The 144,179-nt window shown below is 39.5% G+C and overlaps 3 protein-coding genes across 5 annotated transcripts; 1 reads left to right on the top strand and 2 right to left on the bottom strand.

Moving 5' to 3' along the window:
* The first annotated feature begins 10,529 nt into the window (after positions 1 to 10,529).
* Positions 10,530 to 79,288, top strand: ZMYM2 (zinc finger MYM-type containing 2). 3 transcript variants are annotated; one of them, XM_066313033.1, is made up of 23 exons: positions 10,542 to 10,614; positions 11,799 to 12,658; positions 17,038 to 17,323; positions 20,196 to 20,361; positions 21,219 to 21,431; positions 35,613 to 35,763; positions 36,513 to 36,628; positions 42,264 to 42,380; positions 42,956 to 43,106; positions 52,361 to 52,533; positions 58,610 to 58,775; positions 59,608 to 59,642; positions 62,819 to 62,948; positions 63,118 to 63,233; positions 63,913 to 64,084; positions 65,566 to 65,667; positions 67,622 to 67,716; positions 68,663 to 68,831; positions 69,779 to 69,930; positions 73,904 to 74,018; positions 75,112 to 75,363; positions 75,714 to 75,834; positions 78,444 to 79,288. In XM_066313033.1, the coding sequence occupies exons 2-23, from the start codon at positions 11,806 to 11,808 to the stop codon at positions 78,634 to 78,636; spliced, it is 4,044 nt and encodes a 1,347-aa protein (XP_066169130.1). In that variant the 5' UTR covers positions 10,542 to 10,614; positions 11,799 to 11,805; the 3' UTR covers positions 78,637 to 79,288. The 3 variants fall into 3 exon arrangements, with proteins under 3 accessions (XP_066169131.1, XP_066169130.1, XP_066169133.1); XM_066313036.1 differs by lacking the exon at positions 10,542 to 10,614 and having other exon boundaries at positions 12,036 to 12,292; positions 12,565 to 12,658; XM_066313034.1 differs by lacking the exons at positions 35,613 to 35,763; positions 36,513 to 36,628 and having other exon boundaries at positions 10,530 to 10,644.
* Positions 79,289 to 113,908: 34,620 nt separating this feature from the next.
* GJA3 (gap junction protein alpha 3) lies at positions 113,909 to 115,458 on the bottom strand. The gene has a single exon (XM_066339387.1). The coding sequence runs from the start codon at positions 115,445 to 115,447 to the stop codon at positions 113,909 to 113,911; it is 1,539 nt and encodes a 512-aa protein (XP_066195484.1). The 5' UTR covers positions 115,448 to 115,458.
* A 15,912-nt stretch (positions 115,459 to 131,370) lies between these two features.
* GJB2 (gap junction protein beta 2) lies at positions 131,371 to 136,382 on the bottom strand. Its single transcript, XM_066313045.1, has 2 exons — positions 136,257 to 136,382; positions 131,371 to 134,028 (listed from the first exon to the last, which is right to left on the bottom strand). The coding sequence occupies exon 2, from the start codon at positions 134,004 to 134,006 to the stop codon at positions 133,329 to 133,331; it is 678 nt and encodes a 225-aa protein (XP_066169142.1). The 5' UTR covers positions 134,007 to 134,028; positions 136,257 to 136,382; the 3' UTR covers positions 131,371 to 133,328.
* Positions 136,383 to 144,179: the final 7,797 nt, after the last annotated feature.

Below are 144,179 nucleotides of genomic sequence, written 5' to 3' on the forward strand. Positions count from 1 at the left end.
ATTTTAAAATAAGACTACCTTTTACATTTTAAAAACAGTTGGATAACCTGGAGTCTTGATTGCATAATGTAACTTGCAGCCAGCCAGTGCAGCTGTGAAAACCTGTCATACTTGCCTTGCTGACCAGATCTATTCTTGCCTTGGATCCCGTTTCCTGTCAACCTTACCTCATTTAGAACTTGAACTATTTTGTGGCTGGTTTTTTCTTTTTATTTTCTCCCACTTCCTTTTCTATCTCATTTTGTGGTGATAAGTTTTTCTTTCCTTTGTTATATTGTAGCTTCACTGTCTGTTTACTTGGTCTTAGTCTACATGGGTTTCCCTCCTACACACAGCATAATATTGACTTCTTTAAATTCAGTTTTCTTTGTTTCAAATTACTTGATGCATTGAATACTAATCACTACAAGTAAATTGTAAAAAGCTTGTCCATGCGAGATCCAAAATAATAGGTAGTTAGCCAATACTTGATTATTTCTAAGGGGTGAAAAATCTACTTGAGGCTCTTAGCTGATGTTAGTTATGCTAAAGGCAGAGAAAATGATCCGTTGTAAACTTGTTCATTTACCGACTTTGACATGACAGTTTTCCTCTATGCATATGCAGAAATGAAGTATTTTAGATGCATTAGTCAAGAAGATTTGTGCAATCAGTCACTGAGAAGTGGTGTGCCTTTTGGCCTGGTGAGTACCACTTACCCATGCAGAGCTGCTTGTTCATAGGTTATACATATATGAGTGTAGACTGAATGTTAGTTTAAAATAAAAACTAAAAAATCCCAACCATTTAAGAAGAAGCACTAATGAAGAATAATGTTAAAAGTCTGTATTGTTAGTTAAGAAGTGTCATCATTTCTAGAATGTTTGCAAATCTGGGCACTAAAATGATAGAAGACAGCTTTGGCTAGTCCTGGTGAACAGCAAATAGAATATCAATTGTGCACCCTAGCAGGATGAATGTAGACAGCATACTGGATTGAAATATGCAAGGTGGTAGCCAGCAGTTTAAGGAAGGTGATAGTTCTGCACTGTCTGATGTGGGAGAATATATCTGCCATGTTTAGTCTGGTTTTGGTTAGACTCCATCCTCATGAAGGTACAGATATTCTGGAGTAAGCCCATTGTAAGACTACAGTGTTTGAACACATAACAAAGAAGGAAAAGCTGAGAAAGAGGGATGTCTTCAGTCTAAAGGGACAGGTTACTGCTGGCTTCAACTACTTAATGAATACAAAGAAGATAAAGCCAGTCTCTTCTCCAAGATACCTATTAGGTAGAACGGCAGGTGATAGGCATAAGTAGCAACAGGGGAAACAATTGTGAATAGCTCAGATAATCAAAAACTGGAAAGTTCTTGCTCTAGCGATTTCTGGTCTTTCCTATCTCTAGTTGCTTGTTCATATTTGCTTGGTTTATGTATGATTGGCTTGTAACTTGACAATTTTGAAAGATTGTGTGCTATTTGTGATAACCAACTTTTTATTAAATGCCAGCAAAAGCTAGAGATTTCATAGATGTGAATTCTCTGCTCCCTGTGGAGCAAGTAAGGCATATTTTTGAAGGGTGTGCTGTGACCCACTGACACCAGTGGCCAGTGTTCTATTGCCCAGGCCTGACATCTGAATAAATCTACTGTTCCCAGGTCTGTTTCTGATGTAGCCACTCAGTATTTGCTTTTCCTATTAAGTGTTGCATTTTTTTTTAAGTTAAGATTCATAAAATGACAACTTGGCCTCTTTTCATGTTGTATTTATGCTACTTCCTGTTTATTTTTCAGGATTTTACATGTCCTTTTCCTGTTTTCATATCTTTAGCATAGTATTTTTCTACTGTTTCTCTATTCACTTTCCACTTAGCCATCTTCTGAGTCTGTTGCTGTGGTCTAGTGTTGCCTATTTTCTGGAAATAGATACACATTTGGATGTAAGTAATAGATAAGCATTTATTGCAGGTCCTTTGTTTCTCTGTCTTGTTTCACCTTTCTATTCCATTTGTAATAAAGGACATCCTTAAGCATCATCTTGCTGTTTGAGTAGTAGATAAAATGTACTGTCTACTGCATTACGCATAATGGCTTTTAAAGCCAGAAATGGTGCTGTGTTCTTGCTGCTCAGTGCCTTTTCATGATTAAACAGCCATGAAATACATAGAAAGTGTGTGGATAAGGAGAGACATGTCAGTATGGCTGCCCTAAAGTAGTGTTGGTCAACATTATGGTTTTCATTTGCTGTGAATTCCTATGCCAAGTGCTGCTCATTCTTTGATGAGCAGTCTTGAGAATTACTGATACCCCTTCATATAATTAAGTATGAGGTTGAGTCGGTATTTTGATTCTGTTTGTGCATGCAAGGAGGCATTTCTTTGCATTCATTGAGTAGGAAGATTGAAAGAAGAGACAGTGTTAAATAAAATTATTCAAATATTCCTGGAAACATCAGTTGAAAAACAGATGTCGGTATTCACATGTAAAAATGGTGGCTACAGTTCAGTTAAGATGCTCAGAAGATACCAAAGTTTGCATGTTTTTGGTAAGCTTTAGCTGTGTGTAAATTGTGTAAATCGTTACTCTTGTGAATAAAATAAAAATTTACTGACTTGGTTCAAAATATTTCATTAAGTAGGTCTTGCTCTTTTACTGTTCTTAGTTTGCTGTCTCTGCTGGATTACAGGTCTTTTCATATGCTTTTTTTTTTTTTTTTTAGTTCTCTGAAATCTGTGTGTCAAACACATTTTGAGTCTTACATAATGACTTATAGTAAGCTAATTTCTTCAGTCCATACAACTTCTTTCTGAATCAGAGAAAATAATTAAATCTGAAGCAGCTCCAAACCTACTGGAAAATAAATTCTGAAGTAGTGTCTGAAAACTGAAGTAATGAGATATACCAGGCTTTTGTTGTGATGGTATTCAGATGAACAGATAAATTAGATTTGTGAACCTAAACTTAGTATCCTGTTTCTGAAAGCTTTTACCCATGTTCTGAAACACCAGCCATATTAATACGTTGATGGGTTTGTGTTTAATATTATTCATGACTCTTAAATTAGTGTGTATAGTAATTTAAGACCCTTGTTTTACTTTCATGTTGTGAATACTTGAACTTGAGGTTAGCCCAAAATATGTAAGTATTCCTGTTGAACTCATTAACATGATTTGTGTGTGAAACTGGCAGATGAAATAGTTGAGTCATTGTGGCATTAATATAATATCTGAGGCTTGCTTCAAGCCTTGCTTGCTTCAGATACACTCCCCAGTGTGGCCAGTGGGATATATATGTTGTAAAATCCAGTCTGACCCATTTTAATATTAATATTTTAATATAAGCCTGTCATTGCTTGCTGTGCTCAGTGGGCCTGTGCCTGTTGGAGTGTTTTATGTGGTAGTTGTTTGCAGGGTAGAGCATTTCCGTCTATGGCCATCAGCTTGTCATGGCTGTCCTGTCTGCTGAAATGGTCTCTGTGCTGAAGTCCAGAGCTGTGGCACCAATCTTGGTATCTTCAGGCACAGCTATAGTGTTCCTGCACAGACACTTTTCATTTGAGGAGCTGATGTGGCTGGAAAGGATTCCAGCAGGAAAGTCTCTTTTGTCTGGTTTATGTGTGTGGTTGCAGAAACAGCTGTGCCACGTGATAGCGTAACAATGAGACTGTGGACCTGGTAACTAGGCAGACCTTCAGAAGTGTTAAAACTTTTGTTAGAGATTAAAAGTTGACAGTAAATCAGAGCTACCATGTATCCAAGGCATATCTGAATGTAAAAAGCTGAGACTGCTGACTGGATACCCCTCAGGAAGGATATAAGGAGGAAAAAACCACAAACCAAAAGAGCATATGTGGTTGCCAGTGGTAAGAGTTTTATGTGTGGTGACTCAGAAAGGCCTTGCAACTGCTTTGTCTCTAACTTGGAGTTCTGTTCATATAGGTAGGAGTCTCTCCATACACACTGTATATTGTTCAGTATGCCCAAATTAAGACTGCAGTAGTCATGCAGATTTAGCTTAAAGCTGGCTTAAATTACAGCCCTTTAAAAATGTTAGGCTACGTGTGTTTTTCTAGCACTTTTCACTTCTTATATGTGGGTATAGTTGGGTTATAGTTTGCTTCACTTGCAGTAAAAAAGTGCTACTTTTAGGTGATTTTAATTGGAGTGGTTTACTTTGTTTTTGGGGTGAACTGTGGCATACATTCAGCCAGCCACTGAGTTGATGGTTCATACCCCAAGAAAGCTGTGCTGTGTGGGTTGCAGCTGGTTGTGTAGGGAATGAGTGTTCTGAGCTGTAGCAAGACATTAAGCTAGAGAGCTTCTCGATAGCTGCTTTGCAGATAGTCTTTGCTGAGCTTGTGATCATCAGACAAAAGGAAAGTCAAGTGATAACAAGTGATTTTCTGTAAAAAGAGGAGGAACTTTAGAAAGTAGCTGAATTAAGGAATTAAGTGGTGTTATGGTCAAATGAATGTCAGGGTCAGGAAGTGACCATTAGAACTGTATAGCCTCACAGAACATTGGGACATGTTCAGATAGTCTCCAGCCTTTTACCAAAATGTTAGCACCCATTCCTCAGCTGAAGCCAGCTTGAGAGCCACAGGCTGAAATTTTTGGGTAAATGGGTAGAGCCTCCATGAGGCTGGCAATATTTCTTCTGTATGTAAGAAGATTATTACTCCTAGGTTAGTGTCCTAGGGTGATTTTATGAAGCTTGTATCCCCAGTCATCTGTTTGTGCTGTATATTGAGCTCTGTGCCTTTAATACTGGTTCTGAGAGTGAAGCAGAGGAAGAAGGAGCATGCAGTTTGTTTTGAAAAACAGTGTTCACTCCTGCATTTTTCTCTCTGGACTTAGTGTTGTTCGGCTGAGGCTTAGACAGCAGTGGGACAGAAATGTTTTTTGCTTTTAGTTAGTTCAGCTAGCTGAGGCAGAGAAGCTTCTTGGTCTGGTTGGGTTTTGTTGTTGTTGTTGTTTTCGTTGTTTTTTGGGTTTTGGGTTGGTTTTTTTCCATTTTCTTGAGTCTGTTTAAACCTGCTCCGGACTGAAAAACCCAGAGGAGCACTGGGGAGCTGGAGCCTGCAGCTCACCGGGGCCTGGACCTCTGGAGGGACTGAGAAGAGCCTGACCAAGTCGAACAAGACCCACAGCAAAGACTTTCTCAATTTACCATCTCACTCCAGAACAAGAGGTTTTATTGTTTCATATTATTCATTCTTTAAGATTGTGGGCACTTTGTTAAATAAATAGTTTTTTCCACTTTTCTCCAAAGAAGTTCTTTTCCCAGACCGTCTGCAGGGAGGGGCTGTTTGAGTCTGCTTCCTGGAGGGACACTATTCAGCATTTTCTCCCAAATTTGCCCTGAACCAAGACAGTTAGGGCAATTGCTGTACTATGCAAATAGATAATTGGGTAGTTGTTTGCAACAGGGATGTCCAGGAATAGAAGCTTTTCTGTTGTAGCCTGATTTTTCTGCAGGTGTATTCTAGTTTTCAGCTGGCTGGCAAAGAATTTTGTAGAGTTTCTTTTGAGCCACTGTACTTAAATCATGAGTGCATTTGTGTTTGTCCAATCCCTGTTTGAACTGATTGCGTTTCTAGCCTCTGTAGCCTTCTACAGCAGTGACTCTCCCAATTAAGAAGAAAATGTTTTCATGCACAATAGATTATTAAAGCTTCTTAATTGTTCAATTTGTCACCTTTTTGGTCTTGTAAGACACTGGGCATCTCTTACCATCTATGCATTTTTTTTTCCTTTCAGATTTAGGATCTTCCTTGAGTCGTTTTCCTTTCAATGAGGAGTGTTTTCCATGAGTATAAATTGTTCATGTAACTTACCTGTTTTTCCCTTTCTCTGAAAAGTGAGTGGTCTGAACATCTTATGATAAGTGAGGTGGTGGTGAAGTGTGGAGGTTTTTTTTTTTTGTGGTAACAAATGTGCTCTGTTTTATTTGATTATTTTTTTCTCTTTGGTTGTTGATGATTGAGTAGCTTTGATTTAGAAGAGTGAGAGAGTTACAACTTGGATGTTAAATGATGTATATTCTTTGCCCCGTTCATTACCTTGCATTTGTCACTAGTGATTTTGCCTACCACATTGCTTTACAATCAGGTTTTGTTTTCAGCTGCTGTGAATAAGTTTGTATGATTGGGAAACACTCATTTTGGGAGTCACTACCTCTTTGGCTGACTTACATTTGTCGATCTGTGTTATTTTATTTTGGAACCCCTGTAGTAACTTGTCTTTATTGTGATAACAACAAACGACACATGATATTTTTCTCTTCAAATAATTACGAATCCCCCAGAGAACCTCTTCTCAAAATCTTTGTTGTAGGTGATTTCCGCAGCAGTTTTCACTGAGTACAGTGTTTGAATGCCTTTTGGAAGATTTTTGTGGGATATACCAGTTTAATCAGGGTTGATCAAATGTTTGAACTATGAAGTATGTGAACCCTTTAAAAGATTTCTCACAGGCAGTAGTCCTGTGAGACATTATCTTTTCATTAAGTAATCTGTGTTACTCTGCTCTCCCACTTTTTTTTTTTTTGTATATTTATTCATCTGTAGTTTCCATCAATTTATTTAGTGATAGAGATAAGACTGTAGTCAGAGTAATTGTTCTTGCCTTCTGCTTCAGTAACTGGTTGCTGAAATAAATACTGATACTGAAATAGATACTGAAATAAAGAGTTGCTGGCTGCCTTTAGAAATCTTAAGTGACTGCCACATGGCCCTAGTGATTTGTTCTAAAATCCTCTTGTATTAGCACTTTGATGCAACCTTTTTCCTCTGACCTGACTCATAGAAAGAGAGCTTAGATGTGATCTTCCTGATCTTTTTCTTTCTAAACATCAGTGCAAAGTATTTTCTGGTTCTGGCTTCTTGGATACTCTTTTACTTCAGAAAAATTTTACTGATTGTAAAATTGACAAGAACTGGGATTTTAGACAAACTGTTGCTGTGACATAGGTCAGTAGCCTGTTTCTAACCAAAAGGTATATGAAATGTCCATAAAACATCCCCCCCGTACAATTCTAGTACCTTTGTAGAGGCTTCCTGATCATATTCTTTATGGGGGTTTTTGGAGTCTTTTTGGGCTGGTTGTATGTACAATACAGTGAGTTTTTAAATGGCCTTTGTACTTTCAAGCTTTTTGTTCTAGCTGCTCCATTCCTTTTCCTTACACCAAGGTTGTTCTTTCTGAAGCCAGATGTTGAAGTAATGAGGTTTTTTGTATTTTATTTTTTTATTCCCCTCGAAATTTAAATATGCTTTTCTGGAGTGCTATCTGGGTAATTACATCTCGAACTGTGTTGTGTGGTTTAGAGTTAGACTAGGATTTGCTTTTTCTTCAGAGAGTTCTAGGTGGTTGAAGTGGGTTGTGTTGTAAAAAATTTTCCTTTCGTTCATTGGTGGGCTGATTTTGCCTCCCCCTCTTAGTTTGCACAACAGGAGTTAAAATCTTCAGTTATTACATTGCAGTCTCATTCCTATTATCTCACCTATGGTGTCACTGTTGAGTGGAAATGTTTGCTAGTATACCATCAATGGGCTGTTTCTTCTGCTTGGGATGTGGAAATTAAATGTAGCCCAGTACCTCTAGAGGTAAATAATATAGTTATGTTAATGTGCTTTTCTAGCAGAAAACAATATTCTTTTGCTGAAGCAAATAAACCCCTTTTTGTTCCTATATTTGTGTCTTAGGATACCATCTCCTAAATTTTGTTTATCTGCTCACATTTGAGGATGTCTCAATTATGCATTGTCTCCAAAGTAGTCTTTCAAGATTTTTCTTTATGTTGTTGAGCTTACAGCCTTTATATGGAAGCATCTGTACATGCTGGTCCTACTTTGGATGTCTGTTTCCAATGCCCTCTTTTGGTGGAACTGTAGTTTTAGACAGATTTCTGTGACTCTTTGATTTTTGTGGTTTTGCTCCTAGTGTATGTAACTGTGACTTAGATCTTTTGTCACATTCATTCCACATGTTATTAATGGCACTTGGTAAAGGCATTTAAATTCCTGTTTCTGCTTTTGTTAAAGCAAAGTTGATTTTTCATTTTTGAGGTAGTCCTACCCCTTGCCTGGGTTTCTGCAATTCTTGATAAATTTAATTCTCTTATCATTCATCAGTGAAGTTGATGCTGCCAGTATTACATACCTGTCTTAAGAGCTGTAGTAGTTGTCATTCTAAAGAAGTGCCTGTATTTTCTCTCTTGCTTCTTCCAGGAATTAAGCCTTGAACAAAGCAATGGGATCGTAATTTATTTGAGCGTGAAGACTTTCAATAGGTGAGTAATGTAGCCTAAGTTAAGAGGGACACTCAAGGCCTGGTTCAGGAAGGGCTGTTGAATATTGGTAGTGTTTTTCTTTCCATCCAGCTGGGATTTTGGTGTCTGTGTACTGCCACAAAGCTTTGAACTTGTTCTTCGGCAGTATTGAACACTGCTTTTTCTGCAGACTAGGTCTCACTAGTTTGTGGGTTGTTTTTGTGTTGGTTGGAATTTTTTGTTTGAGGTGGGTTTTTTTTATTATTATTATTTGGTTTTGTTGTTGTTGAATTGGGGTTCATACTGTTAGTTGGTTGGGATTTTCCTGTTTCAGTTTAGTTTTTTCCCCTCAAATCTCAGCAGTTCATCCAGTGATCAGTCTAATCAATCTCGTCAGTTTCCACCAATTGTGTTTGTATTGTAAAGCATCTTTTTCCATTGCCAGTTTTGAGGAGTGAGATTTTTCCTGGTTTTCCATTCTAAACCTGTTTTTTCCTAGGTTGCTTTTTTTTGGTCGTTTTTCCTATAGAAATACTGACTGTGACATTGCCTACGTGGCTTTTGTTTCTCCTTGCTGCTCCTACTTCTAGAAAACAAGCTACCTCATTTTGTACTTTTTATGGGTAATTTTGTTGTCAAGAGGTAGGAGCTATTTGCAGGGAAATATATGCAAGTTATGCTTATGACTTTGCTTTAGCAGTTAAACACAATTTTTTCTTGTTTTTGTAATACTTAACGGTACAGCTCATTAAAACCTACGAGCTTTGTGGCAAAAGTAAATAGACTTAGGCAAAAAGATATGTGTTTTGGGTCTTAACTTTGCTACATGTTATCTGCCTGTACAGTAATACAGCCCGAGTCTGTCTTTCTACTAAAGATCTGTGAAAATAGGAATAATAAAGTTTTTAAGTCAGGCCTGGGGTGTAGTCTTGGCTTAGTCTCATTTTTTCTCTGCTCACACCTGTTCAAGTATATTTAAAACTTCATTAAAAGCTTTATGTGCTTGTGCTGCTTTTGTTCTTGTAGAGAAAGAAAATACATAGAGTAAACCTGTGAAACTTTAAAAATTGAATTAATTCTTTTCAGCAAAATCTGAGATGCAGAAAAATCTAACTTTTTCAGCCCTAGAGGAAAAAGTAAAAGAGAATATTGGATTAAATTAATCTTCAGTGTAACTGACTGATTTCCAGGGAGGTACAAGCCAGCTACATTGATAATACAATTTTTTTTTGGTAAGAAACCTTCCTTCATTCCGATTCAATGTTACCTTTGTTGTGGTTCTAATGCTATTACATAATGGCATTTGACTCTAAGGCTAACATAGGAAGGAATTAAAAAAGGTGGTCACCTCTCTTTTAGGATTTATGTGGTTCACAGCTTTGCTGTTTGGTCCTTGTCCTGCCCTTCCTGCTCAGTTAATGGACAGCAAAGGTTGAACAGTATAAATGTGTAGAAGAATATTTAAGCTTTATTCCTCTGGGCTTCTTTACTGTCTGGGGATTTTAAGGGCTGTCCTCAAACAGTAGATAACTATGCAAGTTGATGGTCTCTCTTAAAAATGCTGCCAAGTCTGGAAAACCTAATGACTGTTATAAAACCTGAAGAATAAACAGATGCTTGAACTTTAAACATTTTCAGTCTCTTGTGAGGGATCACATGTGTTAATACAGGCTATGGATGCCTGAATCTATGCTAAGTATCGCTGCAGTGCATATATACAAGTGGAAAAAGATTAGCAGTGTAAGGTTTATATTGCATTGTAGGCCTGATTTTTGTCCCGTAGTTTTCCTTTTATATTTTAATTTTAGCATAGTGTATTCTGCAACAGGCAGCAAGGAGGTTGACTTGATAAAAAAGAAGGAAATGTAGCTGCTAAGATTTTTTTCTCAATTGCTCAATTTACTTGAATTATTTATTTCCTTAATATTCTGTTACAGATATACTTCTTAATTCTGCTGTTTGATTACTCAATTGCAGTTATGTATGTCTGTTTCTTACCAAACATGGCATATTTTCCCCCTCTAATAAAGCCTTCTGGAAATGTGATGTGACAGAGCAGAAGATCTCAAACAATACTGTTGCTGCTTTATTCACAGCAGGGATTGAGTAGACTCACATTCTCTCTTGCTGTATGATCACAGTGTTGAAAGTCAGATTTGAACTTAAACTGTAAATTTAGAATAAAGTTGGTTTAAGGAACATAGCTGTCAGATGATGCTTGAGATGAGGAAATAGTTTTCAGTAGCTAATGTTTGTTTTAACCATGTTTCAGACCACAGTATTTTATCAAAGGCAGCAAGTTGGTACAAGAGCAGTTTCCCCACAGGAAGAAAATAAAAGTGCTTGGAGCAACTTATTAAGGTAAACAGATTGCAGTGGATTTCTGGATGGGTAAGTATAGATGAGCAGGATATTTCTACTTCTTGTATTTACCTTCCTGTATGAAGATTTTAAAAAAAAGCACAGATAGCTACTTTTAGCCTTCCACACAAACTCAGTAATGTCTCTCATGAGCCTGTCCTCTAAGACACACCCAGATAATAATTATGTCTGTATTTTTCTTACGGTATTAGATCAACATTAGCGTAACTTACAGTCTTGCTCTTAAGTACTTACTTACTTAACTTATGATCTTGAGTACGGATGTTTTTTAGAGCCATCTTGGGTCTTTTAGCTTTGATTATATCCAGGTTGACTTTTATAATTTTTAATTCATGGTTGAATTGACAGTTACGAAGAACAGATTTCCCCAAAGTGAACAATTACTAAAGGCAAACAGATCTCTCCAGACAAAGTAGCTGTAGTAGACTGAAGTAGACTGAATAAGCACTGCTTGCTCTTAAAAGAAGTAAGACTAAGTCACTGAAAGTTGCAGGAGCATGAGGTAATAAGTCAGGACATCAGATGAGCTGCCAGTCTGTAGTGGTTACAAGTCAGAGGTTGCTATCTACTTTTTGATGCTCAATAATGTATCTGTTTCTGTCATGTCCAAGGGTTTCCTTTATATCTTTTCCTTACTTCTTTGTTCCAGTCATCTTGTGGCTATCTAAGGAGCTCTGGCAGTGTGGGGTTGAGGGAAAATCAGTTGAATTTCAAAGTCATTAACCTTCCTAATAGGACCAAAATTCAATAAGAATTCAGTTTTTCTTTCTGTGTGTCTAACTTGATCTTTCTTTGCAGTCTAACAAAAGCAGTGTTAGAAGATCGTTGCTAGCATAGGTGGGGTGGGAAAGGGACTGAAAGATCAGGATCATGTAATTAATAACACTGAAAATTCAGTTTCCTGCATTGATAAAACATTGTGATGTGTAGTGATGATATATTTTTTGCCAGTATAGGATTAGAAAGTAAGCGGATGTTAAGACACTCAAAGAAGAGCATAGGAAAACTTAATTTTCTTTCATGTTACCTCAGGAAGAAAGTAAAGTAAAAGCTGGAACTCTTGATTCTGTAGTTATTTTAAAGAACTGTTACTGAAAAGTTGTGTCTTACTCTGAAGTTGGATGTGGTTTTTTTCTTGATTTATGTTTTTCTTCAAATGGCAGATCTGGAATGGACACGACTCCTCTGGGAGGATTAGACTTGTCTGAACATACTCCTAGTCTGCTAGGGAATACCAACATGGCAGCAGGTCTTGCAAATGTAGGAAATACATTTGGAGGGCCACCAAGTTCTTTAGTTTCTAGACCTAATAAATTCCAAAACTTGCCTATAGAAGATGATGATGATGTAGTTTTTATCGAACCTATACAACCTCCACAAAACTCTACATCGCTGGTAGCAGACCAAAGGAACACTGCATTTACATCATCTAAAAATGAAGAACTTAAAGGAAATGATTGCAAAATGCTTCCTTCTCCAAAAGACTTAAATTCTCGAAAGGGGAGTATAAGTGAAACTATTATTATTGATGATGAAGAAGACATTGAAACTAATCAAGGGCAAGAGAAGAATGCTTCCAGTTTTAATGAACGAAGACTTCCAGAGTGTAAAAACAGAACCAACGAGATGGAATTCTCACCTTCCAGTTTTTCAAGAAGTAAGGTAAATTCAGGAATAGGTAGTAGTGGTATAACCACAGAACCAGACTCTGAAATTCAGATTGCTAATGTTACTACATTAGAAAGAGGTGCTATGACCTCTGTCAGTGGTGGTCATTTAGAAAATGATGCTGACGGGCGTGACATGAACCTAATGATTACACATGTAACGTCACTGCAGAATGCCAGCTTGGGAGATGTATCTAACGGACTGCAGTCAGATAGTTTTGGTGTTAATTTGCAAACATACACCCCATCTTTGACTTCACAGACCAAGACTGGTGTAGGACCTTTCAATCCTGGTAGAATGAATGCGGCTGGAGATGTATTTCAAAATGGAGAATCTGTGACCCATCATAATCCGGGTAAGTTTCAATTTTCAATGTTTCCTTCAAGGCTGAAAATAAATTGTGAATTAAATTGTTGAGAGAATTTTTGATTAAAGTATTTTTGCCAGTGGCACTGCTTAGTCTTTTAGCTTAGTATGTCTGAAAGATCTTGATTCTCTTCATGCTCATCACTACTTTATCTGTGACTAGAATAAAATACGCTCAGTGGCATAATACATTAGGAAACATGTCTTCACCAGAAGGATTATTAAGTATTGAAGCAAGCTACCCAAGAAAGTGGTCTCCAGCCCTGGAGATATTTAAAAGGGACATAGATGTGGCCCTCAGGGACATGGTTTAGTGGCAGTACTGAGTTAGTGGTTGCATTTGATGATCTTGAGCATCTTTTTCAGCCTAAATGATTCTGTTCTGTGGTTATGTATGTGGTTTGGAAGATTTCTTCTGGATTAGTGTTAGTCTGTTCTCTTTGAGTAGGTATCTCTTCTCTATATGAAGCAGTAGGTGTGTAACAGAAACTTCTGTCCAGCACATTTGTTTGGAGTCTGATGTCCCCAGTAAGCATTGGAGTGCCTATGATAGAATAATTTGGATTGGAAAGAGCATTTAAAGATCACCTCATCCAACCACCTTGCCATGGCAGGGACAGTCTTCCACTGGATGAGGTTACAATTTGACCTGGAACACTCACAGATGGGGCATCCACAGCTTTCTCTGGGGAACCTGTTCCTGTGTCTTGCAATGTTTCATTGTAAAAGAATAATGCCTCATGTCTGGTGTAAACTTACCCTCTTTCAATTTAAAGGTACTGACTTTTGTACTGTTACTACAGGTCTTGCTAACAAATCTCACTACATTTTTTCTGTAACCCCCCCTTTATATGTTGAAGGACTGCAATATGGTCTCCCCAGCCTTCTCTTCAGGCAGTGCAACTCCCAACTCTTTTTGCTTTTCTTCACAGGAGATGTGTTCAAGCCTACTGTCACTTTTTGTAACCCTCTTCTGTGCCTGCTTTAACAGGCCCACGTGTGTTTTGTGAGGGGACCTCAGAGCTAGATGCAATATATTCCAGGTGGGGCCTCAGCAGAGAAGAGGGACAGAATCACCAGAGACCAGCATACCAGTGATTTTTTGGTCTTGAAGCACAGGTTGCTGTCTCATGTCCAATTTTCCATCTACCACTCCACCACAGTCTTCTCCACAGGGCTGCCCTCAATCCATTCAGCCCCCAGTTTGTATTGATATTAAGGATTGCCCTGAGTGGCCTTGCACTTGGCCTTTTTGAGCTCTAAGTTTTCTGTGGGCTCATTCATTCAGGCTGTCAAGGTCTCTCTGGATGGCATACTGTCCCCTCTGGCTTATCAATTGCACCACTCAGCTTGCTGTTACCAGTAAACTTTGCTGAGGGTCTGCTTAATCTCACTGTCAGTGGTGTTGAAAAGAAAATACTAAATAATATCAGTCGCAGTACAGACCCTTGAGGGACACAGCTTGTTACTGGTTTACACTTGGACATTGAGCCATGAACTCTAATTCTTGGAATGCAGTCATCCAGCCAATTCATTGTCCATCAAATACAGGTTTCCAGTTCAGCAGCAAGAACATTGTGGGGGAGCATATCAATGGTCTCAGGAGAGGTCCAGGTAGATGAAGTCCATGTAGGTGTGCTTTAGAATAGAACTTAGGTTTTGTTTCTCTCAATGGAATCTAGTTTTTGTGCTTCAGAAATGCTCCAGAGAAAGAGCCAACACCTAAATTGAGGATGCAGTTTACAATTTCACTGATCTGAACCAGGTTATTACTGCAAACATAGGCAGCTCAGTGTGTTTCAGGAGCTGCATACCTCTGTAAAACTTCACTACTGTCTTCTTCCCCACCTCTGCCCCAAGTTGTGCTGACACATTTTTTTCAGCTTTTTAAGAAAGATTTAATTTTTGCAAGATGACTCTGCAAATAAATGGTATAAATTACAGGAAAGGATAATTTTATAGCACTTTGGAGCAAGAATGAGCAAGAAAGAAGGGGAGCAACCTGAAAAACCATAACAATAAGAAGTAGCTGAACATAAAACTGTATAGTCTCATAAACTTGGCCAGTACAGAATTGCAGGTAGGAACCTGAAGGATGAAGACGTAAGGTAGTGAGGTATGAAAACTCAGCAGGAATTAACTAAGGAGGTGTGATGCACCTCAGTTCAAGGACATGAAAACTGGATTTTACAGATCCTTTGTGCAGAACTTAAAGCAAAGGAGGAAACATGGCTGAGAAGTGAGATGTGAAGAAAAGGCATAATCTAAAAATGGGTATCTATGAAGCTGGGGTGTGGAAAAAGTAAAATAATAAAAAAGTCAAGATCTTCAGATGTTCTTCTGGTATGTTTGTAGCAGGAGAAATGTAACAAAATATCGAGGGAGGCTGTCTGAGGCCTTATGAAAATAGAGAATAATTGAAATGACCTTAATGGCATATTACTACCTACCTTAATTACATATTAATCCTGCTGAAAGTTTCCCACCCAAATGAGCAGCAAGCAAACTCAAGTTTTCATGAGTGGCAGTTAAATGCTACTGGAATGCCAAGCAGATGTAGCTCTGTTGCTCATGCTGTACATTCCTGATAAGAGAGGCAGTGTGCTTTCACTTGAAAGAGAAAAGAGTATCTCAAATGTTTTGAGGTGTTAAGGTGTTACCAGGATATTACATATTTGAAGTAATAGAAGTATAGAAAAGTTTGAAGAAGACACTTTAAGTTAATTTTAATTCTAGGCGCTCTGATAGCTTCTTAGTTTGTCAGTAAGGATATTCATACCTTCAAAGGTAAACATCTTCAGTGCTTTTAAGAAAAATGTGGTTTGTTTTGTGTCCTTTTCCCTTCACCTCTTTGTTCTACGTCTTCTGTTTAGGTCTTTCAAGCACTGCAACAGGTAAATTTCTAGCTTCAGTAGTAGGATATCCTTGACAGCTAAAAAGTCACACCACAAAGTTACCTTTTACCTGCTAAGGAATGTATGTTGTTTCTTGCACTAACAAGTATTCTTGGAACTTTGTCCCTAAATGGATTTTAAAGCTATGCTTCAGAATATGTTGTTAATAAAATCCTTTGGGGAAAGAAAGGAATGCAGAAAATAGGAGGAAAGGGTTCCTTCTATTTAATGAATGATTATGGACCAAAATAACGTCCTTTAAGAATAAGGTATGGGCGGTTGCTCATGTCTGTAGTGTAATGTTTTTGTTATCTGAAGTCATAGAATTTAAACTAATCTTTCTTACATTTGGGTATTAGTTGTAATAACACTCCAGAAATACTCTGAATCACTGCAGTAAGATACTAAAGGCTAGGTAAGTCCCAGGTGCTGTCACAGTATTTGGTATAACTGGCACATTATTGAAAATTTGTGCAAATGTTTTTTATAATGCAAAATTGGTTCTCTTAAGTTTTAATTCATGCTTAAGTAATGTATTACTAGTAGCCTTCAGAAGGTCAACATTTTTTAAATTTTTATGATAATCACTTGGAGTAAAAGTTTAAATTCCAGACAATAGCCTAGAAATGACATTTTGTTGGGGGTTTTCTTTTCCCCCTCAGACCTGTACCTTCTGCTCCAGACCACGATATGGAGCATGTAATCTAACATGTAATCTTTATTTCTTTCAGAAAAAATATTTTGCTTACATTCTTGTTATGTAAGTTACTCATATAGCAGGTTATGCTACAAAGGGGCAAAGATTACTTTGTTCCATAGTAGTTAATTTTCCAAAAATACAGATAGAAAACTAGTGGAGTCTGAAACATGGATTTGTGTACTGACAAAACTTAACAAAATATTATTTTCTAGGTTCATTGATTTCTACTGAGGAAGACATATCTCTCATGACTTTGCAAATTCACTGGTATACACTTAGAGTTCTCTGGCTGCAGGCTGGACTAGGAGCCAGTTCTAGTGTTTATCACCAAGACTGGACACATGGTGCTTGTTAAAGCTTTAGAACAAAATACCTAATGAATATTTCAGATCTAAATTTGCAAATTTGTCTCAAACATTGGTTTAGAAATTCCATGTTGTCTGTTGGTCTCTTTTTTTTAATTGCAGTTTTGTTTGTCTGAAGATAAGATTGCCAGCTTGCAAACTCAGTGCAAGTGAATTGAAGTCTGCAAAACCTGTCACTAGATGTAGGATGGGACCATCAAGAAATTTGTTCATGTTCTGAACCTTTGTAGCAGTGGAGAGTGGTACCATCAAACAGGATTTTTTACATTACACCTGAACTTAAAATATTTTTGCTCTGTGATCATTCCCACAGGAAAATAATTTAATGATCATACATTTGTGAATACTATGCTGTACATACGTATCTGTCTCTTGATTTACTTTTATGTTTGGATTTTTTGTCTTGAAGATTCTTGGATATCCCAGTCAGCTTCCTTTCCTAGGAATCAGAAGCAGCCAGGTGTGGATTCCTTGTCACCTGTAGCATCACTTCCTAAGCAAATATTCCAGCCTTCTGCCCAGCAACAGCCTTCTAAGCAGGTTAAAGTCACGTGTGCAAACTGCAAAAAGCCTTTACAAAAAGGACAGACTGCGTATCAGCGGAAAGGATCTGCTCACCTTTTCTGTTCCACTACCTGCCTCTCATCATTTTCACACAAACCCACTCCAAAGAAACTTTGTGTCATGTGCAGAAAGTGAGTTTTGTATTTTGTTTTACTCTAGCATCTTAATTCTTATTCTTACAATAAGAATTAAGATTCTTATGCATGCATGAGAGTTGGTCTATTAGTGATAGAAAATCTGATTATAGAAGTGCTTTTTATAGTCTTGCTTTAGTTTTTGGAGATGTTGAATTCACTGTGTCTAACAAAATCATACTAGCTTTTGAATTCAGAGTAGGGGATATTGTTTTATTGAAAGCCAGTACACTTAGAAAATTAGTATTTTTTTTAAAGATAAGATGTCCAAGTTGTGGCATACCTTGTGACAACATATACTTCATAGATGAAGTCCTTTGTGAAAAAAGTGGACCTTGTGAGAAAGCACACATTTTGATAGATAAAGATGTTGTAAAATCAAGAGGCTTTAAAAGGATGAGAAACTCTTACTTGCAACAGTCTGGAAGAAACTTTGGAGTTCTTCCACTGTTGGTCATAGAGGATAGAATAGCCTTAGGTTTTCTCCACAGGTGGGGCAACTGGCAGTTTTATAGCTGAAGATACCTTAAATGGGCAGTACAGAGGGAGTAAAAAGCATAGCTAGAAGTGGCTTGTTCTAAATTACTGGTTAGGTTTGACTTGTAGTTTTTCATGATTTTCCAGACTTGAAATTGTGAAAGAGAAGTCTTCTGTAATTATGTTCTTGTAGTGTCAAGTGTACAGACTGGCTTTACTATCTTTTTCTTTCAGTTTACTATTTACTGAGCTTTTTGCACTTTTTCATATTCTCAGTCTGGTACATGCTGCAGTGGTACTGGGTGAAGGATGAATTTTTGCTGAACTACAGAAAGCTTGCAATAAAGACTGCCTTTGTTAGTGTGTGCTCCAGAGAGCATGGTCTTTTCTCAATCACAGATTTAAACTAGTGAAAAAAACCTTATACATCACTGTCCACTGTGCTGGATTAGTGGCTAGTATTCAGATGCAAGCCACTGGTCTTTTTGTTTCCTTGGCACTCAGTAAAAATAAGCTATGGAAAACATCCATATCCTGCAAATACATACCTTGGTACTCTGAAAACCTAGAAAATGTGAGATATTCTAGCTTTTCTAAAACAGGTTTAAAAGCTCAAATTCTTCCCTCTATAGGGCTAGTTAAAAGTAATCCTTGCTCTTTCTTTTGGCTTGTTGTGTGTTTGTACACTATATTTTTTTAGACGTAATCTAGTGACTACTGTATTCACCTAGCTGCATGATCTATAAAGATGAAGATTAGACAAATCTTTTCTGACTGAAATCATGGCTAAATGCATGTTGCCCAGACACTTTGGAGATACTTAAGCTGTGTGTTGCAAGGGACTACATACAAAACTGCCCTAAATGAAGATACTTTATTTTTGAATGATGAGAAAAACCCTTATTTCTAGCTTTTAAGGATAAAGAGAATCTTTGTGAAGTCACCTTTGACAGTTTCTGAGGTGTTGTTAGTCTTTGCTTATCCACCACTATGGTGTTTTTACTCAATCACAGTTAAATAGGAGATAGTATATGCACTAAATTGTTCCTCTCTGACGCTGTATCTCTGTATAACCTAACAGGAAAACTTGAAATTCTTAGCTTAGGTATTCTATTATAATTCCCTTTTCTTGCATTCCTCTGAACTCTTCTGTAACTACATAAATAGCAAGCTCCTCAGGGCAGGAGCTCTGCTGTTGTTATGCAGAACAAGAATGATAGCAGTCCCTGAAACAAATCTTAGTAGTTCTCCAAAGGGTAAGCCAAACTCTGCTGACTTCCCCTTGGTGGAAGAAGGCAAGCTTGCAAGTGTTCGTATCAGGGCTGTACAAGTTTATTTCCAAAGAAGTATGTCTAGGGAAACATGCATTTTCCCTGTTCTCCCAGTGTTTTTTACCCATCTTAGTTTTAAAGCTTATAGATAGGAGTGTGTGAGGCCTGTGTTTTGCAACTGGTGATCCAGATGTGCCCAGTCATTTTTTTTAATATATTCTGCCCAGTAGCATTTCCTGGATGTCGGTAATAGATTTTAGATTTTTGTGGGGTTTTTTGCTTAGAAGGCAAAGGAGGAGGCTTTTATTTCTTCTTGTTACTTCTTCTAATATCTGGGGTGTATTAGGTTGGGACAGTGTAGGTCTGTTTGGTTAGAACAAGATTTATTTGATTTCAGATTACTTTTATTGATGGTTGGGTTTAAGGTGTTAAGTTGCCACAATTCCATGGGTAACTGCATAAACTGCTCAGATGGTTTGGGACTTTTTAAAGAAATGACGGAATTATCTTGTCAATTTTGAATGATAGAACTTGTAGCCACATTTGTGGTAGAGTTCTAAACTTTTTGGTTGTTTATAAGTTTGAGAAATGAGAAACAGCTTTTTCTTCCTCTTATCCTGTCCTGAGATTAATACTGGAAATGGCAGAAGTACCTACAAACAAGCCCATTCAGTGCTTTTTTATTACAAATCTGAATTTTTTTATATATATATATGAAATTTTTATTTATATATATGAAACCTACATATAACTTTTGTGTAAAAGGAAGAGCCATTATAAAATGACTAACTCATATTTGCTGTGTTAGTTTTTTGTATAAAACTGAGTTTTCCATAACTACATCTAATGATGCATTAGTACTGCTTAGTTCTAGAATAATTTAATGGGAAGAAATAACTCAAAGCTAAAGGAAAGAAAAAGGGGCTTACACAGTAAAGGCTTACTTACAGTAGTTGTAAAAATATTATCAAACTTAGTATTCATCCTGTGATTAACAACTTTAAACTCAAAAAACTGTTTTGAAATGTAAGCCTGGAGAGGAAGAATGAATCTTTAAACATGTGAAGTATTCTTGTTTATATATGTATTTATACATAAAGTTGTTTGTTTTTTAATTTCAGAGATATAACAACAATGAAAGGTACCATTGTTGCTCAAGTAGATTCAAGTGAGTCTTTCCAGGAGTTTTGCAGTACATCATGTTTATCCTTCTATGAAGATAAACAGAATCCCTCAAAAGGAGCCTTGAATAAATCAAGATGCACAATCTGTGGTAAACTGACTGAGGTCTGATTGATTGTTTTTTGTCTTTCTCAGTAATGACATACTAATAGCTTATTTACTGAAATAAGAGAACTGAAAAGAAGAAAATGTAAGATCTTTAGTATTTTTGAGATACTAAAATATGCAGGTTTAATATTCATATGGAGTAGCTGAAGGAAGAAAGTATTCCAAGAGGTTGATATTTGTTTCAGAAACTTGAAGTGCCTTTTGCTGATAATATGTTCTATGAGGCATAGAATCCTATAATTGTAATCTAGATCTCTTTCTAGAGAAAAGAGAAACGAAACGGCAAGATCCACAGTATTACACAGTATTACTTCTTTCTTTTTTTTTTTTTTTTTTTTTTTTTTTTTTTTTTTTTTTTTTTTTTTTTACTCTTTGGGTTTTAAAGGTTATGCATATGGTTTTAGAGATCTGTAGAATATGTGTAATTTTAAATTCTCATGAATTTATTTATTCTCATGTATTTATTCTTGATGCCTTCATGGTTACTCAGCTCAGGCTACTTGCTGGTTCAGGCTACTGCTTTACACAGCATATTGTCTGGCCAATCTTCATATGCCAGGTTCTTCACCTGTAAATTGATCATTTTATAAATTGGCACTCTACTGTCATATGCAATACCACATCCTTCCCTCTGATCTTTCCTTCCAGGCTAAAGGGTAGATGAGTTTAAGAGTGTTTTCCTAGAACTCTGGAGGCAACAAAAACATTCCTTTCTGATTGTATATTTCATGGTCATTTCAAAATTTTAAATAGTGGGATAGATTTTTGAATGTAAGACTTCTGGTTTGTCTACTAATTTCAGGCAACTTTGTGCTTGTCTAATGATAGATTACTTTTTTATTTTTATTTTTTAGATTCGTCACGAAGTTAGCTTTAAAAATATGACTCATAAGCTGTGCAGTGACCATTGCTTCAATAGATACAGGATGGCAAATGGTTTAATAATGAATTGCTGTGAGCATTGTGGGGAGTATTTGCCCAGTAAAGGAGCTGGAAACAATGTCCTTACTATTGATGGTCAGCAGAAAAGATTCTGCTGTCAGAACTGCCTTGGTGAATACAAGCAGGTAACGACTTCTTTATCTATAAATTAAAATCAAATAAACATTAATAGTTCCTAAGTTTATGCTGTTACTAATAGCATGGGTTTACTTCTCCTAAGAGTTCTAGAAATTAAATTAATGCTAGTGAGAATAAACTATTTGGAATGGACTTTTTCCTACTGTCTCTTTTTGATGTTGCTGTAATAGTGATACCTATTTATTACTAATGAAAAGATAATTGAAATTAAATTTTGTGACTAATTTCTATTTTTCTGTTGGTTGTATGTGAAGTATAACAATAGGAAGCACACCACACAGCCTTTACTGGTCCTTAGGTTATGAGGTTTTTTTATATAAAAGCTCACTTTATGCAGTTGAAACATTAAAAGAATATGCAGAACGTACAGATTGGACACTGCTGTGAGAAGGCTCTAACTGGTGACAGTTTGGCTGTGTACTTGCACTATGTCTCATCTCCATTTTACATCACAGGATTCAAAAAATGGTTACTTTTATCCTTCCATGTGTTAAGTTTTATGCTTTCATTTTATTTACTTGGTTTGTTTTACATTTATTTTTAAGACTGTTAAGATAGTAGTAATTGTATTTAAAATAATTCCAAATCAAGATGCTTGATGCTAAAATCTTTTACATTTTGCAGAGCCAGCTTAGTTCTGAACTGTTGCTAATGCTGGCGAGAAGGTTTAAATGTTAATCACAGTATTAATAGTATAATAGGATAGCTCTGAAATACTAAATATTTCAGGGGAGGATATATAATATGGGGATTTTGGGGGGTTTTATTATTTGGGTTCTTCTGCTTGGTATGTTCTGCTCTGAGTTTATAGGTGTAGTGTTCTGACAGTGCTGTTTTACTAGCAAGAAATTTATGTTTCTGGTTTTGAGGTGCACACTTGAATATGTGAGTGGCCCCAGTGCTGCACATTGTTCAGGGCTCATTCTTCATCCCTTCCCATTTTTAAGAAACCAGTGGTCCACGAGAAGAGGCATTACAGTGCTGTGTTGTTAAGTTCTTTATTGTACATCATGTGTGCTTGTATTTTCTTACTGGGTGCTGAGCTCTGATGCTTTTGGGGATGCTTTTGTTCTGTGTGTGAAGAGCAAAGCTGGAAACCTGTGTACGTAAACAGCCCGACTGGAAATGTAACATGAGCATTATTTTTTTGCCACAGCTGTGCCAAAAGGGACAGGATAGGTTTTCAAGCTACTAAAAATATAGGCATGCCCAGAAGCCATGGAAAGACTTGAAGAAACGTTGAATACTGTCTCTTGAAGAAGCAAAAGTGCAGGAGATTAACTTTGAAATGAGAGATTCCCATACAACCAGTATAACTTACACTGCGCATGGAATTACGAAATGAGCATGGAATTTTGAGGTTCAATGATAAATTTGTACTTTAATGACAGAACATACTGTATTTATTTACATATTGTTGTATTTTATGTTTAGATATGTGTTTGAGAATGAGAATATGAGTAGGAAGTTGTATGTTCTGGTTTAATTTGGGGAGGAGGAGCAGTTTGCAGTATGAAGAATCTTCACAAGTAGTGTCAGGTTGGTGCATTATTGTGAGAACCTTTGAAATTAAGGCATATTGTTTTGGTTCATTCACTTCTAACAGCAGATTTTATGCAGGCAAGTTCTTAATTCCTTTATCAAAAGATGTGGTACTGTGTAACTATAATAGGCTGTGGGAAGCCTAATTTGAGTATTTTTGTGCATCTGTTTTGGAATCGTATAATTCTTAACTGGTAGGTTTCAGATAATCATGGAGTGTGAAGAGTTTGGGTTATTATTAAAAGAAGCTCTTAAGGGAAAATCCTGTGTAACCAACAAAGTGCCTTTCTGTTAGGGAGTAACTTCACCAGTGGGTAAGGGAAGGACTATAGATGTTGTTTATCTGGACTTTTGTAAAGCCTTTGACATGATCCCCCACAATATTCTTCTCTCCAAATTGGGAAGTGATAGATTCAACAGGTGGACTCTTAGGTGGATTAGGAATTGGTTGGATGGTTGCATCCGGAGGGGTAGTGGTCAATGATTCAGAGTCCTGATAAACATTAGTGACAAATGGTGTCCTTCAGGGGTCCCTATTTGGACAGGTGTTATTTCATGTCTTTGTTAATTAATAGACAAAGGCACCAAGTGCATCCAGAGCAAGTTTGCAAATTACACCAAGCTGAGGGTGCAGTGACTAACCTGAGTGACGGGATGTCGTCCAGAGGGACTAAGCCTGACATGAGTGCATGGCTGAGATCAGCCATGTTAAAGGCTTCACAGAAGTCCAGATAAAGGACAAAGACTAAGTGCAAGGTGCTCAGCTGTCTAGGGAGGCATCCCTCAGTGTCTGTACACGCTGGGAAATTAACAGATGGAGAGCAGCCCTGCAGGAAGGGCTTGGTGGTGCTGGTGGAGGCTGGACATGAGCTGTCAGTGTGCACTCACAGCCCAGAAAGCCAAACGTGTCCTGGGCTCCATCCAAAGCAGTGTGGGCAGCAGGGCCAGGGAGGGGATTCTGCCCCTCTGCTCTGCCCTGCTGGGACCCCACCTGCAGTGCTGCATCAGCTCTGGGCTCCCAGCACAGGGAGGACTTGTTGAAGCATCCCAGAGGAGGGACGCTGAGATGATCAGAGGGAGGGAGAACCTCTCCGATGAGTAAGAACTGAGGATGTTGGGGTTGTTCAGGCAAAGAGAACGCTTCAGGTTGACCTGTGAGCTCCAGTAACTGAAGGGAGCTTAGAGGAATGATAGGACAAGACTACTTACAAGAGTAAATAGTACAGTAGTACTATTACTATTTAGTAATGGGTTAAAGGGAAATGGGTTTAGATTTAAAGAGAGTAGGTTTAGATTAGATCTTAGGGAAAAAAAATCTAGCATACAGGGTAGTGAGTCACTGGAACAGTTTGCTCAGGGAACTTGTGGATGAAAATGCTCAAGGCCAGGTTGAACAGGGCCCTGAGCAGAGTGGTCTCATGTAAGGTATCTCTGACTATGGCAGAGGTGATTTGAACTATCCAGACCATTCTGTGATTTTGTGAGTATATGGAAGTCAAACTATAAAAGTTGAAGTTCTAGTGTATGCCGTAGGTGTCCAGAGTTGCTTAGGGCACAAATTGTTGAGATTATTCAGTTGATATAATATTTAGTTTATTTGGGGTTTTTGAGCTGAGTATGTTCAAGGAGTTCTAGTTTTTTAGAAAAGAAGTTTAGAAAGAAAATGTCAATGACAACCCACTGGGCCACAATTGGTGGATTATGGGTTGTTTTGTTCAGTTGTAACAGTGTTTCCTTGAAAATTACTAGATCTTGCTTTAAAAGAGCTGCTGCAGGAGAGATTTTTGGGGAGAGTCGTTATTGCATACTGAAATAAACTTAATGAAAGAAATAATACAGAAAAAGTTCATGTCATTTGATTTCAGTATTGTATTGTACAACTAATTATTGTGTGTCACCTAAGAGTTTTAGCAAATGTTTTCTTACAAACAGCTGTAAAATAAATAGGTCTCATTGGTATGAGCTTTGTATCAAGCAGTTTATATTGTAAATGTCATACAACTATCAATATTGCTATACATTTGTAGTAGTAATAAATGAAAACTCCTTTTTACTTGTACCTATCTATATACTTAATCACAATTTAAAAAAAATAAATATTACACTGATTTGAACACAATTTTTCAATAAGTCATTATGAACTTCTTTTTCTTACTTTCTTGGAATGAAAAAAATAAATTTGTGGGTAATAAAAATTACAGTGGCTCTCAGAATGACGAGTAATTTGATTACTCCAAGTAATCCATCTGCTGCAAAGTGTGTCTTTCCTCTGCTTTACACTGTTCCTGGAGTAACCAACAGTGTTGCTCTTGAGGTAGAGGATAGGTTTTTTTCTCAAATGTCGGAAGTCACCTTTCAAGGTGATAGATGCACTTAGCTTCCTATGTACCAGTTTTAGAACCTACTTTAAAAATGAACATACATAATATTTAATATTGCATTATATGTCTTGATTTTCTGAGAGGTCATGGTTGTATTTTCTTTCCTAAAACTTTAAGTGATTGCCAAGCTTAGATGTCCTTTAGTATTAAAAAGTTACGAAATATAAATAATTATTTCTGAAATAATTAAAATAATAAATAGGCATAACATAACTCATGCTCACTGTATTTATATGCAAGAGCAAGTTAATTTTTCTGTTACACAGCAGTCATTTGTCAAGACAGCTGTGCAAGTCAAACTTTTTGAAAAGGATAAAACTCATAAAATAGTTTCTCAAAAAATAAGTGTGACAATTTAGATAAATTGTGAGAACAAAACTCTAATTGCAAGTGCTTAAATTTTTTAAAACCTCAAGATGAAGATTACTGCTAGATTAAGTGCTCGAACTGCTGCACTGACGTTCAAACTCTTCACATGTAGAGAGGGACAAGAGGAACTTAAACAATGACCCTAAACAGAATGGAAAAAAACCCAAACAAACCACACTAGAAGAGAATGAAATTTTATCTGAACTGGAGCTGACTAAAATTGTTAATGTACAAACACTGAACAAATAAGGTAAAAATACCTTCTTTCTTAGAGCAGATATTTTGTATAGTTAAACTGGAAATGTAAGCATTAAATTACTTTAGTGACTCATTTGAAAATTATTTGTGCAGTAAATTGGAAGTAACCTCAAATGTGCCTGCCGTAAAGATGCTAACCTCACCAGCACATACCTAGGTTGTTACAGTGTTTTTGTTTCTGCTACTATTGCATGTTTTCTGTCTCCGCAAAATTAGTTAACTTCCTTTTCAAAGTAATTTCCATGTTTATGTCTTGGTTTGCTGGATTTTGGTACAGGCTTGACAACCTTATTTCAAGAAGCAAGTGGAATATCCTGTGACTTCATGACTTGTGTAACCAACCATACCTTTTAATTTTGAGCCTTTCCAACTAACCTAAAGCAGCATCTGTGTCTGCTTTTAAAAATATTTTCCTTCCTTGCTTGATCAGTCCGTGGTGCTCTTGATTCCACCAAGACAGTATTTAATGCCTTGATCATTAAAAATGTTCCTTTATTTACTTTGCTTCTGTAACTAAAATTCTTCTTGGAATGTGACCGGGTATTTGCTTGCTTTAGGGGCTTCTTGAAGGGATGGTCTTCATCTACTGCCATAAAGGAGGTGGATGGGGTGGGAAAGGAGCTCTAGCTATTTCTTCATAGCTTTTTTGATAGCTCTGGACAGAAGTGATATTGAATGAATGCAAGCCAAATGAGAGCTTTTCTGGCTGGAGAGGATGCTTGCGCAGTGTCTTTTCATCTAATGGAAAAATTTTCAAATTGAATAAAAGTACATTTGGTTACTTTTTGATTAGATGAAGACTTACTGCTGAACATGCTTCAAGGCTAACAAGGCTATGCCATGTCCCTGAGCTATTCACTTAAAAGCAATACAAAAAAGCACCGTAGTCAGTTGTGCTTCCTTGTTCACTTTCTGCTCTTTGCCAAGGAACTGCTTTTGTGAAACTGTTAAAACTCATTTGTCTATTTTGTCCTGTGCAGGGATTTAGGAGCCTTCATTGTACACAATAATATGCATATCAGTTCTGCAGCTAGCAATTACATGTTTACATAGACTTTGTACTTAGTCTCATACAGCGTATTGTTCTCTACTGGTTTAAATATCACTAAATGCTGTGATAAAATGTCCTGTCGCTTGGCACTTCAGTGGAAGCATGTAGGGTGTTTCAGCTTTGTCTTGTGTCTTGTCCCATGCAGTGTCTGGGGCTTTTTCTGTGCTTCTTTGTTATGAGAGAGGATGTCCTTCTGGTCTTCCTTTTTATCCTTGATATCACAGTGAACTACAAAATCTACCACTTCCTGCTGTTGTTACTGTTTTATAAACTCTCATTTCCAAGTTTCAAGAGTAAGTAATCTTGATAAAGTCAGTAATAGCTAGAGTTGAACAGCCCACTTACATTGAAATGTGAAAAGTACTGAATTTTTTTTTTTTCCTTTTAATTCTGGTCTCTTTTAAAGAGTAGTTCTGTGGTTTCAGCCAGATCGAACTGTGGTTTAATAGTGGTGTTTCTTACTCATATAGTAAACTACTTCTGTTTAGTTCAGGTAATACTCAGTTTGGTATTAAGTAATCTCTGGTAATACTGCTGTCCCATACTATGCACACTTCTGCAAATGGAGATAGCTAGATGCTTTTCATCCCATCTAACATGGTTAGAAGATGGAAATCTTTATTAATCAATGAACAATAATTTCCTCTTTCTTCCTGCTTTGTGATATGGGGAGGTTTTTTGAGACCTTTTGGTATTTATGACCCTGAATTTTTTGCATCTGTGATGCAAATTGAGTCCTAGAAACTATCCTGTTCTACCTTTTCTATTACTGTTTATTTACTTCTGCTTTCTGGAACCATTTATTTTGCCATTTCTTCTTCAAATGTATGTCTTCCAACATAGAATTCCCTGCTCTTCAATAATAACTGTGCTACCAGATTCTTTAGGCAGCTGAATATAGTTCATCATAACTGTTCAGAATACTATTATGTAGATATTTTAGAAGATTAAATCAAATGGGTCCATAAGAAATGTTAAAATGGCTTTGTAGTTCTGAAGAAAACTAGTCATAGGGCAGTCAAGTGTGAGGTGTCATTTGTGTGGGAGCCCAGGAGGTTCTTGGAAAGAGGAAGCAAGGAGGTGGCATGACTAGGTGTCATAGTTATGATGGATATAACTACATCCGTGCACTGGTGTACCTGGAGTAATTACCTGGGTGGGATTGAGGGGGAGAGAGAAAAGGCAGAACAGAAACAGCTGAAACATTCAGTTAATGTAGAAGTAACTTACTTTTTGAGGCAGATGTTTTCAGCTGTTTTTCTCAGAGACAGGAAGACAACTGTCTTGAGAGAGGGAACAAAACCAGCAAAAAGACAGAACACTGGCAGTTGGAGATGCCAAGGAAAAGTACTGGACAAGTTATCAATCTAGATTTTTGCAGACTTCAGCTGATGGAATGTAGATGTACATCACTTGGTGTTCAAGGCCTACAAAAGCAATTGCTTTATCTTTTGCTCTTAGGACTTGGGCAAATGCTTTTGAGGAAGAGTTTACAGTTAGTATTCTTGGGGGAGAGATTATTTTGAGGCAGTATTTTAAGAGAAAATAAATTATCCAGGTTCTTTTTTTGCTGTTACAGATTCTGCTGATACTGGGTTCTTTTCTTGGACATGCATGTTGCCTCTGGATCCATCAGACCATCCATTTAAATGAATCTGAAGTAGTTTAGCTGCTATTTTGTTGGTCACTTTTCTGGGGGATCTCATAGAATTCCATGTAGCAAATGTATCTGCTTTTCTACTTACAGAAAATATTTTCTTCTTCTTCTCTGTTTGAACACAGGCATCCTGTGTTTCTGTCCTGGAATTTCCTGGTGTTATTCTTAATTCTAATCCAAACCTCTTATTTCATAAAGCTACCAGGGAGGTTTGCCTGGATTGAGAGGTATTTAACAATCTATTTTACCTTGGAGTTTTAACTACAAAGCATTTCCTTTAACTGGAAGCAAATCTTTGGGCTGCTATATAGCATTGTAGCAATCAGCTGCTGTTCTGATATTTTCTGTTGACTGGCCCTTGCATGGGAGAAGCTGTAGCAAGAATGCTCTCTTACACTGCTGGCATGTCCTTCATTATGCTCTCTTAGCCTTGTCAAGGCCTGTGAAGCAGATGATAATCCTTTCTTTGCAGTTAAGAATAAAAGTGTCTAACACAGATGTCTAGATTCAAGGCAGTAATAGCTTTATTGAAGTACTCATGCAGTCACAAGGTTGAAGAACAGAGGCTTTCATTAGTTTCAGTTGTGAACAGAAATGAGGCTTCTAATATGCCGTGAAGTTATGGTATGGCTCTGACAATTATTTTGGAGTTTGATCTTTATTCTTTGCAGGGTACATGCAACAAGAGCTCTAGACTTCAGCTTACATGATCCTTTCAGTAAGATGTAAAGGAAGGTCAAGATTCCTTCTAAAGTCATAGTTGCTTATAGTGGCAAGAATAAGAATTCCTCAGAAACCCTCTAAGTGTATTAGTATTTTTGTTGAAACAATTTCCTCAGTCTGGAATATGTCACATTCATCTGCATTGTCTTGCGTTTTGGTAGCTGCTTTTGTAGTTTCCATTTGAGTTGAACACTGTCCTAGTGAACAGAAGGAATATATGAAATCTATCTAGAACTAGTGACGTACAAGAGTTTTCATATCTCACTGTTTATGTCTCTAACCTGTCATGAGATAGCTATCATGAAATAGACCTTCTAGAATTAAGTCTCTAAGGATATACGAAGAGTCATGAAAGAATGAGTGAGTTTAGAATTAAATACAATGAGAAGAATATTCAGGCTTTTTCATCTACCATAGACTTTGTGCTTTAGAAGATATGCCAAAATTAGGTCATCTCAGTGCAGAATCTAGATGGAATAGTGAAGAGGGGCTTTAGTCAGACTACTGTGCATCAGGCTTCCCTCAGAGGGCAGTGGGCCTTTATTCTCTTGGAATTTTTCTTCTGGATTAGCTTAGTTTATTTGTGCCTGGTTATTGTTATGATTCAGGAGGGCTCACGTGACAACACACAGAACTCTTAGTTCTTCAGAGGGCTTACAGCAAAGTTTATTGAAAGACAGATTCTTCTTATACAATGTTTCGGTAAAATGAATAGGACTGGTCCTTTACGGCATCACCTTTTTGTAAACATTTCTACCAGTAAACAAGTTGGAAAAACACCAGGTGTCAGGAGTAAGATACCTACAAGTTTTGGGTTCCTCCTTTTGATTTCCTAGGCCAGACTGAGAGAGTTCTATATTTGGCTTTCCCACAGGCTTCAGGCTTCTTGTCTGTAGCCAAAGAGTCCGTGTTCTGACCACTGTCAGTTCCCACACTTCGTAATTGATACAGCTTTCTTTACTAATTTGATTGTGTTCTAACTTCAATTTTATTTGAAATTACAGTCCTCAAATGTGCATGTTTTTATAGGATACTGTAGATGTGAATTGGCCTATGGGAGGAAAATGCTTGATACTTTCTTTTGCAGATTGGTTTTGTGTTAATTTCATCTTTGAAGGAAACTTGAAGCTGAACCTAGTTTGACTGCAGGATTTTGTCAAGAGGCATTTTTTTCTATTGTTGAAATAACCATGGGGAGCGCAAGATGAAGCTAATACTTGATCTGAAATGGAAGACTATTGCCAAGAAAGCAGCTTTGGAGAAAAAGGCTTGGGTATCCCAGTGGAGAAGTTGAACTGGGGGTAGGAGTGTGCCATTGCAGCAAGGATGGCCAGCTGGGTCCTGGGTTTGTCTCATAAAATGTCTGACCTCTGGAGGTCATCTCGTGCACCCCCAGCTCAAACAGGGTCACCTGGAGCAGATCCTCCAGGACTACATCTGTTTGAGGTTTTGAGTATTTCCAAGGATGCGGACTCTCCACCTTGTGTGGGCAACCAGTTGCTATATAAGCAAGAGTTACAGCCAGCAGGACAGGGGAGGTGATTTTTGTGCCCCACACTGCCCCTAGTCCTTCTGCTCTTGAGACGGCATCTGGAGTACAATGGCCAGTTTTGGATTTGACAGAGTGGAAGGCATTGTCATACCGATGGAAGTTCAGTAAAGAGCTACCAGTTTGCTTAGATGGCTGGAGTACATGATGTAGTAGAAGAGGCTCAGGAGAGGTTACTTTGTTCAACCCTGAGGAGCGTAAAGGGGGATGAGTTAGCTAATGGGAGGAGACCGAAGAAGACAAACTCTTCTAAGAGTTGAGCAGTGGAAGGAAAAAAGGCAAGAGACACACCTTCAAAACAAGGCGAAACCAAACCACCTTTTTCCTTATCTGTTTTTTGTTGCTGTGTTGTGGTCGATTGGTTGATTTTTTTTTTTCTTTGGTATGTTTTGTTTTGGTTTTTTTCTCTCCTATAAGTTTGGTGAAATCCTCCTGAAGGGTTTTGGAGTCCTTGGGGATGCTCAGATTTGACTGGACAAGATCCTTAGCAAACACCTCTGGAGCTGCTTTGAGCCAGAGGCTGCACTTGACCTCAGGAGGTCTCCTCCAGTCCATAAGATTCTGTGATTTTGTTCTTCTGAAACAAAGAAGGAAGCAGTGATTTTTAAAATAAAGACTGATGAAGTTTTGCATTTTGTGTTCCTTCTTTACTTAGTCACTAGTAAAGATTTTGGTATTTTGTTCTGGTTTTTCTCTGCCAGTAAAGATCTTTTGGTGTCCTGCTGAGAAATATCAACAACATTGACACAGCTTTAACGTTTTCCTTAAGTTTTTTTCTAAACACATGCTGTTCCTTGAGGGGGGTTAAAAAATTAAATATGTACTGTAGTAAGAACCTGAGAAAGCTGTCATCACAGTTCTCATCTGGGATTGAAACTCTTGCAGTGATGTAAGTGGGCATACATGGAGGAGTAAGACCAGGGCAGGAACTTAGGGTATTTTCCTCTTAGCATTGTCTTAGCTTCTGACTCTCTAGAGGTCAGGGCATCCCTTGAACCTGATGCAATGTTCCTATATGCTATTACTGGCAAATCTCTTCCATTAGTGCTTGTTCAGTCTCCTTGTGAATGCATACCAACAGTGTTTCCATTTGTGATTTTCTCTGGTAAGAGGTTCTGCTGACCTGGTGTTTGTTACATGAGGAGCTGTCTCCTGATTATTTTCCAATTTCCGTTGATATTCATGTGATTTGGTGTAGTTGTTTATATTAGAAAATACACTGAGCAGTTGATCCATAGTGCCCTGCATAATACCATTTTTGGTTCTGTCGTTATTCTCCTAAGCTGTCTTGTTTCCAGGCCAAAAATTCTTACCTCAGAAGAATGCTCTTTGACCCTCTCTGTTACAGTAGCTCTCCTTTATTTTAGTGAATCTTCTGTTTGTTTATGGCAGCTAGAAGGGTACTTTAAAATAAAGGATTCTCGAATGTTACTTTTTCTGCAGAATGAAGTTAATACTACAGATCCTTAGCTATAAAAGAGATTATGTTGGGAAGAATTTGAGAGTAGAAATATAAGTAGGCTGAGAAACTTGATAGTCTTGTCTGGAAATTTCACACTTAGGAACAGAAAAACATTCTTGGTTTGTATTACGGGTATCCAAAAGTATTGGAGCTACAGTTGGAGGCTCTCTGTTACTGGAGGCTCTCTGTTGGTGTTGTCAATAGAGGAAGCTGTTGAGTTAGACTCTTAAAAAAAAAAATGTTTGAGACACATGTATAATACTTATCGAGGTATACTTTGAGGTATGCATTAGTCTTTTTTTAACAATACTGCAGTACTCCTTGGTTTGTTTCTGTGGGGTTTTTTGTTTTGGTTTGGTTTTTTTCTTGAATGATTTTATTATTTGTACTTGGAAGTTCAGGGAGTGCTGGAAAGAGTAATAAAAATTCAAGAAAGAGGTTTAGTGTGAGGGAGATGACGATTACAACATTTTAGGAACAATACATTTAAGGAAGGTTTGGGCCTTCTAATTTTCTTTTGTCACCATGCCCTGTCTTCTTCACTTGTGTAACAATGTGTTTAAATTTCTAATAATGCAGAAATGCTCAAATATTCTTTTTATTTGTTACTACAAGAATAACACGAGAGCTTTTGTTGCAGTTTTGCTCCTACCCACAGAATCTTCTGCATAGTTGGCATGTTTTTTAGATATTCTTATTCTTTGTAGTCTTGATAAATTAGATCTAGGTTTACTAGATTATTACTAGATAGGAATAAAAAAATTTCTTATTTTTAAATCTGAAGGAGATGGGGTGAAGTCAGTAAACAACTCCAGTATTTTGAAGATGTATGAAATTCAGAAGTGATTGACATGCTGTTGCACTGTTCTTTGTGTGCATGATCCTTTCTTGATATCACCTAAATGATGAGGTATTTGTGATGCTGATTAGCAAAAGCTATTTCAGCTTTCAAGGAATTTTTGTCAAAACGTGTAGTTTGCTGACACAATGATTTTTTTTTCCCCATTATGCCCTGATCCGTTTACTATAAACTTATTTATTAAAACTTACGCTTTTCTCTTGCTGTTCCTTGAAGTCACTGTAGCCTCTGTTGAATTTCTCTTTTGGATATGGAGTTGGATATGGAACTTGTGAAAGTTTCATTTGCCTGTGCATTTGTTTGCTGATTATATTGCTGAATGCTCTTCATAAAGTTGTTTGCCAGCAAATTTGCATCAGTGTTTCTAGATTTACATTTTGATTTATTCTGGAGCTGCCAAGGCTATTTGTGGAAGCCGATTTTTTTTTTTTTATGGTGGTTGTCCATTAAGCACTTTCCAAGAAATCAAATAGTTTTTAAATTGTAGCCTCCTGTATTATTAGTAACATAACTCAGTTTTCTGGATGTCCTGCTTTTGTTTCTTAGCTTGCCAGAGATGAATGCATAGCAGCAGAGTAGCTCCAACTCACAGAACAATATAGCTAATACATTTTGGTCTTGGTACTAAGTGTGAATTTTGTCAATAATGTGGCTGATTAGGAAGATAACTATGTTGATAAGATAACGAGTAACATGTTTAAAGGTAAATGGAAAAAAGTTAAAACAGGAAGGAAATAAGAGTCCTATTCTATCCCCTCTAGTTAGGAGCTTGATACCTTGACAGGTACTTGGTACTCCTTTTTAGAGGAAATCCCCAGCAAAGGTTTCATCAAAACAGCTTGTGGAAATTGTGAACTTGTGTGGAAATTTTGCTGGTCTCTGCAGGGTGCTACATCCGATTTGTGTCACAGGCATGTGGATTTGTATGTTTTTATGCAGATGCTCTTAGTATAGGAAGGATGACATTATAAACCCATAAGTTTCATCTCTGTCTATAAGACTAGATTTAACTAGTTTTCAAATTTGAGTACTGAAAAATAGGAAGAGCAAAGATATCCTCTGAAGCTTCTGTCAGTCTGAACAAAATGAAGCACTTATTAAATGAGCTTTGCCTTTCCTTCCCCTTTTCATCCTTGGGAATAGGGAAAGAGAGAGAGAATGCCAAAAAATTTCATTAGAAGGGAAGAGATCTTAAGTGCCTTAGTGATGATTTTCTAATACTTAATAAGGTGAGAGTCTGTCTACTAGGAGGCCGATCATTTTTGGAGAGGAATTTTCTCTGTCACTGTCAAGACCACGATACTATTTCTATGGGAAGAGAAGGTGTCTAGATATTTTTTTCTGAAACTTGTTTTATCATGGCTTGAGATAGTTGCCTGACACTGACATATGTAATATATGTAGCACATCAGAATTACTGATTTTGGATGTTGACTATGTCATTGGTAGTTCTGCTCTGTGCAGCTTTTTATAGAACATTTGTTCCATTCTGTGGAAGACTGTTGATGGACTGACTGCTCTGTTGAGAGATGTCAAAATCGAGTCTCTTACCAGGTTCATGGAGTCACAGTTCAGCATAGAAACTCTGCAGTGTGTTCCTCCTGCCTGGAGGATTGGAGATACAATTTTTTTTTTTTCTCCCCAAAGTTTATTCATTCTTCATATTCATAACTTCTTTGCTGTGCAGGTCACTGCACAATGGAACAGATTGCCCAGAGAAGTTACGGAATCTCCCTCACTGGAGATACTCATGAACCATCTGGGATGCAATCCTGTGCAATGTGCTCTAGGAAGACCCTGCTTGAACAGGGAGGTTGAGCCAAAGGTCTTTTCTAAGCTTACCCATTCTGTGAGTCATACTAGCCATGCCAGATTCCTGTTCCTATCCTTACAACTATTGTCCCATCAAGAAGGAGAAAGGAATAGAGTTCTTTCAAATTCTTCAACTCAGCACAACTTGTTGCATACTCTTACCACAGTTCAGTTTGCAGACAGTGGGGTTTGGGATGGAATTGAGATGTTTTGAATGGTTTGAGTTTTTTGGGGGGGGTGGGGTGGGGGTGTGTGTCTTTACACAGAAGGTTAGTTTTAGCTGGCTTTTCCTCAGGAGTAAAAGACTGTAGTTCAGCAACCATAGTGCTAAAGGCTCTAGAGAGGTTGATCAGGAGAGTTAATACAGGAAGAATTTGATGAGGGAGCAGATGACAGAAGTAAAACTTTTCCTTTGTTTTTTGGGTTTTTTTTAAGACCATAATTTAAGTCAAAAGCCAAGCGTAGTTTTAACTAACTCAATGTTTTGCTTTGTTTTATGTTTTAGAAATGTGGCCAATTAACATCTTGTACTGGCTGCAGAGCTCAGTGCAGGTTTTTTGACATGACTCAGTGCATAGGACCTAATGGATATATGGAGCCATATTGCTCAACTGTATGCATGAACACACACAAATCAAAATATGCAAAATCACAAAGTAAGTGAAAAGGATGATGGGTTTTCATCACTATTAAGAGTAGACTTTTTAAAAAGTTTGAACACTGGGGGTGGGTGCACTTGCTTTACAGTTAGTCTATGCAGATGTGACTTTATAGTTTTCAACTGAATTTAAAAAAAAATAAAACTTAAAAAACATTTGTTGAACACCAGAAAATGGACCCATGAGGATTTTCCTCACTGGCCTTTTTTTGTGATGTTGCAAAGACTTTTCAACTGTATTAAGGCATCCTGTGAAAAAAATGCTGAAGCATAATGTGCTCCAATGTGTCACAGGATGATAGTGAATTTTTTTTGCATGTGAATTAATATTCTCTGAATTCTCATATGAATCCCACCCTGGATTTTTTTTTTTCAGTCAAGCAGGAGATGGATAAGAATAGAGGTAGTTACAATGCATATAGATATGCTCTAGGTAAAGTTTTTGATTTGGTAAATAACTCGAAACGTGTGTTCTTCAGTATGCAAAGCAGATCTCAACTTGAAGTTGAAAATGCTCCAGTGAATTTTCTGGAAGAAGGTGTTTTCATATTTAGTACTGATGTTTAGTGAAAGCATTTATCCAAACTTCTGTAGTTTATTTTGTTTTGTGTGACTTGTAGAAGCTGACTGGAAAACAGACTAATCTTAGTTTTCTACACTGAAAAACTAAAAAGGGCTTACCTATAATGCTCCTTTTTTCCTATTATTTTCTATTTATTTTGTTTGTAAACTACGTTTTTCTTTTAGGTATGGAAATTATTTGCCACTTTTGTAAGCGAAACTCTTTACCTCAATATCAAGCCACAATGCCTGATGGAAAACTGTACAACTTTTGCAGTTCCAGTTGTGTAGCTAAATTTCAGGTTAGCTGTTGTGTTAAATCTTTTCCTCCCTAAATATTTGTGTGCCTGTGTTTGTGTTAAGTATTTGAATATTTAACTAACTTGCTTGTGTGTATATATATATGTGCTTGAGAGTTACAACTAATGTAGCAGGTGCTCCTGGCTTATAACAATTTCTTTGATCAAAGTGCTGTTTCATAATGATAACACTAGCTGCTGTCTTAAACTTATAACCAATTTCTGCTTTATATTGTTAGAAAGCACAAAGCTGTATCACTGCTCATCTTACTTTTACCACCTTAGTCTCTTCATGGATGTGAGCCTTGCTGTTTTGCCTTGAAGATCAACAAATTTAGCCTCTTCTTATTGTACTAAACACAATAACATAATTCTCATGTTGAATGTAGAACTAACAAAGGTCTGCCATGGAGAAAAGTGGTTCCTTCTGAAATGAAAGTTAGAGCTTCAACTGGTTCATTTATGGACAAAACTAGCTGCTTAAATTGTGGCCAGAAACTGGGGGATTGCAAGGCTAATGACATGCACTCTGGATGAAGCTGCTCTGCTTGTTGAAAGTGTCATATTTTCACTATGAATTAAGGTTAAAGCTTAAGTGAAATGTGTTCTAGCCATTAATCTCTTGGTGATCAAAGGATATTTTAAAATAATATTTTCAATTTTTGTATGTGAAAACATTTTTCCCCACATTCACACTGGATAATTGATAATTGCTTCCTCGTGTTGTTGACGAGTTACACGCACACAGGGTTTTCCCATTTGTCATTGAACTTTGCTGTTTTCTATCAACTGGACAGCAAATTGGTCTTTTAATTGCGTCTTTAATATACACTGGGTAGGACCTCTGTCATGCAGCCAAGTTTCCATCATAACCAGTTTGGTAGGTGTCTGTCAGTGGAACTGATTAACAGAATACCTGTGTATTGTTAGTGTGCAATGACAGACCTGTAATACTTCTTGCAGACTCATTCAACATCTATTTTATTGTACATGATTTTACAATTAATTGCATCCCCAAGAGCTCTTGGAACAAATGCAGCCAGGGAATGAAGAGTTCAGCCTCGACCTTCTTGGATTTGCACGAGTCAACGTTAAGCAACATTATTGAATAGAAGTGCCAGATCATTTAATGCTGCTTGTGGGTTTGTGGTCTTACTGAGTCCTTGTGCACATGCATCTATTGCAGTCTCAGTGCTGCACGTAGATCTCTTCTCAGTGTTGTAGTGGAGTTTAATTGAAGCAGCCTTGCAGTCTGGGAGTTCTCAGTGAAGGCCAAAAATTGGTAGGATGTCACTTGCTTACAAGTAGTTTGCTCAGCCAGCACTGTTGGATTTTAACTTTAGGTAGCTTTTGTATTGTCACTGTGTAGAAGAATAAAATGTTTTCACCATAAGGCTAGAGTTGAATGTATGAGAACAGTTTCTTTTTTTCTGTTCATTTAGTATTTAAGTGGAAAGGATGGTGTACCACAATGTGAGCATTGGGCTGTAAGTGTTCTCTTGAGGCTTCTCTTGTACCTAAGTGACACGTAAGGTATTGAACCTAAAGTGAAAAAATGGTCGATTTACTACAGTGCTCCATATTTTTTCAGTGTTTACTAATGGAGATAACACTTATTTTGATTTTCTTATTCATCCCTTTTTCCTGCTGTGCCTGTTCTTCCTAGACTTTTTTCTTTAAGGGTTATCCTCAGAACAGAATAATTGCTATTTCAGGCCTGTGTTTCCTCCTTTCTGCAAGTATTTTAGTCCTTTTGGTTTAAAAATGAGTACATTTGTTTTACAGAATTTCAGGATTGTGTCTTCCAAATAACCTTTTGTTTCTAGCTAGTTGCTCTTTTAATGTACTGAAATACTGAAAAGATTCAGCTGAGCTACATGTTGTACAGTTTATGTCCATATCTACATTCTCCTTTGAGCTGCCAGCCTGTAAGAGCATTTGATCTTGTAAGAAAGAGAGTGAGAGAACAGCCTGCTTTATGTGGTTTTTGTTTGGTAGTTGGTGGTAAAATGGAGGGACTGAATCTTATCTTCCACACTCTTGTCTTGGAGGATGTTATTGCAGAGTTGAAGATGGAACTGTTCCCAAGGTATACTGTTTTAGATCAGTATTGATACTGGTGCTTTTAATGGGTCAGTTGAAAATCTTGCTGTTAAGGGGAAAATAAGCTACTGATTATTTATTGTGAGCATGGAGGCTGTAATACAAGTGTCTTCCTAAATTTAGCAGCTGTGTAAATGTCTGACAGTACAAGCTATCTTAGAAAACACAAATCTGTGCAAGAATTTGTGCTAAAGCTTTAATTGGTTTGAGTTTTGCTTCCAATTTATGGATGTATCTGGAGAATTGTAGGACCAATTAAGAATTAAAAGGAGAATGGTTTTTAGCATGAAAAACCTGGTTATTCACTAATGCTGTTCTGTTTCACCACTGTGATGGTGCATGGAGGTGTTCTTGGCTATATACATTACATCTCTTTCTTGTACGCACGTGTGCGCACACAGACAAATACTCTTCTAAATTTGATAATAAAATATTTAAGGCTTCCATGCCCAGGCTGTAAGATCTGTGTGTGCATGAGTGCAGGGGAAATGTTTGTTTCCTTCCCTGTTTAATTTAATGCCCTTGACTTTGCTTGTGGAATGGTCCTAGTGAACGAGAGCGTGTAGAAGGTTCCTTGTAAGTGCGTCTCTCATGTGCATTAAGAGCAGCTTGATTCTTTCAAACATGGAGGGGTTTTTTTCTCAGCTGGAAAAAACAACTAACTTTAGTCTGGCTGCCTACTAGCTCTTCCACATGTACACTTAGGTACAGAAATGTTTCCACAATTGATTTCATGTTGCTATGAGCAAGGGTAACCCTCTATCACATATGCTGCCATGGCAGGAGCAGGCCAGAAGCTGTGCTGCTGTGGTGGTCTTCTCAGGATCCTAGGCTGTGCCTGCCTAGTGTTCATTATTAAACTGTAACTTAGAGCAGTTGGAGCTGGTTGCATTGAAGGCTGAAAAGGGCTTTACAGTGGTTTTTTTTTTTGCTTTGCTTATGCTTCCCATGCTCTTGTTATTCAAAGCAGGAACAAACATAGGTACATGACTTCAAAGATGTCTTTGATACAACATAGCATTGCTAAGACTTTGTGTTCAGGGTGACTGGTGAAAGATTTTAATGAATATATGATTTTTTTCTTTTATCATTTTTTGGGTGTAATTATGCTCCCAAATAATTTCTAAAGGTACTTTAAGTACCTTTTAAGTTAGAAGCAAAGCAAGATGGGGAAAATATTCCATGCATGTCATCTTGGCTCAAAATATTGTGCAGAAGCAGTTCTTAATTGTAAGCAGAATAATTGAAACTTTAAAGAGGCGTACAGAATAATGTTGTGATTAACTTGATTTAAACCTGCTTGGTTTAGAACTTTCAGTAATATGAATTCAGTTCTTTACAGATTTTTCCAGAAACATGTTTAATTCACCAGAGGAGCTCACGATAAAAAACATTACTGTTGGTGTTTTTTGGAAGCAGTAATGCTTAATAGCTTAGATTTGTTTAATCTATAGTTACGCGTAAATCTCCTTTAAAACAAGTTCTCATTTTAAATAGTCTCAAACTTTGCTCTTCTCACTTCTCTAGCTTTTCATCCTTTTTTGATTACCAGCCCTCTAGACTTAGGGAGTTTGAATTTCTACCCCAGTAAACAGTAATGAAAAGAAATAAAAGAAGGTAACTGGCATACTTCAGAAAACAACGAAAATTTAAGTTTTCTTTCAACTTATAGCCCTCACAATAGGGTATTTGGGTTCCATATTTAAAGGTAACTACAGAGTTGGAAGGTAAGGGTTGCTTTTCATTTGATGACTACTTAGTATATTTCATCTTCATTCCTTCCTCTGTCTTCAGTGTTCCTGTACAAGTTGCCACATCAGCTAGTTCTTTACATCTCTGTTATTCCTGAGCTGGAGGTCAGGAGGTGCTGAATGTTCTTGATTACTTTTCATTTTCAATGAGTTCTTCTAGGACTTCCATAAGCCACACAGCAGCATGTGTCGAGCATGATGTTTGCTCTGTGAAGACACCTGCAAATGCAGAAGTGCACAGGTTGGACCTTGCAGTTAAAAATGCCTTTGTGGCTCTCGTGTTTGTGCAAGTCTTCAGCTATTTACAGCAGCTAAAGTGAAGCAAACCTTGCTCAGCCACAGGGACATTTGCTGGATATCATGGGAGAAATATGATAATATTATGTGTAGACATCAGAAAAAAGTTGTTGTAGAAGTTTTATATAAAAGTTGTTTTAGCCCAGTGAGTCACTGAGGTACAGGTGTCACTTTGCTGCCTGGAATTTAGTCCTCAGTTCCTGCCTGTGATTGGGAAATATGCATGACTACTGAATGTCTGCAAGCTCTTGATACAGAGTTAATGCAGCTGCATAAAATGATATTTTGCACTGCCAGCTAGCACTCAACAATACCAGCCCACATAGATCAGGGTTTATATCAGCAATAGGTCTCAACAAAGTTTTTAAATTTTAATTTATTTTTTAGTGTAGGTGAACCCTTACTAGCATGAGAGTCTGAAGAAAAGTGTCCTGTAACAGAAATGTTCGGGATTTTCACTGTTAGACAGCGGAGAGGTAGTAACAAATCTGGCTGAAGAGTATTTGTCTTTAAATGTATTCTGTTGCAAATAGTGTGAGAAAGTTTGTTGAGAAGACAGATGTAAGAAGTTTGTCCTGGATTCTTCAAGTGTCTGCAATTACTGCTTCAGATTTTTGTCTGGAACATCACATCTGTAATACACCAATAGTTCTTGCTTAATTAGGGAATATGGAAAACCACTTTATTCTGTTGGTACATGTAAGACATACTGAAAGATACAGGTATTATATAAGTGAGTTCTCTTACCTACCGATTGCCACAGAAATGCATTAAGGAAATTACTCAGTTACAGAATTAAATTCTCATACCTACATGTACAATCTGTATTTTTCTCAGTTTTACACTCCTGAATTGTTTAGGGGCTGCCTATGTGAATAATTGCATCTTCCTGCCATGGGATTGAGGATACTTTGGACTAGCTAATTTAGCTAATTTTTTTTCTTAATCTGAGTAGATTTGAGGTTTCTCAGTAAAAGCCTTTTACTTTGGTAGTTGTATGTTCAAGTGGTATGCTTACATAAGGTGTTGATAATCTGCCTTGGTGAGGTTTGGCTTTGAAAGTATTTGTTTGTTGATCTTTATCTCTCTGTCACCAAAATAATGCAAGCTGTGAAGTATATCTGTCTGAAAATATATGTTTTGTGATTAACAAAAGCATTCTGTTTGGGGATACTTCTTGTTCATTTTTACAAAAAATGTGTTTACCCTTAAATAAAAGGCATAAGAAAGGTAAGGTAAAAAAAAAATGATTTAAAGTAATTATGGTGGAAGTAAGGGTAAAGAGTCAAAATTGAGAAACTGGGATGGCAAGAGAAAAGGAATTAAGGTAAAGAACTAACCTGCTGTGCTTTTGCCAGAAATGCTCTTGAGTCTAAATAAACTCCTTAATTGTCAAACACTATAAACTTAATTAAAAAAACCCATGTTTTAAAAGTAACTTATGTTTTTTATTGATGTATGTGTATATATTTATGGTTTTTTTTCAGACTCTCAGTGTTCAGTCTTCAACAAATGGTCAGTTCATCTCTCCCAGTGATATTCAGTTGAAATGTAATTATTGCAAAAGTTCTTTCTGTTCAAAACCAGAAGTACTGGAATGGGAGGTAAGGGGGGATGTTGGTGTTACTCTTGAATGATGATGTGTTTCAAAGTTTAAACTTAGAAGTTTAATACAGTTTTTCTAGCTGTAAGATACTGAATTTTCTTGTAAAAAGTTCAGTAAAATCTACCTGATTCTGTAGAATATAATTTAATTTCAGTATGGATAAAACCAGAAGTCTTTATTCATAAATAGTTTCTGTGGAATTTAAAAAAATGTATTTTCTCAGATCAGCTGTGAATCCAAAATCTGCTTTCATGTTCAGTTATTGTAGATATGATAGACCATTATTACACTTCCTTATGAACTGAGGGAAGTATCTAAGGAAGATAAGCTGAGATTGAGTGGCATATTATCTGTTCAGTGTTATCATGTGAAGGTATGAGTATTTGTAGCACTGGCATCTTAATTGGGATCTGTAAATTTTTAGCATTAGAAGCCATATTCTAATTATGTTTTTGCACTTCAGTTTACTTTCTAAGTTGTCTTAATGGCAACTGTTACTTGAAGTTGCACTAGTTAGACCTTAAGATTTTATTCATTAACCTTATTCACGATGCTTTGCAACTTTGCATTTAGAACAAAGTGTATCAGTTCTGCAGCAGAGCATGTTCTGATGATTATAAGAAACTGCACTGCATAGTGACATACTGTGAATACTGTCAGGAAGAGAAAACTCTCCATGAAACAGTGAATTTCTCTGGTATCAAAAGACCTTTTTGCAGTGAAGGTATGTATGTATTTGTTTTCTTCCTGTGGTTCTGGTCATTGTTCTACTGCAGTTGACTAATTTGTTTATATATAATGTTAGTATTTAAGGTAACAACTCATTCTGTTGTAACTTGAGGCAAAACAAGAAGTCTCTTCATTACTATTATTGAAGTGGTTGTACCTGTTGTTATTAGTGCATGTACATTTAAATTTATCTGAGCTGTCTCTAGAGCTTTTCACCACTTAGTCCAGGTTAAGGTTAACACTGTGTGCATATATAAATCAAATGCATATGTATGAACATTGCGTATGTACATATGCACAAAAAATTATACATTTTTTTTAAATGTATGCAGTAGTGCATATACAACATTAACTGCACTGATGAACACCAAGCTTCTCTTTGATTAGCATTTTCCAAATTAAGCACAACAGTAGAAGTTCTATGTTGGTTTAGATTGGTTACTTAAGCAATAACTTGAATGATGCCTGTTGCTGTGTGTTGATTACTGGCACTACAATTTGCTTGAGTAATTACTTGAATTTTCAAAGAGAAAGCAAACTAAAAGGGAGCTCTATGGGCCTAGGATTCTTTTAAGTTGCATTAAAGCATGGTGTTGATAGAAACAGCAAAATTGATTTTGACAAAGACCTATCTTTTCCACTTCTGGTGAGCTCTCCTTTGATACTGGTATTTAATCATGATCTTAGAAGTTTACCTACAAGTTTGGATGACCTGTCATTCACAAATATGGTGAATATTATTTTCTTTAGTTCTAACAACACTTCCAATGTTATTTGATAAGACCTGTGGAAGATCTCTGCTTTCAGGCAAATTAAATTGTAGATATGGGAGTTTACTTGAGGAGGATCCTGTTAAGCTGGAGAGGGTTGGAATGCAGAGCTGAAGGTAGTCTTCCTTCCATGCCATTCCCTTACAGCTAAGGACTCTGGAGTCTTTCATTTCTGAAGAATGGAGTGCAGTGTTCTGGACTGCAGATTGATAGCTGGAAAGTGAAAAACAGACAAATTAAGGCCCAGCCTTACAGTTTATCATTGTATTGCTCAGCAGCCTCTAGCTAGAAATTGTTTCTGTGAATGAAACAATTCCACAGAATGCATTCAAACAAGAACAAGATACTTTTCTGGAGATTAAAGTATTTGCTTCTATTACTGTGTAATTTATGACTCCCTAAAAGCCGGGTGGCTGTTGCAATTAAATGAGTTGGATTCATAATGCCAGCTATGCCATTGCTGTTTCTGTGTGACAAGGCTTAAAGTGAGGACTTCTGTTTCCTATTGGATAATCTGAGGAAGAAAAGAAATCAAACCAGTCTCTCCTGTGTAAATATAGATACTAAGTGGGGGGAATCTGTTGCCAGATGTCTTAGTGTGGGTCTTGAGTTTGCAAGTGCTGGACTGCCAGCTTAGGAGCAAATATTATGAGGGTGAATATGCAAAATGTTACCGTAAAGACCAAGTTGATCAGCTTACTGTGATGATCTGAGTAGTAGAGAGAGGATAGTCAAAAGCACCATTAAGTAATTGTAACTTGAATAAGAACAGTGTATACCTGCCAGCTGTAGCTAACGTCTATTTTGTGATTCCTATGAAAAAGAGCTGTATTTGTTCCTGCTGCAAATAAACCAATGACCTGGACAGAAATTCTGAAGGAACCCATGACCGTTTATTTTGTTGGAACACCATCAATTTTCATCAAAGGCTGCAGAAACAGTGTAGTCCAAGAATTAGTAGTGCTTAGATCTGATGTGGGAAGGACAGGGCCAGGACTTTTGGAGGCTAGTAAATAGAAGCTCCATCATCAGACATGGTAGAATTTTTTCCCCCTTTTCCAGGCACCTAAACATCATTGGTTTGTCGTTAATTTCAAAGCCTTATTCCAGATATATGTCCAACTGTGTGTGAAATAACAAAACCAGTACAAGTACCAAATACCTGTTGGATGTGGAGGCTGTCCAGATTTTGATATTGCAGATTGTTCAAGGAACCTCCCCTACACAGATTATTTTTTTGAGCATGCAATTATTCTTCAGCAGAAGACAATGTATCATAGTTTGAGAAGGAATAGCCAGAGATACTCAGTCACAAAAGCTACTGGCATTTTTGGAAGAAATTGAACTCCCAAGGGGAAATGTGGGGAGTTTATAAAAGGCTCCTAGATAACATCAGAAGTTATACATGTGTTAAAATTTCTGCAAGTATACTTACTCATTCATCTTCATGCAGACTGATGGGAAAGCACATACAAGACCAGCCACAAATAGTGGTCGACTGCTTACAGCTGCCCAGCTGAAGTACTGAATGTGTCATTGCTCCCATTCTTCATACCTGAGGGGTTTTTTCACACATGTGTATGCATATCTATTTACTCACAAACCCCAGCACCCACATTAAAGTCTCTTGCGTTAGTATTTTTGTGTGGTTTTATTCCAGGTCTATTTTTTATATGTTTCTTTTGAGACACTTAAAAACATGTGCAGGAAGTAGCTGAAACCCCCATTACAGTAAGGTTACATTAGAACTGACCTAGATTTTGTGCTAAAAATGCTTATTAATTCTTTCATGGAGTATAGGATGCTTTTTCTGTTCTTGTCCAAAAATCAAATGCTATGTGGAGGATGAACAACCTGAATGGAGTAGCTGAAAGAGTTTATTCTGTTCTCCTGGTGCTGAGGCTGTCCTCGTGTTTTGCCACTAGAATGCTGCATTCCAAATGATCTGTATCTAAATTAAATAAGATCTATTTATTATGTATGCTAAAGCAAGAAGTAGCTTGTGGATTTTTATGTATGTGTAGTTGCATGAGTGACAATTGAGGATAGGCTATGTAAGTTTTTAATCCTGAGGAAATCTTCAGGTTAATGGATTTAGGGTACTTTGGGAGTGGGTGCTTTTTTGGTTTTGTTTATATATATTCCTTCTGAGAGTCTGGAGAACAAATCAGTCTTTGGCAATCCAGCAATGAAACTATTCTATGATGAATATCACCATAATTTTATTTTATTTGTAGATTTACTTTATTCATCTTTTCAGTAGAACTAAATGCTATGACTTAAACAACATAGCGTTAATAATTTTATAATGCAAATTGTAATAACATTAATTCATATCTGGTAGTCTTCTTCTAGGAAGGAGAAGGTCATTAAGCTACTGGAGTAACTCAGTTATCTAATGGTTGGGAATTCTTTTCAAATGGATAACGCAGATAAAAGACAGTTGTCATCCTGATAGCCTGCTAATAAATTTCTGGGAATTATGGTTTCTGCAAATGAAACTCAATGCAGACATTGAGTTTTCTCTGAAAAAGTCTCTGATGTTTCATCTTAAGTAGAGATAACCTCTTAAAATACTGTGGAACTGACAAGTGGAAAAATAAATTAAGGAAACTAAGTAATTGTACCTTCCTCTAGAAAAGGTGTATATTCAGTTAAAGCATTGTAGATTTTAGAGTGGGATTTTCCCAACCAGTTCTGCACAGTGGATTGTTTGGTAAAGTATACTATTAAATGAGTAGTTGATTAATTTTTAGATTTATATGAAAATACTACAGGTAATGAGATAGCCTAAACACAGATGTTAAGTTTTATACAGGTTTCACAATCACTTAGGATACTACCTGATACTTATAGCAATTCCTGATGTTATTAGAAACAGCAAAAAATTATTTAAAAACTGATGTGTGATATGAAGTGTTGCAAAAACTTTAGAGTTGCTGCGGTTCCATGGTGGATGGGCTGAGGAGGAGTTGGTGAACTGGCTCTGCCGTGCTGAGCTGCTGTGTCCCCCTGGGTTGAGTTGCCACCAACCCTGCATGAATCTCTTAGCTCCTGATGTTTGGTCTCATGATTTTTAAAGTGAGAGCTACAGAAACTGTTCAAACACAGCTTTTTTAATAGTTTACATTAGCAACTATCTTTTTTAGAGGTACTGATACTGCTTATAAAAATAAAACGTACAGAATTTGGGCTAGCATACAGAAATTTTTGAAGACAGTAAGAAATCACCCTTTTACACGCTTCTGGATTTGTGCTTCATAGAGCTGCTAGGTCCTTTTCTACAGCTCTTGACAGAGGCCTGCCATGTTGAAATAATGAGATCTTGCTATGGTGCCTACTTTGGTTTTGCTGATGACCACTTCTTTTGGCAGTGTCCCTCTTGAGATCAATTCTAACCTGAAATGTCAGTTTACTTGTCACTTTCATTTGAAACTTTATTTGGTACAAAGGTGGGATATCCTAGCAAAAGGGAACAAGTGAAAAGCAGAACATGTCTTAAATACTGCAAAATGCATGATCCCTAAAAATACTTGTTCACAATTGCAGCAGTCATGTTGTTACTGCAGAAAGATATTCCTTTCCTACAAACCGGGTTAGTAGGAAAGTAGAAGTGAATGTTGAAGGTATTTAGGGGTGCCTGGACACTATGAACTCCTTTGACTGCTACGGACAGAAGTTAGAATGGGACATTCCTGGCACCTCTTTGAGCCTTGGCAATTTTCTTTGGGGAACTCTGATGGCACAGAGGGTGTGGTCATGGCCATGGCTGTTCAGGCCATGTAATCTGATTAAATAATCTAATTTTAGATCTTTGAGCCACAGATGCCTATTCCAAACAAATTTTGTTACTGTAAAAGCTAAAATAATACATTTTGCTTATAAAAATGAGTTAAAGGGATAGCATATTTAATTCTGACTGGTCACTTAGGAGGTATTTAACAGGTTCCCTTGCTATAGATGCACCAAGAGAAGGATCTTGGTTATGCTGAAGGAAAGCATTCTTCTGTACCTCCTAGACAAACATGCATGGAAGAGCTGGGCAGTTGCTTCTTGTGGTATTCCACTTGTGAAAGAGTCTCAATGTAGATGTAGTTTCCAGTTGGTGCTTCTTGGATGCATCTCTTCTGAAATTACTTGACAGTTTTAACTTGTTAACCTGGATTTTGAAATTCTCACAGTGTTCTTGTAGTTGAGAAATGGAAAGATAGTACTATGCTCTGAAAGAGATTGTTTATCTTCCTTTCCCTTTTTAGATGGAGAACACTGATGGTGTTCAAGTAATATAATTTAAATTTTCTGTACATGTATTGAGTCTTGAAATTCTTGCTTTTCTTTGTAGAGAGATAATTTGTAACATGGCAAAAATATCAGTTGAAAACCTGTGCATTGTTCAGCACCAGTGGTGAACAATGATTTTCATTTTTCAATGTTAATTCCACTGTTGTGTCTTTTGAAGAGGTTTGAGATAGTTCTTTGAGCAAAGACAGCACTGACAGTTGCAGATAAGGGGTGGTGCCATTTAATGTGCTGAGATTATGAGCACAAGAAGAAGAAAGCTTATAAAGATCTTTCTTATTAACGTGGAAGAATTATCAACCTGAAAAGATTTAAGAATAAGCAAAACATGAGTAACTGGATTGGAGTAGGAGGGAGGAGAATGGAAGCAAATAGTACCTAATATCAGGAAACAGTAGGATAAACTGAGGGCGTATGAAAGTTGGATTGAATAATAATAATAAAAGATTCTTAAGGTGAAGACAAGGAGGGGAGTGGTATACACAACTTCTCTTTACACAGAAGAGGGTAAGGTCTGCTTTAACAGTAATCCAAGCAGGACCCATAATTTGGATACATTGCATCTGTTTTCCTAAAAATAATAATGTTTATTATGAATCCAGAGACAGCAGGTGATAGCAGTGTGGTATGGAAGAGGTTTTGCATGCACATCAGGACAGAGGGAGAACAGAGCAGAAAGGTCTGGATGGAGCATAGCTCCAGAAAGCTTCCAAGACGTAGCTTGGGATCCTGCAGGCCTGTTGTTACTCTTCTCTAGAACAGGTAATAGTTGAAGTTATTACAACATGAGAGAGCAGCACGTCTTGCATGTTACTTGAAGGACAAATATAGCTAAGTAAGGACAGCCTTTCAGAGGTTAAAAACCAATTCTTTTAGGATTGAACAACTACTTTCTATATAAGATATGAGGCCCTGTGGTAAAAAAGGACTGGTGTTGAGGACTCAGGATTATTTCTGCTTCATCATGCCTTTTTACACAGCTACTTGGTGTAGAAATGTACTGAACTTCTGTAATTGAGGTGGGTGCTGCTGGTAGAATAAGACCATGTTCTTAGTAGCTTACTTGCACTGAGTCTGCAGTCAGTCAAGTGAAGCAGGTTTTCTGCTGTGGGCAACTCTGCAGGGCTGAACCTGGCAATTCTTGGATCTGTAAAGAAAAAGGAATCCCTCTTGGAACTTTCCTGAGGTAAAGTTTTGAGGAACTGCCTGGATGTTGTCTTTTCAGTCATCTTCTCTTGTATGCATTCAGATAGTTTTCTTTACTGTTTAGGTGGGGAGCCAAAATTCAGAGCTCTTAAGAGATAGGTTTTGTGTTGGGCTTTGCTTGGAAGCCAGAATACTAATAGTGTAGTGAAGGATATGTTTTCAGATACTCACCTACTTGGTTTTTGTTTGCTTCAGATTTTGAGTTGAAGATATTTCTGCAAATGGTCCTTAGTGGTCTTTCTGAGACAGCCAGCTGGTGGGATGGTGTTAGAACTTTATTAAAGACCATAATTAATGACTGGTGTAGCTTGAGCCAAGTAACCTGTGCTTATAATTTCTTTCCAAGTAAGAGCTGTTTTCTCTCAGAGGCACTTTAAAGCAGTAGAGGTTTCCGTCTAATCACATTGTAATTTGTGGGTCTGATGTTGTATTGGAAATCTTGAGGAACTTAGATTTTTCTGAGATTTTTTTTTGTTCAAAATGTTGAAACTGTCAGCTGTCTGTTTTAGGCACTGTTTATACTAATGAACCCCAAATCCCCAGGGGAGTTAAGCTTTGTAAAGATTCTGCTTTAGCAGTCTTCAGGGTTGTAAAAATCTGCTGTCACTATCTAAAGTTCTATAAAAAATGGTTTTTTATCTTCTGTAGAGACCTCCTTCAGCAAGAAGGGATCTATAAAAACCCCAATGTGTTCCAGGCACTTAGGTCTTAAGGGCTGGAATTTTTGACTTTTTGTTTCCCCTTACTTAATATTCACTGGTCGTTATTTTTATGAGTCACAGAGATGTGGGAGATGTTTGACTGCAGAGTTTTTACATGATAGTTTTTTTTTTAAGAAAACAGCAACATCATCTTCTACTTTATTTTCTGTAGTTCAGCAGCCAAGAAGAATTTCAATTTTGTCCATTCCTTTTTGTAAACTTTTTAGCCAGGTGGACATAGGTTGCCTGGATGGTAGTAGAGGAGTACTACTACTCTCTAGTTTTGAAAGGGTTATGCAGCATTGGGTGGCTTTTCTAAGAGATAGCTGAAGAGGGGGTTACATTGTGGTGCTAAAACATGTCAAGAATTTTTAAAAAGTGGAAAGAATATGATGCTCCATGCAATAATGAGAGAGGCAGCCAGAAGGAAAAAACACTGTTGAGAAATTTTGCTTTTAATTGGTATTTTTGACCAATAGCTTGCACACACTGTTACCTTTAGGATTGTTATTTCCTTCAAAGCAATATATTTAAAGTCCAAATCAGTTGCACTGTAAGGATGGTTGCTGGATATGGCACTTTCCACCTGTGCAAGTAATTTTCTTTATTCTGTTGTTAAAGAACTTAAAAAGGCCCAAAACAAAAAAACAAAAACAAAACAAAAAAAAAGCCACCCCAAAAGAACACTTTAAACCTACAGTGTCTTATTTGTACAACATTCTATAAATGTCTTGTTTTGACATTACTAGCATATTTAATTTGTTAGCGAAGCTTATTGCATTGCAAGATCAAGTTCCTCAATAACCTTTTGTTTTTGGAAGATTCAGTCTGCTGCATCTTCCATTTACATTCTTGTGCTTTTAGTGATTTAAAAATAGTATCTCAGTTCCATACATATGAATTCTGTCCTAATAAACAAGAGCAGTAGTCACATAATTGAAATTACTGAATACATTATAGTATTTTTATATTCTGTATGGCAGAGGAAGCACAGCATGTATGTTACATACTGAGTTTCATAACTTAGCAGAAGTATAGAAGTTTGCATCTGTTAGATAATATCTATGCCCTAGCAGAGTGGACGCTTGGAAGACTTGATTTCTGGTCTTTGGTGGTACTATGGTATTTGGTAGATCATAAAAACAGGTGCAGTACCTTAGATTAAAGGTCTTTGTAAATATTATCTTGTCCCTCCAATGTTTGATATAGACAGTTACTTCATCTCATTCTGTTCTCTCCCATGAAATTAGGACAATTACAGAGGTATAGAGTATATGATTTAGGCTTCAGCTGAATAGGCACGGGACTTGAGGTAATTTAAATACAATGCATTCTGAATATAGCCTATATAATAGCTACAATATTCATCTTTTAATGCATTTAATATATTAGAATGTCTTTTCTTGTTTGCTTGAGGGAAGATCAGATTACAGAAGAATATAGCTGTCATTATGGCAGCCTTGAAATTATGACTGCATAGTAAATGAAAACAAAACCAAAAAACCCTCACCCCGAAACAAAAAACAAAACAAACAAACAAAAAAACCAAACCCACAAACACAACCCACCAAGAACCAAACCAACACAAAATAACCAACCGAAACAACCAACATCTCCACCCCACCTCAATGTGAAAAAAAAAATTAAAATATTAATTGCATACTAACTGTTCATAAATTTCATGTGTAATTTTCTGTCATTGCATAATTCTCGCTACTGACCATTGCTTGCTTTACAGTTACATTTTTTAAGAAATTCCCTCAGTTCTTAGGTCATCTTGTACATATTAGTGTTCTTAAATATGAATAAATAATCTTAAGTGGTTTTTTTAATAATATAAATAAAGGTAGTAATAAAATTAAGTTTATCCATGAAGATGGGGATTTCTGTAGTAGATAGTGTTGTTTGGATCTCTAGCATTTTTGATGTGTAACTGAGCAATGTAACTTTAAGTCAATGCTTTTGTATGGGTCTATATTAAAATAAAATTATGTATTTTTTTTTCCTGACTGTTTATTCAGGAATTTGATAAACAAAGATTCAGCATAGGGTTTTGAAAAAGATGCAGGCATCACAGGACACGATAGAGCTGTGTAGGGAAGATGCTTGGGTAAAAATGTCTTGAAATTATAGCTTTACTGTGCAACCTGAATTTGTCTGAAGCCCCAGTTTTTAGCTGGTTTTGTATCATTTAATTTTCAATATTTAACTCTTAACTGTGATATCTCTTTGTAAAAATTACTTTGTTCCTAATGTTTAAAATCTGTTTCCAGGCTGCAAGCTGCTATATAAACAAGACTTTGCAAGACGGTTAGGACTGAGATGTGTTACTTGTAATTACTGCTCACAGCTGTGCAAAAAGGGAGCAACTAAGGAACTTGATGGTGTAGTGAGAGATTTCTGCAGTGAAGAGTGCTGTAAAAAATTTCAGGACTGGTACTACAAGGCAAGTAACTCAGAATTTTTGACGAGAGCTCCACAGTTAAAAAAACCAAAAACGCACATGTGAGGATATCTCAAGGACTGTGCAGCAAATATGGCTTACTTCAGCAAAGCATTTGCTATAGAATATGCAAATGTATTAATTTCATAATTTGAGTTTTTGTAGAACTTAGAGCAGCATTTCTATCTTCTGAGTTTATTAATTCGTTTGGCAAAGAAGTTTTGAGTTACAGAAAAACAAAAAATTATTATATATATCTGTTACTTTACAATTCCAATTTTTTCACAGTTAATACTACATTTTTCTTGTCAAAACTTCTTAAATGTGTATTCAGAATGTTGAAAATGCTGTTAAGTAGCAGCTGGATACCTTGAGTTCACTGACATTAGCAGAGTTTTTCTTGTTCCTGTGTTTGCCTCCTTTTTTGCCTTTTCCCTTCTCCCACAGTTTGAGCTGCAGAGGCTTTGATTGTTCAGTATTTCCCAGTGGAAAGGATGCCAAAGGAAAAAGCAAGACCAAATGGATTTCTAATAAAAGTTTAAGTCAAACAGATGGCATCTATTTCTAAGTATCTGGAAGCTTAACTGCCTTGTGAAGCACAACCAGCACAGACTTCACAATAAGAGATTTTTTTGTTTACATTTTTTGAAAGGAAAAGATGAAATTGGACTGAGCTTAACCTGCGATTAGTGCCATGGATAAAATATTTGATCTCTGGTGTGAACTCCCTGGAAAGCTACACTGATAATTTCAAACCAACAGCTACACTGTGGATGCAGTTGCAAAAAAGACAGTACAAAATTCATCACCGTACCAAAACTGCACACATCCTGGAAGGCAGTAAAAAACTTGAAATGTTAGAGGGCTAGATACAAGTCCTGTAATTCAAGACGATCTACCTACTGTAAAAGAACTGAATGTGAAGACATATCTGATATTTTGGAATGTCTGATTCCAGAAATGTTACAGCCAAACATTGTAAATTCTTTGAGCAATGTATGTAGGGGTCCTCTTAGTCATTCCTAAAAGAAAACTACTGAAGACCACAATGTGTTTCTTTTGTCTCATTTGAAAATAGGTTGACAAGCTTGGCTGCAAAGTTCTTAACTGAAATATTAACTTCATACAATAATATTTAATCTGTCTATATGCCTTAAAACTCGGGCCACGGGATGAAATTTGTCCCTGTGAAAAAAGTGCCTTCTGATAGAAAACTTAAATCTTTGCTGTGCTTTAGGAATCTTTTGGTGATTCAGCAAAGCATATAGCCTGGAGGTGTGCATACCAAAGTACTTTCATGTACCTTAGCTTCTGTGGAAGCTTGTTCTGTGATTCAGCTTTGAGAACCACTTGAAAACTCAGACTTCAGATTATCCTGATTCATGGGATGAGGTAGTAACAGGCCCATGAAGTCTGCTTAAATGCTGTTGGTATTGTGTTACAGGAATGTGAGACATGATGTTATAAAAAGGCAGTTTAAGCAGATTGGCTGGTAATTAGTGACTTTTGATACTTTTGATCATGTTGAAGTGTTACATATTTCTACTTTTTGAATCTTACACTTGCTAGTGAAACTAGGGTTCTGTTATGAAGAACCGTTGATGGTAATTTTTTTCAAGTGCTTCTTAAAGCCTTAATACAATTGAGTTTTAGTTTAAAAAGCTTGAGATTTATTACATGGGAAAGACATACAATAGGTTTTGGGGAAATTGTGTCTGTTGCTAAAATCCTCTTTTTTATTTCTTTACGTCCTTTCTGGTAACTTCTCCCACTTTATGGAAGTCACTCCAGATACCTTAGATTTGGTAGTACATTGTTAGCTCGTATTCTGACCTAGCCAAAATCGACAATGATCAAAACATAGGAAGGCAGAATAGATAAGGACCATTCTCTGAATTTGTACTTCATTAGCTGTTTTGTCTGTTAGCTTCTTAAAAGAATAGTTACATATGTATGAGCTTTGTCTCATTTATGCGATGTTCAGTGTTATTTTTGGAGTTTCAGTGAATGTATACATGAAGAGAAATAAGTAGTAATAACCTAGTAATGTTTTAACACCATCATTGTGTTCATTAAACAAGTGTTTGTCTCCATCTTCTTTGTCTACTTTTTTTTATGGACACATCTTTCTCATGTAGTATTACCTGGAAAACATTGTAACCTTTTAAAATAATCAGCTGTTGTGGGAGCACTTCCCTGAATGCCAAAATTCTCCTCTTAGGAAGCCAAAAGAAGTTAGCACTGATAGAAGCACAACAACTTATCTAGAAGTATTAATAGTTCCTTAGACTTACCTAGATAAGAGTCCTTTAAACCTAGTATGAGGTAGTGAAATATAAAAGAATAGTTTTAGTCCTGATCATCTGTTGGGCAACAGCTACAGGTACCAGTTGGTGCCAAGTTCTGAGGAAATTTCTGCTCTATGGGTTCTGTGCACCTCTGAGACAAGAGGCTAAATTTTCAGTGTCTTGAGGTTAACTCTGTAAGTTTTTAGAGCTCCTCCTGTAAACTTGCTTGCAAATGGTTTGGATATTAATCCAGGAAATGCCTGGAAATGTCAATATAAATCATTTAGTAGCCTGATGTTTGATGACAGTTTCAATCATTTGGTGTTATATTAGAGAATTGAAATTACCTTGAAAGAGAGCGTAGAGGTCTGAGAACAGCACGGAAATATGTTTCTTTTAGTACACCTGAGGAACGTGGATGACAGTACTACAGCTGAAGTGCACACAGGTCATGCGAGGCTACAGTGGAGAATTGATTAGACTCAGCATGTGCAGTGATGACTCTGTATTCAGTGAGGGTCAGGTGTCTGCAGCAAAGAGTAAGTAGGAGGTAGGGAACTACAGTCCAAGGGGAAGAAGAAATATTGTGGCTAGTGAGCTCAGCAATGATTGTCAGCAGTGGTAAAATTTGAAAGTGGAGCCAGCATTAATCAAAGTGGTAAAGACAGCAAGACAACCTTGTGGAATTTTCTCTTGTCCGAATTCAGCCATTCTCTAGTTAGACATCTCAAACTCCAGTAAGTACTCTTTCAGAACAGTTGATCTGCTTTCTCTTATAATCACTCGCTCTCTGGGGACATCTTTTGCTTTCTATTTACTGCAATTGAAGCTGGAATAGACAGCTAAGATTAGGTCAAGTTAATAAAAGTCCAGACTGTTGGAGAATTGTAGGAACAGGTGATAGAGGGATTAAAAATATGAATAAGTGTCCCACATATGAAAATTTTATTCTTTAACCCAAATTTGGGGCAAACATTAGTGATATATACTTAACACCATGCCCATTTGAACACATTGAAATAATGGGGAAAGAAATGTAGCAAAAAGCAGTTGTGAGTGGCAAAGGACTTGTGCAGTGCAAGCACAGCAAGCAGAGATGGGTTTTTTGGAACACAGATAAGCAGATTCTAAACAGCAGTTTTGGAGATTCAGTTAACATTTAGTGCCAGTATCCCAGGTTAAAACAAATGAAAATGGGGAAGAAAGGATCGTAAAATGTCAAAAAAAACATTAATTTGTTTTCACTTTCAATAAAATTTGATGGTCAGGGAAGTGGGTGAGCAGGCAGTTAGCAGGAAACTTCAGTTCATGGGACGGTGTATAACATTGACTGCAAGCAGAATTATGGAAATAGTAGAATTAAAGTATAGCAAATGTAGAGATAGGAAGTGAAGTGTCACTATAAAAGAATCCCAGGTTTCCTGAGGAATGGTAACTTCCATGCAGAAACAATTTTTTTTGTTGTTTTTTACCTAAATAATTTAGCAGAATCTCAGGAGAGACAACAATATAGTTGCTCTAAAGCCTAAATGAAAAAGCAAACCGGGAGAGGCTTAAGAATGCAGGAATGAGAGAATCACAGAATAGTTGGATCAGAAGGGACCTTTAAAAGGCTGCCTAATCCCAAGACCTCTGCAATGGGCTGGGACTTCTTCAATGAGATGAGGTTGATGGATGTCCCACCCAACCTGACCTTAAAAAACCTTATCTATAACCTCTCAGGGCAACGTATTCCAGTGTTTCACCCTCATTCTAAAAAAATTATTTCTTCTATCTAATCAAAGTTGACCTTTCTTTTATCTAATCTAAGTTGATCCTCCTATTTAAAACCGTTTCTCCTTGTCCTATCACAACAGGCCCTGCTGTAGGAAGGCTGTAGTTGCTGGATTTGACAAGATTTGACTCCTTTTTCTTTCTTTGAAGGAGAGAAAAATGAGCAGAAAGTGGTGCTTTGATAGTCAAGCAGCGTGCAGCAGGTCAGAATAGATGGGCTTTTCTGTACGTAAGTCAGCTGTCATTCTTAATCAGTGTTAGGTGGGTTTGAGATTTAAATTTAGAGTGAATTACACTTCTTTTTTCTCTCCCTACTGGTATTTCAGTCTTTTGGTGGCTTTGGAAGTTGCATTTGCCTTAAAGGTGTGAATTCACAGCTTTCCTGAACTGATTAAATCTACACTATTTTGGCAACACTCTACATTTTATCTTGTTCCCCACTCCCTTCTAAGAATACAACTTACTTGTTCTTTTGTCCCACTGAGGTGATCTGCTAAAGGAGCTGTGGATCAGCATCAGTGGAAAGTCCAATTGACAAATATAACATAAATTGAGGGAGGATGGGGGTAATGCAGTACAGTAAGGTCTCTGACCTTGTGTGCCCTACGCGTGCATAAGCACTGCTGCTGCTACCTGCCCAGGGAAGAGGGAAAAGAAATGCCTGTTCTTCCAGGGCCACCTGCTGCTCAGTGTGAGGTGATCTTGAAGCAGCAGCTTTAATTGCTCCCAATTTAAAGCTGGTTATACTGTTAGAAACAAGTCTTTGTATCATCTTTAAATACTTGAAAATTACAACAGAGAGCTTAAGTTCTTACACAAGGCCAGAGAACGGTGCCAAACTGTTCAAATACAGGGAAGAAACTAAACATTTTTCTATTTTTAAAATTTGAACTAATTGGCCTGTTTATAGTTTTTTTTGAGTCACAAAAACTACAGTTGGACTTCATTTTGTTTTGTTTTGTTTTGTTTTAAGCCATCAGAGCCTTGTGCATAACTGCAATGTTGTGTTTGGTTTTATGTATTAATGTTTTATGTTGCATATATTATAACTTCCCTCTTCCTCTCCTGGCTATATTATTAGGTTGACTTACTTTGGATTCCTGAGCATCTTCAAAGTTTTTCATTCTTAAGATCTGCTTTAAGATGGAGATTGCTAACAATATTAAGGCGAGCTGTAGTGCAAACAATTATTTGCTTACCTGAAGATGTGAAATTGAGGCTGCCACTATTCAGATAATTTATAGCATGGCAGATAAAATGTAGTAGAATGTATTCTGGAGAAAAACGTTGTCTGTCTTAGTGATGCCTCATGAAAATAACATGAGGTTATTTTCAGGTTCATGAAAGATATATTATTTAAATGTTTGAGTTTCCAAGTTACATGCAAACTAAATTCTGGGGGAGTTCTCTTTTTTGGAGAGACATTGTTTATAAATCATAGAGGAATTTGGATGAACTAAAGAATTGGAATCTAAAACTGTTGCCAAACTACTAAAATAATGGAAATACTAAAAAATGCAGATTTAATACCTAGAGAAGTGATTCTTTTGGTGACTTTTAAAAACTTTTTAAATCTTTTGATTCTTTTTTAAAACAAAAAAACCTGCCAGAGTTTAGAGTGAGAAAAAATGATTTGTATTGTCCTCAGTTCAGTAATATTATTAAAAAGTCTGTCACTTTCTGCTGTTATTTTACGGAATGCTTCAATGAAATTAGTTTGAGTTGATGCACAAAATTCTTTTTTTTTGAGGACTTTAGAAGTCCAGGAGTGAGCAGGTTTTTGTTTTTGTTTTTTACATAGTGACAAATTAATTAAACAAAGCAGATTTATTCTGGTTGCTAACCCTCAGCAAACAATTGAAAAAGAAGGTAGCTTAACAATTGTACATGAACGAGACTTAACTGTATAGCGGTACTGAATCTTCAGTGCTCTTAAAAGTGTAGCCTTTTAAAATTTAGAGATAACTTTTTTTTCCCAAGGCCTGCTTAAAAATGTGCCAATCTTCCTTTGCATTCAGGCTGTGCGGTGTGACTGTTGTAAGTCTCAAGGAGCCCTGAAAGAGAAGGTGCAGTGGCGCGGCGAGATGAAGCATTTCTGCGACCAGCACTGTTTGCTCCGCTTCTACTGTCAACAGAACGAGCCCAACCTGGCCACCCAGAAAGGACCCGAGAACCTGCACTATGGTAGGTGCTGCTTCAGGGCTGGGAAGTGTCAAGCCAGATGCTTCCTTTAAACGAAACATTGAAAGCTGCATGAATTATTTATTTGTTGTAACAAACCGCATTAGAGATGATCCGTTTCTGTGTTATCATCAGAGGCAGCATTGAGCTATTCTGGGTTAAGTGTAATTTTAGTGCTGTATCATCATGGGAACAGAAAATGTTTTCCTCTCTCGTTGTGCTCCAGTTTGTCATTACTTGCTCTGTGGAAACACTTCTCAAAATGCCTTTTGGTCACAGAGAACAGATGCCCTAGGAATGAAAACAAAATACGTTTTATAGAATTAAAGGAAATAAATAAAATGGAAATGAGAATACAATGAAAATATCTAGATAAGGGGAATACGTTGCGCTTTGTTTCCCTTTCTGTTGGCAGTAGGTACTGTGTAAACTTGCTGTTGGGCACTGAATACATGTTTGTGGTTTAAATGTCAGGCAAAGTTCAAATAAACCAGCTTTTAAATTAATGCCAGTATGGTAACTCAGCTTATTTGAATAACCATTTTCATACTTGAGTGTTTTGGTATTTATTTTTTCTGAAGGAGGCTGTATTCACATCTGGCTAAAGTATTGATTAATCATTTGCCTTTGTGTAAGGCTCAATACTGGAGTATTAAAGGAGATCAGTAGGGAGATGTCCGTGAAGGAAAAGTCTTGTGTGCAGTTCTCACTTTCAGTATGGTACTAATGAGATCTCTTGATGTAATGTTTGTGTTATCTTGAATTGCTTACTGAAGTTTGCTTTGATTTTGGAAAAGAGGAAAAAAATTCTAAAAGTGTTTCCTTGTACTTTTAGATCAGGGCTGTCAAACCCCCCGGACAAAAATAACAGTAAGTACATATATTTAACACACTCACGTATCTATCGCTCTCGCTCTCTCTCTGAAACATAATTAGATGTACTTAAAATGTGAGATCCCAGTGAATTAGAGGGATGCTATTAAAAACCAAAAATTAGTGTCTTTGAATGATTTGAAGCTAAATTTATGAAGCTTTTTAGTCTCTTTCAAATCTGTAGGTGAAATAAAAATTTCAAATATTCATACTTTTTTTTTCAGTGTCTTCTGGGAAACTAAATCATCAACCATGTGTTTTACATCTATAGTGCATCTAAATATTGCTTAAAATGTTAATCAACAAGCCATGTGTCTTATTCACGTGTTTAGACTGATTAGATGTATTGAGTATAAAAAGGGAAGAGAATTTCACTGTTGGGATATTAAGGTGGTAGCTCAGCTTTAAAAAGCTGAAAATAAATCTTCAGTTCTTAAAATTTATCCTTCCCAGGAGTAGAATTCTCTAGGTGCTCAAGGTCTGATTGACTTGGCTGCAGAGTAGGGAAGCATAGTGTTTTGCAGAATTGCTGTCTGGAAGGGTGGGGATCATCAGTGGAGCAGCAGCCTTCATTATGAGTTTCAGTTTTTCTCAGCTTGTCAGAAATACTACTGTTAATATTGTTTTCAGTTAGCTTGGTGTATTTTGTTTGAAACTGTAATGGTTTCACATGTGCTGAATTCTGTTTACCAAATTTAGTGCAGTGTTTTGAGTGTTTACTCTTTTTTTTTGTGAGTTAGGATTAGGAGAGAAGCAAAAGCAGGTTTAAACCTTAAAGGTATAAAGATACATTTTATTAATGCACATTTAATTAAAAGAAAATGAGAATTAAAATTAAACTTTTAAAACACTTGACCTCCTCCCCGACAAATGTTCACTTTCCCACTGGGAACTGTATATGTTCCCAACATAAAGAGAGAAAACCTGTGATTTTTAGTTAGTTTCACTATTTAAAAATAATCTTTCATCAGTTCTTTAGGAGAGGAGTCTCTCTTAGAACTTCTGTGGAATTCTCCACTGACAGCATGGAACAGTTCTCTTGTGGGTCTTGACTCTCGCAAAAACAGCCGCCTGGGAAACCTGCTTTTGTGAAGTCCCTCCCATTAGCAGCTTTTCTAGCACTGCATGTGGGTTGTTTATTTTAGGGTACTGTTTAAGGGTGCCTTTTTTAGTATAAAATAAAGGTTCTCCTTTTCTATTTCTAAAAATCATCTTAAGGAACAGAGGCTTCCCTTTTCTTTGGCAGCAAGGGGTTTCACATTGCTTTCTATCTTCCTCTGTTCAAAGTTTTCTATTATACCAGTCTACAACTAAAACTAGATTTCTGCATCCTCCTAGTAGCACTTATATGTTACTGGGAAAGTTACATAGTTATATGCATCTATTTTTTATGGTTTTATAAGTGAAGTTCGGCAAAACGAGGCAATTCTTCTCTCCTTTGTCTTACTTAGGGCTTAACTCTCTCTCTTCAGTGACTTGCATCTCATGCCGTGTTTTCTCTGCGCTCACTCTGTCCTTTTCCTCTCACTCAAGGGAAGCATTAGGAAGCTTTGGAAGCCGATTTGTGCAAGGAAAAATGTAATATCTTGCCTTGGGCCTGCAGTGGTCGCACGATCTCTGCCTGGCTAAGGGGCTGTGGAAGTTTAAAGCCGTGCTGATGGGGGAGGCTCAGGAACTGCGGCCAAGACCTCAGTAGCCGGGCTGGTGGATGCCTTCACCCCTCCACCCCTCCATCTCATGGAGTGCTGCTCCCTGGGGCCCAGGGGGAGGTGGGGAGGGATGGGTAGGCTTTAAAGTTAGCTGGATTTTAAGCTGTAGCCTCCCCTTCACCCTGCTGGCAGCTGTGGGGGCCCCAGGGGCAGGGCCAGGCCATGGCCAGCTTCCCCCAAGAGGGAGGAGCAGTAGCCCGGCCCCGTTACCTGTTCCAAGGCAGGAAGGAAAAGGGAAGTTTCCCGGGATCTTCTGATATTTACTCTATGCGTTCACAGGCATGTAGAATTCCTCTATTGGCTATAGTAGCTATCACTTTCAAAACGTGTCACTAACTGGTTTAACTATAACTTCCTGAAAAAAATCACTTCCCCAGCGTCAAACTACCATAGAAACTTAGGGGGTTTTTTTATTTGTTTGTCACGTGGAAGGTCTGAGAGACTTGCCTTTTAAATGCAGATAGGCATAAAAGATAAATCTTAGATTTAAGTGAAAGTTCTTGATGACAATATAAATATATTTATGAAAAACAGAGAAAATTGCTTAGGTAACTAGAGACATCAGACAAGCTAAGCTGTCATGTTAAAAACTTTCAGTATTTTATGTTTAATGATGTTAATTCGGTCCATAAATTTTTAAAGATCGTGTCAAAGCTATGAGTAACGCAGTATGTTTTAATGCATTTTAGGGTGTGTACACCTGGTAGAACTGTTCTTGGGACTAGACTTTCCTTCCATATCCAAAAGGACATGTGGGGCTCGTCTTCCTACATATGACCAAATAGAACTGAGAGTTTTTTTCTCAAATCAGGTTCTAAAAGAGGTTCTAGGGTACAAAAACACATCTGGAACAAGAGAGTTTTTTACCTCTTGACTGTAAGGACACAGTTTGAGCATTCTGGGATGTTCCCTGGTATTTGTTGTCACTGTTTTAGAGCCAGCAGGGGGAGCACGAAGTTCTTACTTGAGGTACTAAAAGAGTGTTTAGAGAATTTTCATTCAGAAATGCTTTTTTTATTTTAAGTGATCTTTGAACTATGGCATAATTTTAGAAGGTTAGATCTTGAGCCTAAAGTTGTTTTGTACTGCTCATAATGAACTCTTTTTTACAGCTCAAAAAAAATTACTTTATATGTTACGAAATTGCTTAAATTATGCTTTCACTTAAAGAAGAACATAAAATTGAGTACCTTCAATTTAGAGAAAAAAAGGGGAAATGAGCCAGCAGTGCTAGCCCTGAATAAAGTACAGCTGCTGTTATGATCCTGGCAGTGGCAGCTCAATACTAGAACGTATTATAGCTTGCAATTATAGAATAGTAGTTGGTGCTGTTGTGTTGTGCTTCTGTGAGCTTCCTGTTCAGTATTTCTTTTATAAAAAGTATCAGCTCATGCATTAAGTCAAGAACTTTGTGTTAGAATCAGTGTGGTACAACAGCACCTTCTCTTATTTGCTTGTCTGCAGGGCTCAGCTCCACCACCTTCTCCAACACCTAACAGAGAAATGAAGAACAAGGCAGTTCTTTGCAAGCCTTTGACAATGACAAAAGCCACGTACTGTAAACCTCATATGCAGATGAAATCTTGTCAGACAGGTAACTCCTGAACTGTGCTAGAACTAAATTCTTCATTGTAGCTTTTTCCTAACTGTTACTGTCTTCTAACATACTGCAAATATTCTGATTTTTTTCCCCACTAAATGGCAGGTGTAAAATATATTTAAATACCTGGCAGTATTTGCCTTTTTCCTTTTGCTTTTAACAGAAAACGAGTGGAAAAAAGAGTATGTCCCAGTGCCTATTCCTGTACCAGTCTACGTTCCGGTGCCTATGAACATGTATAGTCAAAATGTTCCTGTTCCTACCATGGTTCCTGTTCCTGTAAGTGAGACTTCAGCTTCATTTTAAAATTGGCCTCCATTCACATGCATGTGTGGGACCAGCTTGTGTTGCTGGTTATTCTCCTTCTGGTCCATCTGAAGGATTGCAGGGTGCAGCAGGGCTGTTTATTGGAAAAGCATTAGAATCTGACAGTGGCATTTGACTCCCAGGTTGTTCTCTAGGACCTGTCTGCCTGCTTCCAGTGTGAAAATCTTGTGCCACTGAGCTTTTCAGGAAAAGTTCTGAGTGATATGTCTGCTTTTGCTGAATATGCTGAATAAGCCTTTAACAGCAACATTTGTTCTTGTAATAAGGAAGCTGAAAAGGTTGTGTTGGGAAAGGATGGCAGAGTGTGGGATAAGCAGCAATTTGTTGTTAGTCTGAGGTTATAATCAGACACGTTTGAAGTTCCAAAGACCCTTTGGTTCTTTCTTTGACCAGCTATATTTTGTCTTTTTGTTTTTCCTGTGTACTTTCCTGCTTTTCCTTCTGTCTGTAGCTCCTTCATGTTGGGTTTTTAACCTGTCAGCATTTTTTGTTAGCTCACACTAAAATGACTTGTTTCTAACCTGTAAACTTTCTTTTCCAGAAGAAGAGTATAGAATTTTTTTATGGTTGTTGGTTGCTTTGTTGTGGCATTTTTTCTTTTCTAATTATCTCTGCCTCCCTGTCTGCACAGGTGCCAGTTCCAGTTTTTTTGCCCACTACTCTGGATAGCACTGAGAAGATCCTTGCAACAATAGAAGAGCTGAGGGGAAAAGTGCCCTCAGATCCTCTGGAAGCTGAGCTACTGAACTTGTCAGGGGTGGTACCTGAACATATTGGAAAAGCTGAAGCTTCTGATGTGACCAGTGAGTTTCCTGATGAGTTTGCAGTGCTGGGAGATGTGTGTGACGAGAAGGACTGGGTTTGTTTGTTTTTATTTTAGGGAAAATTTGAGTACAACAGTGCTGTCATTGAGGTGTTACATTAAGTTGCATTGTACTTTAAGGTCAGATGGCAACCAAGTACCACACAGCCACTTGCTTATTCCCCTCACACCTGGTGGGGAAGAGACTTGGAAAAAAAAAGTAAACCTTATGAGTCAGTGACACTTTAATGATTGTAACAAGAATAAAATACAGTACTAACTATACTAGTAAATACAATTAAAAGGAGGGAGAGAGGAATAAAACAGAAGAAAACTAAGTGAGGCACTGTACAGGTGCTCAGCACCCACTGGTCCATGCTCAGCCTGTTCTGAGCAGCAACTGATGATCCCCAGCCAACTTCCCCCAATTATCTACTGAGTATTGTGGGGTGTGGGATACCCCTGTGGACACTTCAGCTCAGCTGTTCTGGGCATGCTCTCTCTCAGCTTCTTGTGCACTCTGGTGAAGCATGGGAAACTGAAAAGCCCATGATTTAGAGTAAGCACTACTGAGCAACAACCAACACATTATTCTCATAATTAAAATTTTTATCTGAAGAGCAAAAAGTCCTACATACTTTGTATTTTTAATTTCTCAGTGCCCATGTCTCTTTACTCTTCTTTCCTGGCTCTGCTCTTCTGTATCTTTCCAGAAAAATTTGCCTTCACTCAGATAAAATTTTGAAGGTTTTTTCCCAAGCTCTTTCAACAGTATCTGAAAGGTTGTTGATAAATTACATAAACTTACACTTTGTGCCTCATTATATAGGAAGCCAGCAGAGCTGCAGTCCTGGGAGACTTACTGTATTCAATCTGTTGCTGTTCTTCCACTAAAACTGCACATTTCTGGTAGCACTGCGAGGTTGTAATTTTCAGTTTCTTGCTCTCTTTTGTGAAGCACAGCTAGCTAAATGAGCAGATGTATGGATCAGAGCTTGCTCACTTGCAGAGTACTGAATTTGGAGCAATCAGTGTTTGCCAGAAACTGGAGAGAGTTCAGGCTTTGTTTCTCCCTGTCTGCATGCCTGATTTGAGTAACAGAACCTAGAAAAATAGACTTGAAAATCTGTTCTGTTATGACACGATCAGGTAGGAAAATAGGTAGTTAGGTTTGTCAAGGTTGTTTGAGTTCTGGGATCGGTAGATATGATCCAGGTTCACCAGTATTTGATTTTTTTATGTGTGCTTCCTGACTCACCTTCATGGAGAAGAACAATGGACTAGTAAGTATATTTTATGTTTGAAGTAAATCAGATTGGAGAAGTAAATCTGAGCTCCCGAGAACAAGAAAATGTAGGATGGTAATGAGCACAACAATCAGTTTTAGAACAACTCAGCTTCTAAAGTTATAGATCTGCACCATTTGGTTCATCCATGTGTCGGTTGAAATAATGAGATTTTTTTTCCTTTTCTTTTCAACAGATGTGATAGTTGACTCAAATCTCCTAAACTCAGAGTCACGGACGAGCTTGCCTGATGTTCCATATGAGCCAGACCTTGATATTGAAATAGACTTTCCAAGAGGTAATTCTTCTGTGATTTTAATAAACACTGTGACACTGTGGGCAGCTGTTGCACGTTGTTTACTCACCTTTCAGAGGAGCTTTATTTGGTTTATTTGGTTGCAGGGTCCACCTGACTGACTGTTAGGTAAAACTTTGCCATACCTTTGTAAGCTGGGGGACTTCTGAATTAGTTCTTCCATCTTTCTAAATGAAGTAGTTGAAGCAATGCAAAGAAAAGGGAAAGTTAACCATTTGCAAAGAGCTTGACTGCGTCATTTGTTTTGAACATGGATTTAGGAAAGTTATTTTGAGGGCTCAGGGACTCAGATGGCATGTGTCATGAAAAACATAATGAATGCATTCTTCAATCACCATGTGTTTTCATGGTTTAGAGAAGAAATTACTAAAGGGTCAACTTCCCATTCAAGTTTGTTAGAAATGTACAAGTTGGCATGCTGTACATCACTTGTGTTACCTTTTAATATCTTGGTAATATCCATATCTGCATTTGAAATGGTAGCATTATTTGAATTAAAAGGAAAATACCCACTGCTTTGAGACTTTTCTTGAAAGAAATCCTTGATGCTATGTATTACAGTTTTTACCACTCAACAGAATGCAGAGAACAGTGTCTGCTTCCTTACACCATACCCCAGTTAATCAAAGATCTAAGAAAGCTTCTGGCTGTAGTTACTCTCCCTCTTACATAACTTCTCTTGGACACATGACTCTCATACGTCACCTGGGCAGGTTCTGTAGCAGCTGACAGGCTTCTTTCGTGCTGTGTTGTAGATATCTGCAGTAGATCCCCAGTTTGCTCTGTGCCTAATTTAAAGACAAATGCTGGGGGTTAGTCTGACTTTAATCTTGGGACATTTACTAGTCAGATACATACTAGGTTTTTAACCCTCTTTAAAAGTGAAGCTGGGTACATGAGCTAGAAAACCATAATAGAAAAGAAATAAGCAAGTTGGAGCAGTAAGTAGCAGCAGTCCATAAGAGGCATTGATTACGCTGAAGTGCTTCTGAGATAAGATTCTTTGTGGTATCAGGAGGAGGACTGCTTTTGAGTCTGGGGCAGAGTTCTGAAATCTCTGCATGTAAGTGCTATTTCATCTGCACCAGTTGGTAAGAAATAAGGTGGTGAAATCAGGTTATCAGAAGAGCATTCAATTTTGAGTGAAAACATTCTTTGATGGCTAAATGAGGGGTGAATCATCTTCAATAAAGTAAATAAAGGTGGGACTTGCAACAGTAAATCCATTCAAATGTTATCTCGTTCCTCAACATTGCCTGAAATAGAGTCCTCAGCAGTACCCCTGAAATGTTAAATCAACAATATTGTGATGTATTGCCGTACATTTGCTTACTAAACTTATCTGTAATATCCTTCATGAGCTAGACCTCCAGCACTTGTATAAATATAGACTTAAACCAGTTTCACTGAAGGAGTTTGCCTTCTAATCTTAATGTTTTTAACCAAGTGTAATATGCTACAAAAAAATAACAAAACATTAGTAAAAATAATCTAAATACACGAACAAAGCTGCATATACTAAGTTAATTTGTATTTTTTCCAGCCATAGTTGCTCATTCTCACTGTACCTAAGAATTTTTAATACCAAAGACAGTCTGGGCAGAGAACATTATGTAAGAGTCTACTATAAGGAATTCTACCTTAGCAACTTAAGATAATACTTGAAATGTTGAGCATCGTATCCTCTGAAAGTTACTTAGAAGTAAACTATTTGACAGCTTTGTCTTACAATTTGACAGCTTTGCCTTAGTTTGAATATAAAAATAGGTTTGTTTCCTCTGTGAACAAATTCCAGTGTCTGGTTGTATTTATTTGTGTGCCTCTGTGGACACCTTATGTTAAGGCATACCAATATAGTTAATTGGGTTTTTTTTTTTTTCAAAGCAGTCTTATTTGAAAGACGTTTCAAAATAAGTTTCTGTTAATGTATTTTCAGCAACTGAGGAGCTTGATACGGAAAATGAGTTTTTGTTACCTCCTGTTTTCGGTGAAGAATATGAGGAACAGCCAAGGCCTCGGTCCAAAAAGAAGGTAATTTTTTCATGCTATTAAAAATACCAAGAAAAGTGCAAAATTTTGTAGGAAAAAACATTCAGGGTTTTTTTTGTTAGTTCTCATACTGATTTACAGCATGTTATTGTGTAGTCATACCCAATATCCTGTCTTTATGACATAAATTGATACATTTCAAGCAATAAAATTATTTCAGTGGTATGTCTGTTGCAGGTGACTGTTGGATTTGATAGGAGTGTGATTTGTAAATTCTGGTCGTGTTTCTGCTTCACAGTGGAAGAACTGTTGATGAAATGTGCCACTGTGTATATACCTACTGTATTCTTAGCCAGTGCTATTTTACCTTCTACTTTGAACAAAGGTGTCTTGGTTTAATTTGATAGTAAGGTGGGAAAACATTGGCATTACCGTGGTTTATAATGGGAGCCATAGCATTTCCTTTATAAAAGAGTTTAATTTTTTTTTCCCCCCAGATTTAATTTTAATCTATCTTAGTTTAGACATTGGGTACAAATTAACCATAGTCTTTTATTTAGCAGGACACTACCAAGAAATAGTTTCCTATGCCTGGGACAAAGCTGAAATGGTCTTGTTCCAGTAACTGCAGTAGATGTTGCAGCTTTAAAAGAAACCGAATTTCTGCTAAAGCTTTCTAATATTGAATGGGTCTTTCTAATATCAAATCTGGAGTCTGAGCTTTTGCTATTAAGCACTGGACATTATCCCCATATCCACTGCTGGGCATGCTTTAATCTGGAACCAGTGCTGGCTTTTCCATTGGTGGGTTCATTTGAGCCTACGAGTCGAGCCTGTGACACAGATTTGGCTCATCTTTAGCTCCCTGTGCGTTAACACGACAGAATCCTGTGGGTGCCCTGAGGTTCAGCGTGCACTTCGGCCTGCAGCTGGCTGTGCCAGGTTCTGTGTCCCTGCTGGTGGCATTAACCTCTGTGCTCCCTGGCAGGGCGTGAAGAGGAAAGCCGTGTCGGAGTACCAGTCTCACGATGACAGCTCGGAAAACTCCGAGTGCAGCTTCCCGTTCAAATACACCTACGGGGTAAATGCGTGGAAGCACTGGGTAAAGTCTCGGTATTTAGATGACGAGCTTCCAGAGTTAGAGGAGCTGAAATCAAGTAAGTGTTTCCAAAATTCTGGCATCCAGATTCTGACCTGGTAGGGAAAATTTGCTGTACTTGTGTGATTCTCAGCTGGAATTTTTGATAGAATTTTTTTCATGTCCTTAATGTTCCCAGCATGACTGAGTTTATTTATTTATTTATTTATTTATTTATTTATTTATTTATTTATTTATTTATTTAGGTTTGCCAAACTCTTTATTTTTTTCCTAGTATTTTCTTATTTGGTTCAAAATGCTGGGTCTCACACTTCTCATGAGAGCTAGGACAGCACTTTCTTGGCTATTCTGATTTTCTGTGACCATTTTGATCTTTTGTTTGCATCTTATTTTTTCCTCATATTCTGACTCACTTCAGAGTTCACACCATTTCTGGGCTTTCAAATGGCAAGGGAGGGACATCCTCCTCGTCTTTGTCCTGTAAGATCTTCCTCTGAGGCATGTGGAGCTCTGGCACAAGGTGGCCTTTGATCCCTAGGAGCCATGCTGCTGTTTCTGCAGCTCTTCTCTCTGTACATGTTTGTTCTGGGAGGGAAAAGGGGAGTTGCTGCTACTCCTGCTGCTCTTCAGCTCCCACATGCATCTCAGCACCCTTCTGTTGTGCTCTTGTATCTTTGGAAACTGCCCATTCCTTTGAAAGTGCCCCTCTACACTACTGGCTTCACATCAGCATCTTGGGCTGCCTCTGTGTTCATCCTGAGCTGTGCATGATAGTATATTTGTTGGCAGGTGTTACTGCATTTGGTTTAGACTTTACTGTGGGAGCCTTGATTGTTTTAATACAGACCTAACATTTTAACTGCTTAGTACATTTAAGTCTCGTTCATTGGTTAATGGAGAGGACATCGAGCCAGTTTCCCACTTTCCAGTCAAAAAATACCCCATCCCACCTTCACTGTGTGACAATTCTGTTGTATAATGTAGCGTTTCTTCTCTATTTTACAGTAAAGTCTGTGAAATTAAAGGAAGATCTGTTATCACATACTTCAGCTGAGTTAAACTATGGGTTGACACATTTTGTCAATGAAATTCGAAGGCCTAATGGAGAGAACTATGCACCTGACAGCATCTATTATCTGTGTCTTGGAATTCAGGAGGTTAGTAGAGGCTGTAGAGGCGGGAAATGGAGCTGCTGATATGACTGTAACCCATTTCAGTAGAAGAGTGGAGATAACATGGATTTACTGGCTAGGAGCTACCCTTAATATGTGGCTGTGATCAGGCTGCTATGTAAGCACATTGTGGAAAGCTGTCTGTGTAGGAATTGAGTTTGCAGACCCATCCTGAAAACTCAAACACAAATTGGTATATTGTAATACTTTTAAGCTTCTTGCTGGGTTAAAGCAAGTAATTAACCCAGTCAAAAACGACACAGTCTTTTTCAAATGCTGTGCTTCATTTTGTTTGCTAAAGATGTCCAATGTAAAAACAGAATGAAACAAGGCATGATCTCTTAAGTATTTTACTAATTCAGTTCCTTAGCACATAGAGGAAGCAATCTAATAAAATATCTTTTGGGGAGGTTCTACTTTACTGAGTTCTGCAGACTGGACATGCAGGATAGAGTGCAGGAAACTCGGCTATATTGACTGTCTTACACACAGTTAAGATAGGAAGGAGTCAGGTTAAATGTAATGTATGTGAAGGCAATAACCTATCACTGGCTAATTAGAGAAGCTGTTCCACAGCTTATCTTTTAAGCAGGGAGAGCTGTCTTAAATTTTGCTACCTAAACATAGGTAAAATAAACGGTTCAGAGCTGAGAGCATAGAAAATTTCATTCAAGTTAAAAGGCAATGGAAGATGTGTATAATGTGGAAAGCAAGCTGCTCACAGGGTTTGCAGTTCTACCTAAGCTGTTCCATACTTGAGGCAGACGACTTGTATCAATTAACAAATTTTTAATTGAAATATTTTAAAAATAATTAGTACAATAGTAATTTTCTTGTGTTGCAAGTATGCAAAAATAAAAAGTTAGTCACTACCTTTGCCTCATCGTTGAGACTTGAGAAGCAAACGTTGATTTTAGTCAGTGCCTTTTTAGTCAGTACGGCTACAAGGCGTGTTTCAAATTGAGCTAGCTTTCTGCTTCTGCACTTGCATGATACATTGTCTCTCTGTACCTGTCTGTTGAATTGAAAACACTCATGTTAAGCAGATAAACAGTACACAGAGGGAAGTATGTGTTTATAAAATGGAACTCAAAAAATATTTTTTAATATTTCTCTTTTTACCTTTGAGGTAGTCTATTTTGTCAGTCATGAAAGCTAGTTATGTATAGAGTACCTTTTTTTCAGCTCTTCAGAATTATAGTGTGTGTGGAAACCACAATTATCATGAGGCTTAAGACACATACACAATGATGGAACATTAGTGGAGCAACAAGTGGTCATTTTACCATAATTTTACTGCTTATACTTAGTGTCTTGTATTTAATTCAGGCAGTGTGAACAACCCTGATGTGTTGGCTGGCCAGACTGGTAGGAAGATGTGCTGTGTTCTGATGAATTTGCATTTCACAAAGGCAGACAGCAAGTGAGGGACAGAAACATGAGCTATGAGGGGCTGCATCCATCATCTGTGTGCTACTGGAAAATACTTGGGGTTGGACCACCCTTCTGAAGAAACATGTTTAAGCAAGATAGTGGTATGCTAAATGCAATGCAGCTGTCACAATGTACAATAAAACTCCATGGCCTTACAGAATTTGCTCTGTCTTTTCCATCTGACAACCCCTACCCTGAAAGAGATAGGGTTGAAAGACAACCCCAACCCTGCTACTGCATAGAAGGTGTTGATTTTGTTGAACTTGGAAGGGACTTAGAGGAGATTAAATTATGGCATTCAAAGTTGGGCCAAAGATCATTAATGTTTTGCTATGTCAGAGTAAGTTTCTCTTCAAAGGAAGAGAATGTAGGAACCATAGGCTAGTAAGAAAGTACATTCCCCTTCCACCAGCATTACTGCACTCAGTCATTGTGGCTAAATACACACTCAGTTTGGAGCTTTTTCCTCATGGATAGAATGTGGTTTGAGCCCAGGAGTCATCAAGTCCTAAGTTGGTTGTTTTCTTGTTTTTAATTTTATAAAATAACTTTTTCCTGTAAGGAAGCACTGTAAAATCTGTTCCAAGAACGTGGTCCCTGAGTCAGATGGTGCAGTTTCTCAGTTCAGGTTCATTTGCAGATGAAATCGTTCTGCCTTCAGGCAGAAATGGTTCAATAATGGTTTTGATAACTCTGAAGTAGTGATCCTGGAGAATATCACACTTAGAGATAAAGGCTGCTGCATGATCAGGCAGGCATCTAGTGGAGAGGCTTCATCTAGAGGAAGGTGTTAGCCTGCAGTGCTCCTTTGTTGCATCATGGCCTTCATTCTTTGTCACTAATTGGGATTATTGGGATTTGGTTTGGGGTTTTTTTTTTTCCTTGCTTTTTGTATGTCTGGTAATGGGGTTGTTTGGGCAGCCTGATAGAGTTTGGCAGATGTTTATCTGAAGGCCAGACAAACAAAATCGCTGTGGGCAGCGATTCAGCCTGTTCTCTCCTCTGTTGTGGGATTCAGAGACACATCCAGTTCCTTCCTGTGTGCTGCAGTTACAGTACTGCTCATCTCAGGTGGGAATGGCTTGTGCTCATCCTGCCCCTGTAAGGTTTGTAGAGTAGCAGAGCATGGCATTGTGGTTTGGGAATGAAGGTTTGCAGGTTTGGGGGATAGGTTGGAGTCTGCCCTGCTTCCCAGCCTCATTGTTCTGTAGACTCTGTGGTGCTGGTGGTCCAGGGATATGCAGACTTCTGCTGGGGATGCCAGGGTTTAGTCAGCACTTACTGTGAACCAGGAAGAAGTATTTTTAGTTGAGTTCTCACAGCTTGTCTGTGGATTGGTTTTGAACAAATTTTCAGTCTTCATTTTCACTGCCAGCTTTCAATGGGAGTGTTTAATGTGAACCAGAGGGAAATACACAGAGGAAGAATGTGCCAGGGAATGGAGGGGCAAGCACCATGGAGTTTATAGGAAGCTGTATTATCTGGCTTAGAATTGCTTTGTAAAATCAAAACTGGTGTATGTAGAAACAAGCACACGTGGGGGAATGTTGTGCTTTGAGGAATTCGTTAAACTTATCATATAAAATAGTTATCTAAATGAAAACGTTTTTGAAAATCTGTAGGAAGTGTGTTCATTATTTTTCCCTTATTATAAAATTAAGTGCAAAGATAAGGAAGGCAGGATGTACCGAGCTGTGATCACCTATTATAAATAAGTGTTGTGTTTAGTGTGATTTCAAGTCTGGGTACAGAAATAGATGCCATTTCCAGAAGCAAATGCAGGTTTTTTGTCTGTCACTTCTATTGTATTCACTAACAGGCATGTTCTTGCAAAGATAATGCTGAAGTAGAAAGTTTAAGGAGCCAATCCTCCCTTTCTCAGAAATGTCTCCAGAGGGGATAATGTCAAATAGTAGTCCTCAGCCATTAATTCTTGGGAAAGGTTCAAAAGAATTTCTGTCTGTAAGGTCAAGAGGGGTAAGATAATTAGATTACAGAATAGGCCAGTGCCTGGCACCATCCTGTCATCTTTCTTGTAATGCTGTGTATTATTACTACAAATATATAGGTTTTGGTGGCGGGTTTTTTCCCTCCATTTTTGTATTGCAGGATGGTGTTGTTACTCTAGAGAGTTCACATTTAAAAGGGTGGACTCTTGGTAAATGTGGGTTTGTTTGGGGTCTTTTTGAAAGCTTAGGTGGAGGAAAAGGTATATTAGCTGTTTGTGGTTTGTGGGTTTTTTTAATGACTCTCTGTTCACTGATACAATGTTGCACACAGGAAATCTTAGAGAAAAATGTTAGTTGTAATTAAACTGTGATTCATATCCAGTTAGAAATTTACAACATACAATTATATTGAAAGTAACGGTTACCTTTTAGATATTGGAAAAGTGGCATAGGTTTATTTTTAGATACTGTTTTTCAGTACAATGCTTGCACAGTTACAAAAATAAGAACCCTGTAGCACGGGAGTTGTTCTAATCTGGAATTATAAATACTGTCTCTCTCTCTCTTTTCTATAGTATTTGTATAGAAGTAATCGGAAAGACAACATATTTATTGATCCAATCTACCAGACATTTGAACAGGAATTAAATAAAATCCTTCGAAGCTGGCAACCAAGCATACTTCCAGATGGTAATTTTCTTTTGTATGTTTTTCATCTCTTAATAATTATGTATCCTTAAGCATGCATATATATATATATATATACACATATATGTGTATGTATATGTATATGTTATGCATTGCAATAGTAGTTGAAGAAGAATTACACGGATGTTTTCTAATGTAAAAACTGTACCTGTTTTTATTTGTCTTGTTTCTGGGTAATCAATGCTACAAGAGTTGGTTTTGCCACTGACTGTTAAAATTGACTATCCATCTTTAGGAGAGAATGTTAAAAAAAGCTCTTTGACCTGTAGTTTTTACCTGAGCTGTATTTAATTTTTACCCATTTTTTTCCCAAATGGAAGCAGGCAGGCAGGCACTGCACTGTATGTAGGTTGGCCTGCTAACAAGTGATGTATTTTATAATTCCTCACCTGGATTAGAACAACTCTTTGCTGGGAGTCTTCTGCTCAGAAGGGTCATCGGTTCATGGAGAAAGCAATTTTTTCCCAGGAGACCAATGTTGGTGCTGAACTGCAGAATCAACTGTTCTTCCATTATTCTCACAATCCTCTCTTGAGTGGGGGCTTGTCCTTGCCAGACCCTTGGCTTTCTCTTCTCAATATTGACTTCTCTCAGTACAGCCCAGAGAGCCTCAGTGTTGGGCCCTTCCTATACCCTCTTATGGTCCAGGAGTGCATTCCAAGTGAGATATCCGTTAGTAATAATAAAAAAGTACAATGTTTGGAGGCCTTAACCTGAGCAGAATAAAATGAATATGCCTTTTATGACTGAATTAAGGTTACTCCACTGAATATTAATTTCTGTGAAACAGCATGAGAGAGCTGCATCTCAGCAATGCTCTTGTAACTAAAGAAAAATGTGTCCTCTCTGAAACTGTCTGTACTGATATTTCCCATTGACTCTCTCAGTGAGTGTCTTAAACCAGTTGGGTTTGAGAAGTGTGGACATATAAATTAGTAAGTTTATCAGTGGCTTCTGTCATGATCATTTTGTTATATTTCACAGTAAAAAAAAACCTTATTTTTTTTCTCTTTTTGCACCTTGATAATTCATGGGTTAATCCATTTTATTTTCTCTACTGTTCTTTTTTTCCAAGGATCAATATTCTCTCGAGTTGAAGAAGATTACCTTTGGAGGATTAAGCAGCTAGGATCGCATTCACCTGTTGCTCTTTTGAATACTCTGTTCTACTTTAACACTAAATATTTTGGCCTGAAAACAGTGGAGCAGCACTTAAGACTTTCTTTTGGCACTGTTTTTAGACAGTGGAAGAAAAATCCTCTAACAATGGAAAGCAAAGCTTGTCTTCGATATCAAGTGTCTTCCCTGTGCAGAGCTGATAATGAAGGTACTATGGCAGTTCAAAATCATTATTTCAGGAGCATCCACATGGTGCTGATGAGGGACATCTGGGCACTTGGCCAGGAGCCAGAGCTCTGCCTTTGCACACAAAGTCTAGCAGCTCTCAGCTCTCAGAACTCTAATTGGAGTGGTCCATGGAGACTGTAGGGTCTGTGAGTTGAGTCCAATGGTCTCCATGTGAAATGCTGTGAACTTTGCTGTGACTGTGGGTGGCATTTCCAGTGTGCAGATTTGCACAGTTGTGGTGACTTCATGGGCTGCTTATGGGGAATTTTACTGAAAAATGTAAAATGACTTCAGGTTATAGCTCAGATGTTGTTGATTTTCTTCTTAAAGATAAAATTGCTACTGGAAAAAGAAAACATGAAGATGATGTGCCAGTATTTGAACAAATTGAAAACACATCTGATCCAGCTAGATGCCCTGTGAAAATGTTTGAGTGCTATCTGTCTAAAAGGTAAGTGTGATAAAGGGTAATACAGACAGGGTCTGGAGTAAACCAGGTCCAGTAAGGAACTGTTCTGATGCAACATGAAATGTGCTCAAGCAAAGGGAATAGGTTGAAATCTGAAAAACACCTGAATGAAGGTATTGAAATCTCCAGTTTTGTATCTGGACAAGATGTGCATTAAGTGTGGGAGCAGTGGAGTACTTCAGTGTTAATTGTCAAGGGCTCCATCTGGGAATGGCAATACAATTCAGTTTTCTTACTTGGGAATACTAAGTATCTCTGCAGACAGTTGCTAGCAAGGGATCTGGTGAGTTTTGCCACTGGAGATTTTGAGATGAGGTCCCCATCTCTTCACAAAGAATTATATTAAGACAATGGATATGCTTCACTCTAAGTTACCAGGCATCTGAAATGTAGATGCTTTTGAGGTACTGAGTGTGGAAGCATGTTTAAAATATTTCGTAGTAGGAAAACTACTACCACTGGCAGTAACTCAGTATTTAGAAATAGCTTCTTTACTTCCAATCTCCACAATTAATTGGGCAGGAAGGAAGGAAGTAGAAAGCACAACATTAAAAAAAAAAAAAAAAAAGCTTAGGCAACTCTTTAAAAAATTAATTTACTAGCCAAGTGTTTTGGAAGCTTGAAAGCAAGATTCCTTGGAAGGTACTTCTCCTTAATTGTAAAGCCATTCAGATGACTGATTTTAATGTAGATTTTGTGTAATGCTAAGGAAAATGTGGGCAAGTGATACCGAAGAAATAAAATCACCTTGTATGTACAACACAATAAATTAGGAATGAGACTCAGCGTGTGTTAGGAAACAGCATCTTAGTCTTAAAGATGAAGAAAGAGCTCACACACAGCATCAGCAGAAGCAAGAGCATGTGATGTTACAGAGAGAAACAAGTAAAGCGTAGCTTGTATCTGTTAATGCGACCACTTGTTTTTCATAAACTCAGTTGATCCTGGTTGTTGCAGGGAGATTTTGCCTTCACTTTTTCTACTTTCATGATTTGGAAAGGATTTGTCATTAAGGTCGAAGTTGGACTTTTGGACTAAGTTACACAGTCCCTGGGGGAGAGACCAGGAGGAACATCTCTTCTTTGGGGAAAAGAGTACTCTTAAACCAAATTGTAGCATCAGTTAGGATGTGGTTTCAAGCCATGCTGTCCTGCAGATGCTGGTCACCATTGTTAACTAAAGCAGTAGACTGTTTCTCCTTCTGCTTCTAATTTTGTTTAAATAATTTTAGTGGAATACTTAACACTGTAAAAATATTTGTAAAATTTTAGGTAATGCCAGCTGTTTGAAATGTACTTGGCAACTAGCAGACACCTGTAGCTGAAATTTCAGGATGCTTTCATTCACAGCTATGAAACACTGTATTATTGTCCCATTATAGTCTCAAACTGCACCTGAGGGGTTTAGGTTGAACATTAGGGAAGAACTTTTCCACAGAAAGAGTGATTAGGCATTGGAATGGACTGCCCGTGGAGATGGTGGAGTGACCATCCCAGGAGGTGTTTAAGGAAAGACTGGACTTGGCACTCAGCGCCATGGTCTGGTTGACATGGGAGTGTTGGGCCACAGATTGGACTTGATGATCCCAGAGGTCTTTTCCAACCTAATTGATTATGTGGTTCTGTGATAGATTGTTCCTATAAAAATACGGTTGTTTCAAGAAAGTAGGGAGGAGGTTAAAATACTTAAATTATTAGACTATATTAAACAACCATATTTTACTACTTATCTGGCCCTTAATCTGATTTACATGAGAGCAGAAAAATCCAACCATCACCCCAGCAGGTGAAGAGCAACACCTGAAAGCTTATCAACCAATTTAGGAAGGTGAGCTGGTAAAAATCCTTATTTTTAGTAGAAATATGAAATAGAGTTGACTCCTGAAGGCTGCAATATTTGTGAAGGAGGGAGCTTGAGTGATCACTTGCTCATCCAGAATTGAAAATTCTCTTCTAAGATGGGCCTAAATGGATGAACTGCTAGAATTTCCTGAAAGGAGTCTTCTCTAGTGTCTTAGAGGACATTTCTGAGCTGCATCTAACTCCTTAATAAAGCGGGTAAGGAGTTAAGGGATTAAGATTTGTAACAACCAACCTTTTAAATTAAATAGGAGGAGGAGGGATTTCAGCTGCTTAGATTTCTGTGCATCTCAGAACTACCATCCTTGGCTCTTCAAGTCTACAGGCTTTACATTCAGAGGTAGCCACATCAGCCAACAACTGTGTGAGCAATTATTGGTTTAATTTGTGTTATAATTAGTGTTGGGCCTCTTTGCAAATCATGGAATACACTTTCTGGTTTAGCAAGACCTGGATCTGCAGGTTTTTGAAGAGTCTGTGGTCTCTTGCATGCTTACTTAGTCCCAGGCATCTGAGGATGCTGGGTTTGCACCAGACCTGGCATGGCTCCTTCTATCAACAAGGCTACATTTCTCCACATTATTCTTTTTGGTTTGGTTGGTTTGGGGGTTTTTTTTGTGGCTTGCCTAGGTGCAGTTAAAATTTCGTTTCCGCAAGATTTTGGAACTGCTTGGCGTACTGTTTTGTCCTGTGAGGCCGTGTTTCTAACCCCCTGTGTTTTCCTCCTTGTAGCCCACAGAATCTGAATCAGAGGACAGACATGTTCTACCTGCAGCCGGAGTGCTCCGTGTCGGCGGAGAGCCCCATCTGGTACACTGCCACTTCACTGGACCGCAACACTTTGGAAAATATGCTCGTACGGGTTCTTTTAGTAAAAGATATTTATGATAAAGACAATTATGAACTGGATGAAGACATAGATTAAAACGAACTTCCAAAAACTGTCAAGGCAACAAACAGCATTAGATATAGTCATGCTGCTAGACCTTTACTATGGAAAACATTTCAAGTTTACCCTTTGTTTTATGAGTTTTGTAGCAGTGTGTACCCTCACCCGGGTATTACCATGTAAATAGTTCGTGAGTGGAAGTCTCCATTATTCTGCGTAGTGGTTTTAGGATCCATAACAAACACATTTCAGATTCTTTTTTTTATTATTTATTTGATTAGGTATGTTTGTAACTTTTTACATTGCAAAATATGAATGAGAATGTGCCATGTGTAATTTTTTTTTCCCCCTGTAGTAAAATACATCCATGTTGCACAACTCTGCTGTTGGAAGCTCCTTTGGAGGAGGCTCTTTTAATGGCTTCTTAAACCGGATGCTTGTGTATGGGTAGCACTACTAAAGTTTAGAACTTGCTGTGTCTTTCAGAATTTTTAAATGAATTGTAAACTAATAGGTTTTTTACTTTTTAGTTACTGAAGCCTTATAAGGTTATGTAGAGAGATTCCATCTTATGTACCAAAAATAGACAAAAGAGAATGCTGTCAATATTGGTGTACTGTAATGTGAATCTATTCTGGTGAAAACATTTTTTTGTTGCCCTTATTAAAACCTTAGTGTCCTTTCGTTACTTGTGACTCTCTCTCAATTGCCCCTAAAACAAAATATATATGTAAAAATAAATGAATATAAGCTTAGAGCATGTGGTCATCAAGACACGTATTTTGTAAAAAAGAAGACTAAAACCAAAAGCCCCTCAAAAAAAAAAAGGGGGAAAAAAGGAAAAAGGAAAAAAAAAGAGATGTCTGATGACAATGCTGTATAATCCTTTTTTCATCCTTCCTTTTCCAATCATAAATGCCAGTACCTCATATTAATGTAAATTTGTCCTTTGTAGCCTTATAGAAAGGGGTTCTATGCCATATTATGTGCAGTAATATGGTATGCTAAATTTTAACTTCTGTTTGTCCTTGCGTTGCTGTATTTAAATACAGTCAATACTTGACTATGGAAAGAAGATTCTTTTAACTAATGCCTCCATTCAAAAGCCATATGAGATGTGAAGTTGCAACAAGTCGAAAGATAATTTTTCTTGAAGAAAAATCCTTTCATTTGCTCTAAATCCTTTCCTTGTGCTTACTTTACTTAAGTAGTCTGATTTCCAGATACATGTTTAAATGCTCAAGTTTTGTTACTTGCTCTTATTTAACTGATAAAAACAGTATGGTGGTTCAAGCAATGGTTTTGCTATTGTACTGAAAGGAATGTAGTAGAATAATCTACTATAAAGTACTCATAAGCTTAAATCTCTCCTAAATGGCATTAATTATCTGTTGAGAGGAATCATCTGCTAAAGGAGAAATTTTCTGTGTATATATATTACCACCTGAGGATTTATTTCGTGCAAGGGCTGCATGGCTTTTTCATTTTTCATAGCTTAAAAGAATGCACATAAGGATGCATCTTTCTATATAGATAAATAAAGCTTCAGTTGCTTTGTTTTGTTAAACAAGCTTATTTAAATTTCTGCTATTCTGGTGTGTCTGTGAGTATGTATTGATTTTAGATATACCACTATTTCAAATGGAGATGGAAATGTCCATGTTTAATTTTTCATTTCTTTTTGGTGGCATTACCCTTCCTGTGAAATCAAGAAATACAACACAGCACCAGTGAGTAGATCACCAACAGCTTCAATGCACTTTTCCCTTTGTGAGTGAATATTTAAAAACTTAGTTCATTAACACTTGTTTTTTCCAAGCAGCAGCTATAGAATATGCCCATTATACATAAAAGGGATGAAATCAGGAATTGTAGTCATTGTTCTGTTCTGGTCTCCCCAGCTTTTTTAACACCTGATTTAACCATAAGCTAAATTTTCATATGGGGATCATTACTCATTACCTGTGAAAAATTACATTTGAAATATTTTGTTTAAGGATAGCTTGCAGCCCTTTCTCTATAGTTCAGACTTCAGGAACTTCAGCAGAGGCTTAAATAGCTCCCTGGATTATAAGAGTATTAAATCATGAACATACTTTTGTAAAACTGCAAACCTTTAATGTGAAACTGAAAGTTATGTGTTGAGTGTTTTGTCTTAAGCAAGAGTTTTAAATTCTTGGTCTCAAAATCAGATTACAGCTGTTTCTTAAATAGTAAGGTCTGTTTTAGTATGGCATGTTGAACAATCTGTAGGCATTTTCAGCACCAGAAGGAAATAATGCTGCTTAAGTTTTATCAGAAACCACATTATTGTTGTAAATTCTTGCAGTTTTCTACTCAAGATTCATCTACCATCAGTAAAAATATCCAAGTTGGGTTTTGAAATAGACATTGTTACATATAGGTCCATGTTGGAAATACAAAGACAGTTGTCAAGAAAATAACTTATTCCAGAAGATGGAGCTATTCCATCATCAGCAATAATGTTTTTCGAGTGGTTCATGTGTTCAGATTGAACGTTGTAAACTGCAGAGATATTGCAGTCAAGTCTGCATCATGGTTCAATGTATGCATTTTATTCCTAAATTTGAATGGTGATGCGAAATGCAATAAAATACCTTAGTTCTGAAAAAATAAAGATATGCAATTTTATAATAATTAGGAGTTCAGGGCAAATCGGGTTTTTTTATTTACTCTGGCAGAACTGTCAGCAGCTAGAGTCGAATAAGGTTGATGTCAAGGAATTATATGCTCTGCAGGACAAAATATGATGCTCTGTTCTACACAGGCTTTCAGGTAGTGATGTGCCTAAGAAACCTGCCCTCATTTTCCTTCTTAGGAGGGTGTGTAGTGGCACCCTGGCTGTTGAGGGCATCCCGTGAGCTCTGGCAGAGATTACCTGAGAAATGTAGCGTGGGGACTACACCACTCTGTCCACACACAGCCCTGCACTCCAGTCCTGGTGGTTTTCTTAACTTCTCCAGTCGTGCCAACATGTGCTCTGCATCTTGCTGTCAGATCAAGTTTTGAACAATTCCCAGGTGAAGTATTACCTTAAGTCACTAAGAAAGTTAGACAGTAGCAGTAAGAAAATTACATAGAAAATACAGCTCAGTGTGAAAAATGAATGCAATTTTAAGAAAATAAATTTACTTTGTTAGTCATCTTTTTTATCTGTGACTGTGTTCAGTCAATGAGAATAATGCAGCTTTTTGTAATTAGGGAACTAAGCATAAATTACAACAGTTGATTTTAGTTGAACAAAAGGTTGGGGTTGTGAAATAATTTCACTGTGTACAATATTAATTACCTTTAAAGTGCTCACAGTGGGACTCTACAGTGCAGCAAAATTTTCTTAGCATCTATGACTGTCCCATGAGAGGCTGTATAAATCGTTGGTGGAGAGGTGGTCCATAAACATTGCAGTCTCACCAGGAGGTGGTGTGTGAGATGGAAGAGAAAAAGGCAGGAGTAGTGGTAGGAACTCATCCCATACTAATTTTTGCTGATGTTTTTTATTATATAGGAGGATTATTTTTTTTTTGTTCCACTTTCCCATTATGACTGTTACCGTTAGGAACAGCAGTTAAATATTTTGGTTTCCATGTTTTTAAACATCTGCTTTTCAATTCATTGCACTCATGTTGTGCATTATATAATACACATTATGTGCAGGACTGAGTATGTTGCAGAGTAAGTGGAGTGGGAGGTTAGGTTACTGAGATGTAAGAGGGTGTTTGGCCATTATAAGTGAAATGAGTCTCTGGATTATAATGCCAAAGGTTAATGATATTTTGGAAGCATTGACATTTGAAGTGCCCTTTGTTTAGGGTTAGAACTAAACCATAGGGTTTGTGTATCTCATGAGGGTTGTGAGTGTGGCCTGCTGTCCCAGGGGCTCAGTTTTGTGTGGCAAGTTCTCATTTCTCAAGTGAGAAATAAAGCTTTCCTCCGGCAGCTTTTGGATTTGAAGTGTTGGAACCCAAAAGTCTCAGCACATGAGCCACAGCACTTGGGGCCAGCATGTGATGGGGAATGTGCTTTGAAACTCAGGCTAGTGTTTGTGTCTGACACAGGAAAACAGGACAGAAAAGATTGACTGTGTCCACTCTGAATAACTAGCAGAGTTTAAAAGGTGCAGGTTTAATACGTACTTTCTGATGATGCCTTCTGAGCTCCTGACACCTGTTACAACTTCCCACACAGCCTGGCTCGGAGCTTTTCAGCCAACAATTCCTGTACTCATGGTGGATGTGGAAGAGGTATGTAATTTAAAGGCCAGGTTTAGTCTGGCCAGTTTTATTTTCAGGAAGTTGGTGTGTTGGTGTTTCCAGATATACGTATCTGAAAAATTGTTTCCTCACCCAAGAACTGGTTATCTTTATGGAATAAAGGTACTGATACAGCAGTCATGCATGACACATTTGCAGGTGCATCATTTGAGTAGGGAAGGATGCAGTTAACTCTCTGTATTGTGTCCCAGGTACTGGTGAGGTTCTGCAGCACTTCTACTGATTGTTTCATAACATGTTTTTCTATCTCCAGTGTGCTTCCCCCCCCGCCCCCCCACTTTATTCGTGGTTGTTTTTTTGATTTGTTTTGCTTGGTATGTGAAATTAAAAGAAGAAAATCTTTGAAGATAACAGTTCTTGGAAAAATCCTTCAAGGGCAGCATCAGCCATTTCCTCTGTTGCTGGCAGGAGGATGTGAGAGGTGGCTATTGGCATGGTTTTACCCAGGCAAACCTGTGTCAGTGCCAGTTCTGGAAACACTTCTGAGAAGAGCGATTTCTGCAGATGTTCATAAATAGCAAATAGAAAATGAGAAGATCAAACTCAACTTTGGTTTCCTGCTCCTTCGAATTCCGGCAATGTGAGTATGAATGAGACATGAACATGATCTGAGTTTTGCTTTCTCAGCAATGTGGCATTTCCTAGAGAGATGGTGTGTGGCACTTGTGAGGGCCATTTCTGGCTGCCATCCTGCCTTGGGGCAGGGGACAATGCTGCTGCTTTCCTTCCTGATACGAGGGCTGAAAGCTTCCTAGAACTGTAGAAATGTTCAAAGCGTTGGTGGGTTGTGTCATGTACCATGTGCTTAGGTACTTGAGAGCACCTACTGTATTTTGGTTTTATACAACAATTCTGGTTCCTAAAACATGAAACCTCTGTGTCCTTTTAGGTAAAGGAATGGGAACAGCCTTGTCATTTGTGTAATTTAAACTGCTGACATTTCATTTGTGCTAAAACACTGGAAGTGCTTTACCAGTTTAAAATACGAAAAATTATTTCTTACTGTGTTAGCTAAGTAAGTTGTGAAGATTACTTCCAGTCATGAAGGTTATTTCTGCTTTTAGCATACATTATACAAGGCAGTATGTGTAGTATTTGCATTTCTAGTCTTTAATATTTTTTTAAATACACTTCTTGGAACTGAAGAGAGCTTTTCAGCTCAGGATAAAGCTATGTCTTTAAGAGAAAGGAAGAGGCTCACCATCATTGCAAAATCATCAGCCTTGGTACCTCTGGAAAAAACTAATTCCAAAAATCTTCCTTCCTCATTATATCTTAAAGTATTTTCTGTTTGTCTGTTCTCCAGCCCTATATGTGACATTCACATTAGTATGTAGCAACTCTATTGTGATAATAAAAAGAATAAATACAGGAAGATTTATAATCTGATTTCTGTTAACTTAAGAAATAAAGCTCTTTTTTTTCCCCTTTTTTCCCCCCTCTGATGAATTCTGTCTGTATCAGTCACCAACAAGGATTAAAGGCAAAAGTTGTAAAACATAATAAATAAGAAAAGACAAGTTTGAAAGAGAACAGGAGGAAGAGCAGTCTTTGGTCCTAATGTCATCTGATGGAACTGAAAAGACCTTTGAATTCTCTACCAGTGTGTCCATTCAGTTCAGGTTGGCTGGAGGATAGGAGCCCAGGCACCTTTAGCAATGGACAGACTTGTTCATATACGTGTTCCTGTATCTTGGACAGCTCCTACTGAAGCAGTCATCTCTGAGAACCTTCAGGCTGAAAGTATTTCTTATAATAAAATTCCACCTCATCCCCAGAAGTGGTGTCCAACGTGTATTTTGGCATATTAAAAAAGTGTCCTTACCCTCAAGCGAGAACGTTCTCATTTGTATCCTTGGTATCTCAAGATACAATGGTTTCTTCTTGAGTTTCAACTGGAGAGTCCCACAAAGTAAGGGAGTTCAGAGTAACTCCTCGCATCAACTGAATCTAGAACCACAGGCCAGTGGTGAGTTAAGTTATATATGTTGCCAGAACAGGAGAGAATCCTGTGAAATACCAGGGATGAGCTCAGTTGGTTACAGAATGGTGCTAATACTGCCAAGGTCATGTGTTTGGTCTCTGTATGGGCCATTTGCTTAAGAGCTGGACCCAATGATCCTTGTGGGTCGCTTCCAACTCAGAATGTTGTGTGATCCTGAAATTCTTGGTGGCTCTGCAGTAAGTTTAACAAGGGACCAGATTTAGTGCTGCGGTTATTGAACTTACTAAGGACCTGAGCATAGCAAAGGTGTGAAAAGGATTTTCTGGGAGCAAGGCTGAACAATTTGGACTGGTTGAGCTCAGTAGGGAGGAAGTGAATAGCAAGGGATGTTAGAACAAACTGTTGAGCAAAAGAAATAAAAATCAACAAGAAAAAATTTGTTACTATGCAGAAATCCATTGGGATGGGATCTCGGAGAGGAGGAACACTGCTAAGTCTTCTGTGTAAAGGTGGTTGTATTTTTGCATCAGAAATTGCACCATCACAGAAATACTGTAAATTTTTTTTTTTTTTTAATGCAAGAAAGGGGCACTTCTTGCTTGCTTGCTTGTTTGTTTGTTTTAGGCAAGTGCTCTGCCTCCTACTCCTTCAGCAGCATCCTGGGACAGGTTTCTGCAGGGCAGGGGAGAAACAGGTGAGCAAAGAGAGCCTGGGGAAACAAGATCATCTATGAGTTGTTTTGTGCACTGCCTTCCCAAAGGCACAGTTGTTACCAGCCTAAGGAAGGAGATTCTCGAGTTAAGGGGGAGTTGTGTCTCACTGCTGTCATCTTCTGAGATGAAAATTACCAGGAGGAAGATTTCTCAGTGCTGTTGTCATTCTCACTGCCACCGCGTATTGAGATGCACTAATGGGAGCTGCAGTTGGTCTGGTGGAGGAGGCTGGGGGCTGAGGTGCTGCTGCTGATGCCAGATGTGCCTGTCCTGGGAAACACCAGCCCAGTTTAGTGTTTGCTCTGGTGTTTGGCTGCTCCTGTTGCTTCTCACTAGCAGAATAATTCCCGTGTCCTGCTGGAAATGTCCCAGTTGCAAGGAGTGAAGCAGTGGCAGCTGCACCAGTCATGCCTGAGAACTCCTGATCATGCCTCTGGCAGAATCCTGCCAGCTCCCCTTACTGTGGTGGTCCTGGCAGACCCTAGGAGTGCATGGGAGGGACAGGGAATTTGGCATAAGCTGGCTCATTTGAATACAGCTCTGGAAGCTCTGCTGCAACCTGGTTTTGTGTGATTCTCAACTTCCCAGGTGGAATCAGCATTCCCAAACTGCAGCTTTCAGAAAATGTAGGAACCAGGGAGAGTTCTAGGAAACTTTTAAGGGCTGGGATTGCTTTTTCTTTGAAAAGGTTTTGAAGATGAGCATTCATCATTTCTAGTTCATGACACTCGTTGCTGAACTGTTGCTAGAGGAGTCAATAGATCCAAGCTTCCTGTTTCAGGAAGGTAACCAAAACAGGAGTGAAGGCTTTTGAAACAGCTTTCCTGGCTCTGGAAATCGAGACCATGACTATAAGCAAATCATGGTTTGGATTCTATAAAAGGTCCTGTCATTTCACTGTCTTTGGTTAAGAATGGTGAAGAATTGCCAGGGTCAAAGGGAGGACTTATCCCAGGATGCCCAGCAAGGTACCTGGTAATTGGGTCCAATTCAGGATAACCCAATGTTTTCATCAAGACAATATTTCAATTAGTGAGAAAAGCCTTTTGTAAGTATAACAGATCAGGCACATAAAACCAATCTTTTCATGCATCATTTTCAGCCCATGAGCAACTGAGTTTGCGTCTATCTCTGAGGTCCTCAGCATAGGAAAGGCATGGACCTGTTGAAGCAAGTCCAGAAGAGAACTACAAAGATGCTCAGGGCTGGACCGCTTCTCCTTTGAGAAAGGCTGAGAGAGCTGATGTTGTTCAGCCTGGGGGAGAGAAGGCTCTTAAGGAGAGTGTAAGGGGGCTTATTAGAAAGATGGGGGAAAAAAACTAGCAGGTCTTGTCTTGTAGTGATAGGAAAAGGGTAATGTTTTTAATTTAAGAGAGAATAGATTCAGACTAGATATAAGGACGACATTTTTTATGATGAGGGTGATGAAACACTGGAACAGGTTACCCAGAGAGGTGGTGGATAGCTCATTGCTGAAAAGATTCACAGTCAGCTTAGGTGGGCCTCTCAGCAACCAAACTATTTCATGATTCTATGATTCTAAGCAGTTTCTCCCACCGGGATCACAATTGTTAGTGAATTCTGAACACGTATAACACACCTGGGACAAATAAACGTTTTACTTTTGACAAAAAATAGTATTTTCAAACTAAGCATTTTGCGTGATAATTACATTTTTCCCCAATGCCAAACGGTATTTCTTAAATACAAAAGTGCTACTTGTCTTTTAGCCTTTTTAAGATGTATCACCTGCTGCTGAGAGGTCCTGACCCAGTGGTGGCTGCAGGAAAGGAGAGCAGTGACAATGGCTTCCATGAGTTTTGTACGTAGATCTGCAGGCATATTATGGTGATTCTGTTTCTCAGTTACAGTAAGAATTAAATCAGGTTTTTTCCCTGTAAAAGGGAACATTAACACTGCTTGCTGTATACTGCTGTAGTCTCTGCCAGGTTTGACTTCCCTATGTCTTGAGTTAGAAGTTTGTCATCTTCACAGAAGAAACAATATATGTCAGCAGGCAGGTAGCTTATATAATGATACTCCATAATTTGTAGTAATTTTCATCCTAATTTTTACTTGTTCAGTGTTTCGAGTGCTGTAAAAGAATCTCACTGGCAGTGCCAGCCAAATTAGCTGGTGATGCATGAGGGAAGACAGACCACAGTGCAGCCATTGCATGTTTCTCACTGAGGCAAAAAAAGCATTAAGTGATATATCAGAGCTTTTAGCAAAATATTTGCTCTTCCAACAGAAGACAATGGTTTGAAGTTTTTTCCTTTCTGTATTTTTGACAAATTTGGTGTTGCTGACAAGAGGAGAGCTTTTTTCTGCCATTGTGTGAGGTGTCTGAGACGGTCACGTGGGTGCGTGCACGGCCAGTGCCCAACAAAGCCCACAGCACATCCCTGACACCACACACAATGAAAGCTTGGTGTAACCACATTTTTGTTAACTCTGTGAAAACTCAGGAACATGGACAATGCAGGTCTCAGAGGGTTTCACATTAAAGTGAAATGAGATACAGTAATTATGTGGTGCTGTATTTCTAACAAGCAAAAAAATATTTTAAGACATTTATTTCATTTAAGAATGATGAGGACAATAATTACCTAATTTCAACTCTGTTACTGTTCTGAACTTTATTTTCAGTGCTGCTGGTTTCCAGGCACATCAATGTACTATAATGAAGCAGGGGAAGACAAAGCCAGTGTTAACCAGATAAATTCCAACAAAAATATATGATTAAGAAGCTGTCAGAGAGGGTGGGAATTTTACACTGCACGTTTTTCTTTCTAAATTTCCAGACAAGAGAGAGATGAAGTGAAGCAGCAGAGCACTGCAGAAGGCCTGCAGCCACAGGGTGTGTGGGTACCTTATGTGGAGGAGGACTGAACCAAGCAGCAATGATTTCATCACTGAATCCCTCAGCATTGAAGGAGAGGTGTTGGTAGACCAAGTCCACTTGAGGACCACGGGGTGCATGGGGGTCATTCCACCTAACGTGCACACCCAGCAGCCTAACAGACCAGGTTTTGTTCATGAAACCAGTACATATATTCATTACATTTCTATTACATATTCATTACATTTCCTGAATACATCCACATATGCTAATTATATCTGTGGACTTACTTGGATATGAGTAGGGGTCCCTTGAGGACCTATGGAGGTTGTTTGGGAACATCTCATTCCCTAAGTTTCCTTTTCATGGTTCCAGATCATCTAATGAATCTTTTCTCCTTTTATCTCAAATATGTGGTCAGGTCATGATGTGCTTTTCTTATCATTTTTTGCTTTGGCACACTGTCTTTGTTTTCAAAACTAAGTCATCTGCCAGTACATATTAATCACTGATATAGGTAAATAAGGAAGCTCTAACTGGCACAGGACTTATTAGTCACAGAGGAAGGGAGTTAATACAAAGCAAATTAATCTCTGGCATTTGTACTAAACACATATGGTGCAAAAACAAGCATTAACCATGGATATAGGGATCAAACACTATTGTGCTGAAGTTAAAAGACTTTTCCAACATCTTCCCCGACTGCAACATAGAAAAAGAGAAATCTCCTTTTTTAAAGAAATACAGCTTGCTTGGTACCACTATCATGGAGGGTTGTTAGAGGATTATTTCTGTGTTGATGGTCATATCTGGTTGTTGTTATAGCCCACATGAGCTTGGGTTTCCTGAGCTGGCCACACTGGCTTTCCTGTATGGCTGTGAGCAAACAAAATCAAAACCAGAAACCCAGAATGTAACAAAATTCCCCTTAGTCCCCTGGCTGCTACAGAGTATGAGGAGGTTGGATAGTACAGTAAGTACCTCTCTGTAAGTGCTGAAAATTATCATTTAACTATTTAACTATTTAACTATTACTTTTGCTGAATAAATGCCAATTCAGTGGTAAAATGGCACAAGTGGGGCATGAATTCTGGAAGAAACAGCAGATCTCTGTGGTAACCAGCAAAAGGATTTAGGTTTGGTGGGCAGGTTCCTTTCCCATGGGAAGGGAACCTCTGATAGGTGCAGGAATGGACACACTGATTCCCACAGCAGATCCTATTCACGTTACCCTATGCATGCTCCATGGCCCAGGTGTGAGCAAAATGGGGCAGCAGCTGACCAGCCAAGGGGACTGGATCCAGGTAGGAAGAGGGCTGAGATGAAAGAGGACTGTGAAAACTATGCAAAGGCTGCATATCATAGAGATCCTGAGATCCACATATCATAAGGCAGTCCTGAAAATGAACTTTAGAAGATATAGTGAAAAATATGTTAAACCATGTGAAAAAATGTCCCTGGCAGCATAACTAAAGGAGCAGAGAAGATTTTGTTTAAATTTGAAAACCTGAGCAATGTCCCCCATGGGAGATGTAAAATCTTTGGAATGTCTCATGTGGTTTTTCTGTGCAAAGGAGTTTGTACACAACATTTTTTAAGGGCTATGAGAGATTTGGGGAAAGCCTGAGGCTACCTTGCTTTTGCCAAGTGAAAAAGAGGCCACTGGGACAAACTGTCTCTTCGTCACAGAAGAAAACAAAAGCAGTCGAGAGAGGAGCAATAGGCCATGGAGCAGGGTTTTAAAATTAAGAAACTGAGGTCCCAATTCAGATTGATTGGGATTTTTTCCCTGAGGAGGGGGAAATGCCATTGGGTAGACAGTGGCCATCAGTGAGCACCTGAATTCCGGCAAAGCTGGAGAAGCTTTGGTTCAGAAGATGGGTTAAATTGGCTGAGCCAGAGGTGTAGCTCAGAAAGGAGCAGATGGACACCCAGAAGCAGGGTATAAGGGCAGGGGGACATTTGCTGCCACACCACGTACTCAGCCTTTCATTTGGACCTGTTGCTGTAAGGCTATTCTAAACATGTTAAATTAAAAAAAAAAAAAAAAATCAAGACAAAAATTCCCAACCCTGAGGCACCAGGAAAATTGTGCCCACAGCACCCCAAGCCAGCCCCATCTCAAGCAGGTTTGCCACGGAGAAGTGGGTGGCAGAGCCCATAACAAAGCAGTGTCGGCAATGACAAATTATGATAACTATGTAAAAGTAGCAGAGAAGTAGAAATGTCCAAGCTAAACCTCAGGCTGGGATCTCTTTTGAGCTGGGCTTCCTCACCATATTTCCATCTGGAAGCTCTTGGTGCAACACAAGGCAAACAGGCTGTGGCACCAATCCTGTGGGCTGGAGGTGAAACCCTCCTTCCCTGTCCCAGAGCAGGGAGAGCTGCCTGCCCTGCAGTGCCAGCAGCAGCCTCCCTGCCCCTCGCCAGGAGCCCTTGGCACAGACCTGCCCATGGTTCAGCTCTAGCTAAACTGTTTTCTCAGCTTCAGGCAGCACCTCACTACCTTTTCTTTTAACGTTGGTTTGATAAGCAGATCTCTTTAAAGATAGCAAAAAATAAAAGCTAAACCAAGAAAGAGCTGGTTGAGTTGTTCAGATCACTCAACAAAGACATGAAATCTATTTTCATGTTGTTATCATCATACTGTCTGTAACAAAACTGACCCAATTGAAGGCATTTTTGCTTTATTACATCTTGATTTGTTTCCTAATTGATGCTGCATTACCTATTGCAATCCTAGACAGAAAAATCCAATCAGTAACCTTCAACCTTTTGATATTTATCCTCATCACACTTTACCGCTGTGCCAAGAAAAAAAATAAACATTACTAAACAGTGATAGTGCATAAAGCATGAAGCTGATACTGTATTAAATCAGGTTGTCTTCAGTGGTGTCCTGTAGCTCTGTGAAAGAAGATTCTTGCTCACTGGTTTAGCTGGTCACTATATTTTAAACACATCAGGACATTTTTTTTGGAAGATGGAGATTTCTATCGAGCGCCGTTGGCCAGACTCCAGATTTCTTCTATTCATTGAGAGCTATAACAGTACTGAACACATAGCTGTGAGTGTGAAAGCAATGTTCACCCCTGCATTTTTGTTTCTGTTCAGTCCTCTTGTCCTTTTAGACAGCATAATAGAAGTGCTGCAGTAAGCAGGGTCAAGTAGGATATGCCAGTGAGAAATGTTAAAATGAGACTATAGGCTGCGATTATGGGCTCTAATGTGTGATGAATCCTTTTTAATCACATGATATGAACTAATGTCACCATTTATTATAAAACAACAAAGTGTTCAGCTACAGGAGGAATAGAATGGATGACAACTGCATTTTTCAATGTTTTGTTTAAGCAAGTACAGTGTGATCTTTTTAGATAACTAGGAAAAACTGAAGTTAAAATAAGTGCAAGTATTTCCAGATGGTTTTGGTTAAAACAAGTATCTTTTCAGGACATGAAGATTTATCCCCTGAAAAGGGGATATGCAGTCAGTATCCACTTGCATCTCCGAGCTTAAGTGAAAACTAAACTTGGTTATTATGCTAAAAAACTTTTTAGAAGTTCATTCAAGATGTGTTTTTTTAAATGTAAATACAAAGGTTAACTGCAGTTCTGTTCTAAAATTATTTCTAATGGTTATTTAAATATAATTTTCTTAAGTGATAGACTTTGTTTCATGCCAAAATGTGAGAAGAAAAGTCTGAAAAAACTGTCAATTTTTATATAATCCTCAAATGTCCATCCAGCATTCTAGGTACATATATTGCAAAATATTAGTAGTGTTCAAGACAGCCAAAAAGAACTGTACCTGAAGAGAACATGTTGAGGCATTCCAGGGTCTTATCATCACTCAGAAGTCATGGTTACCAAAGTGGAGGCCAGTTGGCCCAGCCACCAGATATTTTGCTCCAGATCACAGAGCTGATTTGCTGAATATATCCTGCTTTACTTGACTAATTCAGTTTATTTCTTACCTAGTTTAATTCATAGGACTAGGAATGATCAGTAGTTCCTGGCAGGGGGAGTGGGAGTATCAGTGGGAAGCACTCATTTAACTCAAATACCCAGCAGCCAGGTAAACTTCTTTAATAATAAAAATGGGAGCAGAATCTCTCTGGATGACCTTTCAAACTGTTTGAAGTCCTGATTGGAAGCACAAAAGCACTGCTATAATTTCCTCTGCTTTCTGCTACCCCAAACCATGCTGTCATGCCTCCCCTCTGCACTGCACAGCCCTGATTCCTCAGCTTTCTGGAGCAGGAATCTGCACTGCTCATCTCCTCACCCTTCTCCCTAATAATGAGAATTTAACTGAATGTTGCTATAAAGCTACTGATTGTTCCCAAAACTGGCCTCCCATGACCCTGTGTATCACTGAAACCTCAGCACCAGGACATTATTGGTTTCACAGGTTTAAAGTGCATTGATTAAGACAAAAAGTGGCAAAAAAAAAAATCTTTGTGCCTTGTGCTGTAAAATGGTTTTGTAAGAAATGGTTTACAGGTATATGAACCAGGACATCTAAATTTGGAAGAGGTGTGCCATAGTGGAGTGTCTTATGGAGAAGAACACTGCAATGACAAAGTGCAAGAGTTTCTTCCATTTCTAGAGTTTTAGATTCATAAACAAGAACATGTCACCATTCCTGCACTAACCCTTTATTGCATGAGACTACATTTTTGGTTTTTTGAAAGAAAGCTCTGCGTAATATTGTCTGACTTTGTTGTTACAGGATCTTTGCTGATAGAGGATATAAACATTGCCAGAGATTGTTCTGTTTCACATCCTTTCACAGAGTCACAAAAAGATTTGAAGTGACCTCCAGAGACCACCTGATTCAACCTCCTCCTCCAGCAGGGCCACCTAGAGCTGATTGTCAAAACCATGCTCAGATGATTTTTGAAAATCTCCCCATGATGGGAACCTCATAAACCCTCTCAGCAGCCTGTGTCAGTGCTTGATCACCCTCACAGGAAAAAAAAAAAAAAAAAAAAAAAAAAAAAAAAAGAGTTTGGAGAAAACCTCCTGTGCCTATTGCCTCTTTTATCCCTGGAAAGACTCTGGCTCTGGCTCTCTTTGTACTTCCCCTTATGGTATTAATATATCTTGATAAAATTTCTCAGAGCCTTCTCCAGGCTGAGCTGTCCCAGCTCTCTCTGATGCTTCCACCCCAGCATCTTTGTGGCCCCTTGTTGGACTCTCTGCAGTAACTCCATGTCTCTCTGGTACTGGGGTGCCAGCACTGCACTCAGCACTCCAGGCGTGGCCTCACCAGGACTGAGTGGAGGGAAAGGATCCCCTCCTGTCACCTGCTGACAGTGCTCTGCCCAATGCAGCCCAGGATTGACATCAGCTTTCCTTGCTGAGAGGGCCCACTGCTGGCTCATGTTCAGCATGGTGTCTACCAGCATCCCCAGGTCTTTTTCTCCCAAACTGCTTTCCAGATGTCTGGTCCCCAGCCTATGTTGGTACCTGGGGTTGTCCCTCCCCAGGTGCAGTACTTGGCACTTCTTCTTGTTGGACTTCATGAGGTTCTTGCTGGCCTGTTTCTCCAGCCTGCCAAGGTTTCCCTGGATGGCAGAAAACCCTGTGGTTTATCAGCCAATTCTCTGCAGTTTGGTGTAATCTACAAACCTGAGAGTACACTCTGCTCCACCATCCAGATCATTCACGGAAATGTTAGGAAGATGTGCCCTGCTGTTATTCTCTGGGTTCACCACTGGTCACACCACTAGTTATTTGCCACCAACTAGATTTTCTCCCACTGGTCACCACCCTCTGGGTCCAGCCAGAGCACTTCAGGCAATTTTCAATCCACCCCACCATCTGCAAATCCAGACAGTGTTGGAAACCCTACTGAAGTCCAGGTAGGAAACATCCACTGCTCCTTGCCCCGCCTAAGAAGCCATCATCTCATCAAAAAAGTTTGTCAAATGGTCAAACACAACTTCCCCTTGAGGCTCTGATCTTTCTGCTGCAGCAGACAAAGTGGGCAGACATCCTCAGAAAAAGTTTCTTTTTTTCTTGCTTATGTGCTTCTGCTGACTCTTACTATTCCAAGTCTGGTGAAGAGCTATAAATAAATCAAATCAAACCAGAGTATAACTGGGTGTTCTGCAGCACCGTCTTTCTTGTCAAGTGAAGCATAAGACTGACAAAGTAATTATGAGTAACACAGCTGCACCCCAGTGTCCTCTCACATTCAATCTTTACAAATGCACATTAAGAGAATTACAAAGTTGAGACTTTTCTAATATGAGAAATCAGGACAAAATAGGAGAGTGAAAAGGAAAGAAAAATGCAGTAATTTTGCAGTGCAAGACAGTGAATTACTCAGTTCACATTGGACAGGGAGCCAGCAGCAAAGCTGGAGCTTAAACCCATGTCTGAGCCTTTCTCTAATTCCCCAACCATAAAATCATTCTTTCGTTGATCATATATGGAAAATTTCCCTTAAGTTCTTGCTGTCTTTTTTATGCTAACTACAATCAAATACTTTTAAGAGTACATTTACAAAGTTTGCAACTAATTAACATTCATGGGTGCCAGAATTCACAGAGGAAATCATTATGTCAAGATAGCACGTGAAATCCCTGGAATCCAAGAGTACTACTGTCTTCCCTGGAGACAGGAAAGTGTAGACAGGATTTCTATGGTGAAACAGGAATTACAGAGAAGATGCACACAGACCTGGCTGCACATCAGAAAATCTGTAGCTCTACAGCCAGGAAATATGATTCACATGTCAACTATGTATTAGTTGCCTTTTTCATACCCCTTTCTACCATTATTTCATGAATACCTGGCAAGAGCATGGTGCAACATTCTGTGCTTAAGAGAAAAGCCTACAAAAAGCATGGGTGGAATGAAGAATGTGGCTGCTGATTGCTGTGCCCGCAGTACTTTCTCTGCTTCATTGATTTCTGCCTCCTTTATAGTGATGACAGCAACGGGAGTTCAAAAGGTGGCTTCAGATCAGAAACGTTTTCACATAACTGTGCTAGAAGGAAAGGGAAATTAAGGTCAACAAGAAAGGAATACTACTGCGCATTACCAGAAATCACATCCACAGTTTCCCACATTCTGGAGTTACATGATTTACTACTGAACTAAAGACAATACTGCTAGAACATTACAATGCACTGTCCCATCTAAATGGTCAACATGGAATTTTTTTTTTTTTTGTGTTTGAAAACACAAAATTGGAAAGGCCAAAAGGAGCTAAAGGGAAGATCAGTCAAGGACAAAAAAAAAAAAAAAAAAAAAAATCCCTGAACGACTCAAAGTCAATTTATAGTGAAACAACAGTTAAAGTATTTTCCTGGCAGCAGACATCCTGTGTACAGACCATGAACAAAAAGATTGTGCTGTTGGTGTTTGGTTGATGTTTAAGTAAATCAGTGCTAAATGCCAGGACAGCCCGTCCTAATTGCCCTAATGATGTTGCTTGCTTTGTCTCTAGCAGTTTTAGACATTTATTTTGAAACCTGCCTGAGGGAAATATAGTAGTCATAATAATGTTATTTAGGTAGAAAAAATGATTAAAGGGTCCAACATCCTACTTTTTATCTCATTAGATTTTTTTTTTCTCCAAAAGTAAAGCTGAAAGAAACAGCTTCTTTTCTGCGCAGTAGCCACAATATAACTTCCAAACCTCAGGTGCTGACATCCAACTTGTCATCTGTTCTGTCTTTACATCTCTCATCACTGCATCTTTTCAGTGTCTTTGCATCTCTTGGTCTTTGCATTATTCATCCTTGCATCCCTCAGCCTCTCTTGGTGTTCTAGTTTAACATCAGCCTGTGGCTGCAGCACACCAGTCAGATCTGTGCAGCATCTGCTAATTTGATCTGGGACAAATCATCTCCAATCCCCTCTATGTGGCACAGCGTCAAAAGAAACATATTTTACCATCTAAATCCAATGCTAAAATAATGCCACAACGAGATACTAAAACATTTCAGCTCTCTCTTTATGTTAATCGTTTTCCCTCTAGTGCTCTGTCAAAGCTGAAAGTTGCTGTCTGCTGGGGAATAGCAATTTGATGATGCTGAAGTCTTCTTCTTCCACAGACCAGAAGCATCCTCTTCCATCCACACCAGTTCAGAGTACTTCCTCTCAAGTGCCAGCATAATGGAGGAAAATGAGTGAAGGACTGAGTGTTGCTGCACTTTCAGTGCTTGACCTCATCACTAGCACTGTCAACAAGTTGTCAACATCTGCACAGGACTGGGGAGATGAACAGCTGGACACCATTTCTGTTGCTGCAGGCTAGACAGTCACCTCCACAGCCCAGAGGTGCCAGTCCCCCAGTGCCACCCTGTCCAAGGTCTAGTTCTTGTCCAAGACTGCTCCAAAGCACTTGCTCTCCACTTTCTGAGATCCTCCAAAAGCAGATGACCACTTGTGATTGCTTTCTGAAACCAACCACAGGAAGATATTTCCCACAGAAAGATTCTGGGTCAGTGTTAATAGGATCTAAAAGACAGGCTAAGAATACAGAATCAGTTAAACATTAGAAAAATAGTTGTCTTGATCTTGAAATACATTTTCAGCAGTAACCTCCTGAGACATGACCATAAGCTCCTTTTGCCTGTCATCATGTTAGTTGCTCCAGTTTCATAAAGCCATTGTGCTTGAATTTTATGCCTGACATAGGGATTCCTGAAAAATAAGACCTCTCTTCTTGACAGATCCCACAAAATGCAGTCTTTCAAAATATGAGAAGTTTCTTGCTGTTTTCTGGTGAATAAAACAATAGTTAACACAGATAACCAGTAACACACTGAGTTTCCTTATCAGGATGGACCAAAGGAGCCGGGAGAAGCACAAGTTTGCCTCTCAGCTCCTTTTGCCATGCGGCACTGTCCCCCTCACCCACATTTTGATGTTTTCTTTGTTGCAGTGAACATCCATTGCTTATGGCAGGTCTTCAAATTCTTCCTCGGTTTGGGTCTTCTCTCTATAATTACCCTGGCTTATGTCTTAGGGACTTGTTGACACATAGTTCATATGAAAGATGACTATGTTAATTGTCATGAATGATATGGCACACTTCAAGATATCTTTAGCTAGTTAGTGAAGCTAACATGGCAGACATTTTTAGAGCTGTAGTAAGGGATGAAGTGATATACAGAATCAGCAGTGTTATGATTAGAAATAATTTTTTTTAATAGGCTGTTTTCTGCAAGACATGTATTTTGCCCATCATATTCCATTTGCTAAATGACATTTGGTTAATTTGAAATGTTATTGTACGTTTGCTTATAAAGGAAACTCATACTAATTACCATAGTCCATTCTTAAAAGTTCAGTGTCCTTTCCCATGACTGAAAGTATCTCTGTACAACATGAAGCTTCTCACCTACAGATGTGAAAGCACTGCTTAAGGCAGAGGAGTGTCATGGGTCCCTTTTGCAGATGGGGTAAGGGAGGTACTGGGCAGTGACAGGACTTCCTCAAGGTTAACATGAAAGCATTGCTAAGAGAAGTGAGGCTTCGTAGCTGTTGGATTAACACAGAGCACACAGCACTAAAACACTAGGGAATAATTTTGGAGGAAAGTTAGTATAAAAGAAAGGTACTAAACTTACTTCCTAAGAAGGGCAGTGAACACCAAAGCTTGCCTGCAGCATGAATCTAGTCTTGGCAGGCAATTTCTAGAAAAGGTTAATGCAGCCAGAGCAGTAACCTTCAGAAACCTTGGACCGACATACACCAACAGTCTGTAACTCCTTGCCATAGGACATGAACTCAGACATACAGGAAAATGTTCAGTCAAGTCAACAATCAGTTGGATTTTTGATACTCAGAATGCGCTTTTCTGGCTTGGTGTCCTGTACTTTGCAGTCTTTATTTAAACTGAGCAGCTGAGCTTGCAGGAGAAAGGGACATGAGGCTGATTATGCTTCCTGGGCCCACATCAATGTGTCACTCACGCCTATCTCTGAGCAGCAGTGATAACACAGCACTCCATACAGAAGGGAAAATAGCTGCTCAGTGACCACTCTATGTTTTATATTTAACCCTTTAGCTCTCCTCTTTGGGGTTATCCACGTTTGGTGCACACATAAGGACAGCTGATGAATTGCACTTTCACAGTAACAGACAATTTAATTTCTTACATGTAAAAATTAGACATTTTAGCCTGGAAAGCAGAGCTGGAAAAATTCAGTTGACCATTAGTGGCCAAAAGACTATCCCACTAGCCAAATGCTGGATGGAGGGCTCTGTCTGCAACATCAGAGGAATAAAATCCTAGTGAGGAGAGTGGCTGGAACTCCCTGTAAGAGAAAGTTTTCATTCTTTTCCTGTAGATGAAAACAGTTAAATACATGCAAGTTCCCTGTGCATATCACAGACAGGAATTTGTTATTTTTCTAGTACAAAATGTTTGCAAGTCAAGCATGGATGTATTTTGTAAGTCTGCCCCTTTTGGTCCACAGAGGCAGTGAGATACCCACTAATCCGTTCCATGATGAGTGAGGGGAAAAACGCAGGAAGACCCAGAGCACAGTTAGAAGAAAATCTGGTCAGAGACACTGTGGAACAGGGGCTCAGTGCAATGGGACTCCTACTGCAGGCAGATAAGCATCCTGAAGTGAGCAGATTCCAGTGTATGGAGATGTGTCAACACTGTTGACTGCAGCAGAATGCAGAGGTGGCTCAGAGAATTAAATAAAATAACCTAAAGACCAGAATCAGAACAACAGTCAATTCAAGGACTCAGTGCTTAATGAAAGTATTAATTCAATGAAGAAAAAATTATTTCTGAGCCATGAAGAAGGCAAAATATGCTTTCTGTCTGCCATGTCTAGGTGCTACTAGCCAATGTATAAGGAGAAAATACTTTATTTTTTCAGGCAAAATGCTCTGTTTGTCTTTGGAATCTGTCCCAGAACTAAACTGCTTCCTATGTCTGGATTTCTCCATCACATGTATTTATCTGTGAGATACTTAATATGCATGGCCCTGCTCTGTTTTTCATGACTGACCTTAAAAACTGCAATCCAAGTGCCTTTCAAGTTTGCACCTTTTAAGACAGTTATCTTTCCAACTGTATTTTAACTGTGTCTCAAGATATTGCCTATGAAATTCTGCTTAAAATTATGCTGAGGGAAGGTTTGCAGTAGCGTTAAACTAAATCAATATATAAGTACATTTATATGAGGACTAGTGCTAGCAAAAGGCTGAGTAGCACCTGCTTCTGCATGAAACTGATCTCGCAGTTTTCTAAATAACTCATATTTCCCAGTTGATAAGCAGATTTAAAGGAGGGATTTCAAGAAGCTGGAGATAATTTAGAAGCAGAAATCTTCTGCTTTGACATTGATTTTCACCAGAAATGTGGAAGACTTACTAGCAATGTAAGCAGCAGTTAAGGAGAAAACAAGAGAACTTCAGAAAGAAAGAAGACACAACATTTCCAAAACAGGATGGCTCCTGGGGGGATGAAGAGTGCAAGTGGGAAGGAACAACTTTGGGCTTTGGTCAGGAAAAGGGCATTAAAGGCAGCTTGATGTGTGTGATGAATTTGCAGCAGGGAAAGAAGACGGAGTAGAGGAAGGTGAGAGTGGGACAGAAAAAAACCAATTATGGGAACAAATTCTGAACTGCAGTGATTGAACTTCAAGATACAGGAAGGTGGGTGACAGGCATTAAAGTAGACACTCAAAGGTTTTCATTTTTTTATAGGCTGGAAGGTGCTAAAGCTTGTTCTGTATGGGGAAAGAGCTTGGAGGACAGGCAAACAGGAGAAGAGAATGGGTTGAGCTGGAGCAAGGACAAATAAGAAATTGGGCATGAGAGGACAGGATGGGCAAATGGAGTTACTAGAAGGAGAGAGCCAAAGACAAAATACATTTTTGATGGCTGTTGAGTAGAGGAAGAAGAAATATAAGCTGGATAATGGGAAAGTTGGGCTATATTCTGAAGGGAGTGGTAAGATCCTTCATGAGAAAAAATAAATCTGACAGAAGGATAGTTAGGGAAGTGAGCCAAAAGACTTATGGAAAGGGGAGATGTTTCTCTGGAAGAATGAGGAGTTACAAAGAGCATCACAGAGGAGTGTTGCAGCTGTCAGTGATGTTTTCAGAGATGAACTGAGTATTGCAGAGACAGCAGGAGAAGGTGGGGAAGAGATGGACACAACACAAAATAGTGAGGATGAGTGCCAGGCAGAAAGGACAGAAATAGGAATGGCTATGGTTCTTACCAGCATGCATAGAGAAGTATGGGGATGTGGGACTAGCTCTGAGCCATTACAGTGAAGGTAGAAGAGCATCAGGCAAGGGAAGAATTGTAAAGGGATGAGACTGCAGAATATGGGTGGACAGGAAAGGGAGGAGAAAGAAGCAAAGAGTTACAGCAAGAGTCAAGAAGAATAGGCTAGATAAGGTTTCTAAAGAAGTCTGTCAGTGTGACATTTTCAGCTGTTCTTGTGAAGCCAGGAGGCAGTGACCTCTGCCTCTGGAGGGGCTGAGCGGGCTGGGAACATCCGTGGATGTGATGACGTGATCCTCTAAGGGCTCTTCAGCAGCCTCACCCAGAATCTCAGTCCAGCCCCAGTACTGGTTGCTTCTCTTAAATGAGCCCTTCTTTAATCTCTTAACACCTGACACAAAATCAAATTTTAGGAAAACCAAACCAGTAAAAGCCTTTCTGCACTGTGGAAAGCAATCCTGCAATTAAAATGTTCCTTTGCAAATATAAAAATGAGCATCAATTTTACAACATGTGGTTTGGTTAAATTTTAAATTGATGAGTTAGGGGCCAAGACTGAGAAATAAGTTTCCTTTTTTCTGAACATTGCATTTAATAATGAATACTTCAGCAATTATGTAGATCCCATAGCTATATCAGTGCTCCAGGGAGTGCCTACAAATTCCGTAACTGAGGGTGAGGTACTTTGCACCAACAAAGCTGGACTCCAGTCCTTCAAAAAGCTGGTTCCAAGCAATCTTCTACATCTTCCTTCTCTTCCTTAGTAGGGCTTTACTTTCTAATAGGGCTTTTATTTTACTTAGCATGGTGGTTCAAACATCACCCTTTCACAGTTCACCTCAGGCTTTTCACAAAGGCCTGATATTGAGCAAGAAGTCACTGCAGACAATACACCAACAGTATACCAACCTCCAGCATCTGGCTCACAGGGCACCTCAAAAGAAACCAACGCAGCACCAGACACAACACATCAGTCTTTGCCTGTGCTGTTTAGAACACATGTTCAGATCACTGCCAGCAGACTGTTCACTCCTTGCATTAATTATTATTAATTAATGCAGACTCCCTGCTGCATTATTCAGCAGATTGTTTACTCCCTGCATTACAGCCTCCTTACTTCTGCTGGCATTTACCCGAGACCCATCATGGAGACAGTGCCCGCCCCAGCGGGAGCAGTAAGCAGTCCCTCAGCCACACTGCCCTCAGCGGCTGGTTGAAATGGGGACAGGATTTTACACCTCATTCCAGGATGCCAAGGAGTAAAGACACTAAGGAAAAATGGCTTAGCAACACAAAGGCCACAGCATTTATCACCCTGGGATCTTTTGCTCTCTTTACAAGTCAAGGACACTGTGTTTGCACAATGGCCTCAGTGCCCCCACCAGCACCCAGAACCAGCACCAAGGCTAAAGGATCTCTTACTTCCCAAGATATCTGGAGAGCCAGAGATCTCCTGGTTTCATTCCTCAATGAATTTCTACATAACTAGCAACAGCAGTCACTAAAAGTAGCCCCCAAGCTTTATGGCATGTTGTATCTGTCCCTGACAGTGAGGTCCCTTCCATTGAAGGCAATATTCCCAAAGTATCTATCCTCTTTCATACACCCTGGTCATTGCACAGTCAAGCTCTAAATATGTGGGAACAATATTGTTGAGAACTCCCAAGAATCATCAGTACTTTAATTCCTGACTAAATTAGACATTGTCACAGTAGCCATGCAGGAGAAAATCTGCCAAGCCGCCGATGTGCCAGAGGCTGGAATGCAGCTCAGTCCAAACATGTCAGTGCAGTGAAGCCATTAACCTGACTGCAAACAGGGTTGCAAACTGTAAGAAAATATTGTCTGGCATTGCAAAGATGAGTCTAACCTTTGAGCAAGATGGTCTCAGGGTGCTGAAAAGTTAATAGTATTAAAAAAAAAGGGGGGGGAGGGGTGAGCAAATCACTTGGACAGATCTGCTGGGCCACAGACACTGTGGTTGCAGCTCTAATTGTACAAAAAAAAATCACAAACAGCAACTTTTAAAACTCTGAGGAAAGCTAACTTCCTTTCTGTCTGCCATTGATAGTTGAGATCCCTGCTTATTTATAGACCGTGCTGCTGTAGGAAACCCTATAAATATCCAGAGAGATAAGCACACCCTTATTATTCTTCGAGTGGACAACTAAGTAAAAATGGAACTCATCCTTGGCCTACTGGAACTTCTGCAGCCACAGCCTCTGTCCCCACTCCATCAAGGGAAAAGCAGCATTGGCAGCTTGGGACTTGACCTCACCATCATAGTCAGCTCTTTGGTCCTACTTCAGTCTCTGTATCTGACATGGTGACAGCTGGGTATCTGACCACCACACAGACAGTGAACCCAAGAGGAGATGCAGGACATGCAATAGACAATGCAGGAAAATGGACCAATGCACAGCATAGAAGATTACACTCTTCGAAGTGCAAAGGTTATTGCTAGGAACAGCACAAATACGTCCATATCTGGCCCTAGCCATGACACAAAACATCTATAAAACCTCAGTTTTCCACAGGAGTATTTGCTGCCTAGTTCTAGTATATACTTCTGCAATGCTTTCACTTAAAAACAAACAAACAAACAAATTTACACTTTTCTGGGATCACTTGTTTTTCACCTCTTCTTGCTGCTGAAGTTTTTTTAAAGGCCTATATCAAATCTACTTGTGAATGAATGAGAAATCTAACCCTGTTCCAGCAGAGACCTCACAGCATATTTCTCTGAGTGCTCACTGTCAGGCTGCAGCTGCCCTAGGAATGATCATCTCAAGGAGGAAAATGAGGGCAAATTGCTTGATTTTATTTGGGCACCAGTGAGGTCACACCTGGAGCACTGTGTTCAGTTCCACAGCTCTCAGCTCAAGGGGAATGTGGAGAAACTGGAGAAGGCACAGCAAGGGTCAGTAAAGATGATCAGGGGCGTGAAGTCCCAAAGAGAGGTTGTAGGAGAGGGATTTATTTAGTTTGGTGAAGGGAAGGATGAGCGCGGATGTAATAGGAATCTAAAACTGGTTGTAGGGGAGTTACAAACACAAAGCCAAACTCTTCTTAGTCGGGGCAGATGATGGCGTAAAAAGTGGCAAAAACATGAAGAAGCAAAAGGCATTTATGCAACTGTGACAGACAGTGATTGCCTAAAACATTCAGCCCATGTGTTCCTCTAGTGGAGTGTGAACAGACAACAGTCTCCAAAAGCACCGTGTTCACTGTTGGCTGAGGAACTCAGCAGCTGCAGCAGTCTCTGGTCTCATAACCTTTATAACTGAAAACTATACAAAATTCAAATCTGAAACCAGAGAAAAATTAATGTTACATTAACTTATTGAAAGCTGAATTAATACTTTCTGGATCTGATTTGGTTTACTCTTCACACTCCTTGACTACTTCTATTACTTATGAGGTCTCTTCCATAAGAGCATTTCAATCCCTTTTGAATTAAAGGAATAACTCAAAGGATCAAAACCTCAAACAATTCAGAATTGGTGAAACTATTTCTTTCTCTCTATTTTGTTATAATATTATTTCTAAGTGCACAAAAGAGTTAAGGCATAAACATCCCAGAATAAAAATCGTGTCTGACAGCTATAATGTCACTTTGTAGCTAGAGGGAACATTCCTGCTGTCACTAAAATACCGCGGATGTAGCCAATTGAACAAAAATGGTACTGTCTAAACAAACTCAGCACACAATGGTTAGTTCCTAACTTCAGAGGTTCAGCAGACCAACTGTGCTCCAGACAATGCTGAGTTTGTTTAAAGTGTAATACATTTAGTTGTGCATGCTTATATATGAGTTATTGTAAAGTTGCTTCAGGCTAAATTCATTTCTGCTGCAACACCACCGAAATGAATGTACTTACAACAGAGATTAATTTGGCCCATTATGTACTAAACTTGCAGATCTTTCTTTCTTTCTTTAAAAAAGAACTATTCTTTTTGCAATTGATCTTATTCACTGCAGTCATTTAAACACAAAGGAAGTCTTATCTGTGTTACCCCGGTGTGGTGGAGTTATACTGGATTTACGCTGTTGCAACTGAGAGAATTCTTTCAGCTGAAAATAAAGACAGCTGCCCAAATTACATGCAGATCACTGCACTTCTCCTATACACCCACAAACTTGTAATGCACATTTCGGTGTCATGCATGACTTGCTACAGCAGCTGTAGGGAAAAGGAATTCCTGATACACAAAACTTTGTTAGAAAGTTAGGTCATGGCTTTAGCTGTAAGAGATTTCAACGTCTAAGCAAATACATTTAAGCTTTTCCATTACGCATGGACAGCAAGCAGTCCACACTCTCTCCAACTTCTGGGGCAGCAATGGAATTATTTTCCCATCTGGATCATCTACAGAGATGGCACTTCAGCATTATGGGTATGAAAACTGGGTTTGAACTCAAGGATGGAGGAATCAGATTCAAAATAACTAGGTGTCTAAAACAAAACTATCAATGTAATTCCTGAGGCATTTTATGGTCTTATCTTACACAGGAAGACGATAATTTCTTCCTAGCCTTAAGGAAGTTCTGAATCTGAATTAAGTCCCACAGCTTGAATCAATCAGGAGCAACCTGTGCTGCCAGGCTGCTGGGAAGGACTGATGCTGCCTGCTACAAGGAGAATGGCATGGAGGCAGCCCAAAGGCAGGCACTTGCAGCTCCACCTCCAGCCACAGATATACTGAAAAGAGGCTCCACTCCTGTAAACAATAAAGAGCAGAGATTTAAAAAATCCATCCTGAAAGTTAGACACAGAATTCTCATGTAGGCCACAGCATGAGGCTGGCGCAGACTGCATCATTTTCCATGCTGCAAAACCCCAAAACACTGCAGTCACTAGTACAGCCCCATTCACAGACAAATGTAAATGCAGACAGTATTTTGTAGATCCTTGGTCAAGAATTTTGCTCTCAAAATATTGGGCTGCACCACTTTAACTGAGTACAGAGTTTAAAAGACCACAGGATGTAGAAAATCCAGAGAATCAGCCATTTGTGTTCCTGGTATCCCAGCCAGGCTGACTTTGCTGCAGGTTTTTCTCTCATAGTGAAGACAATTCTTTCCTCTCAGAGTATCCATGATCCAAACACAATGAGTTTGCTTGAGCAAAACCTCCTTAGCTGCTTACTTCTGCATTTTGTGCAGAATTTATATAGTAAGCCCCACTACATAAGACATGCAAAGCAAACAGTAGGTTCCTCTGTGGGGCAGGATAGTTCAACCATAATTATCCCTTAGTCTCTGCTCAGAAGACCACAACATTCCTTAAAGCCAAAATCTTTAGAAAGTTTAATCTTCTCAGACAGGGGAGTGAGGTACATGACAGCTGATAATTGTTTGCTCTTCCTTTTTAGTTCTCATTAAATTGAGTATAGACATGGAATCTATATTCTCACATGGAAAGTAAAGGTTTTATGTCACTTTACTCCATCAATTCTCTGACTTTGGTGGATCCTGTCCAAACACAAGAAAAATGTATCCCAACAAAAACACATATTGTCTTTTTGAGAGTCTGAACTTGTGAAGCCCTTTATATTTAAAAAAATATTGCCTAGAAACCATAGGTTCTCTTTTTAAAAGCCATGTCTCATGCTACTTAGAAATGCAAAGGTCAGGGCATTTTAATATATTTTATTATATTTTCACAGGACAAATAAATAAGGAAGGTGAAGAACAGCAAGTATTTGATTTTTCTTTCCTCAGGAGGCAGCCTCTAAAATTGCAGAGATCTGGCTGAAAAAAAGGTTAGAGTTTGCTACATTAGTGATGCAAACACAGCCTGGGCAGTTCTTTGTGACCTTGGTGTCAGTGTGCTCATTGCCACTGTCCATGGCACCAGGAACTTCAACTGCATCTGTAGCCACTGTCGTAAGGGCTGAGGACCACCCTTAAAAACAAGGTATGGCAGAAGCCCACACAAGGGACTTAAAAAAGTTCTGAGAGGCACTGCACTTCCACTAGTGACTCAAAGACACACAGACCACATACTGCACAAAAAAGAAAAGGAGGTAACTACCCACGAAGGACATTTTGTTGCTATATGCCACTAATCTCTTTAAAAATGAAAAAACCTTGCACAGTGAAGAACAGGTAGTGCAATCCAACTGCCCTACTAATGCATTAACAGTAATTAATGATACCTGTAATTCTGGCATTATATCACATACCCGCACGTGCCAGAATGTGTACTTCCTCAAACACCCTGTTTTCCTGGACTACAACATTCTAAGAAAAGTCTTCCTAGATCATCTTTATGAGAAGGCTCTCTTCAGTTTTGTGAGTTTGGATAAGCATCTCTATTGTCTCCTGAAAATAGACACAAAGACAATTAGACTTGATGGACATCCAGTTGCTGAAAGTGATCAAAATGTCAGACCTATTAAGATCTCACTATCTGACAGCTGTTTCCTTGAGAGGCAACACATATTGCCCTCATTGCCTTCATTCCTGTTCCAGCTATGGTGTGGGGAGACACTAATGAGTTTAGTTAAAGCCCATTCTTAGTGCAGTCACAGGGAAAATGCTCACTAAAGCCCAGCTGATTGTTCCTGTGCCAAATCCCTGGGAACAGCAGCAGCATTCCACACAGGGGTGTGTGGAATGCTCCTCACTTGGCTCTCAGCACAGCTGTTCAGACATTTACTGGAGCAGGTTAGAGTTCCCCCCAGTACACCTCTTTCATTAGTATCAGAATCTTCAGGGTGCTCTGACACAGCTGTGGATAGGAGGGCACACCTTTCACGCTTTCTCCAGAAGCTCATATGAAGCTACCTCGCTCAGTGTGGCAGCAAAAGGTACCCAAACCATCACAAAGGCCTTCAGAGACCGAAAGTAGCGACATTTGCATCTCCTACTCCAGCCAGAAATTCTTTAGAGACAGTGACAACAGTGTGGCTGCATCCCAAGGGAGGGAAAGTCCACGACCGAGCTGTGTCGGCACCGCTGACACACTCAGCTCCCTTGGGAGAACTCTGTCCTTCAAGTGACAAAACTGTGGAATATGCATCTAAATAGAAAGGTTGCTAGGTGTATTTGTAGCAAAAAGCACTCTTGGTCAGAGGAAAGTGAGTTATCAGCTAGTTTTACCATGCCACTTCATGCACTTCCTTAGCTTATTACTGCTAAACACAATCTTAGTACTACCCATATTATACACCTGACAGCTCGCTTTACCACTGCCCTGTCATCAGAGATAGTGAACAGTCTGGTTCACCATATGGATACATCATGTAAAGCACAGACAGCACTGCCTTAGTACAGGGAAGCACCAAAAAAATATGCCCGACTGTACTCCCATGAGACAGAAGCCCTCAATACTACAGGGCAGAAACTATCTCGACCTGCCAGGTCCATGTAGGTGCTGCAGATAAAATAAAGTTTTACAAAGCCTTCATACTTAACTGGAAGAGACACTTAGTCTTGCTCACATTGCTCATTTCCTTAAGTAAAACTTCTCAGAAATCTGGCCCTGACCTCTTCATGGGACTATACAATGCTTAGACTGACTTGCCTTTAGCCCACTGTATATTTTCAGTGCAGAACTGAGTTACACTTCGGCATGCTAAACTGTGAACATTCCTATAAGGGGCAAATCAGCAAATTTCAAATGCAGTGGACACCCCACATTGTCCCCAGTAACGACACGCTTTCCCTGCACTAAAATCCTTCTTGCGTTTATAGGTAACAGTCTCATGGCAGAGCAGCTAGATGGATAAATCAAAGTGAGTCAGCACTGGGGGGAAAGGTGGGAGTCACTGCCAACGCCACACTGCACAAGATGAACAGGGACTCCTGTGCCAAAGCCAAGAGTGAAACCTGGATTTGGTGGAAGGCAGAAGCAGACCTCCCACTGATGTCAAGGTAGTCAGTGCTTCACCTTTGTGAATGCTCAAGTGAGTCTTGTTCCCATGTGTCTTCTGGACTGTGAACTTCCTTTGAAGCCACTGGAAGTTCTGCATGGAGACAGGTCTCAGCATCCAGTTTTCCAGGAGATGCAATTCAGTGGGCACTTCACATGACGAAGGGAAGCAGCAATGTAAACGGATAAGGGGAGGGAGCTAACTGTTCCCTCACATCAGTATTTTAACACACCATCTATACAAACATGAAAATTCAATCTAGAAAAGACAATGCTGTGGTACAAAAAGTTTATTTAGTCACAATTTTGTAAACATATGAGGTAAATTAACGTTTACATCAACCTGCTTCTTACAGAATTTAATATACAAGGCACTTCTCTGAAGACAGTACTTTTAACTGTTTGCTGGTTTTATTGTTACTACAAGTTCCTACAAGTTTTTGCCCAGAAAACTTGCTATATTTTTTGCCAGATTCTGTCATGTAAAAGACAAACATCCAGAAAGCAACAAGAAAGTTCTGAGTAAGCTTTCTTATGCTTTAGAACCCTTTAACTGTGAGAAACAGTGGCAATGCAAATAGCAATGTACTCTCCACCTTAAAATATGCTCACACATCTTGCATAACTCTTCAAGAACTGAAAACTCTAGAATTAGATTGGCGTCTTACAGCAAACTTAAAATGCAAATCTACAATTTCTTTATCACATCAGTGTTTTTAATTTATGCAAATAGTCCCATTGCCTTTAATGGTCTTATTTGCAAAAGTTAAAATAACTTGCATGAAATTGTATTTGCAGGCTCAGAACCATATTTTTTACTTAGAAAGCAAAACATTTATTTTTTGTAAAATCTTCTACAGTGTAACAGTGCAGTGTTTATTCACAAGTACTTTGCTTGGAATTTTAAACCAGGCTGTAAATTTAGCTCATAAAGGACATATGTCACAGCTAATTTTTGTCATTGAAGCTCTAAACACACAGGAAGGCATATGAACAATAGTGAACCTTAGTTTATTTGGCAATAATTGAGTTCATGATGAAAAATATTTTTTCCATGGTGTGCTCCCTATATATCCAACATCCATATTTTAATTATACAGAGAATGCTGATACTATGCATCAGTGATCAGGTTAAATTTAATGGTACTGCCTTATGTCTGAAGAGTTCCTGTGTTACAGTAAGACATTTTTCTCATGTTAACACATTGGCAGAGTCATTCTTTTGCTTCTTATACAAATGTAAACTTAGAAAGCAGTTTATTTCATCCAAATGTGCAATCTGAAATCAAAAACTGAATGTAAACTTCAGAAAATCAAAATTACAAGAGCACACTTTTCACAAGAAAAATCAAAGTAAAACATTTGGAATTAAAAAACAAAACAAAACAAAAAAAAAAACAACCCAGCCTGTTCAAATCCATGGTGTTAGTGTTTGTATAAAGCAAAAAGACCTGGGGGCTCAACACTTTGCTCCTGCAGACTGCTGTCACCCACATGAACTCAGCGGAATACAACAGCTTGTAGCAGCTGAGGAGCTGATCTCATGCCTAATCAAAAAAAGGACCTAAATAGTGATCTGATTTTTAAAGCTTGCTTTTATCATTTTACTGATCCTACACTTATGTGTTCATACCAGAAAATAAGAGCTGCAAAATGTCAGACATTTAATTAGCTCTAAGTGCCTTGTTGAACAACAAATATACTGCAAAAAGAGTAGTACATCATACACCTGGTAACTTGTTCAAAGAGTATCTTTTTTCAGTTTTCTTTTCCATAGTTTACCTCAGCATATTTTTTTAACTTCAAGTAAGAGAGAGAACAAGTTTTCCCATAATTATTCTACTCAAAGAGCAAAAATTAGTGGGGTTTTTTTTTCGGTCCGCTTAGTATCAGGCATGATTCTGTTCTGACTTCTGCTTTTGTGATAACTTACCTACAAACTTAGCTGTGCACCTGGGGTCTTTCAGAATTGTGGCTTGAATAGCCATATGACTGGGCTAAATCAGGGTATCACTTGCTACCAGCTCCCATGAAGCTTTGTAACTAAGTGATGTGAAAGAGTCAATGACTTAGAAATTAGCAGATAATTTTTGCCAATAGACTATTTTACAAGTGAGTCATACTTTCTAGAATTGTGGAATTCTGCATAGAATTGGGCACTTGACTCACAGGATGCTGAATTCAGTGATCATTCATGAGTAAAGATTAAAGTCCTCAAAATCAGCCGCACTAGTAAGATTTTTCTTTCAACAAATCTGAATCCAGATGTGATGCAGCAACTACAAGCAGTTGTAAGCACTAAGGAGGAGTTCTGCCAAAAAACAGTTACCTGGGCTTAAATGAAGAAACAGTTACTGGACTCCAAAAGAAACTGCAGGCAATGAAGAGTCTTGACGCTGCATAGTTTGTGATGGAACTTAAGCTGATCTTAAAAGCGCAACCTGTGAGTTGTAGCTTTGCTTTCTCAAGCCAGGACTGCCTGGATGCAGAGGCTGCTCTCTCAGACTTCTCTTAGGGGTGGCAATAGAGTTACATTTCTCCCCCCGAGCTTCACCTAACAGGAAAAATCATCTTTTAGAGCTTTCCAGTAGTTACTCTGGCTGAAAACACCGTATATTCCACAAAAGCATCTGAACTTTCTGCAGGTCTAACCACACACATTAAATTGAAAAGGTCAGCCTAGGTCTCAGTTGATCCTAAGTTAAATCTATCTCTCTTACTGTTTTTTTTTATATACAATATGGATGCAATCCTGCAGGACACACTCTGTGAAGGTAGTACTGAAGTAATGGCTGTAAGATGAAGAGCCCCATCAAACAACATCAGTTTTGCTCTCGGGAAGTGATATAAAAAAGCACACATTCCAGGTGGTCTGGTTTATATAAATACACTCCAGAAAGACTCTGACTTCATTCTTCAGAAGCATAGAACAAAGGAAAATGTAGCCCATAAACTCTGATGAACTAAAAGACAGAGATGCATATATTGTATTATTTCAGCAATGTAGTTAACTGGCATTTATCAAAACTTACAAAACTGCTACTACAGATGCTAGTAAATCTAAGAATTCTGAATCTTAGTCTCTGCTTTTGTTTACATCTAGGCAACTTCATCAACTTTAGTCTATGTTCAGCATAGTTGCACGGATACAACAGAAAGCAGAACTTGGCTTTTAGCTTTCTTGTAGAAAGGGTTTTTATGGCTTATAACACAGAAAATCCATGAGAGCATGCCTGAAGCTAAATACCTATCAATAAATATCTTTATTGTACTACTACACATCGACTTTTAATGCAGTGGCTGCCCTTAACATCCATGACAGCAGAAGGACTTCTCCTCACCTGGTTCAACACAAGCAGGACAAGGAAGTCATGAGACAACATGCCCAAAGGTTGCAGAACAGTGCTTCTGATCATGAGAAGCTCTTTGTGACTACTCAGAAAGCAGTAAAATGTTTAATCTTGAGTGGTGGGAATAAATTTTGACTGTTGAATAAAATAAGCACACTCTGAAAACGTACAACATAAGAAATAACTGATAATGTTAACTGCTTGCTACAGGTTGACCCTGCTTTGCCTGAGTACGGACTGCACTGCCAGGTCAAACACGTTGAAGATGCAAAGGGCTATCCCAGTGTGTTTGATTGCTCTTTTCCAGTTACAGTACTTTCAATTTATAGCAGCAACGAAACTGACTCCAAGCTTCAGTTCTTTTGGATTCTGCTTAGAACAGAAGCTGGGCCTAATTCTGTATTCCTTTTGTACCAAAACTCTCCTGAGCCTACTCAGGCATGCAGAATTCTAACATCTTGTTAAGGATGGAATAAAGGACAGCCTGTTGAAAGGAAAGCTGCATCTTAGGAAAAAACCCCCAGTACTTTCCTTCGCCCATTTTTGAGGGACACACACATTTTTCAAAAGCAGGATTTCAATGTCTTTTCTAAGCTCAAAATCTAAATTTCTTTTGGCTCCCAAATCTTCATGTGAATGTTAGTCTTGCTTGAATAAGGCCTGAAAGATCCACTCCCAAATCTTGCTCCTTGTTAAACTGAATGGAAATTCTGAATAGACTGAAATTCTGAAGGGTCTATCAGGATAGACCCTTCAGCCACCACGTTGCCCAGATATTTTAGCCACCTTTCCTGCAATACAATATTATATAAGTCTGTTTTCACTGACCTAAAGACACTACAGATTGATGTTAAAGGGTACACAACAAGAAATAATGTTGCTCCGGGAATTTCACCATCAGTCAGTTTCTCTCCTCTTACACTTTCTTGTAAGATCAAAGATAAAACTAAAATTATTAAGTACACAGTCAAGTAAATTTAAACCTACAGATTATTCTCAAAATGCTCAAATACTTAAAAATAAGCACTCAAGTTTACTTCTAGAAAGCATTTTTCCAACAAACTTAAGCTGATATCTAATAGTCTAAAATGCAGAGTTGTACTTTATCCTAATTGTTTGTCCACGGGCAATGGATGGGGCCACAGTGTATTGAAATCATAATCCTTGCTTTCTGAAGAGAAATTGTTCTGTGTAATAATTTCTGAGGTGTGGTTTGAATTCCTGTCCTCCTGTAAGCAATTTTAGAAGTCAGCTAAAATTATAGTCAAACATGCTCAAACATATTTGCAGGCTTATAAACATGGTGTGATCATGGTTGGCAAACACTGGATAGAAGGTCAAACCGAACACTTCCTAACAGGTCAAGAGTAAAAAAAAAAAAAAAATATGGAAAGAAGAACCTCAAAAATCTATTCCAGGGGGTCCCTAAACTTTGCCTGGCCGAGGACTGCATTGGTGACTTGCCAGGAACACAAAGGCTCCCTTAAGCCATGTTGCATGGAAGAAACTGAGTTACCTTTATTATGGCAAGTTGGTCTGTAGACACAACACGTGCCAACAGGCAGTATACCACACTGATGTTTGCCATAGGGCTACGTAATATTTAAGAGGAAGAAAGTAAGTCATTGCATCTACTCATGTAGAGCTTCTGGGAAAGAGCTGAAGCGAAGGCAAGGGCAAGAGGGAGATGACAGCTAGGTGCACAGGCACTAGGGATATTAACACTTCTCTGGGATGACAGTCAGCGTCAGGGCACATGACCAGCTACCATCATCACCTGTTATCTGTGCAGGCCTCCCCTATGGCTGCCCTCGAGGGATCTGCCTTGAACATGAAGGAAAGTGGGACTGGTTCCCCGGCCCACGGGCTGCGCTTCGGTCACCCCTGACCTATTAGAAACTGTTGATCATTTTCCCCACTACAACTCACAGAGTGCAAAAACAGCAAGCGTCTAAGTTTGAAGGCCAGGCCTTTCTCACCCACGCCAGGCCTGGCCTCCCCGGGCAGCTCCCCTGCCCACTGCGCCTTCCAGCACCTGCTCCCCCGAGCAGGGGCCACTGCCTTACACAGCGAGGTCGTCTGACCGGGCTCTGCAGCTGCTCGACTTACTGGCCCTGCTCAAGCGCCGCATGTCTACGAGCAGCGGGGGCTCGTGCATCTCCACCGTGGTGCAGGCAGCCGAGACGGGCCGTGCCCCCGACAGCTCCACCTCGCCCTCCACATCCCACTTGCTGCCGCTCACCCCGCTCAGGCTGGTGCTGCTGCCGCTGTTGGCCGCGGCAATGGGCAGCACAGCTGGGGGTGGGAGTAGCTGCTCCAGTGGCTCTTCCTGCTCAGGAAGGGGATGCCGGACGCTGCTGGGGGTAGAGGAACCTGCTGAGCTGGAGGAAACCTTCCCCTGGTGCTCAGCCGCCACGTTGACCCAGTTCTGCTCGGACGTCAGGGCACGGCTGCTGCTGTTGAAGTAGTTGATGACAGCTGGTGTGGGCGTGGGGATGGGGGTCGGGATGGTGACAGGAGTGGAGATGGGTGTGGGAGTCACAGCACGGCGCTTCTCCTCAGGAACTTGTGGAGCAGCAGGGTAGCTTGCCATGGACGTCGTGTTGGAGGGGGGCCGTGGTCTCGGGGCAGCCGTAGCGTAGTATGATGCCATGGTCACTGGGGCCAGCAGCGGTGTGACAGCACGGGTGTCAGGCAGAACAGGGGCCGGCGTGGCAGCCGTGACCACTACAGGTGGTGCTGGTGGTGGCAGGGAAACAGGTTTGGACTCCCCTGTTACCATAACTGGTGTCATTGTTGCGACAGGCATCTCTAGGAGGTACTGGCTTGTCATGCCCTGCTTAAGCTTCTTCCACCCTAAGTGATATATCTCAAGCATGTTCAGCAGCAGGGAGACTGAGGCCACCACCAGCATGAAGATGATGAAGATGGTCTTCTCAGTGGGCCTCGAGATGAAGCAGTCCACAGTGTGTGGACAAGGTGAGCGGCTGCACTGGTAGACTGGCTTTAGCTCGAAGCCATATAGGAAGTACTGGCCCACAATGAAGCCCACCTCGAACAGTGTCTTGAATATGATATTGAAGACATAGGTACGGAGCAAGGCACCCCCCATACGGATTCTACCACGTTCATCACGGATTGGGAGCTTCTCTTTCCCCCTTTTGACAATAGGTTGATCTTTGACGTTATTGCTGCCTCCTCCACCACCACTGCCAGATGCTGCTGCTACTGGGTAGTTGCCATCTTTGCTGCTTCCCTTCTTTTTCAGCTCCTCCTTCTCTTTCCTCTTCTCCTCCATGCGTACAATGTGCAGGACATGGCCCAGGTAGATGAGGGTTGGAGTGGAGACAAAAATGATCTGCAGCACCCAGAAGCGGATGTGAGAAATGGGGAAGGCTTTGTCATAGCAAACATTTTCGCAACCAGGTTGCTGAGTGTTGCATGTAAAGTCCGACTGCTCGTCTCCCCAGACCTCCTCAGCAGCAGCCCCCAGCACCAGGATCCTGAAGATAAACAGTACTGTCAGCCAAACCTTGCCAATAACCGTGGAGTGCTCCTGCGCATTCTCTAACAGTCTCCCCAGAAAGCTCCAGTCACCCATTGTTTCAGATTTCTAACCTACAACAAGAACATCAGAGCAATTAGAGCAATGTTAAAACATCTTATAATTAACACAACGCTGGGGCAGAACAGACTGCTCCTTGACAAATGGATTTCTTAAGAGCACTTGCTTTTGCAGAATACTTCACACATACATTAAGAACTAGATAACCCTGGGCCCACGCAACCCAGGGCTTTGGTGAGCACAGAAGGGAGTTGCTTAATGCTCTCACAGAGCCCATACAGGCTTAAGTGTGGTAAGAGGACACAGCTGGCAAGAGGATTTGTAAGTTAGAATTTCTACAAGATTTAAGTATTCTGAAAAACATTATTTCTGTTTCCTCTGTCTGAGACGGTTCTAACTGCTCCTGCATATATTTAGAAAAGAACAGGTAGAAATCCAATCAATTAAACAGAATAATCCTACTATTAATGCAACTGCACTGGTATTCAGAGTGTGAAGCAAAGTTTGCCTAACTCTAATAATTGTACTGTTATCAGAACTTATTTACTCCAGCAATCAGGAAGTTAGTAATAGGTCTCTGCTATTCTCAAACTGTACAAATGCAGAAAAAGAATTACTCAAAACCTACGGAATTTACAGTTGAGTTTTGAAATCTGTACAACTCAGCAAGCATGTTCTCAAAGCCTAATCATGTTCAAATTTGTTTATTTCTAAAAAAACCCAGATATTTTAGTAACTTGAAATATTGGGAAGAATGACAAATTCTGAGCGGAACAGTGAAAAAGTTTCTATGCCATTTCCCCTACTGTCCTGGCAGTTGGTGTTACTGAACCATACCTACCGTACATCATTAAAACAAAACAAAACTAAACTAAACAAAACAAAAAAAGGAAACAAAAAACTCAAGGCCATTTCAGCAATTATATACAGAGATTTTCTTGGAAAAAATAGAATTACATCCTATGACCTTACTTCTGTGACAAACAACTGGCATATATTCTCAGCAGTTTCCACCAATTCAAGTATGATGGCCCCCCTCCTTGTCCAATTCTAGGCAGAGACACAATTGCTGATTTGGAAAGGCTTGAAGTGCAAGATTTTTTTTTAATATCAGAATTCCTCACAAGCTTCCTCCAACTGAGAAACAAGAGAAATCTCCTAGTATCACTTCCGTTATCCTTGGCCTGTTCCTAACTGGATTATATATAAGAATATTGGAATATATGTAAGAAGGACATTTCATTGCCCTAATAAACTCACTTCTATACTTCATATGTCAATCTTCAACTAAAAACAAAATGAAAAACTTCGCTTTCAGCTAACTTCAATACCTTCTGAAATACTTGTATCATAATTGTAATTCAGATTTAACAACTTGCATACAAAATACCCCACTATCAGAAAAGTAATTATCTTCTTGTTTTAAAATCTTAGAATATTTTTATATATAACTTAATTGCATCTTACTATGCTTACACTTCTTATCCAAACACGTGGGTGTCTTACAATTCCCGAAAGGAAAGGTGTTCATCACTACAGCTAGGAGTTTACCACTGAAGAAGGGTACTAGTCTCATCATTATACGAGTGTAGTTTCCAGCCGTTATGTCACTGTTTTTCCAAAAGAAGTATTTCCAAAGTCTGTCCTAAACTTCTTTTAGGCTTTTAGTTAAGGTAACTAAAGAAATTAAATTTCTTAAAGGTACTTTTTTTATAACTTGATCATACTGTGAGGCAATGAAACACCTATAACTTCAGAGCAGCATGCTTTCACACACATCCACTTGTATTTTGCAATTCTATAAATCCTGGTATTTTGATTCAGTTTTATCACATGAAATTAATTTAAACCCCCCCCCCCCCCCCCCCAAATACATCTTTGGTATTTATCAAAAACTCATTCCCTTTAATATAAGTGAATTCTTTTTCCAGCATAACACAATAAACTACAAACGATGATACTAACAATGAAATACTGATTTTGTGTATGTATGTTCCCTGCCCTGAAACATTTTTTTAAATATATTCAGATTCTTTTTGAAGAATGTATTTTTTCTCCTCTTAAGACAGTAGCCAAAAGTTAAATAAATTTTGTTTTAATATTTTTATAGTCTTCATTTAATACGTTTATATTACTTTAAAATTTAGTAATCTGTCTTAATTGTATAAGATTTAAAATATTTTGGATGGTTAAGTAATTTTAATCTTGACAAATAATAATTTTTAAGGCAATAATTAATTAATTTTATACTCATACTTTTTTTTAAAACTCAAAATCACTTGAAGATACATCCAGTTTAGTTCCAGCTTTGAACAGAACTAAACTCTTTGGGCATGTTCTCATTATGAGTGGGAAAATGTAGAAAAAGCAAAATAAATAATGTGATATTTGATGGATTAAAGAAGTTTAGCAAAAACCCAGGCTCAGTACTTTTTTTCTCTGTTATTCTTTACATTATTTTGTGTCTCTCTGCCTCACTCTCTATTTTCCATCCATATCAAACAAAATAGGTAGCTAAGGTAATGAGCAGGTGATGATGTCTATAATGAAAACAGGATATTCTGTGCTTTTCTGAGGATTTATCTAGAGATTACATATAACAATTTCTAGAACTTAAAGATGACAAATAACAAATCCGTCTAACTTGATCATTCTCCAATCTCCAAAGAATTTTTCTTCTTTTTACTACAGGTCAGCAATGCGCAGGCTGAGTTAAATCAGGACACCAAAGACATGACACAATGTACTTCTCAGAGAATGCACACCAAAAAAAGCTATTTTTGTGCTTACATTACTTAAAATATTTATTTCTGTGTATTAGAGTGTGCAAATTCATCCTGCACACCAAGAGAGTGTTTAAACAGTGAGGGGATACTTCACAGCATCTTACTGCACAGAGGTGAAAAATCTCAGTGTATGTCTTAGTATGAATTGCAGCAACTGTTGCCTTCACCACAAATGAGCATTGTCCATAGTACATAAATACTGGAAGGACATAATTTCCAAGTGCAATCCAAAGTTACATATCTCCACTGGCTGGAGAGCTCCCAGAAATCCAAATCCTGTGTCTTTCTTCAATGTCAATACATGCTTCAGTGAGCAATTCATAAGGCCAATGTAACTTATTCAAAAATCACACCAACAACTGCAGAGGGATGCCTTGACACAAATCATTATTAAATTACACTGAACAAAACAGAAGGTTCACAAAGCTCAGAGGATATTTGATTTTTCCCTATTGAGTTCAACAATACCTACTGTCTAAATTTAAACAGCCACAACTCAATATTTTAGCCGAGAATAATCCCAAACTTGTTTTTGCAGTATTACATAAAACTCAACAGTATAGTATTACTTTCAGTTCTTCAGAGACAGGCAACTGTTAAGACCTAATCTTCAAATAGGGATTGTGAAAGGAGACATTTTTTCTTTTTGTGCTTGGAAAAAAAATGCAGATTAAGAAATGAAACATCTTTATCTGCATTTCACGATGTCCATGAATATCCACAAGGGGATGACAGAGAATCTGTCTCAGAAAACAATCTAATTCAATGGTATGAAAAGCAAGGACTTCATGAACCTTTGTATCATTTAATAAGAACTGGGAGTCTTGTATTATTTGGTGTATTTTATTGTATTGTATTTCTTGGTTTAGAAAATCATTCCTTTGAGACCACATTGAAAAACGGACATTCATAAAAATTGGCATGGCATTCAAGTATCAATGTTGTGTTATTAATTACTAGTCTAGTAGACGCACAAACACACCTTGCATGTTACAAAGAGAACAAGAAAGCGAGAATAAATTTTAGAAGCTGCAGTGTCCTACCTATCCCTCTGCAGAAGAAGAATTATTATCATGTGACATCGACAAACCTTCCAGTTATTTTTAGTTCTGGTGATGAAGAGGTTCATGCGCACTATATGCACATAGGTGTGGCAAAATTTTACATTTTATTATTTATAAATTTATTCAAACATGTACATATTTATGTATTTATGTACACATATGCAGACAAATAAGTACACAGCTGTATTACATACATTACCAGATTGATGGCAATACATTACATCACTTGATGTATTTATGATTTCATTATACTGGTCCATCCAAAAAATGTCCCATAACAAATATTTAGAAACTTAACAGATATCCATATCTGAATACGATTTATTAAACTCAGCCCACATTTCCTTTAATTTCTCATGACAGTCTAAAAACTTGGGATTTAGATTTTTTCTTCAAAATTATCTCTATTTTAAAAAGCAGTATGACCAAAAAAAGCTGTTAAAACAACTTGAAATATTTGTTTTTACACCAAACAATCAGGCATCTCCACCACTATCAGGTTCTTAACTGTGCTAACTCAAATCAGACAAAAGCAGTCATCCTGCAGAAAGTCTGCAGCGTGACTATGTAATTCCAGACAAACTGGCATATGTGCAGGCACAGAATGAGCTACTACAGTTCCCAGTGAAAATTAATGGTATTTGGTCATGTACATATATATGAAACACAATGGTGAGTGTTTCATAATTCACAATAGAAGTTTCACAGTTCATTTTATACGCTTGTTTAAATGAGGATTTCAAAAATACCTTTCTTCATGCTCCCAGTGTCATACTTTCAGACACACATATCAACACTCTCATTGTATTTTGAACACTTGTTAAAAATTAATTCCTTAACTGATCTTGTTATTACCTTGAACTTACTTTACTGCTATGCAGCCTCCTCCTTAAATCCCAGGCAAAACTTCTTTTGACTTCTTCTTGTCTCCACTTGACCTCTGAGTGAAAGTTTGGCCTGAGTAAAGGAAAAGCGCGAGGAGTGCAGGGCTGAGCCCAGGAGGAGAGCTACACCCCACCTGTTAAACTCCTCTCTTCCAAGCTGGAACCCCTGCTCTGATTCATTAGCTGCAGGAGGAAAACAGGAACAAACAGCAACCCCTTTTCTCCCCCAGAATACTCAAATGCCGTCTTAGAGCTCTACATGGGAAGCAAAAGACAGTGACTTACCAGTAAAGCTGAAAGGTGTGAAGGGTGTGGAGCTACCGGGAGACTGCGGAACAGCCGTGGAGCGTGAGGGCAACAGTCCTACATCCCGAGTGAGTGAAGCATGAATGAGACAGAGCTGTCAGGTGCCCATACACCATCAGCCACACAAATCTAAAAACTGCACCGTGAGGAGGGTCCCGCCCCCCGCCCCAGACATACAAAGGAAAGATGAGCCTTTCCGGCATTCAGAGACTCAAGACCCTTTCTCACTGCAGAGAAGCTGGGACTCCAGTGTTTGAGTATCTGCCTGAGATACTTAACTTCAGGCAAGTTAAGGGAGATCCTTTCAAACTCCATAAAATACACTTTTGTACTGTGGAAACAATTTAAATTTTTTCTAGTTAAATTCTAAAATGTTCCAATAGGATTCTCTCATTTCTCTTTAAATAAAAGAGACAAATAACTCTAGTATCTCTGACTATTCAGTTCAATTCATTTTTCATATCTATGTCAGTGTTTTAAAGACCTAACACACTAATGATTTCTAATAACACGCTAGCCTTTGTATGATTTCTTCAGTGAGTCAGCAATGAACCCAAATATTTTTTGCCTACGGGGAAAAAAAAGACACAAATGAGTAACATTTTTGCTTATAATATTGGCAAATTTTTACTTCATCAAGCTTGGTACCTTCCTAAGAGTACTTATTAATCTCAATACTTTGCATCAGTTATGAGTCCTAAGTGAACACGCGATAAACTGGCACGTTTCGGTAACTCTCGGACCAGACATGAGAACAGAGCGAGGTGACAGTCTGCTGAGCGCAGGGAGGCCACTCGGCTGTTTTCCTCCCTGTCAGTGGAAAGTGCCTGAATGGGCCAGACAAGGCAGAGCTCACCTCAAGGAACCCCGGAGCCAGCCCGGGTTACGCCCGTGAGCTCCATCATTCTGTGCGGCACCACTTACAACGCTGAAAGAAATTCTGCCTCTGCTTTGTATTTAAGACTTTACTCCAAGTACAAAACTGCCTTGAAATGCGCAGCAGCGCGGCAACTTTTAAGGAAGATGTTACACGTCCCTACACAACCATCTTGGATATTAATACTTGTTGCTTTGTCCTCCACTGCATCTTCTGAGGTATTTGGTGAGATGCGGACACTTCTCCCTGCTACACCAGGCGCGGTTACGGTCCCATCTGCGAGCGCCGCTGCCCGCAGACGGTTCCCTCGCTGGGGCGGGAACAGAGGGTCACTGGCGCCAGGGTCCCTCAGGAAGGCACTCAGAGCAGTAGGGGCCCTGCCACGACTCCTCCTCAGTAGGACGAGCAGGCTCGGCCCCGCCCTGCCCTTCCCTAGCGCCCATCCCACGGCCAGGGAACGCGGCGAGCGGGCAGAGGCCCCGGGCGGACGCCGGCCCTCGGCGCCGACTGCGAGCGCGGCCGCGTCCCCTGCGCCGACGGCGCGGCCCTGCCTGGAGCCCGGCGGCGCTGCCCAGGGGTGCTCTACTTACGCGTGGCGGGAGGAAGGCTTTTTAAAGCAGCAAAGGCGCGACTCCTTCGGAGGAGTCCGGGCGGAGGTGGCGCACAGGTCGTTTAAGCGGGGGGAAGAGGCTCCCCCGAACTTGGCTGGGCTGTGGCAGGAGCGGCGGGGCGGGCCGGGGCGGGCGGCGCCGGGAGCCCAGCGCCGTGCCCTGCGCCCTGCCTGCTGCTGCCCGCGCTCCCTGCCCGCCGCCGGCACCGGCCCTCCCTCTGCCCTCCCCTCCCCGCCTCCCGCCTGCACACGGGACGGGCCCGCAGCCTTTCTCCTCACCCGCGAGGCTCCGAGCGGATTGTCTCTCTGCATTTTAAAATGTTTGTCACTGTGCAGATGACCCATCCCACCTCCGCGGGATTTCCTGGGAAATAAAAGAGTTTCTTTCCCGCTGAGGACAGAAGCCTGAGGCTCCCGTCCCCGCCCGGCTCCGGCCCCTGTGCCCCGGCACCGCGCTCAGGGCGCCTCGCCCCGGCCGCCGAATGCACGGCCCTCAGCCGGGTGTCGGAGATAGCCGAGCAAAAGGCGGGGGAAACACACCAAAACAGCCGTTCTTCACCAAAACGAGGGTTTTCTCTCTGAGAGCAGATGAACCTTGCAGATGGTGCCTCTGTGTCCTGCATGAAGAGCCCCAAAGGGTTGCCAGCCCCTTTTTTCTTTCCCTCAGGCCCTTCCACAGTCAGGATCAGCTTTCAAGCTGTTGTGCACAGAACTTTTGGAAAAAGAAAAAACAAAACCCCGCAAAAACAGATCAGTTGTCACTGTTCTGAAAGTTATTATTTAAAAGTAGCTCTTGACATTTTCGGCATAAGTACTCAAAAATATTACTATTACCTATATTTTGGTTAGGCTTTTGTGTGTTCTGTAGTGTTGCCCCAGGGAAAGGAAAAATAGCCACACAGCCCGGGCAGTATCTAAAGTAGAGTGGGACGTGGTTCTCTCTCTCATGAGACCCCACCTGGAGTGCTGCATCCGACTTAAGAGGCCTTAAGACACCTTAAGGAGGATGTGGATCTGTTGCAGCGAGTCCAGAGGAGGGCCATGGAGATGATCAGGGAGCTGGAGCACCTCTGCTGTGAAGACAGGCTGGGAGAGTTGGGGCTGTTCCGCCTGGAGAAAAGGGTCTAAGGAGACCATACAGCAGCCTTCCAGTTCCTAAAGGGGCCTACAGGAAAGCCAGAGGGGAACTAGTTACAAGGGCATTTAGTGACTGGACAAGGGGGAATGGCTCAAAACTGAAAAGGGGTAGATGAGATTTTGGGAAGAAAGTCTTTAGTGTGAGGGTGGTGCGTCATGGGAACAGGTTGGCCGGATAAGTTGCATATGCCCCATCCCCAGAAGTGTTTAACGGCCAGGTTGGATGGGGCTTTGAGCAACATGGTATAGTAGAAGGTGTCCCTGCCCTTGGTTGGGAGAGTTGGAACTAGATGATGTTTAAGGTTCCTTCCAACCCAAACCATCCTATGGTTCTATGAAAGAATGACTTAAAGTGTTAGGATGACTCAACAACTCTTCAACAGTAACATATGATTTCTCTTCATATCTACTCTACAAAGAGCTGGAAACAGAACCACACCAGTCATTCCCGAGGCTTTATTTAGTTTAAAAAAAAGTCCAATAAAATTTGTGAGACACTTTGAGGAGCTATGTGTAGCAGAGAACTGTTGAGAATCTGAATCCAACCATGCCCATGTTCTTGTATTCTTGCTGCTTGATTGGTCACTATAAATATTTCAGCTGAAAGCACTAGAGAGAGGAAGATCTCTATTGGCCCTAAGCACTAGAGGTGGCACAAGGACAAATGACTGATCAGAGATGGGTGATATATCTGAAACACAGTGATGCCTTGAGTGTAAGTGTACCTCGGTGTATTACAGGGTCGATCCTGAAGCACTGGGGCATGAGAGGCTGTGTTAGGGTACTCGATGGAATCCCAGCAGCTGCAGTAACTCCTATCGTTAAAACTTTCCTCATGCAGTGAAGTCTCTCAGCTCATAAGTTTTAATTGCATGAAGCACTGGGTGTTTCTCTGATGGCTTTTTCACTCTCTGGAAGTGTGAAGTGGTATTTCCCACCAGCTGTACAAACAGGTTTTGACACCTGTTTTTTTAAGAAAAACATTCTTAGTCAGGAGGGCAGTGAGATTCTAGAGCATCCTTTTAGTAGTGCCACAGAAGGTTTTTATGATAGAATCCTTTACATTTCAAACTAGAAGAAGCTGATGCAGTGCCTGCCTGCCATGGGACTACACCCAGCAGCTAACAATTTCCTTTCTACGAATTCCCTTCAGGGTTCATACAAGAAGAGGTTTGGTCTGTCAGCGAAACCCCCCGGATCATTTGTAAAAGAATGGGACAGGCAAGGATACAAAATCCATGGGGAAAACTTGAAGGAAGCAGTTTTAAAAGTGAAGAACCAATTATGTACTGATGAAAGCTCAAGCATGAAAGCATGTTGAGGACATATGACTTACTAGTCATATACTAGAACAGAAGGATCTGTGGTCAAACAAGGGGTAAATAGAAAAAAGTAGGACTTGTCTCTCTGAGGAGTTTATTCAGAAAGAAAATAGGCTCAGATTTAGTTAATGGTGTTCAAAGGTGCCTCTTCATGTGGACTTTCTGAGAGAAGGATTTCCTTAGGAGAGCCATCCTGCTAGTTTCCTCACTTACCTTTAAAGAAGCACAGCAGTGCTAGTTCTCATTGTGTTTAAAGGGTTGGCATTAACTCTAGACAGCAACACACAAAGTGTGTTTAAATTTTTACATTAAAATGCACACTTATAAATATTTCAACCTTGCTTTAATTAACACAGAGTCACAGAATGGTTAAGGTTGGAAGGGACCTCTGGAGATCATTCAGTCCAACATCCTTGCCAAGGCACGGTCACCTACCGCAGGCTACACAGGAAGATGTCCAGCTGGATTTTGAATGTCCCCAAAGAGGGATTAATTATCTCCTTTAGTACAGTCTTTTGTCTTCCATCCAAGCAAGCCTCCACACAGGTGACAACCACTATTCCACATGTAGACAGACATTTAGCAGTACGTGATTTGGCTGGCACAGAAACAAAGTGAATTCAGGAAGTGGGGAGACAGAGCAGTCAGGCAGGTATTTTTAAGATTAGATTAATCAGTTTTTCATTACATTTCATTCAAACATTTTTCATTACATTACATTCATACATGGAAAGAAAATAAAAAATAGACACTAAGCTTTATAAAATGATAAAAAGATCTCATAAGTTAAGCAGATATTAATTAATCTTAGTCTGAACCTGAGCTGCTGCTCAACAAGAAAAATGTACTTTCTCAGATCAGTATTAATCTAAAACAGTGTTTTACCCCTTGCTATTTCTAAATTAAACATATATTTTGATGTACATAGGAGGATCACTCTTATGTAACTGTGCATCCAAGCACAGTCTGGTGGAAAGACCCCTATACTGTGGTGCATGTCTTCAGTCATAAGCCATGCCAAAGTGACACATGGCTCGGCAGTGCTGGCAGCAGTTTTGTCCACACACTCAGCCATAAAACAAATAGCTACAAATGCCTTCAGTTTAGCTGATTGTGGCACTGTACGGTATGTCAGGAAAGAGAATTGTGCTTGACATGCCACTGCCCTACAGAAGATGGCACTAAAGATATTTCAATTCTGGGAAAGGGCACTGCTACCTCCGGAGGCACAGCTTGAAGCAAGGAGGTTTTAAATCTCTACTTGTTTTCTACATGGATGAATCGAAGGACTTTAGAATTAATTAAATGATAAATAAAATGACAATGAAAAGACTGAAGTTGTTGCTTGATCTCATATTATATACTAATATTTATTATTATACCAGTGAGCGATTAGTCCTCTGTTCTCTGCTAAGCACATCAGAGAAGGCAGCATAAGAACTGGAAATATTATTTCTAGTTTTGTAGGATGATGCTATGAGTTCTAGTTTGTAGGAATGGAGGCACAGGAAGACTAAATATCTTTGTCCTAGGTTATATGGTTCTGAGAATATCACTGAGACTCTAGGCTGGTGTTTCACCCACCAGAGCCAGTTTCCTCTGGTCCTTTCTGGTTATTTCCTTTGGAAACATGGCAAATCTCCTAATATTACAACAAGAACAACAGCAACATAAACCTGAATGTTCTGGGATATGGAACAACAAGATGCTTTCCATTAATCTTCATGGAATCAAAAGGTCCATGTAAGATGTAGCAGAGGAAGAACTATAACTGTACAAGCCAGGCATCTGTTAAGAGGAAGAATCAAAAAGAGAGACACAGGTTATGGAAAATCCTAAGAGGAATTCTGCCTGCCATCATTCTGTCATGGTGTGATGCTGGGTTTTTTCTGGCACTACAGACAGAAATATGAAATAAAAATACTGGGTTTTGAAACACATTGATTCCTGCCACAACAGGAAATCTGGAAGAAATCTGAGCTGAAGATAACAAATTTAAAATGCAGAGTTCAACTAGTTCACTGCTGAGTTAGTGAGTTAAATCGACTCATAGGAAAGATTGTGTTGGAGCAAAGAAGAAGATGGCCAGTAGCTGAGAAGCAGGGCCAGCAGAAGGGAATAGGGAGCACAGAATGGTACAGCAGCAAAGGGAGAAAAGGCAGTTAAGATTTTTGCCTTTTTAGTAGCAGTCACTCAGGAAAACACGGCCAGAGGCTGTGGTTTGAAATTGCAGCACGTGTAGCAGCAAATACACTTCATGTTGCTATTCCCTCCACCCCTTCCACTCACTCCCTGCAGCTGTTCTTGCCCAACACCGTGGCCTGCTGCCCCACAGTCTTGTCAGTGTGGAAGTTCATATGGCCTCCCTGTAATGAAGATCAAGGAATTAATCCATCTGAAAAACAATCCAGCAAAGCAAAACATTGGTTTCTTTATCAGCTAAAACACTGGGTCAGTCCAGTGCTGAGCGCAGCTGTGCAAACAACTGTGCTGGCTCAGTGCAGGTCCTGGAGTTGGAGGCACCATGTTGAATGAGGTGGGAGGGAGATTCAGACAGGATAAGAATGAACAGGAAGGAATGACACCAGTATTAATGCCCTAAACTAGTATTGCCAGTGGGCAATTCATTGTGCCAAACCACAACCAAGGTTTCTAAACAAGGATGTTCTTTTTTTCATTGTGTTCAGGGTAAGAGCAAATACAGTATGTTTTACCAGGAATATACCTGGGTGTCATGCATGATGAATTTGTAAAGGCCCCAAATAATTACTGCCTTCCACAGAAAGGAACAGCAGTAGGCATCTTGCTTTAAAATAGAAAAAAACAGTATTATGTAAGGGAAAATTCCTCTACAAAATTCAAACTGCTGCACGATGTGATGACCTGCCTTTGGAATTAAAGAAATTGGTAGCACAAAATGACGTGCTATTGGTGGGAAATAATCTCCTGGCTGCAGACCATGCTTCAGTGAACTCCACCAGTGTTTGCACATATAGTGAAATGGGCAGCACAACTGAACAGTGATCAAAACCCAACACTAATCTGGGTTTCTGTCTTTCTCCTGTTTGGACAAGTGCCTGTTTTGTGAGACACACAACCAAGGCACAAAGAGCTTTTTATGAACCATGCTGAGAAGAAAAAAATATCCATTACCAATTTCACTTACATTAATTGGAGTTTTATTTACTCACAATACCACCTCATATACTTAGTTAGGTGGAACATACTACAACACACCAATGTCTTATTACAGTTGATAAAAGCACAAAGGAACCATGTTGACAAAGATTGTCCTGGACAAACCCTGCACTGGCATAGACTTTTGGGTGCTAACAAGACTGAAAACATAATTTCAAACATCCTGGTCTTGACAAACCTTGAATACATACCAGTATGATGGTTTTTTCAAGTCAGTCATGTTATTGTGCAATGTTCCACGGATGATCTTCCATGACTCCAGCTCTTCTTTACAAAACTGTTCTTTGCTTCAGAGCAGGTCTTCATCTGACAGTTTTGCAAGTGCTTCATGTTTCACAATAGAAGCACTTAGACCTCCCTATCTTCTAACACTGCTACTGTTAAACCATTTCTCCCAGTGATAAAAGATCTTACTAAATCCTAAGCTTATCTTCCCATGTACCTGCAGCTCCTCCCAGTTGCAGTTTATCCCATTTGGTGGATCCTGATGCTCTGACAATCAGTCATTAATAACTATTTTACTGCAATACACAAAAGCTTCTATCATGACATAGGCAGAAATTATGCCTGACAAATCCATGTTGCAATGTCTCATTCAGTCTTCTATCAGATAACAGTGAGGGAATTGTTTAGTCAGTTTGCTGCTCTGTCTCTTTGTGCACGTGTGTGTATAAAGGAATAGACTGGGGTTTTTAGTCTGTGCTGGACAGATTGTGGAAGCTATTTAAATTCTATATTAAAGCCTCAGTCCTTGGAAAGGATGCAATACCTAGGGCAGGGACATGACAAACTGTAAGCAGACATTACAACATACAATAGGTTTGAAATCTTTACCACACAATAATTATATTTTTTCCTAGCATCTGTTGCAATGATTTTAACAAACAGTGCTTGAGTAAATGGTTCTGCTACCTGTGAACATGACGCAGTTGTCACTTTTATCTTTCAGCTTTCAGGGTAAAGTCAGGAATAATGAGGGTCAGGGTTGACTCTATGTACCAGGACTGCCATTATACTTTCAAATCAAGTGAAAGAAGTTTTGTGACGAAGGAAATATTGATAGCTGGATATTACTACAGATAGCAAGTTTTCCAATCATCACAACAGAAGTGCAGCATTCCTCCTGCTAATGTGTGGATTGCTGAGAGGTGTGGGAGACGTCTTTATATGTTGTCATAAAGACTGAATCTCCACAGATAATTAACTGCAGAACACTTTTAAACCCTATTTCATCATCTCAACTTACAGTTTTAAACCTGCTACTGTCCTTTCCAGATGTGTCTAAATTGCCATAATTGCCAAGACAACAGAAAAGATGTATTTTGTATGAGCAAATAACCTGCCCAGCACAGCTTGTCCATTGAAAAATGCCTCGTGCTTCAGACCACTGTGTCTCCACCATGCACTACAGTATTCCTTTTCCTGGGGACTGTGCCAGGCTATGACCAAAATGCTGGTTCTTAGCAGCACATAGAATATATGCTGCTGTTCAAAACATTCATCTACCACCTGCAGTCATTCATGGCTCAACTCTGCAAGTCCTCTCAGTTCACTGAAAACATACTTCCATAAACTGTACATCACAGTGATACTGTGTCACTCCTTTACAACAAAGACTTACCCAAGCTTCTGTCAGCCTCGTGGTATTCTTGGAGAGGATGTTTATAGCAGATGGCTAATTCAAATACATAGAGCAGATAGATGTGAAATAATCTCTGAGTTAGTGGCAGTGATTAAACTGTCAGAAAAAGGCAGAAGGTAAGTGCAATGTGACCAGTTCTGACATTGAAATCTACAGTAGGACTGGGGACCAACCACAGCAAGAGCAAGGAATGTTCTCAGAGGTGGAGAGTCTGAGATGTGACTTATTTCCTCATCTGGGCCTTCCAAATTAAAGATCAGTGCATTTCCAAGCCTAGCTTATAGACTTTCTTTTGGTGGCTAGGAAACTTTGTATAGAAAATAGCCAAGTCAAAGCTGAGCCAGCTTTATAGAAGAGAAGTATAATCCATAAGAGAAATTGACAATGACAAGCTAGGTTGGTCAGATGGGGACAAAAGTGTAGGTACCTTCTGAACTATCTTGAAAGTCATTACCATTAGTTTTAGTTCATTAAGCTTCAAATAGTTACCATTACTCTTGCCACTGTCTGCAAACAAATTAAAATGACTGTGTAGATAATAAGATGGTAAAAAATTAAATTACCCTGTAATTATCTGTCAAGGTAGTGATTGTCCTGAATATCAGAATAGGTGAACGAAAATACAGTGCAATTGTTCGAGTGTGATTTTGTTGTGGGGTAAACCCCATTAGCCTAATTTTCAGCTAAGGAAATTATAATTAGAGAGAAAAAAACAAACAAAAAAAAAACACCCAACAGATTAATTTCACTAAGTTTAGTTTCTAGCAAAGTGCTCTTAGGTGTTCCTTACTGCTGCAGTAGACCTTTTGCAAAATAAAGCAGCTTTTAAGAGTGCTGCTGTTTTGAATTGAAGCTCCATAGTACAAGAGCGCACTTCTCTGTATGGACCATATAATTTGTCTATTATATTTGTCCTATCAGATATAAAATAACTTAGCACATTGACTTACAATAACTGTAAACAACCAAAGGATATTTTTATTTTTGTCTAAGAAAACCTTTCATAAAGGTACTTCTATATCCAGAAGTCATAAATACAGAAGATCCATACTTCTGATTCCCTTTTAAAACAGTCTTTTCCCCAAGGTAGTTGGGATTTTTTCTTTGTCTGGGTCCCTGAGTTACCAATGAAGTTTACTTCTCATCTCCTTACTCTTCTGATAAATATGTTTGTAGTTTTGGTTTCAAGGTTTTCTATGGAAGTACAACCTGATTTAGTCAATGGTGATTTTTCCTAGCAATTTCAGTCAGAGTAATTTCAGCCAGTCCCATTCCTCCACTTCCCAGTTCTGATACCACATTGTTAGACACTTCACGTCCTGGCTACGCTGGACACTGAACAATGAGGAATCAGCCTCTTTTACAGTCATGACCTCAGATTTACTGCTTAAGTTTTCAACATGCTTTGCAATCTTTATTCTGAGAAAAGCCTAGGAACCAAGTACCAGAAATGCAGACATTAACAGTGCATTTCAGGAAAGAACACACACAATTTCAACACAGCCCTATATTTTAACCTGTATGAAATCCATCTGTAGAAGGTCAGCTATGCAATGTAGGACGTGTAGAAATAGGTGCAATTCCCATATATTAATATACAAAGCAGCTATTCAGTCAAATTAAATATACAGAGATCTCAGAGCTATCATTGCCTGATGCTGCAGTTCTGGATCAAAGCCCTCTGGTGGCTATATCCAAACAATTTCCTCAGTCCCATCTTTTTTTCCTGTCTGATAATTTGGTTGCCAAACTGCTAATTGAAGATAACTTCGTAGTTAACAGTTTTGGTGTGTCTCATTCCAAGTTCCAGCTAAATTCAAAGGTCGGTGACAAAAACAAACTCTTTCCCTATGGAGCTGGTTAACTTTGTCACTGGCCTTTTCCAGCTGCAAGGCTATCTTAAGCAGCATATTTGATTTCAAGTGGAGCACATATGTGACCTTCCACTATGAGCTCAGGAAACCTCAGGGTAACAGGCAGTATAAAAAATGGAAACACCAACCTGTAGCAGAAGGCTAAAATCCTTACACTAGCTCTTGGCTATTTAGTGCATACATGAATTGGTGCACACATTTTCCATGATGGTAAACAGATTTTCATTATACACATTAGGTAACACACAGCACATACAAGTAATAGAGAAAATATAAACCACCAAAGTGCTTTAATTATAATTTCAGGGGAAAAAAGTCGTTACAAAAGAAATGTAATACTAGAGCACTAGGACTAGTTTGCTCTCTTAGACCTTGTACATGGAACAATGCAGGAACTCTATCAAGCACAAATCCGATACGTGCCAAACTGTGCTCTTTGGAGTTGACTTAAGGATGTTTTCACAGTCCAAGTTTTTCCAGTCCAGCTCATTATGAATGACCTTTTATCTTTTTTTCCTCATGGTTCTGAGGATGGTGTTTTTATGGTTTTCTTGCTTCCCTCTTAGATAAGAGATTTCCATCTGCAGTCAAGTTTTAACACTGGATGTAGCTCACAAGCAAGGGGAGGCTCTTTATGGTCCACTTCCAGTGCACAGTGAAGGGTCATGGTCTTAATCCATGCAGCTTTGTTTACTCCAACAGTGAGAAATTTAAATGTGCAGTAAAAGAGGAATGCAAATAGAGAAGCTGAGATAGTGCTCATTCATTTTGGGGAAAAGCCAGTTATTAAAGCTAAGGAGGAGAAACAGACAGCTTTCTAGCACTGGGTTCAATCGGCAGATAAAGTATGTTGCCTTAAGTGCCATATGCTGCCCATTACAGGCATAAAACATCTTTTGAGACTACTATGAGACAAGACCAGACTGACTCATATAGTACTTCAAGTAATATAGAATTTACAGCACAGCAGTGTGAACTTCAAGAAAAATATCAAGTTCCTCCTCATTTCTGACTGGGTCACTGTTATTTTAGCTCTGCACGCTGTTTGTAATTCCTGCTAGACCAACTCTAAAAAAAGGAATGGGGATTTAATCTCACAATGTGGAATGTCAGAGAGACTGGGAATGGTTTGCTCAACTAATTTGAAAGGTACCTCAGAGAAGGTTTTATGAAGAAAAGCTGTGCAGGCTAGATAGAAAAAAAAGGACCAATGGAAGGAGCACTGGATATCATGCTGTAAGTTGAAGCACTTCTTTTGGATAACAAACAGAACAAAAAAAGGGCAATTTTTTCTTGGTTTTTATTGAAAAAAAAGTTTCAGAAGTATACAGGTGAGTGAGGAACAGTCAGGTGGTAAAACATCTCTTAAGATAAAGTCTACTGTACTGAGATTCTTCACAACATACTGGGGGAGAACAAGAGAAGGAGGAAGACAGTTGCACTGCCTCCACCCTTCCAGAGGCGACAATCCTTTTTTTCATCTGATCAAGAGAATGAAAAGTGAACTTCATTCTTCCCACTGCTATAGTCTCTGTGACTATGGGGAGGCAGCATTGACCTAATGGCGTTCACAGGCAGTTGAGACTGGCCACCCCTAACCCTTAAGGAAATGCTTCTCAGTGCTGGCAAGAAGAAAAAACAAACATGCTGGTACCCAGCAAAGCTGATAGCATTCACTGCCAGAGTATCTGTGTTCCTACACCATTTTCTCACTCTCCAGATTACTTAGAGAGGACACCTAATATAAACATGATCTCCTCACTTATCTTCTTACTTTTTGAAACTTGTGATATGCCCCAAAAAATCCTTTACCCTACTTTTAACCAAAAACCTTTGATATTGTTTTGCCTCTGAGCCAACACAGTACATTTTGTGATTCCTGGATCTCCTCTGGGCACTGAAGCCTTCTCTGGTCCTTTCCATTCCCACTCTTTGAAGAGATAACTGTCCCAACAACTGGATCCCAGCAAGAGACATACTTGGAGAAGCTGGTTACAGAAGGCTGCTCTCTCTAAGTGTGGATGCAGGAATACTGAAGTAGCTTCTGATCTTTAAAACCTGCTTCAGCACCAGCTTCCCAGAGAGGCTATCAGTTTTAAACACAAAAGAACATTCCTTTATCCTTTTCCTTGAGTGTGAAAATATTGTTTATTGTTTTCTTATATCTAAGAAAGTTTTAAGGGAAATGGGTAGCCAGGAAATCCTGAAACTGGGGACTTATTTCAAAACTGTTGTTTTCCTGGATTCTTTCATGCAAATTTTTATCACTAGGTAGCACAACTCAGCCAGATTCAACATCATGCAGATCCCAGATACAGCAAGCATGAAAATAGTGAATGTGGTTTTCTCAGTGGGCCGAGACACAAAACAATCCACAGTGTTGGGGCAGGGCCAGGCGCTGCACTTCACCAGGCGGGGCATCTGGTACCCATCGTACATGTAATAGAACACGTACATGAAGACAGCCTCAAAGACGATCCTGAAGAAGATGCTGCTGGTGTACGTCCACCACAAGGGGCCCCGAATGTGAATCTTTTCATTTTTTAGCTCTTCGATATCAATTTTCTCACCATTTCTGAACCGCCTTTTCTTCTCATGTCTGGTGTAAGCCACGTGCATGGCCACCAGCAGCGCAGGTGTGGAGACAAAGATCAGCTGCAGGGCCCAGAGTCTGATGTGAGAGATGGGGAAAAAGTGATCATAGCAAACATTTCTGCAACCAGGCTGAAGTGTGTTGCAGACAAAATCTTGTTGTTCATCTCCCCAGACCCTCTCTGCAGCCACAACCAGGATCATGATCCGGAAGATGAAGAGGACTGTAAGCCATATCTTCCCAATACTGGTAGAGTGCTTATTTACACCTCCTAAAACAGCCTGCAGAGTTCCCCAGTCCATCTTCTTTTCTGTGTCCTTTCACCTGCAGGAAGACACAATACACACAATGGTCACTTTTCAAACTTTGAAAAATCAACTCTAGACCAGTGAAAAAGAGAACTTCCCTAACAGTCTCTCCAGAGGCATAGGCAAGTATAAAAGTCACTTTCATTTATGTCACACATATGTTTATGGATTCAAACAACTTATTAAAACTCTCCTTCCATCAGTTTATGATGTGACAAGCATACCTCAGTGTACTTCTCAATAAGGCTTTGGGCAGGAAATAAGTACACCTTAATGCAGTTCCTCTGTACATCCTCCATGCTCTCTTTCCCTTTCTGTGGTTGACTCTGGTCAGCGTTTTGCCTTTCAGTGTACTTCCCAAAGCAACAGAAATTATTATCACTGCATGAGTTAAGCCACGTCTAGACAAAGTAGAGACTTCTCTAGCATTTTTTTACAGGATTTCTTTGCCAACACCATAGCCGTAGAAGGCTGAGCTACTTTCTTTGTCCTGGAGGTAAGTACTACTTGGCCTTCTTCAGCAGGAGCACTTTCTCCACTCACACACCTCCAGCAGGCCTCCAAGGCTTTCTGTTGCAGCTCAGACAGAGCCCTTAAATCTCGAAAGTACAACGTTTGAATCTGCCAGCACTGGTGAGAAGCCTCAAGCCAGCGCTGTCAGGGCTGCCTGTTTATATAGCACAAACCAGCAGGCAAAGGCAGATAGAGCAGAGCCTGCCCTTCCACATTCATTGCTATGTCATCCAAAAAAGGAGGCAAGCAGACTCATAGAGTTGAGAAGAAAAAGCCCTCAGCTAAAGAGTTTATGTTGATTTTCTAGATGCTATCACAATCCTTCAGAACACAGAAAGCCAAACACCAGAGAAGTTCCATTTCAGCTTTCCTCCTACTCTTAAAAACCAAAATCCCCACTCTTTGCCATTTTGAAAATGAGTTTTGCTGAAGTTCAGACTTCAGTCTCCGGGCTCAGCTTTCACTGATTGCAGCCATTTGGAAACGCTCACTCAAGTGGACAAAACACTTTGAAACTCGAGCTGGGAACCTGCATAGCTGGTCCATGTCTCTCAAGGCTAGACTGAGAAGCCACCGGCCATGGATAAGAGTTCAATCTCCTCTTAGTGCTGGCTGTGTGCTGTGGGAGAGCATGGTACCTTGCAACACAACACTGGCCAACGTTTACAAACAAAAAAAAAAATCTCTCATTCTCACACAGCAGAGTAGGGGAAAAAAAGAGAACTTTTTACCCTGGTGTAGCTATATCCCAACCAAAGGACAAACGTGCCCCGACAAACACTCTTGATACGAGAGCCTAGCTTGTACGGACAAGCCTGGAGGCAAGAGGGAGAGGTCAGATTTACTGTGATGCGGAAAGGTGAAATTGGGTAAGGCAAAAAAGAAAACAACTTTGAGAAGATGGCTGGAATTCCTGAGACTTCTCATGCTTTCTCTCTGCTGAAACGGGCACCATTTTACACGGACCTAATCAGCAGGCTATGATGAGATAGCTGCATCATTCTGGTAAGAGTTTCCTCATGTCTGTGGCATAGTCACTAAAATAAAGTCAATGAAACCTTCACAAGAGGCTAATCAGAATTGAAGGTCCAGGAAGTGCATAACGCTGAGCTGAACAGCCTGGGTTCCAAGTGCCATCTCACACTGCAGTTCTGAAGCAAGGCTGCAAATTTAGGGCCGGGAAAAACATTTTCCCCTCTCATCTGCCACTATTTTAACTCTGGAATTGGCTGTTGAGGAGCCAATCTACCCGGACGCCCAACTTGCCAACTAAGATACCATTACTGAAAACCACTCCAAATCCCCACTCTAGGGTCAATCGCTGGATCCCAGGCTCTCCCTCCGCGCCGACCTTTATCCCGCCGAGCTCCCGCGTGGCTGCGAGCCTTCAGCGGAGGGAAGCGGCAGGACTGCCGGCCGCTCCTGTCGCCGGGCACCGTCGGCAAACGCCGGGTTTGGCTCGGAGGTCCGACGGCTCCTCCCGGGACGGGCTGCAGGGTCCGAGCGTGGCGCCAGCCGCACTCACCGGCCCCGGGGGCTCACAGCCCCCGCCCAAGCCCGGCTTGCCCGGGGTCCGGCTGCAGCGTGGCTGCCCCAACCCCGCCGGGACAGCCTCCACCCGAGCCCCTCTGGCACACGGATCGCCACCCGCTCGGAGGGGCCCACAGCCCAATTCCAGTCTCGATCCCGATCCCACCGGTGCGGCACGCGGGAGCAGCTCCGCATCCCCACCTGGCACGGCTGGGCAGGAACTCGAGGAAGCCGCTCCGGACCCTCGGCTGGCACGGCCGGGCAGGACACGCGACAGGCGCCCGCGCCGCTCCGCTCCCAGGTCCGCTGGAGCCCGTGGAGCGGGTGGCCGCAGCCTCCCGCGGCCCCAGTTTTAAGGTCCCTCCCCGTTCACCTGCCGCCGCTTTGAAGGCGCCCGCCCCCGCCCCGCTCCTCCGGCCGCCCGCGGAGGCGGTGGCGGGAAGCCGGGGCTGGGATGGGCCGTGCTGTGCCCGCGGGGCCGGAGCTGCCGCGGACGGAGCGGCGCTGGGGACGGGCCCCCGCGGAGCGCCCTCGGGTCCGCCCGGGACCTCCGTGGGCACCGGGTCGGGCGGAGAGGACCCGGCGCCCTGCAAATACGGCCCGGCGCCGGGATTGATTCCCGAGTGCTGGCAGAAAACCTTTCCCGGAGGGAAATCAGTCCCGCGGGACGCTCCGAAACTGCCCCTCAGCCGTGGCGGCCGGAGGAAATCGTCACCTTGAGAAAGTTCGGGTAATAGATAAAATGCAGCTCCCGTAGGCTTTCTCAAGGGTGCGGCAGGGCTGGAGAGCGAAACCTCTGAGACCTTCTTCGAGGCCTGAACTTGGAAGACAAGAAATAGGTAAACCAGCTAATGAATTGATAATAAAAAATTGATCTAGGTAGCCAGATGTAGGGAAAATAAGGGCATCAGGCAGCTAAGGGCAGGATGAAATAAGATGCTTGGCTTTCCATTGAAAAGGAATTCCTCACTGGGGTGCACAGCCTTGATTTCACTGCTGCTGTGCAAAAGCAAGTGGGGGTTAAAGCTGGTTTTGTGAGAGAAAGTCATCTAGCAGGAAGTATAAAGAGTGACTCAAATCAGAGTTACTTGCCATGTGAAGATCTGTCACTAGCTGCTGTTTGTCTAGCGATTGAGCTCTGTTGTTCACAAAAAAATAAAAATAAATAAAAAGTTTCTTTTTGTTGTACTACTCTTTAAGCCCTATTTGTAAGGAAAGGTTTTCTGAACCAAGTCCAAGCCAGCCAGGCATGAATTACTTGCATCAGTACTAGAGGCCTTCACCTTGGGTTTTGCTTTTAGCATGTAAGATATACCCAGTGTTGCTCTCAGGCTCAGGTTAGCCTCACACAGTCTGCACTTCACTCAATGCATCCAACCAAGTATGACTTCTATTAAATGATGCTTGATTACAACTTAGTAAAGAGTCTTGGCTTTTCAAAACACTGACAAAAAATCATACCAGAAATGAATGCTGTGTTAAAAAGGATATGTAGGAAAAAATTAAAAAAAAAAATTGTCTGAGTATATAAATTACTGCTGAAAATGCTGTGTTTGTTACTGTATATTGAAGTAAAGCTCTGTATGTTATACTCAGTACTGAGCCTGGTTTTGTGATATATGTCTGGAAGTAGAAATGTTTTCATCAGTAGGGACTTAAATAACATTTAAACTTGATCTAATAATTAGTATAGATAAGAATTACTAGAAACTCAAACTTGTGTGTGTATTTGCAAAACTACAAATTAATTTGGTTTTGCTCTCAGAGGTTTAGAAAATTAAGTTGGACTTCACAGAATATTCTGAGTTGGAAGGGACCCACAAGGATCATGAATTCTGACTGCTGGCCCTGCACAGGTGTAGTGGTTTGAAAGCAAAACAAGTGAGACTCCAAGTCAGAAATAAAATTTAATAGGAAGAAAGGGAGGAAAAAGTAAAGTAAAATAAATGAAATAATACAAAAGACCACTGACAGAGTCAGAATACAACCTGGGCAGGGTGATGGAAGCAGTCCAGGTGAGGTGGTCTTCCTGAAGCTGTGATCCCGTAGAAAGGTGTGGTAGCTCTGGTCCTCTGGGAATCCAGTGGGTAATGGTTACCATTACTGTCCCAAATCCCAGTTTATATCCAGGTGAGAATGCTTGGCTGCTCCCCCTGGGCAGAGCATCTCACAATGGGATCATGAGTCATACAAGGGGTCCTTGATGGCCCATTAAAGAGAAATAGCTCCAGCGGGGAGTTATCTGTGGGTCACGGGCAAGGCATTGATGGGCCATTTACAGAAGGCACCCCAGAGGGAGGGGGCCTGCGAAAACACTGCCCCACCTGGATTCAACAGTTCATGAAAATGGTGACAGAATACTCTGTGCACATCCTACACTAGGTCAATGTCTACGTTTCTGCTTTCCCTCATGATAAAGCTGCAGACTGCAATGAGGTATCCCCTCAGCCTCTTCTCCAGGCTGAACAGACCAAGTGACCCCAGCCACTCCTCATATGGCTTCCCCTCCAGGCCCTTCATCATCCTCACTGTCCTCCTTTGGACACTCTCTAGTATGTCTAATCCAGTGTCTTTCTTATATTGTGGCACTCAGAACTGTCCCCAGCACTGGAGGTGAGGCTGCTCCAGCTCAGAGCAGAGCAGGACAATCCCCTCCCTTGCCCAGCTGGCCATGCTGTGCCTGAAGATCCCAGGACAGGGCTGGCCCTCCTGGCTGCCAGGGCACTGCTGGCTCATGTCCAACATGCCATCAACCAGGACCCCCAGGTCCCTTTGTGCAGCACCTCATTCCCCAGGCTGTCTATACATCCAGGGCTGCTGTGTCCCACGTCCAGAATCCGGCACTTCCCCTTCTTGAACTTCATCTGGCTGGTGATTGCCCAGCCTCTCATTTGTTCAGTCCCTCTCCAGGGCCTCTCTGTCCTCAGGGGAGTCAATAGCTCTTCCCAATTTACTGTCCTTGGTGAAATTAGAATATCTTTGAATCTGGCATCCAAGTCATTTATGAAGATGTTGAAGAGCACAGGGCCGAGGATGGAGCTCTGTGGGACTCCAGTAGTGACAGGTCACCAGTCTGATGTCACCCCATTCCCTGTAACCCTTTGTACCCAACCCATGAGCCAGTTGCTTCCCATGTTTGCATGATATGTTTATCCAGCTGTGTGCTGGACATTTTGTCCAGAAGGGTGCTGTGAAAATATTAAAAGCTTCACTGAAATCTAAGATCTTTAAATAATCTAAAAAGAAGATCTTGAATAGTTAACTATATTTTATGAAATGGTATCCTGGTTTGATACATAATAATTGTAAATGCTTGGAAGAAATTTGCAGCTGGTGTTGCTCAGCACTGCCACAGTGTTTTGCTTTTACAACCAAACAAATTCTGTGCTAAAGCTGAGTGCTGGTTTTAGTTTCCTTGATTTTTCTTTGCTTTTTCATGTATGTAATGCTTTATTTGGGAAGGAGAGGGAGAAATTCTAGCAAGGAATTTTGACTGAGCAAAAATCCAGGGTTGCAGGCTTGTTGCCTACACTTTTCTTAACATCTGTCTCATTGGCAGGAGGTGCAAGAGACAAGTTTTAACAACTCTGGAATCTACAAAGGTTCATCTGTAGGGAAGGGGTAGCACTGAAGCTGGTGGATGATACCAAGTGCTCCGGTATATACAAAACATTTTTTCTTGTGGGTCATAAAGTAATGTGAAAATAAAAGCTTTATAAAAATAGGAAAATAAATACTGTTGTAACTTCCTCAACTCAGAAACAGGTTTTAATTTATCTCAGGATAGCAAAAATCTTGGCATCATCTCCCAGTAATGCCCTATGGCTTTCCGAAGACTGTGTCTTCATCTCTGCATTCAACAGCCCCATGGCACCTCCAGAGGCTCTGTCTGGATCTATATTTTCAATATTTTTACTACCACTTGTTTTACTCTCTGCTTTGCCTAACTATGTTTTGATGTCACCTCTCTATGGCTTATATAAATATGTAATATTTATCCCATATATATATATCTATATATGTATATACACACACATGATTCTGGAATAATTTACTCAATAGCTTAATTATGTGTGTTGAAAGAGAAAAAAGTTTCATTTCCTGAAAACTTGCTCTTAGATCATTTCATGGGACATTCCTGAGTCCTCACCAGTGGGAGTAATAGCTGATTGTCTTTCCCTGTTCATCTCCTGTGCGTATACTTCTGTCATATCCTCTCTCCATCCTTTTTATTCTGCACCGAATGGCCTAATTTATTCCATGCAGGAGCTGTTATATATCTTTATTATTCTCATCTCAACTTGTATATATTTTTACAAGAGCAGTCCAAGTACCTGCACAGTTTATAAATTCACAGAGCAATGCTTCCTGTAGCATTTGCCATAATTTTCTAGTAACTCCTATTTACTTGTTTTTATTTTTCAGATACATTATAGAAATAGGTCGATTTTTTCATAGTCAGTCAAAGATTCTTTCCCAAGTATTGTTAGAAATTAGAAGAGTACTCCCTGGGTACATATACGCCCATACACTTGAACAGGTGTATTTTGAACTCATTTTTGCACTGTTTGCATCAGCAGATGCCCAGGTTCTGTTGCAATTTTATTATCTTACGTTACACTGGATAAGATCTGCTATTCCTCATGGTCAGGTTGAGTTTTGACTACCACAAAGCCCCACTTTTATAATCCATGAAGATTTTGATTTTTGCTGATTCATATGTGTAGCAACCTCCTTATTCACCAGTTTTGCTTCAAATCTGGCTCTTTCAACACCTAGCAGCTTACTCACTACTTGTCTTGCACAATTGTCATTAATCAACTGGAAATGAAGCTATAGACTCAGACCACATGTTGGAAATAGTTTTAATTTCTTTGAGGTTGGATTAAATCACTCTAAAACAACATGTTACACCTGACATTTTTGCACTAACATCAGCAATAAAAGTGCCCTCCCAGTTCAGCTCAGCATGTGTAACCAGTTTGCCTCTGCTGTTCAAACACTCAGTGTAGTCATTATACGACCGAAAATACCGTACTTGCTTAGCCCTTGAGCAAAATAATTTTGTCTCTTTCCATATCTTTACATGTATATTAGTGTCTGAAATAGGTACACAGTAATTTTTATTATGTTCACTTTAATTGCCTTCCCAGCCTTTTAAAAAATAAGCCTTTTATTTTATAGAAAAGTGCCTGAGGTGCTGTTGGCAAGGTCTGGCTAATACAACTACATGGTTGTAGGAACTCAAATCCGTAAAGCCATATTGGACTCTTAAAGCTTACAGAGCCATCGTGTTGGGTACAACTCTGCCTCCTCTCTCCCCACACAGAAGTAATGGGCTTACATTTTCAAGGAACATTTTGTTTACAAACTTTCATTGTTTGACATAAATACTTCGTTACTCTGTCTCGTCTTTCAGCTTTTCTTACAGTCAAATGGTATTGTGATAAAAATATTGCTGTGGTTTGTGCTGTAGGAGGAAGATGAGGGATTGAGAAGCTGCTCTCTGTGTGAAAACTGCACTCAGTGTGATGTAAGCACTCAGCTTGATGCAAAGATGCTGGCTTATATCAGTGTTGCTGCAGGTGACTCAGTTCTCTGGATCAATCCCATGATCAATCAATCCCATAAGCCAGAAAAAGCTTAAGACCCCTGACAAAAGAAGGCAGCACAGAAGACAGCAACTTTCTTTTGTGTTCACTGCCTAATTCAAACAATTCAGGAGACACACTTCTGGAGAGGGACACAGCACCTGGTTTACTTCTCTGAGTAAGAGCTGCCTTCTAGAAGTTCCTCAAAATCATCTTCCAAATTTATTTCGTAAAGCAGCATGGATTCTGCTTTTTCTCTTGGCTGTGCAAGATAACAAGGAAGTTAAATCAGGTTTCACAATTTCTCCAGCTGTAAAAAAGACACTTTAACACAACACTTAAGTGACACATTTTAAGTGTCAATAGCTGCCCGATCTCTTATTTCAACCTGTGGCAACCAGGATTTTCTTTGTAGTAGCTGTTTGCCTTTCCTCCCTTATTAGTATAGATAAGTACGCTTCCCTCGACTTCTCAGGTCTTTAGTCCGAGCCCTGCAGCTCCAGAGACATCTTCACCGGGCCACACCTGTCCCCTGGGGGCGCATCTGGCTGGCCCAGGTCGCCTTGCAGCTCCCAGGGTCTGCACTGCCCTCAGCTCCGCAGCCTCTGGGCCCTGCTTGTGCACGAAGGCTCAAACCCTTCACGGTCAAGACAGAGTCGGTGGGTAGGAATCCTATTTTCTATCTGTTGAAAAAAAAATTGTGATGTGGTGGGGAGTTTCATGTGGGAGAGTGATATCCTTTCACAGACAGGCTCACAATGATGCCCCGTAAGGCCAGGAACGGGCAGAGCAGGGTCTGTAAAGGAGCTTTGTGATTTTCGTTGCATCTGGGGCACTGCTTTCCAGTGTCTCTCAGAAATAATCTCTCCTCAAAGAAGAGGGGTGCAGGGCACCCCTGCCAGGGGCAGACTTAACATTTGACCAATTCCCACCCTTTGCCATGCATATTACATGTCTGTAAATGCACAGTTAGGGTTCGGGCAAACTTCGCAGGTTTGCCAGGAACACTTTTAATCTTTGATGCTTATCTGAGGAGGTTTTGTCTTCTCTGTCTCTTGGAGAACACAGAGAACAGAAGAAACTCTCATTGATTTACTTATTCCCAGATAAGGGTGGGAAGAAGACTGTGAGAGATATCAGTGGCAAATACTCCAGGCTGGGGACAGAAATTTCTAAAAGCTGGGGTGATGGAGCTTTTATGGACAGCCATAAAAGCTGCTAAATACAAAGGGTTATGCCAGTGAAGACTGAGGAGAGGCTGGATGCCAACAATGGGAAAAGATCTGACTCTGCACACCCCACAGAGAGAAAGGGAAGATGTGGGAGGGAAGTGTTGTGATTAAAATTTCTGGTGTGAATCGCGGGACCCAGTGACAGGAACTCGGAGGGGGATGGTGGGGAAGCAGGCAGTATCTGAGAACGATGTATGATTCCTCCATGGAAACTGGGCTGGATTCACATCAATGCAAAAGATGCATTTTGCATTTATTTAATTGGAATAAAGTAAATTCTCTTATTCCTTTTGTCAATATTTAAATAGTTGGCTACGTGACTGATCCAGCAGTTTGCCAAGGTCTGAAATTCGTGTCCTGAATCAGAATAAAAACAAGATTAGGATGATTCAGTAACCACTGGTTGCACCTATGTATGCATCATATTAACCAAGTCATTCCTTGCATGCAAGTATATAATGGGAAACATTTCCTCTTGCTAAACTATTCAGAGATAAAGGAGTTGAACTGGGAGCTGAAAGGATTTGGGAAGAAAGAGTCATGAGGAACTAAAGGGATACATTTGAAATCTCATGCTGTCAACAAAATCAAGAAAAGCAGTGACTATTAAAAAGAGCTTTCCAGGCAAAAGCTACAGTCAAGCTCACACCAACATATTCCTCCAATAGATCCGTGCTGGGTTATAGCTGTGCCCTGGAGGTCCTGTGTCTGTGTGGGGCTCTCAGTCAGTGACAACCTCAGGGCCCTTTGGGTGCTATCCCCATGCCCAGTGCTATTCCCTGGAGCAATGCCCATGAGAACATGCTTGTGAAGCTGTCTGGGATGTATGCAGGCTGTGCCCCAGGACGTATGGACAACTCAAATTCTCAAATCCCCACTCTCTGTTTTTTCATTCCCTAGGTTTTCTTCATTCCCCACTCCAAAACCTTTTTCCTGGCAATTCAACTACTTGTGAAACACCAGCCACACATTGGAGAATACTCAAAATCTGCTGACTTTTACCAGCCACCTATATTCAGTGCAGGAGATTAAAAAAGAACACAGGGTGACAGAGTAAGATTGTTATACTGATAGAGTAAAATCTGCAGCACCTGAAGAGCTCTTGGGCACTGAAGCACACAAAACTGTCTGCAAAACTGGCACTGGTGCCTCTGTGCAGAGACAACATTAGGAGAGCTCCTGTCCTGACAGGAACCAAGCAGGCAGCTGCATGCTCAGGCTTGACTGCTGTTGGTCAATGGGCAACAATTTGGAGCTGTAAAGTTAACAGAAATTATGCAAGACTGTGAGGCTCTGCTTTG

Source organism: Sylvia atricapilla, chromosome 2, assembly GCF_009819655.1.
Source record: "Sylvia atricapilla isolate bSylAtr1 chromosome 2, bSylAtr1.pri, whole genome shotgun sequence".
NCBI classification, from domain to species: Eukaryota; Metazoa; Chordata; class Aves; order Passeriformes; family Sylviidae; genus Sylvia; species Sylvia atricapilla.

What these genes read in the sequence shown, in the direction of transcription:
- GJA3 (XM_066339387.1), bottom strand. Translation starts at nt 115,447, where the DNA reads ATGGGTGACTGGAGCTTTCTGGGGAGACTGTTAGAGAATGCGCAGGAG.
- ZMYM2 (XM_066313033.1), top strand. Translation starts at nt 11,806, where the DNA reads ATGGACACGACTCCTCTGGGAGGATTAGACTTGTCTGAACATACTCCT. An exon ending in CTTTGTGTCATGTGCAGAAA is followed by an intron (nt 17,324 to 20,195) that starts GTGAGTTTTGTA and finishes TTTTAATTTCAG; the next exon opens with AGATATAACAACAATGAAAG. An exon ending in GCCTTGGTGAATACAAGCAG is followed by an intron (nt 21,432 to 35,612) that starts GTAACGACTTCT and finishes TTTATGTTTTAG; the next exon opens with AAATGTGGCCAATTAACATC.
- GJB2 (XM_066313045.1), bottom strand. Translation starts at nt 134,006, where the DNA reads ATGGACTGGGGAACTCTGCAGGCTGTTTTAGGAGGTGTAAATAAGCAC.